The sequence below is a fragment of the Cydia strobilella genome, chromosome 12, assembly GCF_947568885.1.
Source record: "Cydia strobilella chromosome 12, ilCydStro3.1, whole genome shotgun sequence".
Lineage (NCBI taxonomy): Eukaryota > Metazoa > Arthropoda > Insecta > Lepidoptera > Tortricidae > Cydia > Cydia strobilella.
In genome coordinates, this window is record NC_086052.1 from 8,457,242 (window position 1) to 8,601,420 (window position 144,179).

The 144,179-nt window shown below is 34.9% G+C and overlaps 1 protein-coding gene across 1 annotated transcript; it reads left to right on the forward strand.

Annotated features, from left to right (window-relative positions):
• The first annotated feature begins 5,508 nt into the window (after positions 1–5,508).
• Positions 5,509–75,471, forward strand: LOC134746030 (uncharacterized). Its single transcript, XM_063680239.1, has 13 exons — positions 5,509–6,074; positions 47,952–48,338; positions 58,161–58,297; positions 59,473–59,673; positions 61,882–62,118; positions 64,450–64,556; positions 66,489–66,708; positions 67,380–67,529; positions 67,788–67,934; positions 70,086–70,247; positions 73,036–73,250; positions 73,341–74,261; positions 74,350–75,471. Exons 2-13 carry the CDS (start codon positions 48,029–48,031, stop codon positions 74,903–74,905), a joined length of 3,363 nt encoding a protein of 1,120 aa, XP_063536309.1. The 5' UTR covers positions 5,509–6,074; positions 47,952–48,028; the 3' UTR covers positions 74,906–75,471.
• The last annotated feature ends 68,708 nt before the right edge of the window (positions 75,472–144,179 follow it).

Genomic DNA, 144,179 nt, shown 5'->3' on the forward strand with positions numbered 1-144,179 from the left:
AAACCCAAATTATTATTTAGCTAAATTAAGAGTAATTATGTAACCTTTCTATATTCGTTTGCTGAAACAAACTTAAATTTTAAACATTTTTATTAACCCCATATGTTCAATTGTTCAGTGAACAATGTTCACCTTGCAAACACTTAGCCATTTTAACAGTGTATACTGTATACTTATTTGCGACTGCATTTCTCGATCCAAGATCAGCTTACATTTTATTTTCTGTAACTGCTCGATCTTTCGATCAAGTTGAGTGCTAGCCTGCTTCGCTAAACGTAAAAGCAGTATCTACCATTAAACTTGGACATAGACTGATTTTTTTAAGTCCACATCGCATAGGCTAAAAGAACGACCTACCGCTAATACCCGGCCCAAATTGTGAATAGCCCAGAAGTGCGATGTAATGCAGTTTTATTGGGCTCTCGAGAAACGAGAATTGTTGAAATTGAATACCGGGCGCCTAAAATGAAACTTTTTGAAATCGGCATCCGATTCGGTTAACATCTGTTTTTTTATGCGTCTATGTACTTGTACTAGCTGCATAGTTTGCTTTTTTGTTTTCACCACAAATATCATCCTTCAGATCACGTTGCAGATCCCCTGAATGTGTCTTTGTTGTTACTGTTGCTAAATAACGATCCCGTACACTCGTACTCGTAATAATAGAAAACAAACTCGTAGCTGTATTGTTTGTTATTTAACTGAGCAAAACAGTTTGTAATTAAAGTAAGTTAGCTAGCGAGAATACAGCACATAGTTGGAGAGAATGTTTGTTTTATACGTATTCTACTAAGTTATTAAAAGTCTAACATATCAAACTCGTGAATACTAAGAATAAAAAATACTATAATTAAGATTATATACATGAAGATAGAATACTATAATTTTTCTTGACTATGGTAAAAGTAAAATGATAGGTTTTGATTAGTTCATATATTATGTGTATGTATACAATTTACTTTATGACATCGTAGCACCAAAGCTGTTATCAAAATCTGATTGATGAATGATTTGGCAATCGATTCGGAAGCTCGCATAACATAAATGTCATTATTACTTAATTCTAATTACTTACTAAGCAGAACTAAAACTTCGTTGTCAGACTACAATTATTTTTTTAAATTTCCCGTTTAAAAGCATGACTCATGAAAGTGTCGGCTTCTTGCAAACAACATTCATGAATACTATCGTAAAACTATATATGTCTGACGTCTATACATTATTTTGTATTAAACTACCTTTAGTTTAATAACCTTTTATGCAGTTTATTATTCAGCACAGCCACACATCGCCAGTTAACTTTTGTGGAGTAACGTCGAGCAACGCTCTGCAACAGTAGCACAGAATAATAATATGTAATTGTAATAGTATAATATTATCATACAGAACGGCCACGCAACGCCCCGCCCCGACTCGAATTACCTCGCCCCGCGATTGACGGTCGTTTGCCGGACGATCAGTACTATTTTTAAGCCACTTACTCACACTATAACGCATGACGCGTGTACAGACGTGCCGTTCACACAAAGAAACGCAAGTGATTTTTGATGTATAGCGTGTCCGCCCTGTGAAAGTAGGTAATCTACCTACTACGAGTAGGTAAGTTACCTAATGTTACTGTGCTACACCGGTGTGGATGCACCCTAATACCAACTGACTTAAACCGCAACAACATGTGTGCGAGCGTCACTGATCTTTATTTTGGATTAAGTAGTTTTCTGAGTTATTAAACTTTCGTTTGTTGAACCCCATTCCTTTTTCGTACGCGATTCGTGCGCACTGTAAGGCCTAAAACTCCAACTCCAAAAGTTAGGTATATAGCCTTGTATTCCTTGAACCGGCACTGCATTGTGAAAAGTTTTATTCCAAATTTCAGATACTAAAGTGAAAACTTTTCAATGAAGATGTCGCAATTAATTTTCGATAAAATTAAGCTCGTTAACGTCGAAAATTACAGTCTTTGAAGGGACTCTAATTGAAACGGAAAAAGTTTTTTCATTAAGGCGTAGAAACGTGTGTTTTTGTTTGAGGTATATAATAAAGTTTAACTTTAACTATATTTACCATCACTTATTAATAAAATTGTTCCCGGAAGATTATGACTTAACGCAAGTTGGGTTATTTTATTAAATTTAAGTTTTGTTGAAGACAACGGCGAGTGAGAAGTCATTTTTAGGGTTCCGTAGCCAAATGGCAAAAAAGGAACCCTTATAGATTCGTCATGTCTGTCTGTCTGTCTGTCTGTCTGTCTGTCTGTCTGTCCGTCCGTATGTCACAGCCACTTTTCTCTGAAACTATAAGAACTATACTGTTGAAACTTGGTAAGTAGATGTATTCTGTGAACCGCATTAAGATTTTCACACAAAAAAAAAACAATAAATTTTGGGGGCTCCCCATACTTGGAACTAAAACTCAAAAATGTTTTTTTCATCAAACCCATACGTGTGGGGTATCCATGGATAGTTCTTCAAAAATTATATTGAGGTTTCTAATATAATTTTTCTGATATATTATTAAAATACAAGAACACTAATTTCAGCGTTTTTAAAAATTCATCCCCTAAGGTGATGAAAAAGAGGTTGAAAATTTGTATGGAGGTCAGTTTTTTTTCGAGTGCGTTTTACTTTTGAAACTTTGTATATGGGCATATTATTATAATACAGGAGAAGTGATTACAGCGTTTTCAAAAATTCGTTCCCTAACGAGGTTAAACGGGGGTTGAAAGTTAGAATCCAATACAAATGCTTTGAAACTTCTTAGGAAGGCATAATAGACGATTGCAAACGAGTAACCAACGTTTTTGGAAATTTAACCCCTCAGGGGCTTGAAAAGGGGATGAAAGTTTGTCTTGGGGTGCAAATTTTATTTTAAGCTAGGAACTTGAAATTTTGCAAAAAGGTATTATATTAAAAATCAAGAAACCCACTTACAGCGCTTTTGAAAATTCATCCCTTAAGGTGGTAAAAAAAGTGGTTGAAAGTTTATATGGAGGTCAAACATTTTTTGAGTGCGGATCTTGAATTTTTATATAAAGGCACAACGACGACTGGTCACCACAAAAGTACCCAATACCCTACTCAGAAGCCGAAGGGCTTCTGGCTGCAAAGGAAATACTGGGGCCGCCTTAACAGAATCCGCACAGGTCATGGCAGGTGCAATTATATGCGATACAAATGGGGATGGAAAGAGAGCCCGTTGTGTGACTGCGGCCTTGAAGACCAAACTACCCAGCACATTGTTGAGCGATGCCAAAATAGACGTTTCCAAGGCAGCCCGGAGGACCTCTATAGGTACCTACCAATGGACCTCTATAGGTACCTAACAATCTGAACGATAACTCTATTTAAAAAAATGTTCCTTTCAAAAGTTATTTTATACGACTAGCGCTCTGGTTGTATAGCATTAACTAAAATTGACAACCCGTTTAGCATAGCGGGTATTGACAGTATGGCAGTAATCCAGTTCAGGAAGCTAATGGTTCTGGGTTCGAATCTCAGCGAGGGAATTTCTTTTTACCAAATAAAAATATATACAAATTGATTTAAAGATGTCTGGAAGAGATCGTTTTTTAACTATAAGACCGCCTGTTGTGTTCTAGGAAGTGAAGTATTTTAGGTGGCCGCTAGGGTAGAGCAGACTGCTTGATATTTCTCTGTCGGCCGAATTTGACATTTCTTCAACCAAAAATGTCACTTTTGACACTGACAAATCGGTATCGAATCGCTGTGACATCTTATAAGCATAGCTCGAGTTAGGCCTTCCGTCGCCGTTATGCGGAAACAATCCCGGGCGCGGGTCAACACCGGAGCACCACCGATTAATTACGACGATGAGTATTTCTCCGGTAGGGAAAAATATACGCAAAAATAGGCCGTGCTCAGAAATTAGAACACTTTGACTTCTGGCAACCTTTCTTTATCCATACCATCTCACCGAACAGGTTTTATGTCAAATTCTTTCTTCATTCAGGTAGCTCGCGTTTGGAATAGTCTCCTTGTTAAAATTAGACAGTGTCCGAATAGATTTGCATTTAAAAAATTCTTACGTGAGTACTTTGCTAGCAGAATGATGAATTCTTAGTGTCTGTTTTGTAAGTATATATATGTATAAATATTATACATGTACCGATATACGTATGTATGTCTATGCCTGTGCATTATTTAAGTATAAAGCCTACAAATTATCTGCTTTGCCCGAAGGTTGACTGGTAGAGAATGCCTCGTAACATTAAATCCGCCTTTTGTACGATTGTATTTTCCTTTGTGCAATAAAGATTAAATAAATAAATAAATAAATTAAAGGTATGAGAACTTTACCGAAGTAAAAAGCGGTTTTCTGAATAATGCTACCGACAGTACCGATTCGTAGTGACAGTGCACAGTGACACTATCATAGTACGAGTCGTACGTAACAAAATATGCACTAATTGGATAGGTCTTTAGGTGATACACTGAAAAATCGTGTTAAATAATATATTTGTTAGGGTATGCAAGAGGAGAGACGTGCGGAGCAATTATAGTGCGTTCAAAGCAATGCAATATTTCAAATATCCCCTGTGATCCGATTCACCTCGGTCTACCCAAATGTGGCGAAACGTTAAAATGTACCTGACAAAGTTGTTTTACGGGACTTCAAAATTTGGTTACAATTGCACTAGACTCTGAACACGCTAAGTTTGCACAAACTTGGCAGTAATAATGCATAGACAGACATTAAGCTCCATAGACATAGACACTATGGTATTTCAGGTCACAATTATCAAACATTTCTACACACCTTATATCCATTATGTTTATATCAATTTGATAACACTATTCTTTATAATAAATAAATTCTTTAAAAATATAAAAGCTTTGATTGACGTGCCAATTTTTTGGTCTTGATGAAGCACTTGGCGAATAAACGTTTTCGGCTCTGTTGACGCCGCTAAAGTTAAGGTAATAGGTTAAGCGGCAAACCACTTGAATCATTAAATTGTTTCAGATAGTAAGTTAGACAGAAGGGAACATACTAAGTCCGAGTGCTGTTAGCGCCCTGCTGATATTGTATAAGCCAGCAATATTGTTGATGGAGCCTGGATAATCCCACGCCTTACTATAGACCAATCAAGGAAGAACCTAACCTTAGTAATAATACTTCTATCAGGAAAAATCTGCAGGGTAGTCTAATTGAATGAGATTTCTCAGAAGTAATATTGTTTGATAGCGTAAATAAAAATATTTCTTTATTTTGACATCATGAGCGAGCGGACACGAAAATTAAGGCCGCGTCGCCCGATAATCTGCAAGTAGATACACGTATCGTATTAACCGATGGAATACCGAAAGTTCTAGGGTAAACAAAATCCCTTAAATTCAAATTATCGTTAGGGATTACAAGTTTAAATCGCTTCTATGTGTATGGGCATGAACAAACTTGTGCTTTGGAGACGCGTGGGTGTGAGTAAATCACCCTTAGTGTGTACATCATTTACGAGTCCAAAAATGCTACTTTCCCGCTTCCTCTTGCGAGTTGTAATAAGTGTATTTGTGTGTGAGTCGGAGCGTACAGATGAGCTCGCGAGCTCGATGCGGCTGTGTGCGTGGACGGTCCGGGCCGTTGTAGCCCCCGCCAGTAGCAAGCCGCACGTAGCGGCACCGAGACGCGCTACGCCGTAGCAAAGACGATCGCACATTGTGTTCCGCCTACGCTATCGGACAATAGCGCCGGCGGCGGCGACGATTCGTGGCGTTTTGTTATTTTTTGTTAGATGTGAATAAAAGGGACCCTTTGTGAATGTCACTCATAAAAAGCGTAGACGGTACGCTAAAAGATGACGTCCTTTGTTCACGAAACAGACAGTTTTGTACAGACTTAATTTTTGAACATTGATGTATTAATCATACAAATGACTGGACGGCTCTGAGCGGGATGTCGTACTCGTAAAGTTGCGGTGTGTTAAATGAACGAATATCTGGCGTGTTGTAATCCATGTGACGTTTGCGTGTGTCAGTGGCCGTAATAATTAACAGACGATTGAATTGCGAGTGCCAACATGGAATTTCTGTCTCCACTAATTCAGTTTCGAGTGTGAGGTAACTAATTTATTACAGCTCGCTTTAAATACATTAATTTATTGTAATTGCTTTCTGTTACAGTACGTATGTTTCAAATTACAGGTTACAAATAGGTCCCTTTGATGTACATCACGGGTAGAAAATCAATATACATGAATAAATAAGTAGTATTTTACATTTGTTAGATTTGGTCAACAAAATGAATAAATAATGTAACTTTAAAGTATCCTAGTAGGTACAGCTTTGTTCCCAAACTTTTTCAGAACTTTACTTAAGTAAGTACCTAAACTAAATCTACCTATACTTACAGCTTTTTTATAATAATTAATTTAATTATGGACACACACATATATTTATACTCGTATGTATATATAGCTTAGGTGACTAAGTCATAAGGCTTTCGGCGTCCAATCCGGAGGTTGGAGATTCAAACCCCGGTTAGTACCATTATTTCTCGGAGTTTACGGTTATGAGATATCGAAGTTGCTTCTCGGTGAAAGAAAACATCACAAGGATACCTACATAGATAATCGAAGAAAATCAAAAGTCCCAAACTCGCAAAAAGCTATCGTAAGGAGTAACTGACAAGCTCCCATATGCAATGCGAAGACGCATGTGCTTGGCAGTATAATAAGTTATATGTGTATCTATATACATATAACTTATTATACTGTAATAGGATTTGTATATATATAGGGTTAAGATGATGACGGTGGTGATGGATGGTGATGAAATAGATCATTAGTTTAATAATCATTACCTATTTAACTGACATTTTAAAAAAGGTTTTAAATTGAACAAGTATGGGAACAAATCAAATTATTTTATTAAATATTTTGATTTGTGTTTAAGTAGTCACACTACTATATATAAATTAAAAACTGTAATAGATATCATATATTAAAGAAAAAGTGACGAAGCCCTCCAGTGGTGAAGGCCGGATTCGAACCGGCGTCTTTAGCTATCGCGGCTAACGCCATGAACCCCTAGGCCACCCCGCCACGGCGGTGCCCGTCCGAATTTCTCGACTATATGCCATCTTAGTAAGACTAGGCGTCTTTGACCAGCTCTAAGGACAAGCAGTGCGCGCTTGCACCTCCTAAACGAACTCCTTACGGATTTACGTTGTAGCGAGAGAGACTGGTGCTGCCATCTATGAACAAGTTTGGGAACAAATCAAATTATTCCGTATTCCGCAATGTTGCATACAAATTCCATTATTTGTCGAGTTCCAAACTTTTTAAAAGTTAAAGTGGCCATATCAAATGAAGGCATAGGTCCATTAAAGAGCCACACAGATGATTAGTACTTATTATTATAATGTTGGTACCGCGACTATTTAGGTGTCTCAAATAGGTTGGCGTATTTTCAGCAGAAAAATACACCTCTATTTTTAATTAAAAAAAATAAAAGGCGGCAAAGCAAATCTTTTCTGTGAAAATATATACATAAGAGCGTTGCTTCTGTAAATTTTTTATATTATATTTGTTATTATTGCGCCATTTTTGAGAAAAGCACTATATATGACTCGGCTGGAAGGCTACTTGCTGGCTTCGGATTCAATTAAACGGACTCCTAAGGTCGTCCGTTTAAAACGAATCCTCAGCCAGCAAGTAGCTACTTCCGAGCCTCGACAATAATGTACTATTAATATTACAGGCGCAATAAAATAAAATGGTTACAGGCGGTTCAACAAAAAATGTTTCAACCTGGGGACAACCCCAGTCTACCCTACCATGATCTCGTTTCCAAAGTAACACTTACTGTACTAGTACTGTTGGCTTATCAATATATAATAACTGTCAGCGTTTTTTAGCTATACTGGCATACTGGTACAGATAGAAAAAAGGATATTAGTATCAATTAACCGTAATAAAATCAAATCCACAATCATATTCTGCATATAGTGGCGACCAAACTACATCGCGTATGCGCGTTTGAATGCACATTAAAACTTTTCTCGCAATTTTGTATTTTTAATAAAGTAAGTAGGTATGTTGAAAAACTGTGATCCAAGCGGGATTCGAACCCGCAATTTGGCATTTGGTAACAAATCGTCACTACTTTGAAAAAATATCGTATCTCTACTTAAAGTTAAAATGCAGTAACTGTATCCATCCCATATATAGTTACCACATAATTATTTGATTGACAGAACAATATACGAGTTTATTTCAAAGTAGTTACGAAATGAGCTTCAGGCATCCTGCTATACCAACCTAATTAAGGATGACTCACGTTAGACCGGGCCGTGTCCGGACCGGAGCTTCCGGCGCTTCGTTTTCTATGGAAATCATCACGTGATCACCTGTCATGTCATAGAAAAGTTAGGGCCGGAAGCTCCGGACCGGACACGGCCCGGTCTAATGTGAGTCATCCTTTACTTGTCATAATATTTTAAGTCATTAATGAGAAACTTTAATTTCAGATTTCTGCTATAAAAAAATCAGTTTCTAACTCATTTCCAAGAATAAAATTCTAAAAATCACGTTGAAGGTTATTTTACTTCATAATCTGCATTCAGTTTACATCAATCTGATCGAAAAGTAATGCCAATTCACTCTGATTATCACTGCGTATTACTTGCTTACAAGAGGCAGATTGTGGTTAAACAATTAGTTATTGATGTCATTAGGCATCTCACTCGCACCAGTAAGTGCGAACGGCATGCCTAATGACACCACTTTAACTCTATTTCGCGCGTACCATTCAGCGTGAACGATCGACAAGTTCGTAAAAACAAGATAAAGCCTTACTTAAATGAAATTCGGTCTCCTAGTTTTGCACTGATGAATCCAAATGCCAATATAAATTCTAATCTACTATCGATAAATCAAATTTATGTCACGGCTAAGTATTTTGTCATGATTCCAATTATTATGTTTTGTAGTTACGTAAATATAAATCTTTGTTGACTCTCAAAAAAGCATTTCTTTTCTTATCTGTCTAAAAAATCCGCCTACAAATAAAACTGCCACGTATTCCATTGTACCATCTATTCGTCGAAGTAAATTCATGCTGTTTGTCTTACCTTGTTTGACTAGGGCAGATTTAAATGTGACTGTCTGACCTTTAGCCCTTTAAGTCCTTGACGGGTCAAAGATTGCTTCTTGGCTGATGTGGAGACGAGGGAACGAATTCAAATAAAGTTTAAGCTCTATTGTTAGAGAAAAGCTTTAAATGAAGTTTACAATGTAATTTGGACCAACAGTCTATATACAAAATTGGGGAAGCAAGAAAAATCTATTATGATTTTCACATGAGTAAAAAATCGTTTTGCTTTTTAATATTACCATCTTAAGAACACCCTTGGGAGAGGTGGCCCCTAGGTGTGGAATGTACGTCGGTGATAAGTGTAAAATACCTAAAAACAACACAAATTAAAACCCAACATCGGACAAGGCACAAACGGTGTATATAGATTGGCTGAAGTTAGGCTTAATAAATAGATTATAATCATTTTAAATATTCACTTAAGCATATGGATTCTGTGGTTGTTCTGAAACTATAAGAAGCGGACTTAATAGGGCCGATATGTACAACAGTCCTGTAAAATAATAAAGAAAAAAAAAACAAATTAAATGATTATTTGTATAGATAAATAGATACCTCTATGAGGTGTATATATAAATGCTAGCTTTGTGCTTTTGCTTTACAATTAGTATAGGTACTTTCTATTTCATAAACAGCAGTTACCGTAGTCTATGGATTCTCGTACGTCCAAAGGTTTCGTAGCCACTTAGCCGATCCTTTGAAAATTTATTTGTTTTAAGAAGAACCCTATACTATATTCTTAGGACTACGAGCAGAGTGTGGAATGAGTTACCTCCTGAAGAATTTCTTTACACTAAAACAAGAAGCGGGTATTCAGGGTTCTCAAGGGTCGGATACGCTTAAGTAGCTCCTCTGATGTTGCTTATGTCCGACGACGGTGACCGCTTTCCATCAAGCGGCTCGTCCGCTCTTTTGCTGACTATCACACAAATAATAGAAAAAACATAGTAGCGCCTACCCCTAATATAGTATATATATACATAGATTATATAGGTAGGCGTACTTACACGGCAGGCGCACTTCCCCGTTAGGGGGCGAAGAGCGCCTGCCGTGTAAGTGCGCCTACCGCTATATAACTACATAGACTAAATTAAAGGTAGGCGCACTTACACGGCAGGCGCACTTTGCCCCTTAACCTTATAAGATGTCACACCAAAATGAAACTGATGTGACTGACTTTTGACACTTACAGATCAGTATCAGTGTCATATCGGTGTAACATCTTATATTAAGCATTGTTTGAATGGGGCCAATAAACTACTATGTTCCAATATTGTTTTACTATGATAAAAAAAAACGAAAACTATAATTAAATTTTGGTTTTGGTAAAAGGCGAATTATTATTAAGTTTAAGAAAATATTTTAATACTTTTGACATAGCATTTTTACGTCGTTAAATTTTATTTTTTATTATTATTGAGAAACAAACAGTCATTCATTAACATTAATCAGTAGATTAAGCAGCAGTAAATAGACCTATAGTTTCCTTACATTACATATCAAAAATATGTGCGAGCAATTGTCTACATGATGTTCAAGTGATTAATACGTTACAGCAGAAGTTTTAGTGTTGGAGTTTCAATATTTATTTTCCCGGTTTCAAATTCATTTCTAATGCGCCCTTCTTCGTATTTTGAAGGCAGAAAACGTCGTTTCATCTCCATATTCAACAGAGTAGCACAGTTTCGCGACGAAATTGGTATTAAGTAGTTTTGTTTTACAATATGTTCCTGTACTATCACTGGCTAAATAATTAAGAGGCCTCGACTACGCCAAACGCTACTACAATCGCGCATAACCCGTGTCCTTGGTATGTATATGGGCAATTAGTAACCATATGCAGTAACAAATCTAGCAACGGTGCAAAATTACCTGGCTACGTTCCCATTATGCTGCCAACTTGGGCTGGGTATAGACGTGCAAAGGTAAAGTTTTTCAACGTGTGTGGGAGAGTATTACGGGTAGTTGGACAAGTATTCCGTTATGCTTGAGCATAATTAATTAGATACTAGTAAATAGTTGTGTTTGATATAATGGTAAATTTAATTATACTCAACCGATTACAATATTTTCTGGATGAATCGTTATAATCTTGACAGGTTAACGGTAAGGCTATCAGTAAAATGATAGGTCTCTGCTTCATATAAAAGTCAATTCATAACTGTCAATTCCATTACAGTCAAAACAAACATAGGTATAAACGTAAAAATAATACTAAACTTTTGGTAAGAAAATGAATCCGCTTTATTATCATTCTCACAATTTTTATACATAAATCGAAAACGGAGTCTTCTATTATTCAAGTATAAGAGAGTATCCTTACCAAATACAAATGATATTATTTTGGCAAACGGTCAGATATTTAGGGATTCACGTATCAAGATACGTCATCACGAACACGCCTGCATGCCATTTTTGAAAAATCTGCCATCACAAATTTAGCTAAAATAATTAAATACTCTAGTTGTAATTATTTTTTCATTCTTCAAGATAATTAAGAAATAAGTATAACATTTGAAACCTTCGCGCTTTGAACACATATTAAATCACATTTACAATCGGATCTACCGCGAATTTATTTTGTTACCTTTATTTAAGAAAAAAGTAACTTATTAATATCTATTTACAAACGATACAACTATTGAAGCGACGAAACTAATTTTTTAGTACATTAAGATAATGAGAGTTAATGTGCAAGAGAAGTAGATGACATACTAAACTTGCGACTTGACGGAAAGTTGTGCTCGTCTCGCTGGTTGTTTCACTGCTAGGCAAAGTTTCATTAAAGGTGCTTATTTGTGTCATGTCAAGGATACAAACCTATAATGGAAGCCATAAAAAGCACCAAAACAGTTTGTCAGACCGCGTATTACTAATTATTTATTTATTTATTTAATCTTTATTGCACAAAACAAAAAAACCTTACAGTACAAAAGGCGGACTTAATGCCATAAGGCATTCTCTACCAGTCAACCTTAAGGCTAAGCAGAGAGATTGTGGGCAGTGCTACAAATACAACAGCAAAAATAAAATAAAAATTACATATAACCACATATATACAAATATAAAATACATATTTTATATATGTAATATATATATTAATAACGACGAGACTCATTATGAAGCTAATAAAAATACACTAAGAAACTTTCATTCCGCTAGCAAAGAAAGCACGTAAGGATTTTTTGAATATGTTTTTATTTTAAACTGATTACTTTATTAGTAAAAGGTCGTGTTAAATAGGGTATAAGATATTTATCTTCACGATTTCGGTATCGGACGTCAGCTGTTGATTTGATAGGAACTATGATATCACTACAGCTGAGTTCTCTGTGTCACTTGATAAATTCGTGAACCTACCTACTTATAGCAGTGAAACTGCTCTCTTACAGAGACAGATATATTCCACGATAGTATGGGTGTTTTCGTGAGACGTGTTGGGCTGTGTCTTGGCAATTGTAACGCAACATAGGTGGGCAATTAATTTTAATTTGATTTGATTTATACATGTGTAATTTTAATATGATTGATTTATATAAACTTGATAATTTTAGGAATAAGGTTTAATGTGCAATTTGAATTATTTATAATGTAATTTAATAATATGACTGAGTACAATTGGTAGTTTAAGAAATGATTTAAATTATAGTTTGACATGTAAATTAATATAATGTAATTTAATAATATGATTTATTGTAGTATGTAAGTGCTTTGGTTTGGAACTGTAAACTTGCATATTTGGAAAATAAATAATCAAATTACAACTTACATGGCATAGGACAGCAATAATAAAGTATACTTTCCTTCAAGTTCTGATGGCGATCACTTGCGCAACAAACAGCCTAATAAGCTAATTAGTCTGGCTTAGTTTATATGTATACCGTACAATCTCGCTAATCCGGTACTAATGCTGATACACGAGCGCCTGATTAGTGGAAAATTCGGATTACTGGAATTTAGAGCAAATATCCATATATATATATTTTAATGTTTTTAAGTATTTCGTATATAAGTATTTAATCGTTACCTATCTGGTTTTTAACAATTTATAAAAAGAAGGCAGTGTGAAAATTTAACAGTAGAAACTAAACTTGGGCATGTACTTATAATGATTAGTTCCACGCCTGTGCGATCCGGATCATTGGGTGTACCGGACCATCTAAGTGCCGGATTATATCGAGTTCACTGATATTGAGTTACCTTAGCTTAAGACGATAATGATCATAATTTAAGTATATTAATAAATCTAAAATATCATAGTAGGACAATAACCACTGAAAACTGTATGTACAACATGACAGGTCTGCTGTTCCTATTTTTATTCCAAGTACCTACTAATCAACATTTACTATCGTTTCAAATACGGTGGCGCGTCAATCATTTTATAAAGGTAAAACGAAAGCACAAAAACCCAACATAGCCTACAACTACAGGTTGACAAAATAAGCCTTTCACACATACTTTCATAAAAACCGTGGATAAACAAAGCGAGTACAAGCTACACGGGCTATGACATTTCCCCCACAATGGCACGCGTCAAACAATGAGGCCAGTCGATCGCAGTATCCCCGGTTTCGCAAACAGCGACACGTATGCGGGGCCTAAATGCTCTTTGTGTTTTGGTTGGATTAACGTTTTTTCTTTTAGGAAAATTGTATTTCATTCTTAATTTTTTTTTCATTTATTCTTAAATATATTTTTCGTAAAACTATAACTACCCACCTACATAAAATTTCCACGCATTTTCTTTCCTAAACATGGTGACGTCCCTCTTTCGACTTTTCGCAATTATAATTTGTCAGTAGTGTTTTTTTTTCTACTGTTACCATTAATTATTATTAATCGTGAGAAAAACTAATACGGCTACTAACGCTATTTAAGGCTGGTGGAACTAAATAAATAAAGTAACGCCGTGGTTACGGCTCGGCGCGGCGCTCTGTGCTCATATCGTTAGTATTAAATAATTACAGTACCGACGTTATAAGTATAACGTAATTTGAAAAATAAACTTAGGTATATGTATATACTAAGAATCTAATATCTAAGATCAAACTCAGGCCAATTAAAACGTACATTGTAATATCTAAATGATATCATTTTGTTATCATTCGCTCATGCGTCTCGCTCGCGCAAATACAACAAGTACGAGCAAAATGACATCATTTCGATTTAAAAATGTACGACAAATAATAGCTAAACACTAACCGCATCGCCGCAAAATATGGAGTACAACCGATCGATTCACCTGGCACAAAAGTCTGTTGGCTCTACGACTTGGCAAGCTAAGTTATGGCCAACGTTCTGTAAGATTTGTGAGGACACGACGGAAACCTCTTTGAACCTTCTCCTGACACATTGATGTCATTGACCCTTCTTCCAAGCATGATATTAGAGTTACAGCGAATATGTTACCTTTTACGACTTGTATATTTAGGTGGGTTTAGCTATATGTCTATTGGACGGCCTCCATTCTTAGTCTGTCGTGACCTTGCCTACCAATAGCTGCAGGGCCTAAACGCGATTAGGGTACGAATATTTGTTTTTGAATTATGGATGGATATAAGTTGTTTCATGTTCATAGGTATGTATTTATCCATTTAGGTGTATTCTATCGTTTCCAACTAATATGCATAGTACAAGTTTGTCTTAGTTTGAAATTATAAAACTCCTTTACAATTAATGGAATTATTTCTCTCTCTTTGATTTTGCTAATAGCAAGTAAGTATATGAAAATAAGCGGAAATGTATTACTAAAAACTATAACAATACCTGTATAATTCATTTAAATACTTTTTTACCTTTGTTATGATAACAGTAATTGAAAACTGGTACACAATAAATGTTACAATTCAAACTGTTTGCGGCAACGGGCTGCGGAATATCAATATCTGTATTTGTATACAAAACGTATTGGTTTCCGCATGATTCGTTTATATTTTTACGTATGTGTCTCCCTATTTATTTTACTAGCGCTGCGCTGCCTGTGTTTATAATACCGAATATCGATCACCAATATATATAACATTCCTAACATACTAAAAAGTCATAGGTAGGTACACTCAGCGTCAAATACTCTTTAGCAGTCATAGTGGCCAAATAGTTCTGTACACCATACTAAATATATGGTGTACCGAACTATTTGACTACTTTGGTTGCTACGAAGTATTTGACGCTGAGTGTACAGTTAAAGAATTGAATTTCAATACCATTTTGTACCTTTTCACAGTGACAATATGAAAGTCGTTGGGACCTCATACTGTTTGAGGTTTTAAGTACTTATTTAACGGCTTGTATGATATAAATAATAAATAAATTTATTTGTAGATTAAATAAATAAATATTATAGGACATTCTTACACAGATTGACTAAGTCCCACGGTAAGCCCAAGGAGGCTTGTGTTATGGGTACTCAGACAACGATATATATAATATATAAATACTTAAATACATAGAAAACACCCATGACTCGGGAACAAATATCTGTGCTCATCACACAAATAAATGCCCTTACCGGGATTCGAACCCAGGACCATCGGCTTCACAGGCAGGGTAACTACCCACTAGGCCAGACCGGTCGTCAAAAATATATTTAATGTTTAAATATTTTTTATATACGCAGATGCGGATTAAGAGGCCGGTGTCGATTTTAGTCGCAAAAATGTAAAATTGATAGATTTAGTCGGTGAAATTGTACACCTTTTGTTACCTAATTGAAATAACAAGTACTGGTTTCTATTAGCACGTCTTCTTATCTTACCTTTTATCAGATCAATTTTTTGAAAACAGACTCACTAAATTAGTAATGTTGGCTTTTCTGATGGACGTTTAGGTAAACGCGCGTAAAGCACTGATTTTGTTGCTCTTATTTGTAAATGTCGTAAAGTTTGGACTGCTAAACATGGTAATTTTGTATTACACTTATCCTGTACTTGACGTTTGTCAGACTACATTTTTATTATTATGACTTTGAAGTAGTGTAAATGAAAGTTAGACTAAATCAATTTTCTCCAGAAATTACTTCAAAACAAGTGACAATTTCTCTGAAAATCGACTTAATTTCAACATAATTTTGATACTTAAACAATCTACAACATTTGCTGAAACTATTCTTATACATCAATTTGTATAATTTACCACCATACATTTTTGATGAATTTTTAAAAACTACCCCTTCTTTTCATATATTACCGGTGACGCACGCTCGCGACCTCATTATTAAAAGGCAAGATGAGAAGACGTGCTAATAGAAACCAATACTTGTTATTTAGATATTACGTAACAAAACGTGTATAATTTCAAGGACTAAATCTATCAATTTTAAATTTTTGCTCCAAAATCAACTACGGCCTCTTAATACAAAAAAATAGGTTTAATGAACAACTAAAAATTTACTTGCTGTCAAACATTTTAAGATTAGATTAGATTAGATGATTTATTTCATGAAAGACAATTTACATAATAAGTTTGCATTAATGTCAAAAATATAAGAATTTCTATCATGATCGTCAAAATAAAAATAAAAATGAAAATAATAACAATACTGATGAAAATAAAATTATAATTATAAGTGTTAAAAGAAAAGTTTCATAATCTATCGTCCTCTTGTATATCAATTAAGTTTAAAGACTAAGTTACTAGACGTTTTCGATATAACCACATTATATTAAGATCTTTTGGAATTTATTATCTTGCCAAGACAAAAACTAAGAAACTGGTGAGATAAATAGTGTGACATCGCGAGACATCGTTAAAAATGAATGCATCTAAACACGTCGTTGCTCTGCAGATATGAGGACGTGGTCAAAGATAGGTAAGGTAAGGTGGGGAAACTGAGGTAAGAGAAATACTTGTAGGGAAAATTAACGGTTAAAGAGTAATTAAATATATTAAAAACTAAATTAAATAATAATACTAAAAATAAAATTAATGCATAAATCAAATTAACTTTAAAAAATAACTTTGCTCATAGGTACGGTTTCTCTTGCCCCGAACAAAATAAAGTATGTTTATCTTACTCCACCTGACCTTATTATTTTTTAAACTAAACCAATAATGCAGTGAATGTTAACGGCCAGACATAAATCTGGGAAAACAAATTTAATACAGGTACACTAGAAACATTATGGGAATAATATCGCATTCACGTGCAAGGAACATTATGAAAATAACACTATCTCCAGGCAAGTAGCGTCGCGTTGCCTCGTGGTGGGTAATGCGGGATATTGTTACGTCGCGAGCAAAAGCTAAAGAAATGGAATTGTACCATAAAAATGTGCTTAAAAATACAGTTTGGAAACGTGATGGGTATTGAGAGTTTAAAGCGCAACGGGAATTTTCAGGTAAATTATAAGGATAAACCATAACTGAAAAAGCGATAAGTCAGGATAAGTTAGGTACATTGTACTTACAGGCGCTAAATGAAAAACGTTAGCAAATTTTTTTTAAAATAATTTTCAAGAAAACTTAAATCTACAATAATTTAACTAAAACAAAACGTACAATCAAAATATTCTACTTCAGCTTTGATAAATACATAAACGCAACCGTTTGTTGAAATTCTCAAAAATATGCCGGTGTAATTTTTGTCAACGTGTTTTTGGGCCACCGTGTAGGTCTCCCAAGCATTAAACGATTTTTTATTATCTTTACTTTTAGACACTTACGTGTATTGTAAGTCTCTTTTCATACCTCATGCTCTGAAAGAGGGTCATTGTTGTTCTAAAAAGTTCCAAACTACCTTGGCAAAAATGAGTGTCTTTCATTCCTTGGTTAACAATCTAATACTATTTCTATTATGTGAAAATGACGTCCACTTTGTTCTGTAAACTGTCCTTTCATTGTATATCCAATAAAATGCTAGGAAATATGACCCGATATCAATAAAGAGAGAATTTTATTTGCTTATCCAGCAACAAATTAGGTACTATATTTTATTGTACAAATAAAAATACAATAATCGTAAATTAATAAGCGTCACAAGTTCAAACCACGTTCAAGCCCTAAAGTTGGACATTTTATTTCTACAAAAAAAAACCGGCTAAGTGCGAGTCGGACTCGCGCATGAAGGGTTCCGTACCATTACGCAAAAACGGCAAAAAAATCAATATTGTTGTATGAGAGCCTTACTTAAATATTAATTTTATTCTGTTTTTAGTACTTTTAGGGTTCCGTACCTCAAAAGGAAAAAATGGAACCCGTATAGGATCACTCGTGCGTCTGTCTGTCTGTCTGTCTGTCCGTCTGTCACAGCCTATTTTCTCGGAAACTACTGGACGAACTAAGTTGAAATTTGGTATTTATATGTAAGTTTGTGACCCAAAGACGGACTGTAACGTAAACAAATTAATTTTAAACATGGGAGCCACTTTTGGGGGGTAAATTAGAAAATTAAAAAAAAAAGTATCAAACTATATCGTATTACATATCGAATGAAAGAGCTCATTGTGAGAATTTCAAATATATATTTTTTTATAATTTTAGGATAAACAGTTTAGAAGTTCATGAAATAAAACTATGAAAACGGATTATATCGCGTATATTGAATTTATAATTCATCCCGACGTTTCGAACTCTTTACAGCGTTCGTGGTCAACGGGTGACTGAGGAAAAATTACAAAATGCAAAAATACCCACATACTAAAATAATGAACAATCATAGACTACAAACTTTAAGGCTGGTTGTCCATGCAAAATCGGTTCATAAGGCTAGTTATACACTATAATTATTTTTCAAGTAAAGATATATATTATATACGCGATAAAAAACTATGCCGGCTCCAACCCTACACCACGGACCCGAGAAGATTTAATTCCCTCCTAAATTGTAGGAGGGTATCCCAATATGGGACCGGCAACAAACTCGGCGGGACACATCTTTTCAAAACATCAGAATGTCCAGCATCATCCAACACTACGGTCTCACAGTCTATGTCTCGCTTGCTCCTTTATCAGGTGGACTACAGGATCCCAAGCTGGTGGTAGAGAAAAGCCATCTTCCCTATTAAAGTTTGGATATTTCTTAATCTCAATGGCCTCGCGCAGCATTCTGGGTATGTAACGCTTCTCCTTGGCAAGAACCAGAGGCTTATCAAACTTGATTGAGTGATTGGCTTTATCCATGACATGCTCACAGACAGCAGACCTAGGTCGACGGTGCTTGACATCAGCTATGTGTTCCTTCACCCGAGTGGAAATGCTCCGTTTCGTCTGCCCGACATATGATAGGCCACACTCACAGTCCAGCCTGTACACTCCTGCAGTCTGTAGAGGGGTATTGCATTTTACAGGCCTCAGGAATTGTGACATCTTCTTCATTGGCTTGAAATATGTTTTTATAGAAGCACGCTTCAAGATGTGGCTGATCCTGTCCGTGACCCCCCTGACAAAAGGCAGAATGGCAGGCCTGCGCTCAACTGTGGGGATCTTAATGTGGGACCTCTGGTTGATCCGCGGTATCCTGAGCTCGTTTGCCTGGAGCGCGCGCCTGGCATGCTGGAGCTCCGCGGCCAGATGCTGGTCATCACATATCCTCTGGGCTCTCTGAAACAAAGATTTGCCTACTGTAACAAGTTGACTGGGATGGTGATGCGATTTGCCATTTAAGTACCTATCAGTATGAGTAGGTTTCCTATACACAGTGCGACCTAGGGTGTTATCAGGATTTCTTTTTACCAATACATCTAAGAAGGGGAGAGAACAGTCTTTTTCCAACTCCATAGTAAATTTTATTTTGCTATGGATGGAATTTAGGTGATCCAAGAAAGTTGAAACACTACTTTTTGGAAGTATAGTAAAAGTGTCATCTACGTATCTTTTAAATATCTTCGGTCGCACAGGAGCCAATGAGAGTGCCCTCTCCTCGAAGTCCTCCATAAAGATGTCAGCGACTACTGGAGACACCGGAGACCCCATGGCCACGCCGTCGACTTGAAGGTAGAATTCACCATTCCATAGCAAGTAGCCAGATGTAAGGCAATGTTCCAACAGCTTAGCATATTCCTCTGACATGTTCTGCTCACATAACCTCTTCTTGACAATTTCAATGCAGTCTTGTACCGGTAGGCTTGTAAATAGCGACTGGACGTCAAAACTGACCATGATCTCATCATCAGTCAATGTTAGGTCTTTAATCTCACCGATGAAATGGTAAGAATCCTTTGTATGCGTGCTAGTGTTACCACGTAATGCTGAGAGGTTTGGAATGGTTGGTTTGGGATGGGTTTTATCGCGTATATAATATATATCTTTACTTGAAAAATAATTATAGTGTATAACTAGCCTTATGAACCGATTTTGCATGTACAACCAGCCTTAAAGTTTGTAGTCTATGATTGTTCATTATTTTAGTATGTGGGTATTTTTGCATTTTGTAATTTTTCCTCAGTCACCCGTTGACCACGAACGCTGTAAAGAGTTCGAAACGTCGGGATGAATTATAAATTCAATATACGCGATATAATCCGTTTTCATAGTTTTATTTCATGAGTAACTATCGCGGTAACCGAAGACAATAGTTTAGAAGTTATTCACGAAAATAGGCAAAAAATGAGCATTCCCCCCCTTTATCTCCGAAACTACTGGGGCTAAAATTTTGAAGAAAATACACAAAATAGATCTTTACCTGTAGATCACAAGAAAACCTATTAGAAATATGCAGTAAAGCGTGAGTCGGCTTTATTATTTAGTTTTTGATCCAACCCCTACGGGTAAAAAATACATTGTTTAATTTGTATAATGGTACGGAACCCTTGGAACGCGAGTCCGACTCGCACTTGGCCGGTTTTTTGTTATAGTGGCAACAGAAATACATCATCTGTGAAAATTTCAACTGTCTAGCCATCACGGTTCATGAGATACAGCCTGGTGACGGACAGACAGCGGAGTTTTTAGTAATAGGGTCCCGTTTTTACCCTTTGGGTACGGAACCCTAAAAATGCCTTATGTAAATATATGATGTGAATCCAGTCCGTTCACAATTTTTTATAATGAGATGACAAAAACTTCCTAAAAACTTCCTAGTTACGAGTATAAAATGTACAACATTCGAAATTCAGTTACAACTACACAAGGCGCATTATTATATCCTATAACCGCGAGAGTCCCGGTGTTGAGTCTGAACTTGAGACATTGTCGTGGCACTCGCTACAGTCGCTACCGAACGCCCAGGAAATTGAATTGAGCCGCCAAAGACGCCTGTCCTTGTTTGTAAATGTGTTTTGTTGGAACCTTGTTCACGCAAGTTTGTGGCAACTTTATCAAATTCAAAATTGTGTCAGTGGCATTTTAACTTGAAAAATATATGCTTTTAAACATTAAAAGTTAAAAAAACAGTGATAGAGTCTAATAATTAATAATAATATTTAACAATAACGTATGCCGCATGCATCCGGATAGGTGGGCTAGTATAGCCACCAAGTGGACGCCGCAAAATAAGCGCGGACGTGGCAGGCCCAGACGGAGATGCCGGGACGACTTAGACACCATCACTAATAACTGACCGGAAAAAGCTCAACAACGGGAGTTATGGAAATCAAGGGGAGAGGCCTTGGCCCAGCAGTGGGACACTACAGGCTATTAAAAAAAAACAATAAGTACATGGGCTAAACACAAAAAGCACATGTATTCGCCCTAAACAACCGCTAAAGATGTAATATGGCAGTCAAGTTACAACCTGTCATTCTGTTAAAGAGGTCCCTTAATATACTCTTATAAATAGTGATTATTCATTATTAATTTAAACTCGTCTACGGCGAAGTAAACGGAGGATAATTCGCTTATTATCCTCGATATTCATACAATGTTTTTATGAAATACTCATTAATAACATACTAGCGACCCGCCCAGGCTTCGCACAGGTAGTTCAACTAATTTACACCAAACTTTTACAAATTATACATATAAACCTTCCCCTTGAATCACTATCTATTTTTTTTAAAACCCATCTAAATCCGTTGCGTAATTTTAAAGATCTAAGCATACATAGGGAAAAACATTCAGACAGCGGAAAGCGACTTTGCTTTATACTATGTAGTGATATCTAATGGGTACAAATAAAAATATGTTTTGCCTTACTATATATTCGGTACGTGGCCAGAATTACATAAACGTACACTATAGTAACCGTTTATGTAAAGAATGTTAATAATTTTTTTTACAGAAGTTCGTAGCCGAACAGACGTATCAGAAACGAACCATACCAGCATCTGTTTCAAGCATTTTTATGGCTACACATAAATCTGTAAAGTCGAAATTGAATTCAGGTAGCACACGAAGAACGTTAAGGTAATATGAATGCATCATGTGATGTTTTGCAGTAGTTGCGAGTTTCGTGTTTTTGCGAGAAAAAGTGTGAATGAAAACGAAAGCACTACACACACTGTTTAAATGACATTTTCGGATTTGGCTCCTGGTGCAGATTCATTCATTATTTTGCATACATTCATTCATACCTAATTCATTTCTGAACAAAATAAAATCGTCATAATATATAGGTACTAATTCCAGATTAATACTGTAACTAAAGACACTACCTATATTTTAACTCTTAGAATGTGTCTAAATTAAAATAATAATTCACAATTATTTTTGTTTTTAAAACATTTAACACAAATAAGAATATGCGATTTTAACTCTTAAAATCATCTTTTAACTTAATAATTCGCAATATTTTGGTCTGAAATCATTTCATACAAATATCCAACGGTTTTAACTTTTAAATCGGAAATAAGTGATTGAATTCATATACAATGTATGCGTGTAATTAGCACTCCCTGTTTAATCAGAGGGATCGAGGGGTAAAGGCGACGACATACTAACGGGGGAAATCAGAATTATGTAATTTTCTCGAACACACCTTTACCCGCTAATATAATAACTGGTTACGTTAACAGAGTTTATCCACAGATTAATAAATAGTTACTACGTAACAGATACATCATTCCCATTCAAAAGCGAAAATACCTACGCTATAATAGCCTACAAAATCTTAATAATAATACCTGCTGCTCAGGACGAGAAGAAATATACCATAAGTACGCGCACAAAGAGTCGAGACTGCCTTGCTCGCCGTGCGAGCCACGTGCCAACGCGTCATCGTAAGAATGCGCTAGGGTTGTACCATAGAGTAACTTATACTAGAGCGGTACTGTCATAGTAAATTTTGTAACCCCAGTAAATTCACTGCCATCTGTCGACACACTTTAAAACTAAAAGTGAAGATTTATAAAAATACGATAGAATGTATTTAAATATAGATAAATGATTTTTTTTATTTGCATTAATTATTTTTATGATTTTGACCCATGTTCTTTCACTGATATGCGTTAAAATTGTTAAATAACAAACGAAACCGTCAACGCCATCTATACGACTGTAGGCCAAAACTAGTAGCGCCCTCTGAACGAGAATCAAATTTTCTTGATTTTCGAGGCACGTTTTTTCCTTAGACTGTATCCATCTATTACGGAGTTATATCTATCTTTGGTTGTACTGTTACTTATGTTATTATTGTAATAAAACGAATGTTGCGAATCAACCATATTTTTCATTAGTCAATCAAATATTTAAAAACAACACTTATAATACCTGACTCAAAAAACTCCTTAATTTACGATTTACCTACTTATGTTCAAAGAAATAAATGATGACAAAATTCATAAAGATAGATTTAAAATACTACTCACCTTTCTTCGTCTCTCGGAAATGAAAAAAAAACGACAAATTTTCCTTTGTTTTTTGACTTTTACACCCATCTACTGCACAATAATTACGTGGTTTCGGCATTTCGAAGCGTAGGCGCGGGAAACGTGCCGTGCGAGCGCTCAGGCGGGCGTTCGGCGGCCCTCTGTCGGTTGCATCGTCGACGATACGCCGAGCGGTAGGCATATAGCGCGTGGCTTTGAGCGAGTGAAGGAGGCCTGGTTTATCTACATACATATCATAAACCCTCTATGATGCCTTCAAAATCCGTAAATAATGGCCAACATTAAGATAAACTGTTTTGTTACAGCAAATTTTTTATCTGTGAAAATGTTATTATTGCTAAATAATAACATCGATTTCGATAATATTATTTCTTTCAAATTTCGAACATCTCTGAAAAACAAAGAAATTTGTTTAACCTCTATTCTAATATCAGTCGAGATGACGTTTTATTCGAAATGAAATGTCAATTGCATACAATTTTGACAAATCTCGCTTGTTAGTTGGTATCGAACGATATGGCAATCGACCCCTACTCTAGTTTGTCTCTAATAAAAAAAGAAACTACGGATGCGTCACATGCGTGAAAAAAGTTTTCTTTGCCGCCATTTGACGTGCAGTTTATCTCTTAATTAGTTTGTAAGTAAAAAAATAATTTATTTTGTTGTTTTTAAAGTAACTAGCAAAAGTTTCGTGTAAAATGTGAGATAAAGATATTTGAGAGACGCCACCTCATATCCGCGAATTCCGCCAGAGAGCAACTATGCCCTAATGTCGGCTGTAATATGAGGTTAGTAAATATGTATATCATAGAAAGTTTAAAATATGTGTGTTGATAAAGCAGTGTATGTAACTGTACATAATTAGGGATTAAAATTCGAGTGTGGGTTGACTCACTTCGTTCGTTTCATAATAAAATCATTATGTAGCAGTCACATAAACTACTATTACGTCACACTTCTCCTTACGGAAAACGACTTGATCATATTTATCACATTTAAATAATCGGTGTCATTTGTTGGACGAAATACTTATTTTAGATTAAGTACTAAATGTAATTTGACATATTTCTAAGACAATTTTTTTGGATAAAAACTAAATAGGCTTTTATATATTAAAAGATTGTTATTTCTGCCTTAAGTGTTAGCTGATAAAAATTTATCTCTGAACTATAAAATTAATATGTGAAAATATAATATATAAATTATATAATATGTACATATTTATAAATACAGCCCAAGTTTTTCTTCTGGGGAAGGTAAGATGGCCAATTTTTCGTAAAAACTAGAGCCCATGCCAAATTTTATGATTATTTGCCGAGAGGGCCCTTGGCTTTATGGCAAAAAAGTCGGGACAACGCTGGAAAGATGATGATAATGATATGTATAATACATATTCTATCATCCAGTTACCCATAACATAAGAATTTCATTTCATTTCATAACGTAAAAATAAAATTGGTTTTAGCGAAACCGTTCCAACGCCGGATAACCATCTAAGTAATAAAATTACCGGTATCCTACACCGGGGTTATTAATAAAGATATAATTCCCCTGGTAACGAGTGTGAATACCCATTCCATGTGGCAATTAAATCGCTTCAAACGGTACTGTGTCCGTCGAGATTTGCATACAGATGTGATTATTGTCAAAATGGCTTTGTGCTAAAACGACATGTGTGTTAAAAAACGGGCCTGTAAGGTCTCTTGGGTCCTCCAAGTCTGCTCGTTTTCTATTGGATGGATTTTGTTGGGGGTTTCTTATATTAAATATTAGAATTTGTGCCTGATGTGCTCGTTCAATTGTGAAAATACATTTTTAGGAATAAGTTTAAATAAATTTGAAAAGTTAAAAAACAGACACACGGACTTCAGAAAATTGTTTAAAAACAGTGTTATATGTCATTTAAATTGAATTACAACTATAGTTGGCATGGCAATTAGTCTATAGGTAGACGTAAAATACGTCATTGGCAAGTTCCATTTTGGTCTTCATCGGCAGATCTACTTAGCGCTATGTAAATGCAAAATGCTTGATTTATAAATGAAAATACAAGAACCGCTATAAGCATGCTTATAAGATTTGTCGAATTCCCTTTATTTCCTGAAACCCATCATAAGAACTGGATTTTGACAAAAATGGAACCAAACTGGAAGTATATACTTTAATAAACCGGCCAAGTGCGAGTCAGACTCGCGCACGAAGCGTTCCGTACCATTACGCTCAAAAACGGCAAAAAATCACGTTTGTTGTATGGGAGCCCCACTTAAATATTTATTTCATTCTGTTTTTAGTATTTGTTGTTATAGCGGCAACAGAAATACATATTACCTAATGTCAATGCGGAGAAGACTTACCTTATTTAAAATAAAGTTTGACTGGATAAAACTAGGGTATTATATGAGTCTGGGATAAACAACATGACATGACCCTATGGGGTAATAGATATTATACTTTACGATGTTGTTATAATAAATTGGCAAAATAAGGTAAACTTACGTTAAAAAAAAGGTTTCTGCTATACCAGTATATGTAAGTAAGTGTCGTACGTATATAAATATAAAAGTTATAGTGAGTAGAGCGGACTTGCCTGATAAACGGTTTTCTCCGCATTGACCTTATACTATATTTGACATGACAACTGTTTTATTTAGGAATATATGAATAAATGAAAATCGGTTCAGAAATGATTAGTTTCGAGGTAAAAAAACATTATTTACAATCTAACTGCAAAGCCCCTCCTATTATTTTGAAATATTAAAATCAGATAAAATAAAAACAAAAAAAGTAAAACTTAAAACTCCTTATTCACTGTTTATTCCCCAGATAAGCTAGGCAAGACAGAGCGATAAATCTTATGCTGTGGGCGATAAAATAGCAATTTATTGTAAGAAAATTATTTAATCTGTGCCTTGCCTCTATGGCGGAGTAGCTCCCTAAAGTAGGCAACGATTATTAATGGTGTTTAAGCTTAAACAATATGCAGTTTTATACGTACTAAATATTCATTAAAGTTTTTACATAGTGTAACAGTTGCATGTAGTCACTGTGTAACTATGACATGAAAAGTAAGCTTTCATAACATGGTAGCACGAACTTTGCTAATAAATGACCCCTCTGCGGGTTCGCGTTAATAGAAATCCTAAATCATCCAGAACCTCGTCTTTTGTTAAACTTACATACAATTTGTACAGTGATCGCCCAAAAAAATAATTTATGGTTGTTCGCCGAGGGGGCATCTTTTAATTCCCCACCGTCACCACATGTTGGTTACAGTTTTTCAAAAGGCCCCTTCTATTTACTCCATAATTAAAACGTTGGGTGGTCTTTATAGCCGGCCGGCAAAATACGCTGTTGTGTTTTGTACACGGTGCGTTTTAAAAGAAAAATATTTATTTTAGCCTTTTACGATTTGTCTGAACGAATAATGTACCTAACAATATGAGAGAAAAGTGATTTAAAACTAAGCTTATGGTTTTATTAAATCTTACACATTGCGTAATATATTTGTTATAGCGGCTTAAAAAGGTATAACGATTTCGATTCCTACAGCTCGCAATATGGAAAATAATAGAAATTTAGAATTATCTGGTATTCAAGACTTTCATAAATCGAGGTTTTTTTTCTGTTATAGTAATTATAACTTTTTCCGAAAGTCACAGTGTCAATCATAGGTAGGCAATAAATAACAATAAAAAAATATGTTTCTATTTCTATATAAGAAAATATTCTGTATTATATTATAAAGATAAATGTAGCGCCTTCTTACCTTTCATATACAAAATATACCCTTTTATGTTTCAATAAAACAGTCATTATCATTATCCTATACTACGCATAATATATTATTATAAACGGCTTGCTAAAATACACGCCATAGCCAAGGGGCGAAACGCCTTATTAATTAAAAAGTTGCATTCAAAGGGGCTTATCGATCAACTGACCGTAGGCCCCTATTAATGGACACCCTTCACCATCACTGCGCCCAATTGGGGAGGACGGGAGTAAAATCTTTTATTTGAATTTTAAACAGAACGTTAATCCCCCAACTGTGCAATTACACGGTATTGATTTTTATTTGATGCTACATTAATTTATAGGGGATTAATTCTTTTGTTTGGTGTTTTGATTTTCTATTTAAACAATTTTATCCCTCCTGCTGTTTTTGAATTAATTTCGCTTATCTCACTGGATTTAGAATTTAATTAAATTTTCTTTAAAGTTAAATTTAAAAAAATGAATAACGTCTGGAATGAAAACGCTGTGCGAATCTTATGATTTTGAGCTGGTTAGTAAATCTAAGTATAACATAAATGTTATGTTCAGGAAGGAGTTTAAAATATGTACTATCAAACTTACTTATCCAAATTGAATCTAACGCGTTTGGCAACCGGCACCGAAGTAGTCTGTTTTTCACAGCGTACAAGTAAAATATAACGTAGCGCAACGTATGTCGGCACGCGTCGATATTGCATTTCTACGTAAGCACTCCTCTCGGATATTGACGCTGATGCTGAGAAGATATTCTCGTGATAGCTTCATGCAAAATATGCTTGTTTTGTTTTCAAATCTGTCGGATCCGAATTTCAAATATACCTCGAGACTATTATAATAGTTATACTTTAGCTAGTGAATTCATGTCCAGGTTACTTGCGATGTTATATTTTTAACTTATTGGCGAGTTTACACAATCGCGCTCAGTCTATTTTAATTACAATAATTACTTTTTGATGAATATTAATTTAGTTTGAAATTTTAACGCTTAGAATTTTTACTCAAGTTCACTTGTAATTGATTCGCAAAATACTTCAATATAAATAGATATCTCGACACGAGATTTATGAGATATAATTTGTGTTTACTTTGCTTTTATTAAAATGTAAAAAAATATACATTTCAAACAAACCCATCGATTCCGCAAAGTTTTAGTTGTCAACTGTTACTTAATCTGGGGACTATTAGCTCGCCAAGCAATTATTTAGGTAAAATAGTGTCCACATTAGAAGCACTTACTTTGTACAGACTTCGATAGGATTAAATTCGTTGTAAGTAGCAGCCTGCAGTGGCCACTGCCAGAAATATTTATCGGGGTAGGTATTAAGTACTTACTACTGACTTGAGTCTATTTTTGGAGCTTATTGAATTAATTAAAATGTGGTTATTTGGACTAACCTTTTATTTTTCCTGTACTTAGTTTACTTAAGGTTAAATTAGAAAAATTAAATATCTTATGCTGTAAAATAATGTTGTCTAATAGCTATATTGTATGGTCGGCTTAGTGTTTTCTTTTATTATTGTATAATAATGGAGTATTGTTAATTTTATTACCGTAATCGCATTGCTAATGACTAAGCATTTTTGTCATTTCAAGAAATATCTTCAATGAGCTGTTACATTTTTTATCAAGGTGATATATATATATATATATATCAATAGGGACGCCCTGCTTGCAGAAGTCAACAACCACGCTCCGGAACTTTATAACTATTTATTAAATTGCTATGCAAATCCTTCAAAATTACTGTACAAAAATCACGAAATTTCCTCCGAAGTTGGTTGCCAGCAAGGCGACCCTCTCGGACCAGCCATCTTCAGTTTAGCTATCAATCCAGTTGTTCAAAACCTGAATTCAAAATTTAACGTTTGGTACTTGGATGATGGTACCCTAGGAGGTGATGTAAACACAGTACTTGCTGACCTTTCGGAAATAATAAATAAATTTAAGCTAATAGGATTGGAATTGAATTGTGAAAAGTGCGAATTATATTTAAACCGTTATAATCCCGACATCGTACAAAAATTTCAAGCCATCACTCCCAATATAAAAGTAGTCAGCAAGGACTCACTAAACCTCCTAGGGTCACCAATTTTCGAAGAAGCCATTCCCAGCATTACTACAAACGCGATTACTAAATTCAAAAACTGCGCCGATCGCTTGCTCGAAATCGATTCCCATTCCGCTCTGACTATTCTAAAATGTTGCCTTTTTGTACCAAAATTTACTTACTTGCTACGCTGCTGTCCATTTTGGAAACACCAAAACTCCTTATTATCGATTGACAACCTTATTAGATCTTCCTTAGAATCCGTTCTAACTATACAGCTTAGCGAGCATTCTTGGAACCAGGCGTCCCTGCCCATCAGATTCGGCGGGCTGGGTACGCGCAAAATTTCCAGTGTTGCTTTGCCGGCTTTTCTATCTTCCGTCCATGGCACTTCCTCCCTCGTAGGAAAAATACTAAAGGCCTGTCCTTTAAACTACGAGATGGCGTGCTTGACGGAGGCTAGAAACGCCTGGCTGACGGCTTGTCCGGGTCAAAATTTACCCTCAAAATTAAACGTTCAACGTTGCTGGGACGACACGTTGTGCAAAATTAAGTATGAGGAACTACTTTCCAGCTCTGACGGCCCTGCGCGCGCACGGCTTCTCGCAGTTGCAGAACAAGAATCCGGCCAGTGGCTGCATGCCTATCCCTCCCCCCCCACTGGTACATATCTAGAGCCGGATACTTTACGTTTAGCCGTAAGTCTTAGATTAGGGGTAAAGGTCTGCGCCCCCCACAGATGCCCCTGCGGCGCAACCGTCGATGTGCTTGGACACCACGGCCTTTCTTGTCAATTAAGCGCTGGTCGCCTCTCCAGGCACGCTGCCCTGAACGATATCATCCGCCGTTCTCTTGCCACCGTCAACGCGCCGGCTATCCTTGAACCAAACGGCGTTTTGAGGGACGACGGCAAGAGACCGGACGGTATGACCCTGGTCCCGTGGAAGATGGGACGGGTGCTGGTCTGGGACGCCACATGCGTCGATACACTAGCTCCGTCCCATCTACCAAGAACCTCGTTCAGGGCTGGGGCGGCTGCCGAGGCGGCTGAAGGCAAAAAGTTCGCTAAGTACCGAGGTCTCGGCCCACAATACCACTTTGTGGCATTTGGTGTCGAGACACTGGGGCCGTGGGGTCCAAGCGCAAAAGTTCTTTTTAAAGAACTTAGCAAAAAGCTCGTCGACGCAACCGGTGACCAGAGAGCTGGCGGCTTTCTCTCGCAGCGCATAAGTATTGCCATTCAGCGAGGGAATGCTGCCAGCATCTTTGGCACAATGCCGCGGGGGCCTTATTTAGATGTTTTTTAATTAAGAGTAGTTTTGTTTTTTAATTTTTTTATTTATTTATAAGTTGTTATTCTTAGTTACTTTTAGTTTTACTTTTAATTGAATAATAATAATTGTTAATCCGATAATAAATATATTTTATATAATAAAATTAATATAATAACATATATATCCCTAAAAATGGATTTTATGCCAACATATTATGTCAATAGTGAAGGAATATAAGGAATAGAACAAAATTATTGTTACATTTCAAGATATTATCTAAGAAGATAATATTATAACGCAGTCCCATAAAGCACTCACGCGATTAAAACTATTCTTAATGATTATGAGGGTACGTGGTCGAGTCTCCAACAGAAGTAGAATGTCTTTCTATTCTAGCGAACATTAATCGTAATCCTTGACGCATAAGACTAAACAAGTATAGAGCTTAAACATTAAACCGCTTACGAGCAAAGCTTCACTGTTTTAGCTTCACATTTCAAGTTTTAAAACGGAACTCTATTTTATTGCAGCTATTATCTTTGCTGGATACAAAACCTCTTTTAACGTAACGTTGTTTTAATCATCAAAAAGTTCAATCTACGACTAATAAATTGCATTAAACAAGCTTAAAAGGTTGCCGTAAAGCCAGCTATAAGTAAAGCCACTTTGTAAATAAAAATGGTTCAGTGTTGCTCGATATTATACAATATGTTGTGGGCCAGAAATCTCTGTAATGGTTCCCATATGTGTCCTTACGGGAGGGATACACGCGATAAACCAAAATGCTCTCTAAAAATGGCACCGAGTATTGACATAGATAATGTACTGGGAAGAGGAGCCCAGGGGAGGCTTTGTAAGACAAAGACGTGAAAGCGAGAGGAGATTAAGGAAGCGATATGTACTTATTATGGCGCGGTTAGGCTAGAAGTATCTTAACGGCTAGGCGCCGCTGAGACAGCAACGAGATAAGATGGGTCAGGGAATGCTTGGATAAATTTATAGCAAAGGGCATATTATCATGTTATATCTTATAACTTACTCAAGTAAATTTGGCTTAAAAGAGAATTAATAACATCATAAACGGGGATATCAAAATAAAATATAGTTGTCGGTTTACGGGCGATAATTTTGCGTGATAACGTCATAAGAAAACATTGATGAAAAATTGCATACTTTTATTTATGAATTGAATTTGTCACGTTACCATGGAGATCCGTCCGCAACATTACCATTGAGATCTGTCCACAACGTGACACTTTTTCGTGCATGACGTTATCACGTCAAAAACAAACGAAGTGTTGGGAGTATACCGCGTGTATTATAATAATAATCTAAATTCTTGTTAGAAAAATAAATAAATTGAAACAATAAATTTTGTTATATTAGTATTGTTATAACGTAATATGTCGGTAAAAAGATGACTGTATCAATTTCAAATTTATCATTTGCATCGTACCGATCTATTGGAAAACAAAATTCCATTTGCCATTCGAGCGGGCGGCCGATCTATCGAAAACACTGATATTAACATCACTGTTACGCCAGTGAAATGCCACAATTCCAACCATTTAGGGTACTGTAAACAGTCCTTGTTTTATACCCGAGGACATCATGTGGCATTCTAAAAACAGACCGAAATGCCGTCCCTTTAATCCTGGATACAGGGTTGTTTTGGCCCTTCTGACATTTGCATAAGTCTACCCTTTGTTTTGGTAGTATAGTTGCAAGATGGTATATTAAATTCTAAGAAATTATTTATGTTGACGACGAAGTATTTTCGAAAGCTTATATTGTTTTTTTTTGTACTAAGTTTATTACACTTGCGAATAGAGATGTGTTATAACGTATATAATGAAATAAAAAATAGGTAAGTAGTAAATGGGATAGGTAAGCTCGTTTTTCGTGTTCTGCTTACCATTTATAGAAATATTTAGTTAATACTAGGTAATAGTCGATACTATAAGTAATAGTAATAGTGTCTTGGTATTTCATTACCTAAGCTTAAAAATTATAATGATTACCTAAACAGACAATCCTTTCATTGAATTTGATCGCATAAATTTAAAGTTAAGACAATTTTATTGTATGGATAATGTAACAGAACATAAAATTTCACATTATAAGCTGAAATCACTGCAGTTTGCGTAGAACTTGGTAGAACTAAATGGAAACTACTATCAGAACTCCGTCGTTCGATATACATCACATTGAAGTATAGGAAAACGATACAAAAATGGCTACAATTGGCTAAAAAGCGTCGCCACGCCACAAGTTCATCCAATAAATATTCCTAACTGCCGTTTCGTAAGGAAACAAATGCTCCAGAACACAATGACGACATACAATACTGGTTCGAACAAGTGAACCATATCCGACATATTCTGTTTGTCCCGAAAATTGTGGTTTTTCGTGTTTTTGCCGATAGTATTTATTTACGTTTATTGACGGATTTCATGAGGAAATGGTAATAGTCATAAGTTGTACCGATACCTAATGGTAATGAATTGGTGTTGTCCGCGTAAATAATCGAAGTCAATGGTCCATTGGAAAAGCGTACAAAACAATACATTTGAGCATTGGGCACGCTTAGTTTTTATTAACCGACTTCCAAAAAGGAGGTTATCAATTCGATCTTATTTTTGTATGTTACCTCAGAAATCGTCATTTCTGAAACGATTTAGAATTATAATTTTTTGTTTCAATGTACATAACATATATAATCTCTAGTTGGTCCCGTTTTTGTTAAAATTCAGTTCTGATCATGGGATCCATGAGGAATCCAGGAAATTCCTCAAATCTTAAAGGCATACATATAGCGATTTTAGTATTTTCATCCAAAACAGTGCCATTTGATGAAGTGGAACTGCTGATGATAACCAGAGCGGGACTCTTTAAGAACGCATATTTACTATTGGCGATTTATCCTCTTCGTTATGTTATGTTTGTAAAGTATTAAGTAAGTTCTGAAGGAATATTTGTGTTAAGGTCTAGTTCTGATGATAGGTTTCATGAGGTCCAACTCCTCAAATCTTGATGGCTTCAGATCCAGACCTTGAAACTTGGAACGCACCCAAAGAGCAAAATGTTTAGTGACATGACAGTTCGGCCAGACAGGAACGAGTCTTGCAGAATGATGCATCACTCGTAAGAAAAACTAAAAATGGAAAGATAAAATTAATCTTTAAAAAAGTAAAACCGACTTCAAAAAGGATAAAATAAAATATCACCTCATTTCATAATATATGCGCTAGCTACTGATACGTTTGAAGTCGGTGCCAAGCCAAATAGTTACAAATTTACAATACTGGTTCTTTGTTTCTTATCGAATTACACCAGGGTTGTCCTTCGGGTTGACGGCGTGTTGACGCTTTTATGATTTGGCTTGGCACCGACTTCAAACGTATCAGTAGCTGGCACATATATAACGGGATGATATTTTATTTTATCCTTTTAGAAGTCGGTTTTACTTTTGTTTTAAAGATTTATTTTATTTTTATGTGATAATAATATTTCTTCCCGTAACATTTCTTTTAGGGGCCTTTTAGGTAGGCCTTTGCCCAGAAATGCTACAATACAACAAAATAAGCTAATGTAAAAGGTTGCTAAGATAATTAAGTACTTATACACGGCACTTTAACAAAGATAGTATACCTGTAGACTTTCGTAAACAACGCATTTAACAATTTATGAATAGAATCTTGATCTCATATTGAATAACGAGTCATGCGTTAACAGAATTTATATGTGATCATTGATCAAGAAGATACATTCAAACACACGCACAAAGAACATTATCCGCTTCCGATATCGTTATAGGTCAAGTTATGTGAACTCACGTTATCTGAGGCTATCCGCTAAATTATAGACATGCTTTTGCACAATGTGTCGAAACAACCTTTAGTCGCTACCTTAATTGAAAGTATATAAATATATACACCTAACGAAAAAATGCAGTTTAAATAAGCGATATTGAAGCTGAATATTGTTAGATTTTGAATTTAGGTGCACCAAAAGATATTATATAATGTTATAATTTCATTTAGATTCATTGGTTTGGCCTTAGTTGTCATGTTGCAATATTTTTTGAACAATTCTACGAGTTTGATAATATATACATGCGTCTTGCACACTAAACACCTAATCAATATTATATACCTATACAAACACATATGTGTAAACAGGCCCCAATATTGTAACGGCCACACTTACCCGTATTAACCTTATATTAAGACTCGAATATGGTTTTAATCCGTAGAATATAAAAACTGAAATGCCTGAAATAAAAGCTTTTTATTTTTATTTATTTATTTTATAATAAATAATAATAATAAATAAATTTTATAGGACATTCTTACACAGATTGACTAAGTCCCACGGTAAGCCCAAGGAGGATTGTGTTATGGGTACTCAGACAACGATATGTATAATACATAAATACTTAAATACATGGAAAAAACACCCATGGCTCAGGAACAAATATTTGTGCTCATCACACAAATAAAATGCCCTTACCTGGATTCGAACCCAGGACCATTCAGATTTAGATTCAGATTATTATTTATTTGCGTTAAGTACGGTCATGTACATGCAAATACAGTTATACATATCAATTACTTAATCTAGTTAAAAATATAATGTATAAAATAATGTCGGGTGGTATTATCAATGTCAAATATTGTTATTATGTAAAGATAAAAAATAAAAAGTCAACTTTACAATATATTCCTAAAATCATTTTAATCAAGTGCGTTGGCAAAATATTCGTCAATTGTGTAGAATGGTCTATTAATGAAATAATCTCTTACTTTAAATCAAAGGTTCTTAAGTCACTACATTGTTTTATGTCAGTACTTAATTTATTCAATAAATTTAATTGCGATATTGTTATGGCTGTTATTGAAATGGATAAAGTTAGATTTAGTTTGAACTTTGAACAAACTTTGATTTATTTCTGAGATTAAAATGATGGGTCTCTTCAGCTTTTCTATAGTTATTTTGATTGACATAGATATAAACACATATTCGTAGTGCCTTTTTTTGCAAGAGTAGTATAGAGTTTTTGTTCGTTCCTTTGCTCCATACTTCTATACAATATCTGATAATACTCTCGAAGTAGGAAAAGTATACATCGAATATGGTTTTATTGTATATGACGCTGAACACAGTAAACTACCTTTACATATTATAGAAAACATATGCCAATATATACGTTCAAATTATTCATGTCCCGCTTACTGCTACATCGAAATTTCCACTCCATTAGATATTAACATTAATCTCATTACCGAGCAAAGATAATCAACTACGCTAAGCAGAAAATAAGCATAGTGAATTATGTTCCTAATATTCATAATGACAAAGTTGTTTTTCCCGAAAACTGTTGGAAAGGCGATATATTAAACAGGCATTGATGAAACGGTCTTCGGTAATCCATAATTCTGGGGAAATTATTTACGGGCCACTTATTCCTGCAGCATTTGGAGTTGTTTACAACTTTTTGATGAGCCTTTCCTTATCACACTTTTTCTATCGATGATAAACTTGTCTTGGATGAGAGTAGGTTAAGTTAAATATAAAGAACATGCGTGCTGAATGAGATATTTATGTTTTATAACAATATTAGTCTTTATAATATTTTATTTTATAACAATATAAGTCTTAATCGTATTTCAAATTAATAGGCATATTAGTCTTTGGAATTTTACAGTTTATTTTTGACACAGGAACGAAATCTGACAATTGAGGAAAAGTTAAATCTAAAGGAACAAAGATTATTTGAATACATTATTGAAAATAACCTCATCCAATTTATTGGCGACAATTTTTGTCAATACAAAACTTTTATGATTGCAATAAACTCAACCAAAACAAAAGTAATAAAGCTTAAACTGAAAATATATATTTCTTTAGTAGCCACGTAAAGTGACGTAACATCTTCCGCGCAGTAACTGAGCGCAGTCTATACTTTCCCTCAAAGTCTTTCCTCCTTTTAATATATCAGGACTTGGTTAACTCAAAACTTGGCAAGGAAACTTTGCTGAAAAGAAATGTTCGTCTATTTTTACCCGTCATCCGTGTAATTTGGATGATGTGGCAGACGGGCGGCCGATTGCGCCGATTACAATAAAGTTTTAAGAGTCTGAGAGGTCATTAATTTTATATATTTTCATAGGTTGAGTAAACATTATATTACTGGTAGAGAATGCCATTAGGCATTAAGTCTGCCTTTGTGCATTATTTGAGTATTATTTACAATAAAGTTTAAATATATAAATAACTTTTTACTGATTGCCCTATGCTATTTTAGCATAGACAATGAAATATAATTGCGTCTATTTTCGAACATGAGTTTGCGATCAATCGCTATTAACAAAGACCTATGTAACTCCGTACAAGATGAATACAGGCTAAAGAAAAAACGTGCCTCGGAAATTAAGAAAAAATGATTCTCGGACAGATGGCGCCTACACCTTTGGCTTATTCTCGGCTAGATGGCGTTGACGGTTTCGTTTGTTATTTAACAATTTTAACACATATCAGTTGAAAGAACATGGGTCAAAATCATATAAAAATAATAAATACAAATAAAAAAAAAACATTTATCCATACATACAATACATTTTTTGGTATTTTTAAACATTTTAATTTTTAATTTTAATCGTGTGTCGATAGATGGCAGAAAATTTACTGTGACTACAAAATTTACTATGACAGTAACCCTCTATTAGTATATATTATCTTTGCTAAAAAGTATATTTCCTCAATAGAATAAATTTAGCATATGGACAGTATCTTAGTTTGTATTTAAATTTATTTTAAGTAAACCTATTAGTTAGCATTAACATTCGCATGAACTTAATAGTGATAGTATAAGCAGTATTAAAAGTACACCAAGCCCAATATCGATTATACATCATTTGTTTGATCATAATGTTTTAGCAAAAGCTAATGTAATTTTTAGGGTTCCGTACCCAAAGGGTCCCTATTACTTAGACTCCGTCTGTCAGTCTGTCCGTCTGTCTGTCACCAGGCTGTATCTCACGAACCGTGATAGTTAGACAGTTGAAATTTTCACAAATGATATATTTATGTTGCCGCTAAAACAACAAATACGAGTCCGACTCGCACTTGGCCGGTTTTTTTATGGTATTATTTCAGATAAACGTTATCGTTTACATATATATCGGTCTACTCCCTTTAAATCAAATTTGGTTCCCGGAATTACTTTTTTTAACGTTACGTTGTGTTGACCTGAATCTGTCTAGGTTAACCAAATATGGCTAAATGTGATTCGATTTTAAACCCAGATTGTTTATACATTTATGCAAATCTGGGATGATCCCGACCCGACTACTGATACTGTGTACAGTTAGTCTAAAAATCCATTTAAACCATCTACTCTATAAGCAAAGCTTTCTAAATAATTTGAAGCTTATCTTTTATTTTAGCGTTATCATATTGTAAGATAAAAAGACTTGGGGTAAGGACAAAGCCCGTGGTGCTTAACTTTATAAAGAAAGACGACTGTGACAGGAATAATAAAAACTATAGAAAGGTCAATACGGATAAGTGTGGCATAGGGGCAAGTATTATTGGTCTTCACATTGAGGCCAATTTACACATTGATTAGTCTTATTTGCGAATTCATACATTTGCCATTAAAGTAGCTAGTAGCTAATATGTGAACTCGCAGTGGACACTAATCAATGTACACACTTACAAAATACAAATAACTTTATTTTGCATGAAATATGGTACAAAAGGTGGCCAGACAATATTATACATAAGTAACACACACATAACCGTATTGCCCTTACTTCTTCCAACGTTTTGATAGAAACAAACAATTATTAAGATATGTTTTTCTTTATTTTCTCGATACTTAATGCCTAAATAAATAAAACTTTATAGTAACTAGTTTCGAACTAAAATGAATTTTCTGATAATAAATGAAGCATACTTACAAAACGCTAATATACAAAATGTTATTCACTTAGATAATACTATATCAAACTTTGTATTTAAGTAGATAAGCTTCAAATACATTTTCTTTTAGACAATTTCAAGAATATCCTGGCACGAACCGGAACATTCTAGAATCCTGGCCTCATCTGGTTGCGGACTAATGTTTCGCATTAATAAGTGGGGTTTCTAGTGAAATACGGGTACATTAATTAATGTCTTGGACAGGTTAGTGAGACAAGAACTATCAGTTAGGAAGGTTTAGGCGTGACATATGACAAGGCCGCTGACGCTTAGCTTTAAGTGCTGAAGTAAACTATGTTTACAATTAGCCTCATGCATGAAGTTTATATTTGAACGAAATATGTTTTATTCGGATGTTTGTTACCGTTATATCATGTTACAAATGCATTTCCGTTTTTAAATTACCATTTAATTACTCAAAATTATAAATAAAAAGTACAAAAATTTGCCCGCGAAAAGCTAGTGAGCGAAACGCTCGAAACGCCACGTGACGTCACGCGTTCGACAGATTAGTGTCATTAGTAGCAAACGTCAGTTGGACCGCCCAACGTGTGACGTCATCACGCTCTGTCGAATTCGCGCCAAAAATTATGAGCGTTTCAACCGCTCAAAAATTTTCAACATTTTAAATATTTTTTAATAAAATAATGTTAAGGTTTACAAAAGTATTTTTATCATTTCCGGTGTTCTAACGATATAAATTATGAATCCAAAAATAAAAATAAATTCATGCATGGAGCTTAAACGTTGAAGTCGCGATAAGTTATTTTAGAATTCTGTAAACCATACGTAATAATTAAGTCACTGGAGATATGAAAAATCTATTGTAAGATTTAGTTTTACTAGAACTAGGAGGAAAATTAGTCAAATATACCGTTTTCTTTTTTTCTAATAAATAATTTATTTAGTTTTTAGTACTTAAAAAAAAAAGCGCTGGTGGCCTAGCGGTAAGAGCGTGCGACTTGCAATCCGAAGGTCACAGGTTCAAACCCTAGCTCGTACCAATGAGTTTTTCGGAACTTATGTACGAAATATCATTTGATATTTACCAGTCGCTTTTCGGTGAAGGAAAACATCGTGAGGAAACCGGACTAATCCCAACAAGGCCTAGTTTCCCCTCTGGGTTGGAAGGTCAGATGGCAGTCGCTTTCGTAAAAACTAGTGCCTACGCCAATTCTTGGGATTAGTTGCCAAGCGGACCCCAGGCTCCCATGAGCCGTGGAAAAATGCCGGGACAACGCGAGGAAGATGATGATGAGTTTTTAGTACTTAACGGCCTCCTAGCCTAACAGAAATAGAAATAGTTTATTCGTGGCAAAAATCAGAAACAGGCAAAAGAAATACAGATAAAAAGGAATTAAAACAAAATTACATGAAGTAACATTATACATGACATAATTATGACACATATTAGTCGCGAAATGGTCCCGAAAATGCCAAGCGGTTATCAGTTAACGGTACTGGCAAATAGTAATCGGGATTTCCGGTCACGGCATTTATTTGTCTGTTCATCATGACTATTTGTTCCTGAGTTCTCGGAAACAAATATGATGAAAACTAGATGTTAAATATCTACGTATGTATTTATCTAATTATAAATTATGTATATCGTCGCCTAGTACATATAGTGCAAGCTTTGCTTAGTTTGGGGCAATGAGGATATAATAAGATAGAGCGGTACTGTCATTGTAACTTTTGTAACCACTGTAAATTCACTGCCATCTATCGACATACTATAAAACTAAAAATGAAGATTTAAAAAAATACGTTAAAATGTATTTAAATATGGATAAATATTTTTTTTATTTGCATTAATTATTTTTATATGATTTTGACCCATGTTCTTTCACTGGTATGCGTTAAAATTATAAATAACAAACGAAACAGTCAACGCCCTCTATACGAGTGTAGGCCAAAACTAGTGGCGCCATCTGATCGAAAATCAAATTTTCGTGATTTTCGAGGCACGTTTTTTCCTTAGATTGTATCCATCTATTACGGAGTTATATCTATCTTTGGTTTGGGGCTAAGTTGATCTGTGTAAGATTCCACAAATATTTAGGTAGTAGTATGGGTACTAGGCGACGATATACATACTTATATACATAAATACATAGAAAACATCCATAACTAAGGAAATGATAAGCACACAAATAAATGCCCTGACCGGGATTCGAACCCGGGGCCTCCAGCTTCATAGACAGGGTCACTACCGACTATTAGGCTAGGAGGCCGTTAATTAATTATGTTTGTTGTTAATTATCGCAGTCGATTGTAACTAACCCACAGTTACATGGCAACGTACATTTATCTATAAATGAGATTCATAGAATAACCAAAATTACCCGACCAACCGTTATAAATCGCCAATCTACATCAACCAATCAGTTTGCGAATATAGCCAGATTGTGCATGAAATTGTACCGTGTGTAACATGTTTAAGAAGCAATTAATCAATCCACTGAACATCTCAGGCCACCTGTGTTTAACCAGGATGTTACTTAATATGTATGTACCGCAGAGACCTGCATTAGTTCCGTAACCTTCCATAACATTGCCTGTTATTAATTTATTTATTCTTTATTACACACAATAAAAACTTATCGTACAAAAGGCGGACTTAATGCTAAAAGGCCAGTCAAACTTAAGTCGTTATTTGTTTAAGTCGGAATCCTTCATTCTATTTAGCAAAGAAAGACGTTCAGAGTTTTTAGATGCGAACTTATTTTTTCAATCCTAGCAATGTTATTCACGGTACAAAAATGATAAGCGAGTTTAAATTTAGAAATAATCAGAGCTAGACAATGTGTTTCTTACATTTTATCTGTAGTTAGGTAAACATTTTTACAGTACATATGGTGCTACTTTACCGCACTACTGCGATAATTCGTACATTACGTAACTATGTCGAAAATGTATAGGGCCATAATATATGTATACTGTAAGACGTTGTACGTTACATGTGCGAATAAGGTAATTCTCAACTCGTGTCGATTTAAAACACTCCCTTCGGTCGTATTTTAATTTATCGCCACTCTTTGCGAATTTCCTATTTTTCGCACTTGTATCGTAATGTACTATTACAGTACATATGGTGCTACTTTCTCGCACTAGTGCGTCAAATAGCACTTTTCGTGCATATGTCGAAAGTTTAAAGGGCCATATGTACTGTAAAACGTTGTACGATACACGTGCGAATAGGTAATTCGCTACTCGTGTCGATTTAAAACACTCCCTGCGGTCGTGTTTTAATTTATCGCCACTCGTTTCGAATTTCCTCTTTTCCGCACTTGTATCGTAAATAACTAATTTAATTACCGAGCTGGTCATACTTACAAACTTTAGAAGACTTTGGACATGTATTGCAATGTGCAGTACCAGTGCTGTGCTGTGTTTTCTAAATTGTATTTTCATGCGTTTTATTATGTTTTGCTGCAAATAAATGTTGTATTGAGTATGATTGATTGGACACATGCATAATATACTAGTATTTGTTTTAAATAATATGTAAGTTTTCAACCGTGTCTTTATTTCTTTAATATTTATTATTGGTCTTATTTAATTCTTATTTTATATGTAGGTAATAAATTATAATAACTTTGCAAATTACAACAACATTTATTTTATTTCATTTTTGTTTCTGACATAGGTACCTATTAAATCAAGTTAAACAGCAATTGCCTCGAAAGTAACTGTTCATCATGTACCGTTATTCCTACTTTAAGTCGTTAAATAATGATTATGATTGCAAGCTTTATTATTCTATACCATGCCACTGCAAGTTAAATGTGCGCATTGCACGGAATTAGAAAGGACTATGACGCAACTAAACTCAGTGTCAGTGAACCTTAATTAACACGTACTAGTCACTATGTAACTTTTAAAATTAAGAATATAATACAATACATGATCTTAAAGCATGTGATAATCTTGAACAGTACTTAAAAAAATATTAATAGTTAAATAAGTATAAATAGAACCTGACGGGTGCCACCTTAGCGCGCGTCACGTGACACGGACGAGGGCAGCATCCGCTCGGTGTAGGCTTCAGCTCCCCCGCATGTCTACCAAACGTCCGTAATATAATTGTTCAATGGTAGAAAAATAAAAATAGGTTTAATAATAATCAACACAAAAGTATTGTGTGTACATAAGGTAATTTAGTTGCCTATACATATAACAACAATAATGGATACAAGTATGACTCGACGGTGGAAATTTCAAATGTCGTAGCATTTGAAATTTCCACCGTCGGTATGTATATCTTATATTGTAGGCATTGTAGGTACGTCTAATGAAATGTGAAAATAACGAATCTGCGTTAAAAATAAGTAGGTATAGAATTAAAAGCACAAATTAAAACTAGAATAATCTTCACGATATCATCTACGACCTAATTAGAACTTTCCGCCAGCAAAGATTTAGGTCAAACCAAGCCTATTCATTCATAAAACCGGTTTTGAAGCGTATCCGCGAGTGAATACTCTTATAAAACCAGTTACCTGAAAAAACTGAGGCTGAGAGCCTGCCAAAAGCTTTACTTACGATAATTTGGTAAACAAGTATAAATAGAATAAAGAATGAAATTGATTCAGGCTTAGATAACTCCTAAATTAGCGTCACAACTCGAGATATTGTACTAAAACCTCGCTGCTATTCCAAACACGTTCAGGAGAACTAGTATAAGAGTGCCCTTGAGATTCATAAAACTGATGTGTAACCAAAGTCACTTACATTGGTTTACCAGGAGCAATTTACGAGTGAGCTATAAGAATATTCACTCAGTGGTGGGGGAGAAGGACGGAAATTTTAAATGGTTCATTTTTTCCCGCCCCGTCATTTGTCACGTCAGAGTTGCAGTTGGGGTGTCCTGTGGCTCGCTTTTTTTTGCTTCTGATCATTATCAACGCTTATTTACTCATTAATTTATCACTGTCCGCAAGATTACCTTGTTTCCTGGAGGGATCGAGGGCTCTTGAGATTGATAACGTTGTAGTTAAAATTTTGTGGTGGACGTTTTGATGTACAAATGAGATTTTGTAGCTCAATTGCAAGTTCAGGTGTTACGTATAATTATGTTGATAGTAAGATGTATGTTGTTAGCCTTTTAAAGGTTTACGACAGACAGTATATGTTTTGCGACTGTTCCGTTTGCAATCGGTACCCTTCAGGTACCTACATCCACAAACACACATAATCTCACTCCAAAAAAGAGCAATGCTATAACTACGAGTTTATCGTCAATTTTCTAATTTTAGATAACGGTAATGTACAATGATTTGTGGTTAATCTATAAGAATTTTTTTTTGACTCCGTAACTGTTCGGACTAAGGAGGTGAACATATCAAAAGTTCCCGGCCGTAGCCCTTGAACCAGGGGTTATAAGTTAAATTTAGTCAAATGTTTCGATACCGAGATATTTTCGAGTTGCCTAACCGAAGGTTCTAATAATATGTGGTTACAGTAACGTGCAACTCTGATCATATTTCACCAGGTATCATACTGGCGTTAGCTGAACCACGGGATTAATATGAAAACTTTTCAATAACGATGAATTACGCCGGAAAACATATTGACCGAAACCACTAGAGTTCGAACGTTTCACGTGAACGTCGGTTTCACGTTTCAACGTATTATCTGCATCGCTTATAAAATAGAATTGCAAATTTCAACCCTTTGTGAGCGCTTTGCATTTGGTAACACAAATTCGCTTTTACGGTCATTTGCATGTTGCTGTCACAGTTGCGGTGACTTCCGAAATGTTGCAGCTATAATTGCACGCTGCAATAAAGTTAATAATATTCCAAATCAAACGGTCTTTTTTTGCAGGTCTTTAAGTCGATACAAAATAATTATGACATCTTTTCTCTCAATACTAAAAAAGTGCTAAATGCACTTTTGCCTCTTGATATTACGACTACTTGTAGATTACTGTATGATAAACGAAAATCAATTCAAATAAGCTTATTTTCTTATTGACTGTTGGGTGCATACTCTGCCAAATACTTTCAATTTTGGTTCATCACATACAGGAGTGTTTGCTGCTCTGTGGTCCGCTAATTTCCGTTTTACGAGACGGTTGTTTGAGCGCGTAATTAATTGGGTGCCTGCTATTATTATACCAGGCTAATTACACGTGGATTATATAACAAACAAACAATGTTGTGTGCGATTTGTTTGCCTACTTAATGTGTCATGTAATCTCTTAACAAAACAATTATTGCTATCAAATATACCCACGTATCGTGTTAATGTAAGCTATGTCAGTTATAAGTACCTAAGTTAGGTGTATGCAGGTAATGCCGAGTACTTTACAATGTCGGATAGTTTCGAAAATGGACTCTTTAAGTTTGTGGAGTTATGGGGTATTATACTCCTTAAGACCAACAAATCAATGCTAAAAAACCAAGCAAGTGCCTTACGGAAAAAATTGTTGTTAAAATCTTTGTTTAAGTTATTTGGGGTAATATAGTGCTACCTATATTTGATTAATGGGTGAATTTTCAAAAATATGTACGTAGTTTGATCCCGCCACTGATCCCGGTCCTGTGCAGTTTCTCGCCAGTTTCTCGGGGATCAGTGGAACTGTCGTGTTGAAGGCCAAGACACACTTTGGGTCGCTGCGCCAGAGGAGTAAGTAGTAAGTAGTGGTAAGTATGTACGTAGTTTAGCGTAGTTTTAGGGACGTGTAATTAGTTTTAAGTTAATTGATTCCATTGTGTTACGAAAATTAACAAAGTAAATTGTACTGTATTTAATTCATATACATATAAATTAATAGCACAGGTACGCTAACACATCTGAATGAATGTAACTTAAAATATTTTTTTTACAAGAAAATGAGCCTTTGTATGGTGCATAATTTAATGTAGTAGATTTTCCTAGCAGAAACTAAAACTAATTGGTACAAACCGAGTCAATAAGTCTACTAACCTACATAATCTCCAACATAAGTTAACCTTAAAACAATTGAAATGTGAACCCATAAGCACCCGCACATAACAATAAATCGTGTTCCCAACATTCACCCCTCTAACCGTTAAGTATATGATCCTATTTCACCCCTAAATCAAACTAAGTGCACCACCGGCATACACCATAAATCAGACTATCTATGCTGCAAATACGATATTAAATTTCTTTATCTAGGCGCAATCCAGCTGGCCTATCAGGTGTAGGTATATTTATGGACACACTTGGGTAAATTGCTGAATGTATCGCCCTACTTACAAAGGTCGAAGGCTATGGTTGCACACATGTCATTTGTAGTACCTATGTAGGTTTACATGGTCTGTTTGCTGTTTGGCGTTTGATTTTCTTTTTCCTTTTCGGTTGGTATAGTTTTATGTCGGGTACGGTAAGGTGCCCCGTGTCAGCCTTACCTATATATATATATAATACAATACAAATACTCTTTATTACACACCTCATTACAGAAAACATATTTAAAAAAAATACATATATAACGAATAATATATAACATGTAACATTAATATGTGTATCTTATGTCCATTTCTATGCGAATACATGTTTGCATGTACCGATCTGTGCGCAATTGTAACTTTAGATTGATACTCGTTTCTAAAAGGTTGGTTGGTTGGTAGTTTGCATTTTTAGTATAAAAAATATTTTATATTACGTTGGTGGCAAGTAATGAAGGAGGACAATGTGATATTGTTCAACTGATGGTAAAGAGTAATAGACTGAATTGTATTACCAAATAGTAAATTTACTGTGAGATTACAGCTCAAATTTATAATAGCTGGCACAAGATTTTAGAGCATGTTTGTCAATTACATACTTTATAAAAATTTGTCGCTCGCCATGGTAAAACAATCCCCACTTAGATAGGTACGTAATTTATATGATTCGCATTTAATCATTAGAACGTGTTTGTATTTAGATACGGATGTTGTAATATAATGTACCTACGTAACTTTATAGGTATTGTATTACAGCGTAATATAATTGATCACCTAAGGCATTGCTCTGATACAAACAGAATGCCTAAAGCGCCTGTAATAAGATCCCACAAATATATCTCAGACAAAGAGACCGATTCCGCTTCAACAATTTGATATGGTTTTCACCTTATTTTGACACGACCTTAACCATGAGCATCGAACAGCGTTCGCGGATCACCCTGATTGGTGCTAATGAAATGTAATTACTGTAATCATATTATGGCACTTATTAGTGCGCGTGTGTCTCAAGGGCGTATCAAAATGAAATCCAATATTATTATTTTTTCAGAATCGGCTTTAAGGTTTTTGTACGTACCTACGTTGTATTATTATCTACTCGTATAATTCCAATCACTGTCGTCGGATCACGATATTAATGTTATTTATTTAGTAGTTGAAATAAGTTCCAGCCGTGTTATTATTGAGCAAGTAACTAGGTAGGTAGTCGAATAGTACGCTAATTGGCCAAATTGGTTTAATTACTCAGAATTATAGACATGTAGTTACCTGCGCGGTATGAAAATAACTTATTAACATGTTCGTGATTGCCGAATTAAATTATTGGAGAAATTATTAAAATACTTCTATTTAATGTAAACTCAATTATTTTCAAAAAATTTGGATTTCATGGAAATGTCGTGTTGATTAAAATATGTAAATTAATATGTAATACAAAATATTTTTTTTGAGATTTAATGAAGGTTGCATAAATCAAAATTTCAAAAAATGTTGACAAATAATAGGGTAACAGCTTACCCTAAACAGAAAATTGACGAACTGCTTATATATAGCAGCTATTATATATAAGCAAAATTTAATTACATTTGATTTACCTGTTATAGTGCAACCGACGTTTTATTTTAAATTTATTAGAAATACCCTTTTTCTGTCGTGTGATGTGTGTAGGTTTATTAAACATGAAAACGAAGCTGATTACGAGCAACACGTCATGAATCATGTGTCTAAACTATGTTTAAAATAATACGTATTTAGGTATATTAGAAACAATTGAACGTGACAATGTCCCTTTTAATAAAAATAATCATACAAGTATGCGACAAGAGATCTAATTGTACCCTTTTTGCTGTTTCAGGTACAAAAATGATCACCAAACAACTCGGCAGAAAAATGTTGTGACAAACACAGGACCTGGATGAGAAGGAGCCAAAGATGTGTCGCCTAAAGAATTTCCAAGACGTATTCAATAACAGAACCTTCCTATTCATCTTAGTACTATTATCATTAAAACTGTGCAGTCCTCAAGACCTGAACGAGGAATTCGTGAATGAGGACAGTTTAGACACAATTTCCGACATTATGGTTGTGCCTGTGAAAAGGGTGAAGTTTCCTAGAAATGCGCAGAATCCTTGCAGGCTGAGCGAGCTCTTGTGTGATACGGGACAGTGTATATCGCTGGACAAGTATTGTAATGGAGAGGACGACTGTGGAGACAAAAGCGACGAGCCCAAGTCTTGTACACGTAAGTATTATACCGTTTACGTAATTTACTAAAACATTTATGGAGCTGGAATGTTTGGAAGAAAATGTTTGTCTGAGCTGAAAATAGGTATAATAATTATAACCATATTTTGGACAACGCGTGTTTTGGTGGCACATATACACTGCGGTTAATTTGCTTACCATAGATAAATACATTAAAACGTTTATTCTACGTGTCATTTATAAATAAAAAAATTATCTAGTTAAAAACAATATATAATTTTCTAAGATATTCTATGACAAGAGTAATTTCTAGTAGCCAGTCCCAGAATAGATGTCGATTTTAATTACGACACACTAGAAAACTCCAGAAAAAAAATCCATTGTACTTAAAATATGTCATGAGAGAAAAGAATACTACCAACTTCGAAAATAAGACCTATTTTAATATACTAAATCAAAAAATTCTGATTGCCTATTTTCCTGGCGTCCTTACCCTAACTTTTGTTGATATAAATCAGTACCCATCTGGCCATTATCTATTATTCGAAAAATATATCTATATCCATTCCACTACACTCTTATTACTTCGTGGGGTTATTCAAACTTATTTTAATATGTCCCCTTCTAGCTCTATTCCCTATTTACATGAGGAAAGTGCTTTGTGAGGCAAAGGGTGAGAGAGTCAAAAGATTTGACATATTTCACTTACCTACTTGTATTGGTGATATTTTTGACAGTTACTACAGACAGTTTGACAGACTACGCAAGTTTTACTAAAACTTCGTAAGTATACTAGGGTATACTATACGAAATATTAGTTATCTAGAAAATTATGAATTGCTAAAAGTGATTGTACTTTTTATCTCTACTACAGTCGCCATAAATCGCCATATATCGAAGCGGTCGAGGTGCTCAAAAATATCTGAACACGCACTCTAACGCCTTGACAATACAGACGAGTTCAAATATTTGTGAGCACCTTGGCCGCTCCGATATATCTGATGGCGACTTTCCCTACGTCGTTCTGTAAAAGCCCGCCTATGAGTTTCATGTGCGAATTACAGACCCTTTAAAAACCTATCAGTATATTTCTTTTTTTAAGAACCCCCACACTGAAATATTTAAGACCACTATATAAAAATAATTTTTTACCGGTTATGGTTTCTATTTTCGACGGAATCCTAAAAGGTCAGACGCGTGGAGTCGCTTCGGAGAGGCTGTGTCAGCGGACAACTCGGCTTCCTTAGCCTTTTGTGTATTATGTGGCTCAAATAAGAATAGAAACGCGTTCGTGGCAAATTTTCTAAGCGCTGGGGACATTTCCATACATCGATTTTCCTGGATTATTAACTTGTAAGATATTGATTTTGGTATTGAACATACGGAAAATGTATGATTGCATTGCATTAAGTAAGGTAGACGAGCAGTGTTTACATTCACCATTACTACTAATTTATTACGTCTACTTATTTGATCATTGCACATGCTTCAAAATATTTAGATCAGTACGGTTTCACTCACTATTATTTTTAGTCGCTTTTGTATGTCTCACGATAGTTTAATTTCGATTATTGCACATGCTAATCCAATAGGATTTATATTTGCACAATATATGATTCACTCATTAAAATAATAAATTACATATTGCTTATAAGTGAATATGGGTATCTGAAATACTAATAAATAAATATCTCTAGGCACGAGCAAAACCTTGCAAGTATTATTCAGTTTCAACTGGTTTCAAAAGGTGATAATGTACAATTGTACATACTTACCATGTAAGTAGGTACCTACCTACATAAAAAATCGAGTCAAATATTTATGCTCATCACACAAATAATTGTCCCATGCGAGATTTGACCCTGATATAGATTTCAAAATTAAGCTGACAGTCTACTATATTTGTCTGTCGTTTTATCTGTATATATAATTGACGACGGGTCTGGCCAAGTGGGTAGTGACCCTGCCTGTGAAGCCGATGGTCCTGGGTTCGAATCCCGGTAAGGGCATTTATTTGTGTGATGAGCACAGATATTTGCTCCTGAGTCATGGGTGTTTTCTATGTATTTAAGTATTTATATATTATATATATCGTTGTCTGAGTACCCATAACACAAGCCTCCTTGGGCTTACCGTGGGACTTAGTCAATCTGTGTAAGAATGTCCTATAATATTTATTTATTTATTTATTTATTTATTTATTTATAATGTTTCTATAGTTTAACCGTTAACGTATACGAGGACATTGTGTTGTGAACCAGAAGCATTTAAATTAACTTTAGATATCAAGTCACCTGTATAGGATTGAATTGACCTGACGCTGTATAATCCGCGCGGTAGGTTAATCTAATCGGTTCAAGTAATCTATCGATGATCGATCTAAGACAATCATGGCCGCCGGTTGTGTCCTATGAATTCGATAATTGGAACATACATTAATTTGGTTATAGGGATTATTGAAATACTAATTTCTATCCGCGACCTTGTCTATACGAGGGCGCGTGCGTATGCTATCAAGTCAACGTCCGCGAGCGAAAACGGTGCCTACGCTAAGCGGTTTGTAATCAGTTTAAATTGTAACTACCCTCGTTTGTAAAATTAATGGTACCTATAATTTGTCTATATTTAACCGAATAACCATGCTCTTGATAAAATAATTTTTCGAAAATTAATAATAATTGAGAAAATGTGGCTTTCCAACTGAGAAGGGTCCTTATGCTTCATGAGCAACAAGGACCTTTCTATCAGAATTTCTGTTGGAATTTCCGTTTGGGAAAAAATCGGTCAGACATAACAAAATCACCTTGTATAACAAAAATGTCTTAAATAAATTATTTCATGGCATTTAAACATTTAACAACCAACTTACTTACCGTCGCAATAGGTTGTAACAGAAAGTAAATATAGTTTGAACAACGCGATTCTAATAGCAAACAAATGTACCTATCTTTAGGATGACCTACCTTGGCGTTCTTGTGTAAGTACAACAATATCATGCTCCTCCTGAGCTTCTTTTTCTTTTAGAATCATGCATTTTTGCTACTTACAAATCAAATTTAATATTCTCTACGCAAAATATACACGCTGTATTAATATGCCAAAGTTATGCCTTGGGTCAGCCAAACCATATTGCTTATATTTATGCGTTTGGCAGTTAATCGTTCTTCTTTGAATCCTACTGTGATTACTTCTAATCGATCTGCGATTTTTTTTTGTTTCTATCTAAATACTGTAGATTTGTTAATTAGAATGTACTAAATATATGATATAAACTTGTAGTGAGATACTATATCTTAAGTTTATAATGTTGTACTAAAGTTAGGAATCTAAAACAAGCTGGTACAACTCAAACGTTAAAATCTCATTTTGAATAAACAACCATGGGTATATTTATTAGCACTGGAGTTTTCCTAGCGCACTTTATTATAAGTTACAGAGCGCGTGCCCTTGAGCAACAACTTTCCTACGTTTCAGCACTTCCGTTGTACTAATAAACTCTCAAATGTGAGCACGCCATAACCGTCCCCGTATCTCCCCTACCGTCCTTTTCTGTTCTCGTAAAATACGTTTTTACGCTAGAAATATCCGGAACGATAATTGTCTTACACAAAAGACCTCGAGATGTCCTCACAAAGGGGATTGAAAGAACTAGATTACTGTCTGTTTCCACGATTCCACGTCTCTGGGGAGTAGGGTTGGGACGTCAACGGACGATGACAGAAGCTTTACGATGGATAAATTCGGTCATTTTTGGGCTTGTTTGAATATGAGTGTCGACACATTACACAATCGCAATATAAGGAATGTTGCAGAAACATAATAATATAATATGTTCTTGTATTAATTTGTAATTTCAGCCACTTCTTGTTGTTCAGATTGGTCGTAAAGCAAATGTACTATGTGACTCACATTAAATAAGAATTAAGAAAATATTTACCTATCATTTTAACAAAACCCGATAATTACTTTGAATATAAGGAATAATTAATGTCATTTTTTCTGAATGGTGAAAATGGTATTTATAGGGCGATATACATATACATACATGTAGATGGCGTTCAATCTAAATGGGGCAGGTAGGAAAAAATTAACATAAGTTTTGTAATTACTTTACTTACGTATTTAGCTATTTATAAATTATAGTTTCCGATTTTTCCTTATTGTCCCGTTAGAATTAAACACCTTCTTAGTGTACAGGGTAAAAAGAAACTAGCATTTGAATTCAAGTAACATTATCATACTGGTATCAATTACGAACGAAGATCGCTTTGATCTAAGGCGCAAAACCAAGTTCTTTTCACTGAACAGAAAAAATGAGATAAAAGTTGTTCGGTATCGTGGCAACAACACACGGTTGATTTAGCTTGAGCAATTTTTATTCGCTTGAATTCGTTGAATGTAAACTAACATCGTAGAAAAAAAAAACAATTATAAAGAACGAAGTTACAAAGAGATAAACTGGCTGATGGATACTGTCTAAAAACCTTGATTGAAATACTATTATCGCATTTCGTTAGTGACGTTTTTACAGTGTTTTTTACATCCTGTATGGAGATAAACTGGCTCAAAGTTGTGTGTGTAACAGGAAGTGTCATGCGTCCGCCGGCTTCAATTTCAATTTTACCGGTGGTGTGAATCAATTTAACCTTTATTCGTACGTTTAAAACTACGGCTGCAGTTTTTCCTAGTCTAAAATTAGTTTGCATTGGCACAGTTTTGTTAACCAAAAACAAATGATTAAAATGGTGACGGACAGAAAGGATTTTTAAACATTGTTGACTTTTTTGCAATTTGCAGCATTGTGAAGTTGTTCCGGGATATAACTGAGATACAATTTTTATTAACAAACGTTTTATATTAACAAGGTACGTAGGTTCGACAAGAAAACGATCCGAGAAAAAATAAATACCAAAAACGACAACTGGGTTTGTATATTTAAACAAGTAAATAGGTACCTATAAATCCAGGTACAATTCGTGACTAATGTCCGTCCATTTTGTAAACAGCGCCACGGTAAACTTAACACCTACTTAAAGGGGAGCGTGGGTTTTTTTGTTAATTGTAGCTATATTTCGGGTTAATGACCACCTTCGTGGGAACGATAAAAGCGAAAGCTCGTTTTCAGGCATCGCTGTAATTAAAGGAGATTTTATTGTATGGTTGACTCCCTAAGTGGTAGAGAACCTGGACAAATATTGTTAAATTATTTAAAATTACGCAATTAAAACGACAGGCCTTTGCTCTTATTGCTAGACAGCGTTATAATTACTTTTTGTAGCATTAATTTAATTATTGTTAATTTACGAATGTGCATGTACTGCATGTTGTTTCTCTCAGAGCAATAATTGTGGTACCTATAAGTGGAAACTGTTCTGGCTGTTGTGTCAACTCAATTTGTTAAACTATATGTGTGATTATATGCTGTTTGTTTCCCTTTGCAATAAAAAATAAATAAATATTCAACGATTGTTGAAATCTTAGTATTGTATTAGATACATCTGCATAACTTAATAACAATACGCTCACGTTATTTATTTTAATTTTTATTAATAATTATATTTTACTTCATCGTTTAATTTTTGTCTATGATTAAAGCTGATTTTCAATTTTCTTACTAATCGTAAAATCACTTTATATACAAACAAAAATTTATCGAATTTACTTTATTTTTTAAAACTAAATAAATATGTTATACTTTCGTAGTGACAGACTCAAACACACAACTCGAAATTTTATATTTTGTTCACATTAACCCTCATTGAGGTAAAGATAGAAAATTATTATATAAGGACGACAATACCGTAGCCTATGGAGCTTGAGGGAAACCAAAACAAATCTGAAGAAAAAGTGTTTTTATCAACGCTCATGTGTAATAATATAAATATCTTTTCCTTAATTAAATAGCGAGGCACACTCGGGAAAATTCTAACTCCATTACCTTAACGTAAATTGCCAGAAAAGTAGTAAAACGGGGCCCGAATAATTCCAATTTCACTAATGCCCGTCGGCTTCGAAGTTTGTTTGTAATTAGCAAGGCATTCGTGATGTGTGTTGTGCAACAGTCCCAAAAGAACTAGGAACACGCGGGTAAGTAGATTGTACATTTTGTGTTACAAAAATCGGTCCTACAGTGATCTTTTTGGAAGTTTTTCTTAACTATAATTAACAAATATTATCGATCCTATTATAAATCAGTGTCTTAAAACGAAACCAGTTACAAAATGTTAATTACAGATATTTGCACACAATTGCAATATAAGTACTTTAGTTTAAGTCATATTGATTAGATCTGGTAGCAAGCACAGCTTCTTTTTTAAATACGTCAATTTTCTACATAATAGAGAGGAAACTTTGTATATTAGGTAGGTACGGTACCTACTTGTTCGTGCAATTTCATTTCTTATACATTTTGATGGAAGGGTCTATCGATAAAAGTTTTAATTGTATTTGCACGGCGCAAAACTTGATTATCCAGGTACAAACTTCAAAATAACTCCTTTTGATTGCATAGGATTACGCTAAAATAAACACAACACTAACTTCGACTTCGTCACACGGCATCGCAACGCGTCTTTCACCAACTGAGTTTGGAAGAACAATTTTGTTCGTATTCAGCGAAGCTTCTAATAGCGTCTCCGCTAAGATGTCTCAATTACGCCCGCTTAAGAGGAAAGGGGACGATCTATTCTCCATACAAACATAATCCTCATTTTCCTCCCTGGATATTGATATTAAGAAAAATATTTTTACAGAATTTTATTAGCTAGAATTAAAAAAACTAAAAAAAAAACAAACTGTCGGGGCTTGATTTTTTAGTTTTTTTAATTATTATAAAAGTTAGGCACGAAAAACAGGTTTCATACAAATTTATATATTCTCCTAACTCTTATAATAAAGAAAAAAAAAAACAAACGTTCGGACATAGCTATCATATGTATATATATATATATGTATATATATATATAATACATGAAATTGTGTTTCATCTGACAGGATTTTAAAATCGTCTACATGGCCTGTGTATTTAGTAAGAGGGCATTCCAGAATGATGTGGTTGATGGTCTGATCCGGGTGCCCGCAGCTATAGGCAGAAGAGGAGCTCCAGCCCCATTTGTACCAGTGGTGGCCGCAGTTGCCAACTCCTGTTCTTAGGCGGTTAAGAGCGGACCACACCCGACGGGGTTCCTTAAAGCCTGCTGGGGGTACTCGCAGGGGTAGAGCAGAGAAGGGGTTGGCTTGGTCTCTGCGGGCTTCCCATTCTGCGGTCCATGCCTCCTCCAGGGTACGGGTGGTCAGGGAATCTCCCATCAGTAATGCAGGGGGGTTTCGGGATTTAAGACGTACCTGCAGTCGCGTACCTGGGAAGGGCGAAATTCTAACTAACCATAAGTTTTGTTTTTAAATTATAATCCAGTGACATGTACATGTGCCATACGATAAATAATAATAATGAAATTGTGTAAAAATATTTTCAATAATGTTAATATCCAGAGAGGAAAATGGGAACTACGTTTGTATGAAACGCGATTTCAGGGTGGTCGTCCCCTTTCGTCTTAAGCCACCGTCGGCAAATACTTTTGTTCGCGCCGTCTATTTGCCGTCTTTTCAATGTCCATATTATGGTCCGTATATAATGGGAATGTTACGAATAAGTGGCGGGAATTCTTTGTTTTTTGTAATCAAACCTAACGTTGTCTACGTGTTTTGTAGACCTATTAGATTTTCGTATTTCCTATAAATCTAATAAAAACTAGATTTTCCTTGTTTCTTACTTTAACTTTTTACACCAGTTTAAAAAAAATACAGACAGCTTTAAAAAAAAAAGGATTAAAATCAGAAACAAATGTTTTATAAAAGGAATTATATACAAATAAAAATAATATAAATATCAAACCATAATCTACGATAGAATAAATATTTTATTAATGTAAATGTTTTGTTGTATAGCCCCTTATACAAAACGAAGTTGCACCAGCCATCTGAGAGATAATGACAAAGAAATATCTAACAACACTAACAAGCTCCCAAGGCAACGTAAGTTCTACATACACGCGTATCTAAGTGAGCCATTACTCTAGTAAAATGGACCATTTGTTCTACGTCGCCATGCATCGGGGAAAATGAAGAAATCCATCTATTTAATGAGGAGGTAGCTTTGTTTTGTTCGAATGAATAAAAATTAGGTAATGCTAACTTTATCTAAAACAGTTGGAATATCATTAGGAAAATAAAAAATTGATTTTAGTACTTACAAGTGTCTTAACAACCACATCTCACACCCACACAGCAAATAAAACTGTCCGACGGGATAAAACACATAAAAAGTAACCCGTTTTAACTGTTCTCACTAAGGGTACATGGTGGGTTAATCTGCTTACAAATTTGGCGGCTGTGTATGCATATTCCTTGTACGCCTTATTTTTGTTTGTAGATTTTATGTTGTGTCCATAATATTTCTAACATTTAAAAAAATAAACACGTTTTATCTAATAACCAATGTAAGAAAAAAAAGTACGTTCATCAATTTGAAAAAAAAAACCTGACAGAATAATTTATATGGAAAAGCACTTAACGTGACACGACAACCATCAAACGTCCATGACGTGTTTGCCTTATACAAAAACAAAAGAATATTAAAGCAAACAACATTTAACGGCTAAGTGAACACTTATGCTATGTAATGCACTGTCAGACTAGACAAAAGACGGTTTTTTATTTAAAAGAATGTAAAAATATGGCCGCTCCCATTGTGTTGGCTGGCGCGCTTTATTCCGATCTTTTTACTTCTCATTTCCTTATTTTTGTGTATGAAGGATTAACAACACAGGTACCGCAGCCCGCACCTATTTATTATCTGCTGCATAATTTTTGGCCTTGTTTTTTTGGCTGTGGACATTTTTAGATGTTAATTTTTGGTGTTTGTATTTGTTTTGTACTTTTTTGGAAAATGCAGGAAAGAGAAGAGTCGTAGAATGTAAGGGAACCCATACATTCTACGACTTCTCTTTCCGCAGAAAGTTGTTTCCTAACAAAGTCATGTTTGTTAGGTATTTTTGTTTCTCTAAACATTTTTATGAAAAGGATTTTCTGAATCAAATTTTAAATAATTGTAATTCGATTTAAAAAAAATCTACATCTTACTTTTTACATATGAATTTTTAATTTTACTTCCGACGTTTCGAGTGGTTTCGGAGAAGACTGACTAAAGTTGACATCAACATCTTCTAGCTGCGTGAAGCATATATCGAAGCCAGTGAACATTTTGGTGTAAAAATTGTGAAAGTTTAAATCAGTGTTTTACTTACTCACTTTTCTGACTGTTAAAGGCTGATAACACTTTTTATCGGCAATATCCTGGAGTTTGATTTTCAAAACACTTGTTATAACATTCACTACGTGTTTTGGCAAAATATAATACCTGCCTGATTTTAGAAATCTCATTTTTAAGATCTGGTTTAGGTTACGCGATTGACTGCCCAATCCAACAGTTGATAGCGCAATACGTGCTAGTAAGGTTTAACTGTCCAATACGGACGTCGAGCAAAATATGATCCGAATCTTACTAAACTTTAACTACTAGGAGTAGATACCTATACTATCTGCCAGCTACTAATATAAGTATGATAAAAGTAGGATTGTCTTAAAGAATTCCACAGTTTTTAACAGTCGAAAATGCACCTTACCCTTATAGTTGCTAAAATTCATAAGCTACCACAACCGCAGACCATCAGGCGGGATTTCGCCACTGACAAAACTTAACCTTTCGTGTGCGCATGTCAAAAAATTGCCATATAAATAGCAATCCTGACAACTTCATGTTTATTGAATATATATACTTACCTACCTGTTTTTTCTGCAGCTTGCAACAGGACGTACATGGGCGACGTTGGTCGCACCTATGAGCTAGAAGTGCGGCGGCCGCGCGAGGACCACCTGCCTTTCCTGTGCCATCTCAACTTCACTACCACCGGGGGGGACTATGGGGATATCATACAGGTACGTTAAATGCTAGTCCATTTAATTATTACGGTTCGTCCTCAAGGGATGGGATCATGTCACTGGGTAACACAGGGCGATATGAACCCGTCCCAAATCCCAAGTTTAGAGGCTTGAAAAGGATTATTATTTTGATGCAGTTGCCGATAATTCGTTCAATGTAGACAGAAACATATGTTAACGCATACGTATTACTGAACGCATTAAAGGCTACGAGTAAGTTCACAACACACACGCACAATTTTTCTACGCCAATAAGCTCTAGACGAACAAAAACTTCACAACTTTGTATATTGTCTCTGTTTATGTCTGTGTGTATACTGTGTGCGTTGTTTGTGTGATGTTGACAATAAAACAAAGAAAAATGGTATATATATCGAGCCAATTTGACCGTATAAAAGTTACTACAATACACAAGGGACGTTTCGATTTAATTGCGAGCTGCACCGATGCTCCAGTGGTTATTACGCTGACCTAGTCCACGGAAAAGGGTCGATTCCCATGAGTGAAGGTACATAGTTTCTTTATTTATTATTTCCGTTCAGACAACAACGACTCAATAGATAGGTTTTACGCTTATTTCAGCGCATTATTTAGTATACTCGTATCTATAGACAAGTTACACTGCAAAATAATAACGTTCCTATGTGATATTGGTAAGACATTTAATTACTAGAAAAACAAACAACCTAATTAAATATGCTTTCTTGGTAAGGGATATAGTAGTAACATTGATTACTTGAAAAACACAATTTGTAGCACTTCTACGCTTAGCTACATTATTTAATTTAGAGTGACGTAGCAATTCTACGCTTCCTGCGCGTGTCGCTATAACGCTGCCGTAGCGTAGCACTCTGATTACTTTAGAAACAATCCTATTTCTGTTTCGTTTAAAATTAAAACTAGAAAATAATTTTTGTAATAATACTAAGTAGCTTCAAACTAATCCAGCGAGTTTCTAAATAAACAAATCCAATTTCATCTTTCTGTTAGGATAACAAAAGTGAAAATCCATGACGATGACGGTAATTAGGCCCATGACCATTTTGTATGTGACCATGTACTGTGCTTACAATTAGGCTAAAATCATTAAGTTTATAATAGATTGTTATATAATTTTCCTCGGAGATATATATTAACACTTAAACTTAAATTATAAAATAACTTTGTTGCAGTTAACATTCGACACATTCACCGTGGGCAAGTTCGTCTCGTTCACATCCGACGGCTGCCCTGACGGTCACATGACCATCGTTGAGAGGAGCCCCTCCCCTCCGACCGGGCAGTGGTGCGGCTCGGCGTGGGGCTACACCGTCTACTTTAGCGAGTCAGACTCCATCAATATGACCCTGAGACTTGACCGGCTCAGCCAACAGGTGGGTGGTAATTTATGGCCCATTAAATTGCCGTTCATATTTCTAGTCATTATGGACAATTTAGAGGGTCCATTAAATGTAGTACATTAATGTGTTAGTGTAATTGGTTTGAAAGATGCCGAAGAGTGTATTGATAATTGGACTGTAAATTTTGTGGCATGTTTACAATACAATACAAGATTACTTTATACGTTGTCACAATGACTCCTTATTTTTGAAAAAAAAAAGCGCTGGTGGCCTAGCGGTAAGAGCGTGCGACTTGCAATCCGGAGGTCGCGGGTTCAAACCCCGGCTCGTACCAATGAGTTTTTCGGAACTTATGTACGAAATATCATTTTATATTTACCAGTCGTTTTTCGGTGAAGGAAAACATCGTGAGCAAACCGGACTAATCCCAATAAGGCCTAGTTTCCCCTCTGAGTTGGACGGTCAGATGGCGGTCGCTTTCGTAAAAACTTTTTGGATCTTTTTAAATTGAGAGTGAATAGACATCTTTTAGGTAGCATGATCCATCCTAGACTGCATCGGCACTTACCATCAGGTGAGATTGCGGTCAATTGCTTGCCTTTTTATAATAATAAAAAAAAAACTAGTGCCCACGTCAATTTCTGAGATTAGTTGCCAAGCGGACCCCAGGCTCCCATGAGCCGTGACAAAATGCCGGGACAACGCGAGGAAGATGATGATGAACGACTCCTTATTTTTATCTACTAGGTATCACAAAACGCCTACAAGAGAGGAGTTCAGAATTTAAATAGATTGACTATCCTCTACTCTATTCTTCTACTTATGTATGCCATAGATGAGTAAAGCGTACCTGCTACAATAAGATTAAGTGAACATCATCGTAAAATATCGTATCCACACAAAAAAGGAGTAATGTCCGCAATAAAATCAGTAATGTTGTACAAAAATAAATTTATAAGCGCTCAAATTAAATATCATACGTATAATTATCAAACGTTACTGTTCGTTCGAAGAATAAATAGATTTGAGTCACAAAAGAAAAACATGAAAAGTACAATACAATTTTAAAAACATTCGAGATAAATGAATTTGATATCCTTTGTGTGGATAAACCCACGTACTAATCGGATATACCTGTCTAAATATCGATTCGTAGTGGATATACTTAACACACTTATACATATGCGTTAGACTGAATTTCAATTTCATTTTACGAAGTGTACAATTACAACAACGGAGCTATCGATCCTCATGTTCAATGAACTTATCCAGTTGGCTTTGTTACTGCAAAAGTTTGAGAGAATATTGAAATAATATACCAATGTATTCGTCGTTGTTTCATAACTGATATTTAAAAAAACTGACACATGTTGTTCAACAAACTGAGACACATTATAAAAGCTTTCAAAAATTTTTGTCGTTTATTTTTTGATGTGAAGACAGACAATGTTAAAGCAGTAATAATTTAGGAATTTTGAATAGAATTAAAAAAATTAAAAGTTCAAAATGTAGTTATAATATCTTATGTGTCTAATTGCTCCTCTACACGATGGCCCAGCGCTGGGCCAGCAAGATGGCCATGCGATGGTCGAAAGCACGCACTATGGAATGGGCCACGTGTAGATTCGTACGCGCCATCGTTGGCCTACTACCTTTGATGTGCGGATGAAAAACCGACACCGTGGCCATCCCATCGTCATCCCGCTGCGCCATAAGCCATCCGACACCGCTACCTTCTACACCCTGACCCATCTTAATGGGCCAATATGATGGCCCATCGTGCAGAGGAGCCATTAAATGTAATCTGAAGGCCACCTTATTCGAAAACTCGTTTAAATTGCGAGCGTACTAATTAAGTGTATCTTTTCACACATAGTAAAGTTAATCCTTATTAATGAACAACGATATTTATCTTCATTAAGAGTCACTAAGCATCCCTTTGTGTTTTACTGACGTGACGTAACTAACTACGTGTTTTCGCCTGTGACTCGACTAATATTTCACATCACCCCGCTTTTAACGGTTCGCTGCTTTTCCTTTATCTGCCGGCAGCAGCCGTATTATGTGCAAGGGTTGAACTTTCGATCAATTAATTAAGCCGAATAAGACCCTCGGGATTACATTGAACTCCTAATTTCATACGAGACCAACAAATAAATGATTGCGAACTCAAAATTAAAATACTTTTAGAACAGTAAACACACCAACTAATAACGAACTAACTGTCAGCCTTGTTTGTAGGGCGTTGGATACAATTTCGACTTCAAGTTAGCTTACAAGTTTCTAAGACGGAGTGAAGCGCGGTTGCGGTACGGGAACGCAACTGTGGGGGCCTGGAGGGGGGAGCGGGTCCCGGAGACCTACTGCGACCGCATACTGAGCGACTGCGACCTGAGAGCCTGCCGCATCCAGTCGCCCAACTTCCCGGGGGTGTACCCGCGAAACGCCACCTGTACATACCGCATCGAACATACCAAGGTACGCGCAGCAACGAGCTTTTCTGTGTCATTGTCGACGCGTTGTTTGGTTACATGATTTTTATTTAATCGTATCCGGTTGCTTTGCCTTGCAAAGTTGGGCTAAAACTATGTTTGCAATTTCCGCCGTTATGCTCATTAACTTTAGTAGTATTGCTCTTCAATTTTGCTTAAAAAATCACACAAAAGCTAACTCCCAATTCATAAATAGATAGATCGTTGTTAATCTATTTGTTAGTGATTTTACAAAAAAATCTAAAAATATTTATCAAATAACAGATTAAACAATAATCAAATTTCAATTTATGGGTTGGTTGATACGTAGAACTCATCACGATGAACTCGTACTCATTGTTTGTCTAACCACACATTGGCTCCCTAACGCCAATGACCTTCGATCTGAATCCCTTAGTTTTCTAATGGTTTTTGTAGCTTATCATATTAAAGGCAACGGCAAAAAAACTAGTGCCTACGCCAATTCTCGGGATTAGTTGCCAAGTGGACCCCAGGCTCCCATGAGCCGTGGCAAAATGCCGGGACAACGCGAGGAAGATGATGATGATCATAATAACGGCAACGGCTTTAAGCAATATAGTATCCCATATTTACTTCAAAGTTCGTTGTCTTCGAGATATTTGACATCAAAGTTGAACACGTTTAGGCCAATAAACTGGTTTTCTGGCCATAACTTTTATGTCAATTAATTTAAAATTAAAATCTCTGATACGTACGTTTTTCGAGACGTCAAAGACGAAACTAATGATGTAGATTTCGTATATGTAAGATCCTTCACAGCAATCGAGTTACGAAAAAGTGTATTTTTTAGACAATGTTAAAACAATCATTAATTTATTTCATTCAAAATCGTTTGTTTTATAATTCTATCTGTAGTGCAAATGTTAAAGGAGATACAACTTACATTAGATTACAACTTGTCAAAAATCGATGAAAACCGCGGCCCTCGGGTAGCCCGGCCTTAATGGAGTTACATTTTTAGTATCGTCTATGTGTCTCTATGGTTTATTCTAGGTTTAAATGTGTAGGCGGGCATATAAAACCATTCCTAGTTATCAGACGAGTATACGCGATAAGACCTTGCCAACTCATGTTGTCTAACTATAACGATCTGATGCGGTTTTCAAACCGTCATTGACCGTACTTAAAGTTGTAAACAATGCACAAGTTATTCAAATGTTGTATGTTTGTCCAGTTAGCAACAGTCCAATGTCGACTAACTATTACATGCGTAATGCTGCATTAATTTTTGATGAGATCTGAAATCAAATGGCATTTGCAGCTGTAGCGATTGTGTTGCACTCTGATCTCCTCAATGAAGTTGACCTAAATGATAATAGCAGTTGATCCCGGTTCACATTCAAATAAATCATTGATAATTATGATAAACGCGACAGGATTCAACTGTTACATATTTAAACTGAAACACACCAGAATGGGAATAATTAAAAATTACCGGATAACCGAAACACGTTACCGGTGCTGCTGCTGATGTGGCTGTTTCAAGTAATAATTAATATAAATTTCACACCGTACTAGACCAAAGCTCATAATATATGTATGTAAATTTGATACTCATACTCATTTATTTATAATAATATTTCATATTACACGTCATAATTGAATGTACATAATATATTCAATTCATTCAAATAATCATTATTTAAAGTAAAATAAATAAATAGTTATTCCTCCTAGAATATTATTAGTCTCGTTTGTATACGTATAGTTTTTAAAAGTATTGCTCGATTTTTCGGATATAGTTTTCTTTGTATTTTAGAAGAGATGATCTAGCCTTATTTCAGAGATAGTTTAAGATTTTTTAGAAAATAAAATTCATGCATTGGGACAGGTTGTATGTATTGATCAATGATAGATATAACTCCGTAATAGATGGATACAGTCTAAGGAAAAAACGTGCCTCGAAAATCAAGAAAATTTGATTCTCGTTCAGAGAGCGCTACTAGCTTTGGCCTACTGTCGTATAGATGGCGTTGACGGTTTCGTTTGTTATTTAACAATTTTAACGCATATCAGTGAAAGAACATGGGTCAAAATCATAAAAATAATTAATGCAAATAAAAAAAATCATTTATCCATATTTAAATACATTTTATCGTATTTTAATAAATCTTCATTTTTAGTTTTATAGTGTGTCGACAGATGGCAGTGAATTTACTGGGGTTACAAAATTTACTATGACAGTACCGCTCTAGTATAAGTTACTCTATGGTATTGATGTACTAAATTCCATGCATTGAAAACTATATTTGGGTACTTAAATTGTTTGTGGTTTAAACTTTTTCGTGTATTTCAGATACCTTCGGATAAGCATGTTTTAATAGCAGTAAGACAAACAAACAGTCATAAAATACATATCAAAGACCAAATAGTCAAATACGATAGAAGTCAGAGGGTTTTAAAGTAAGTACTATTTGAATACATATCAATGTTTTTATGATTTATACCTTCTCATATTATGTAGATTTTATTTCTTAGTTAAATAATTTTACGCTCACTTAACATGCATTTATATTTGATAATAAAGTATATTAGTATTTTTGGTGGTATTCTAACTGACCGATTACAATTTCATAATTTCTGATTTGAGATTTTGCTGATGTAAAAATGTAGCTTTACCGCTAATAATTTAAAACGAACACGGGACTTAATCGAGTACAAACTTACGTTTATTTATGGCCTGACGTTTTACGTGACGTTACGTTCGTGGTCACAGGCAGACTGGCGAGGAATTCTATCAACATCTTCTTGCCGCGCGGGTTTTGCGAACTACCCGCACTTGATCTTGATTATTAACTTGTACGCTAGGGTTGTCACTTTGCCTACACACAACACTCACGACGTCCGATGGTATGTGGTGGGATGTTTTTCCCCCTTACATTTGCTAATTACTGGATTCCACGAAGACGAAATCCCCTGTCCCTTATTTTGATGTTTTCTCATTTCAATTGCTTCACGTACTTACCGCTTTGATATCTTTAGCAATTTCTAATATTTACTTAATTTATACCCAAATCGGGTAACGGGTAGTTTGAATTTTGACTATACATAATTGATAATTAATAAGGCAGCGGAACCTATACAAACAAAATGTTAAAGTACACAATAATTTATAAGTAAATAAATAAATATTTGGGGAGAATTTTACACATTTCCTCTTAGCCCCAAACTAAGTGATGATTATACTGTTGACTATTAGGCAACTAGAAGAGTAGTAAAACACTTTATTGTACAAAAAGATACATAAAACAGGAAAAAACACACATCATTTGTACAAAGGCGAACTTATCCCTTTCAGGGATCTCTTCCAGTTGTTAACCTTTGAGAAATTAAGGGAGAATTGGAGAACGGTAGACATCAAAGCTGTACTAAACGACATAAAAACAAAATATTTTAATTTCCTAAAAGATTTCCTAGTATGGGATGAGAAATAAAACAAATATATAAACAGTCATATAATTATATTATATAATACATATACAAAAACTACCTAACCGCGCACATCTTTTAGGTTCCGTCCGAAACTATATAAAGTACATAACTTAAATAGATAAATAAATACATACATACATAGAAAACATTCATAACTCTGGAACAACTATTCGTGATTTGGCTTCAATTTCCAACTTTGTAAATTTCATTGCGAACTGGGACCAATGATTTTTTAGGAATGTATATACTAAATATTATTGTATATGCTCGCTCGCTGCTCGCTATCCGATTCACGTAAACATTGCGAGGAAATCAAACAAATGCTAGTAAAGTTTAGTTTCCGAATTGCATTGGAAAGTTATATGGCAATAGTTTTCGTATGAACTGTTTCCTGGGATTAGGTTGCCATACACCAAAAAAGCGCTTAGATAAAAAGCTCGGTAAAATAATTAATATAATTATTAAATGTTCCGCCGTTGTAATGTTATAATTATGAGTATACAGTGTGTAAATTCAATATGGGTGAATATTTAAACGGTGGCTAGCATAGGACCTAAGAAGTATATTAAGATAAATTTTGCTTAGAAATACAATGAAAATATTAACCATACAAAAAAAATCGGCGCGAAATGTAAAGCAACACAGAAGTAATGAAATACGAGCTTTTTAGAGTAACTCAACGCTTTTTGGCAGATACCTACTATAAAAAAGCTTGTATCTCTTTATGTCATTTTATGTCTCGTAATGCTTACTGCTCGGTAAATTAAAAAAAAAAAGTGACTCCGTGGTCAGAATTAAGTGTAACTTAAAAATACTTCGTTATTAATGATTACACGGATAAATTTTATATATGGTTTAATTTATTTCCCGCATTGGATTTAGTGTATAAATACTCTTTTTTAGAATTTGGGACCAGTGCAATGTTGTCCAGGACTACCTGACAGTGTGGGACGGCCCCACTCGAGAATCTCCCGTTTTGGTAAGACTGTGTGGAGGAGACGCTGTACCTGATATAGTCAGCCGCGGGCCTAACATGCTATTGGAGTTCCATACATCACCATATGACAATCCGTTTCATCCAGTGCCATTGAGCTATTTACCTGGATTTGAACTTGAAGTTCAGGTAAGATCAATATGTCACAAGATGTATTTTATTAAATTCCATTTTTAAATTTTTAATTAATAAGGTACGGTAATAACTTAGAAGATATAACCAAATGGAGATGCCTTATCCGTAATTTTCTCTACAAAACAGTCTGCCGATTTTTGCGGGGGAGGGGAACGTCAAATGTATAAGTAACGTAAAAATAGGAATGTCAGATACTCGTATACGTCAGTCCATACAATATGTATGACCATTTGTCATAACAGAAGGGAACGCCTGTTAATGGCTACTCCGTTTGGTTATATCCTCCAAGGATAATAATCTGAAGAAACTATTTATTTAAATTAAAGGAAATATGTCTATACATATTGATACAAAATATGTTTCTGCTAGATTATGACACATAGTTAAATTAGTAAAATCGTCTATTTTATGCACGTTTAATCAACGTTGTTATGAAAATATGTGTTATCGATGAAAACTAAACACCGAACCGAATTTGTGGCCAAAAAATTTGCTAATCTAAACCACAAAATAATAAAAAACAAGTTAAGCCTACTCTGCACAGACAAATTGCACATTGTACACTCGTTCATCTATAATCCAATCTCCCGCTAACTTATTTCCATTGCCTCATCGTACTCGTTAGTATTCTTCGTGGTTTCAGTTGAAATATTTTTCTTTGTCAGGTGCTGTACGTGGACAAAGATTCACATTCGTACGTGCGTTTAGACGGTCGGTGCCGCTTTGTACTTCGATCCTCAGACAAAACTAGTGGAGTGCTGAGAAATCCTCGACATTCACTGCCGCCGAATACTTCGTGCGTCTACTATTTTCAAGTGAGGATCGTTAGCGTTTCTTACATAGATTTCTGTGCTCCTTTTAATTGGGATTCGAGATAAACCATTTTTTTGTTTTGATCTGGCTTTCTAATTTTGTATAGCTATATTAAAAACAGTATTTTTTAAAGAAAACACCTTTGCCAGACTTATCAACAAAAGGTATAAAAATGTCGAACTAACATATTTTTAGCTACGTGTAGCTTAATTACATCCGCCAAGCAAAACATGTGTGCAATATATTTTTATAAACTTTAGGGTCGACCCAACGAGATCGTGTGGGTATCCTTCGTCAAGTACCATTCAGCAGGCACTGAACCTGCAGGATTTGACCAGCAGAAAGACTGTTCCTCGCAGCTGACCATTTGGGATGGGGCCGCGCCTGATGCTGATCTTGAGAGAAAGGTACTACTTACACTACTACTTACTTACTTACTAATACTAATACTTTTGGGCAATTTTAAAAGAACAAATTTCTGAAACTATTAGAAATCAGAAAAAGGTATTCAGAAGAATATAGTTAGTAAATAATAAACAATATGAATAAAATATTTTGAAATGTTAGTATTTCACTTCACAAAAATGTCACTGAGAAAGCGTAGAACCAAACAAAAAAATGTAATATTAATGCATAGTTCTTTCCGCTACTGTATTAGGTCATTTCATTTAATGCATATCCACAAAAGCCAGCAAGTTTTGACAAACAAATAATATACGACACTGGATGTATTAAAATGGTTCATTCGTGTTTTTTAATTCCGTTTAACAAATGTTTTTATACTATATTTAATAGTTCCTAGCTCTTACTTCATATCTCTCGCAATTTAAGGAATTTTTGTAGTTAAAATTTTATTCGACGCTCATTATTTATACATGATATGGTACATACTTTTGGGCAATTTCAATTGCATATTCGTCCTTCAATAAATTTTTCATCGAGCTGCATAGTTTATAAAGTAATTTACGGAACTATTTATTATAACAGCATCTCAACTATGAAAAATATTTCACAATCAATTTCGCAAAGAGGTTAAAAACTTTTAAAAATAAAAACAGCAATCAAGTACACTTCGCTTCAACTTTCATAGCCACAGTACCTTCTTCGTAGTTCGCAGAACTTTATTAAAAGTTTAATTTAAAAAGATTCTTCCCTACTTTTTAATGTTTCTGATTTAAAATGCTTTTTTTACTGTGACCTACTATGATAAACTTGAACTGCAAATAGATAAAGTCCGTTGAATATGATTCTGTTTTCTTGTATTTAGTTTTCTTAGTGTCTTACACTATTCTCACTCTAAATACTGAAGTTTTCGTTCCAAGGTACAAAGCAAAGAAAATTTAACTATCATGTGAAGAATTACTGTTTCATATTACTTATTCAAAATACATTTATAACTAGTTTTAAAAGTTCAAGTAGGTAAAAAGCAGATACCTACCAGATTATAAAGAGAGAAATACGAGTATTATGTGAATCTACATGTATGGGATCGAAAAGAATATCACAAAGCAAAACTTTAAATAGGAAAAGAATCATTTTTATTTATCTACACTTGCTCAATAAACGTATCCTAGATTTAAATTCTTTATCCCACATAAACTTTTACGAAGCACAAATATTAACCAATGTAAAAAGTTTTCCAACGTGTAGGGTAATGAAATGTGGATTAACTTAAGCGTAGAAGCGGAACTTTCGCACTGCGGAAGACTAAATGCCATGGATACAAATACAGATGTGATATAAAATTGGGTAGCGTTCTCACCGCCTTTATTCGTACCATTTCACTTTGCCAACTACCTCCCCACTTGACGTCGGGAGCCAAACATTAATTTTCTTTAATGTGTCTGAGCACTTTTACCGACTCCTCTACCAACTGCAGTGCGGTGTTTCGTTTCATTCATTTGCTATTCCTCTGGCTGCATTAAGAATAGATAAACGGCTTTGAGTCAAGTCATTTACTTGGTAGTTTAATAAGAAAAAGTTTTTCGCGTCGTAAATAACTCACTGGAGCGTTACTTCGTTTTTAAGTCTATTAAGATGGTTACGAGTACAGTTTCGTTCAGCATTTCATGCATTAAGGTAATAATAATGTACGCAGCAATGTGGCAGAAAGAAACAGAGCCACAGCGTATTTAAAGAGCAGTTAGCTGGGAGTCCCTACGACTGTAATTATTGCTTGACTTTTAGCTTTTTTGCGGACTTGACACATTAAATGCGCAAACTTTTAATAGCATTATTGTCATTAACGATAGGATAGGGTTTTTGACTTTAAGGAAGTGTGCCTTTTAACCTACCTAATCAAGAGCTTCATACTTTATTAAACGTTAAACAAGCCTAACACATCTGAAATGATATTGTATACCTAACATTTCTTACCCAGCTATATTATGATAATAATAATATCCAGCTGGGTTTTTGCAATACCTTTTTATGCTTACCATCTTAATCAGCCGCTCATATCAATTTAATTCCTAATCAATAAAATGTTGTTAAAGTTTCCTACAATACAAGACGCGATTCAAAAGCCCTCTCCGTGCTAATATGATTTATTTCCACAGCTGGACATGGCGGACAAGCGTTCATTGCTGGGGTCGTTCTGTCGCGAGGAGTCGCCACGACTTTGCGACCACGCTCTTTTATCAAACGCAACACGGGCAACGCGGCCTTGTGCGCCGTCGGAAAGCTACATCACTACAGGCCCGGCACTTACGATTCTGCAGGTAATTATTTAAGCTGAAACAATAAACTGTTCATGCAGCGTGCGTCATGTTTGACTATTTGTTATATAATATTATTGGCTAGTGCGTTAATAAAAAACATTCTAGATATTACTAACTTTTTAGACACAAATTTTTTCACTCAGATTTTAGGAGTTTATTAAAGTATACGTACTCCTTAAGAATGTATTACCATTTATAAACACGGGGTATGAAAATTTATGGGGAGTAATATCAAACGTTACGTTACTTACGTTATGTTTCGTTTGTAACTTATGGAAACGCTGCATGGAAACACTTTATTTATTAAATGTCAACAAATAACAATGGTATATTTGCGGAGTTTTGATATTAAATTTTATAATGTATTAATCCTTCGTAAGGAGTAAACTCCAGTCATGCGTCGGAGCTAACACACACTGTTTTAGTATTCTTTGAGATAACTAATAAAATAGAAAATTAATTTTCGATGTCACACGCTTGTACATAATAAAATACAAATGAGTCATGACAATACTTTGTAGTGAAAGAGTTTAACTAATAACAATACAAACAAACCTATTGTGGCGTCGCTAACTATGTACCCATAGAAATTGCCAACACTGAAGTTCGACGATTGACAAAGAAAGTATGAAGTACATCGTCAAAAATATGTTTAAATTTTTCGCCTTATTGCAACAGACTCAGGTGCAAAAGTGCAAACATCAAGTATGTTTGATGTATTTGATGTCGCATAATACTAATGGAAAATACTTAACGATGTGACTCCTTAGTAGTTACCTAAGTATTATTAAAAAAAATTGTAACTACAGCGTAGGTATAATACATTAGATTCTAATAAGGTAATAAGACATACAAATCGTACTAAGTAATACAGGGTGTCTTAAAGCAAATATAACTGTCTAGTTTTAAGGAAATAAAACACCGGAACATCGCTTACACGTTCACACTACGGTTTCTTATTAGGTATCTAGTAGTGTTCCTTGTTAATTGTAAGACATACCAAATGAATAGTTTCAATTTACGCCTCGCAGCTTCTTGTTTGTTACGAGATAATTATTTCTTAACAGTATATTGCTTGCCGCGCACATGCTGACTTTACCTAGCTTCCTTTTGCAAGTTCAATGCAAAATGCGCTTGGAAATATTCCCGCCTATTGTCAGCGGAAGACTGGGTAGGAGTAATGCTAATTGGTGTAGATTATAGTAAATTATGCTGGGAAGCTGTGGTGAAAATAATACGAGTAAGCAGTATAATTTTTCGGCTACAAATAATGACGAGGCGCAATTAGATAGGTAAAATTAGCACAATTTAGTCTGCACGTTATCCCAAGCAATTTAGCTATAAGAATAAGGTATGTAACTTAAAACAGGATCTCCTGTTTAAAAAAACTACTGTGTATACTTCATTTATAGATTCCTAAACCTTTTTGAGCCTCCTCCTATATTAATAATAAATTACCCAGGGTTTATAGTTTGTATTACTACCAAAGTAATTTTATTTTAAGCAGAATGAAGTCAAACAAGAGCCTAAATTGAAACCAATTTTATACTGTTTCGCACGTCTACACGTCTCTGTAGCATCGAATCTGAGTAAATAACAGATATGCTAGAAGTGATATTTATAGCTCTGATTGAATGTTTATGAGACAATCCTTTTACACTAAAGAACTCAGACTATGATGAGCAGGTATCGTTTAGAGCATATAAGCTCGGAGTGCTTCATGCAAGTTACTAGCTCAGGTCCAAAGGGTATTTAGCTAGATGTTTCCATGAAACATTGACCTGGAACATAGATAAGTCACGCGCGCGCAAAGCATTGCATTTGCCATTGTGAATAATGCAAGCACGTGCTCCACTCCGGGCGTGATAGAATGCTCCAGTGTTGTCGCGTTATTGCGCGAAACACTGTAAGGAGCTCAAGTGTACGTACATTCCGAAACATTCCCTTAGACATTTCAAATGCAAATCAGATTCGGTGAGGCATAAGAACAAAGGCTTGATTTAAATTTGTTATGTAGCATTTATATGTGCCTATTCGAATTGAATTTTGGAAGTAGGTAAATTGTTGTCGAACAATAATAATTTTAATTAAATAAGTTTGACTGCAGAATAAACCATTAAACATGACTTGTTTATATTAGAGGCAGAAAAATTGCACAAATACTTGTTCACACAAGTATTTTAAAGGATCCTCCGCTTCGTTCAGTGGTCGAATTAAAATGAAAAGCGTTTTAATTGGCTGCATAGAGCCGGGCAGGGGCTGAATGAGTTGATATGCTCACGCTGGTATGGAGTAAAGAGCAATCATATTTACAGTCGCATGACTGGCTTACGTTGCTCTTATCTATAATAATTAAATAACTAATATTAGTATTAGTATTCTGCAAAAGTGCATTTCGAATACACGAAAGCCCGAGTTAATGTAGGAAACCTGGGCTTAAGCAAGTTGTTAAAGTCACAAGTTGAGAACTGCTTTATTATTCAATATTAAATTCAACAAAGGACTGAGGCAAGTTCCTTAACTAAATATTTGAAGTTTTACTACACCGCGTCGCCTTGTGTCATGTTTAAATCGACCTTGGTAGTCGCATGACTGGCTTACGTTGCTCTTATCTATAATAATTAAATAACAAATATTAGTTTTAGTATTCTGCGAAAGTGAATTTCGAATACACGAAAGCCCGAGTTAACGGGACGGACATTTGCATATCGTGTATCGAACACTTTGTCATTGAATTACATAATACGGCACTGTCGAGCGGAGTACCTAATCATCTCTTTTCCCTCAGGAACTCCGTCAAGGATCGGCGTTGTACCCCGTCTCGTTTCTACTCCGGTATGAATTCGTGGATGTGAGCGAGCAAGGGCAGCCGTTGGTCGATTCTCAGTCAGCCTGCGACAGAATTTTCAAATCCGCTCAGACTTATTCGGGAAGATTTCAATCTCCGAGAGCTATTTTCTATTACGGGCGAGGCGGTGCACAGAATCTCACTTGTATCTTAAGGTAATTTAAATATTAATAACAAATAATATTAACACGTATACGTACACGTAACACAGAACATAATATATTTACATAAAATTTTGTTTACAGATTTGAAGCAAAGCCCGGAGAAAGAATACAATTAACCTTTACTAGTAGTTACTTCGGGAACAAACAATGTAGTACATACAAAGACTCCCGGGCAGGCCGCTGGAAATGTGATAGGCCTGCGAAAAGAATAATTGGAGGCGAAGGCTTCGCTCAGATTATTATTACCGAATATCCTTGGGAAGGAGTGCCTATTCAAAGGGATTGTCTGTGTACAAATCGATCTGAACCCTTAACTATTCATACTTTGACTGCTCCAGTTGTAGAAATCAACTTTACTGTGACAATGATGAATATCACAGAAGATTACGACGATTTTACTTTTGAGGGTGAATACAAATTTATTCCTAGTGGACCTGGCGATGAAACAGTATGTTCATCTGGCTGGGGGGAAAGAAAGTTAAGAGGAAGCAGTGGAGAAATAAGATTATTCGATAAAAGACAAACTCCATCAGCGCCAGAAATAGTTGGGGATAGGCACGTTATATCAGAAAGTGTCAGAGCAGAAGTATCATGTGTTCATAGGCCTTGGCTAATAGAACCAGGTGGAGATGAAGTGACTCCTATACAAGGGAGATATTTATACGTAAAAGTACCAGGGTTTGAGGTGACGACAGCCAAGTCATTTTGTCGTACTCCTAATAGACTTTATATTTATGAGGCCCGAGACACTTCGCAACCGCGCGAAGTGTGTCCCGATGGGCCGAACTTCATTGAAATGTTTTCACCTGGATGGAAGTCAGCTCAAACGCCTTTGGAAACATCGCTGAAACCACATGCCCGAAGCTATGTTATTGATTTTCTGCAACATGAGCCAGCAGATTATTCAATTAAATGGATAGAGGTCATGAAACAGCCATTATTCGAGCACGATCCCGATTCAAATATTATGCCTAGTTCTGTCACATTGGATTGCCGATACAAGTATGTATAAAATATTCTACCAATCTTTGTATTTTAGTTTTACTACGTTTATATGGTAATTATTATAAAACTTTTCTATTCTTTGCAGCTGTCCCGAGCTCAACGCTTGCATTCCTTCAACTTTATGGTGCGATGGTAGTCCTCACTGTCCATCAGGGTACGACGAAGATGATTCAAACTGTTCATTCCGCATATCCTTGCCGCCACCGTACATAGCCGCGGCCGCCGGCGTCGGTCTTCTGCTTTGTGCTATCACAGTAGCATTATGTGCATGCCGGAGGCGTCGAAGAAAAGACAAAGAGTTTAAAGCTCGGTTAGACGGCGCGTTGCCTCCAGAAGAAAGACCTTACGATCGCGCTAAAACCAACGGCGTTCCTGAAGCTACGCGGCAATACGCGACAGTGCAGAAATACGCGACTATAGATAAGTATAGCTTGAGTCAAAAGTATTGTGCGGGGTTGAACGACGCGAGATATTATGACGAGGTAGCACAACGGGATAAGCTTGCAGATACAAGGTACGCTAGTTTAGGTCGCGCCGGGCGAGGCATGCGTGTCGACAACGCGAGAGGCGACGGCGGCACGGGCTCGAGGCGGGCCATGCCCGATCTGGGGTATCCCGATCTCAAGGATGGCTTTTGTTGACCCTCTCCGGATCTAATAGAAACTACTGTATAGTACGAATACCAGATTTTGTTTAGAAAATAATTGTGTTTGTGTAAAATTAGAGTGAAGACTGATTTTACATTTTGGCCAAAGTGCCTCTTTAATACTTGGCGAAACTTTAAAGAAATTTGATCACTAGTACTATTGGAATCCCCTAAAACAAGATACTGTTTTTTTTACATTTATGACAGGTAATCTATTTGTATAGTTCTAGTGATGTAATGATATTAATAAAGTGTAAATAATCCGTGTAATAAACTGATTGCCATAACATTGTGTTACTTAGCCGACATGTTTCACATGTCAGTTATATAGTAGTAATAATTAATCGTGCAATAGAATTAATAAATAAATTTCACTAGAATTCCTGAAATCTTAAAAACTGTTATTTATTTTAATTTGAACATCATATAGAATTGTATACCCAAATAACATATCTAAATGTATATAAAAAGCTTGACAATACAATTTTAAGATACAATTTAAACACTGTATTGTATGGAAAAGTAACTAGGCATGTCAGAGAAAAATGAGTGAAAGAATATCGTGTGTAAAATAACAAAAAAGTAATTTGATATTTAACATGGAACATTCTAAAATATAATCACGTCATAACTTTTTACCTTGAACCGAGATAACGTTCATCATTTGAAAATGTCATTATTCTCTGTTTGACCCTCTAACGTTAAACAATTTTTGACAATCTTTTGTTTCAGTATTATAGTTTTTGGAATAGTAATTTTAAATTTTCTTTTCCTATCTCCAAAAAAAGGAAATTGTAAGTCTGTAAAAACTTTTCAATACTTGAGTAAATATACAGATATTTTATTTTTCTCCTTTTTAAAAATAATTTTATAGTTAAACTATGATTGGGGTACTTTGTGCAGAATTTTGTTTTAGAATAAAACTCGAATGGTTAATATCTCTAAATGCATTCCAAGTACCTTTTACCATTAACCATTACATAAAAAAACAGGATATGGCAAAAACACAAGAAAAGTCGATAAAGTAACCCCAGTCTAGGATATTTAAATAGGACCTGCAGAGCTTACTCAATAGCAGAATCAAATGCAATCCATACAAATGAATGTTACCTTTCGTTATACACTTATGGGTTAAATAAGCATAGAGCCAACGACTATCAATAAGTCAATATCTTTCAGATTATTATTTTGTGAATATCTTCGCTGCGTGAATGCAAATAAGCTTTAGAACTCGTGTATAGTAAATAATGATCACTTTTTATTGCTTTTATTAAATCATTTTGGCTTGATGAAACAAAATCGTTAATTTACGAAACTTTTGATTTAGTGCCACACCCACCACAAAATAAATAATAGTACTTTGTACAGAAGGTTCGCAAGCCCGAGCAGGCGTCTATTCAGTAGCGGTGCGCGGCAACTACTACTGCTAGACACCAAAATTGGTGTTAGCCGCATGTACTTGTAGCGACACGGCGAAATCGCGGAGTGAGCCACGCCTGGACACACAAAGGCTGTATTTTATGTCCAGTATTTTTTAAACTGCTATTATTCTCTCCCTGCCGGGGTTTTCCCGAGGGGCTACAGTATGGGGTTCTTCAAAAAAGGAGTGTACAGGTTTTTAAAGGGTCGGCAACGCGCGTGTAATATCTCCGGTGTTGCAGGCGTTCATAGGCTACGGTAACTGCTTACCATCAGGCGGGCCGTATGCTTGATTGCCACCGACGTGGTATAAAAAAAAAAAAAAAAATCCGTTATCATTTATTACGGCCATTGTTTGAACAGAAAATAAATGTTACTAACTCATACACAAGAATTGTTACTCAGATATTTGGATAGCATCACAGAAGTGACTGTGTTGTTACTGTAATAAATAAAATATAAAATGAAATGTGATATAGAATGTAAAAATGTTAGTTAAGCGTTCACAAACTGTATAACTTAATGTTAAGATAAATATTTTCCAGTGTACAATATAGTGGTAAAATTAAGTACCTATAACAAAACAATTGTGAATAAATTATCGACTAAGATTTTTAAAAGTCTGTACTTACTTCACGGTAAAAGGAAAATTAAAGTCATTTCTAAAAATTACAAGAAAGGTTTTTTTTAAATACCTGGCCTTATATATATATTACGCCTGAATTAGAGTAAAAGAGAAAGGTGCCCGCAATTGGTTTTGTTATAAAAATACAGAAAGATAAACTGTAAATTTATTGCGTTTTCATTATGGATAATGAAATAATATTTTAAAAAAGGGAGTAAGTTTACTAAATTATCAGCAAGTAAAATATTTAAGTTCAATATTTGTTCGATATCAATTATTTATATTACACTCACTACCTTTTTCATAGAACAAGTCTTAGCATATCAAAATAATGTAGGTACTAATTAATTGTCAAAGAATCTGTGAAAATTTTAAAGCCTTGGTAATAAAACACAAAAGAGAATAAGTTATGGAAAAAAAAAGTTTGTTCATGACAATGACATATTTTTATTTAGTACACAAAAAATGGGGGTCATTAAACTGCCGGCAGAGGGGTGGAATACACCCACCGACGAAACCTCATATTTGTACATTGTGTTTTACCACAATATTATCTTTATTTCGCTTGACAAAAGGTAGGTTTTACATTAGCTGAAAAAGTGAGATACGAGATTAGTGAAATATTAAATTTTTATTTTTCTTTCTCGCGTACCTATATTAAGGCACCATAGGAAAAGCCACAGTTGAATAATGGATATACCATTTAGCGATTATATGGAGATATATTATGCAGTAAGTACGAATACAATTTAAATAGACACTTACGTAGTGATGCAAACGGAGTTTCGTTCTCATTTTAAAACAACGGGTTGGATTGTAATGAAACTTTGCACATACAATGACATGAAGTATATCTAGGTCTGTAATTAGTTTATATAGCTCTGGTATATAAAACAAACGAAATATAACAAAAATAAGTTTCGTATGAAAAACTTAAATTCACTGTATTTTTTTAACTACAAGTATTGTATCTGAACCTACATAAATTAATTACAGACCTAGATATACCTTATTATATTGTAAGTACAAAGTTTCAGAGCAATCTAGCTAGTCGTTTTAAAATGAGAGCGTAACTACGTTTGTATGAAGAACCGAGTTAGCGCTCTTAATGGATTTTCGTAAATGTTATCGCTCTGGACTGAAATTAATTTTTAGGCATTTGTAAGGCATGACATGATTTCTTAATATCCATTCCCTCAATAAAACAGCTTCCGGGGTCCTAGATATCCCGGTTTCGATTCCCAACTAGTAGTGCGGGTTGGAAATCCTTGGATGCAGTTTTTCATTTCTGAGACCGAATATCTCCAAGATTTCTTATACTTAGGTGGTTTCTGTTTTCCCCTTACCACACACCGTTTGGATTACTCACAATATACTATGCCTTTTCTTATATATTGCAGGCTGGAGTGAAACCTTATCCTTTGAATAAAGGTTTATTTGTACAGTAGCTGACTAAATAATCCTTGTTCAGATTTCTCTGCAAGATCGAATTAGAAATATGAACATCAGCAAAGGAGTAAAGGTTACTAAGAAAGTTGCCAAAATAGAAGCCGAAATAGAAGAAGTAGTAGGTGGGGCACATTTCACATAGAATAGATTTCGCTGAGGCCGAAGGTTCTTAAGTTCAACCGTTAATTGAGAGACGGAGAAAGAGAAGACCTTCCACAAGGTAGACCAATGCTCTGGTCAAAATTTCAGATAACCATTGAATAAGAGGAGTGCAGAGGTCCTAGGATTTTTTCTAACAGACGACGTTTTAAAGCAGATGTTATAATAACGATAGAACTATAAAGCAGGTATAACGCTGAATGGCTAAGGATATTTGTTGGACCAGGTAAGATCCAGCACGGGAGTCACAGCCTCTGTCCCTCAACCGACGCCCGATCTCCCTGACCAGCTTTTTGGCCTCGGCGCACCATGGCCCAGCCGTTTCGACAACAACCGGAATGAAGTCATACACTGGTCCAAGGTTGGCGTATTTGCTGTGTTTGACCTTAGCAGCGGCCTCAGCCGCTGCACCTGCCTTTTTAATTGTGTGGCCGACATGAGAGGCAACGTGCACACACATGTGACATCCCACAGCAGACTCCGGCCTTTTGCCCACGTGGCAACGCAGCTGGCATATTTGGAACATTTGGGCCAGGTAGGGAACAGTTCGGGACTTAAAAGGAAATTTTTGACGGGACTAGTTTGTTATTATTACGTTTTTATATACTAAGTGTAATGTAAGTTTAGGTTTACTAGGTTAGTTTTAATTTTATAATATTGTAATTTTATTTATTATAATACATTTTATTGAAATATAATAGATATATTTAATTTTTTAATATTTGTTTAAGTAATATTCAAGTAAAAGGTATGAAATTGTTATCACATTTCTGTATCTTTCCTGATAATGTTTCTCTCAAGCTACGAAGGCAAAGCTTTAATTAGTTCATCGTATAATTCGGTTTGGGCCGTGGACGTTACGCGTTAAGTTGACAGGCTAATGCGCCCTGAGTATAATCTCATTATTTGACAACACCTACCAATTAGCGTAGGTACGTGACCAGCCGGTACATGTTATGCATATTAGTGGTAGTAAACCGTCGCATAATCAGTTCAATAACAACTAAGTATTTTGAACGTTCTAAACTCTCGTGAAATCAGAAATTCCTATCTTCATCATCATAATATCTGAATAAGTCGAACATGCGCAATGACAAATTTTATATAGTAGAGAATGAAGTTTCAAAACAATACAAATAATTTTAACCTTTTTTACCTAGTTAAAAAACATATAGCCTTACTTTGATATTAGAAACGAATCGCACTATGATTTCACATGATACATTTTTTTTCTAATATTTGCCAGTGCCATCAAATTGATGGATTTGATAGACACGATACGGATTCCGGGCTTAATCGACTGAGTGCACGTTCATAGCTATCTATTGATTGACGTCGGCGACAGAATATTATATCTTTAGTGGGGCATAAGTAATTAAGGTTATTTATTAGGCATAAATGAATGACCTACTACGTAATAACATGTTAGTATCTAGACACGAACCATTTCGAGCTACTTTTGACCCCTTTACAACTTGAAACCTATTAAACCTACACATATGAAATTTGGCACATCTTTTCAAGCCCCTCAGTTTGTCTAGAATACAAAATTTCATAAACGTAGCTCAAACAGTTATTCAAAAATTTACGTTTAAAACCGGCATTTTTGTGACTGATTGACTTATAGATCAAAAACCTAACCTACTTCCAGATAACCTAGAAACTTGATATTTGGCTTCAAGGTAGACTATTAGGTGTACAAAGAAGAAAAATCTGAAATCTGAAAATTATTGATAATTTGATTATAATAAAAATATATTGATAATTCTTAGATTAATTAAGGCTTATAGACCAAAAACCTAAGCCACTTCTGGATGACCTAGAAACTTGATATTTGGCACCAACGTAGACTAGGCGTATATGTTACCGGCAACTTGATAAGTCCGGTCACTATGAATAATGACCGGTCTGTATGCATGCCCGCATCAAATGGGTAATGTAATTAAAACTGAATGATTAATCACTTTGACCGGTCAGTATGGATAATGACCACCCTACCTTGGGCAATGTGATAAAACAGATGAGCTGTAGTGTAGGTTTAGTTTAATTAAATAAAATAAATAAAAATATATATTTATTTTTGTTTAGGTAAGAAAGAACTGCAACCCCGCACATAAAGGATCTACTTACAGAAACGTAGGTTTAGGTTAAGTTGAAACTGCAACCCCACACAGAAATAAACTGCTTCCACCACGGCGCGACCGAATTTATCATATTGCCCGGCTAGAAAGTAGGGAAGTATTCATACTGCCCGGTCCAATTGATTTAATTCAAGCCATCTGAAACCTTGATTTATTGATGACCACGGGTCGTCGGGCATTATTAATATGGAGCTGCCAAAGTAATAAATTTATCACTTTAGCCGACGCTCTTGGGCAATATTCATAATGACCGGTCATTGTTTATACTGCCGGTTAATCAAGTTGCCCGTAACGTATACAAAGGAAAAAATCGGACACCTGAAATTTTTTGATAATTGATCGAAAGTAAGCGAGAGGGTTTTCTTTCCAGCCTGGGCAAAACTCCTTTCGTACCTATCTCCAGATGTTCTCATCTAGAGGTCGCATTTTACAAATTATGAATACTATTATTTAATTTTCAGTATGTAAGTAACGGAACGTTGTATTATATTTGTATCAGGGGTCGGAAACCGGTATTTGCTCCATACAAAAATACCGGTATTATTACGTTCTTTTGTTTATAATTTCATTTTTAATGGGACGTTTTAATAATGCAAAATTGTTTCTTAAATACATGATTCAGTCCTACGTAATTAGCATAAAATAATTCAAAATATTGGGCTATCTCGGGGTTTTTTAAAAATACCGGTTCCGAGCCCTGATTTTATAGATATTTTTTCATTTATATCTTCTTTCTAACAAGAACCTATAGGTAACATGTATATTTCATCACGTACACATATGTACATGCGTTGTTGTTGCAAATTACAAATGAGTTAAATGACCATCAATAACGCTTGCCTGTTCTGTATATTTCTTCCCCAAGAAAAATACCTAATATCACTCAGTATAAAAATGATGTTTTAAGATAGTATATTATATATACTGGATTTTTTGCAAATGTTTACAAATTATATATAAATTATGCCTCAAAGAAGCTTCGAGGCATATTTTTTATACACAGTACTGTTTGGTGACAGGCGCTTTTGTCCGAGACATTCAGAGTAATTTTATTCTCTGTAGCCTTTGTGGAAAAAATATTGGCCTTACTTTTACGCAGCGTGAAAAAAAAAGTTGTGTATTATATTTAAATAATTGGCTTAATTGTCAAGAGAGAAATAATAGCAATATTTTATAAAACCGTGCAATTTTTAGTGGCTTTGATTCCGTAGTTTTGCTATTACTCTTGGCAATTATGCGGTAGATTTGAGCTACTTGCTCGTATATAATAAAATACTCAATTTTATTTTAAATAGTATATTATATTTTAAATAGTAACTATGTAAGATGTAGACCTGGCAAGTCTAGATTTGTACAAAACTTTAAAAATTAATGAAAAAAATTGATTCGACAAAAAACTAATATTTTGTCTAAAAATTTCACGATAATCGGCTAACGTGTGGTATGTAGACCTACTCGGATAGTAATTTCTTGTTATCAACTTGTTATGGATATGGTCATTCAGTCGTTAACACTTAAATTTCTGGTTGAAAAAATTGCAACATTGACAGCTGACATCAGATCATATCCATAACAAATTGATATCAAGTAAGTACTATCCTGTAGAAGAGAACAGCCGGACAGACAACAATTCGAAAGCATTTTTGTACAAGTTTAACGGAGTTTTCGCGTTCGCTCGGTAAATTAAAAAAAAAATTTTTGGTTTTTTACTTTAAAGATGTTGAAGCGGTATGCGAAAATCAGACCTTCATCATTGACTTATATATTACACAGCTCGTAAACCACACCAGCTCGTAAAGTTTTTCTATATTTATCAAATACTGATGAGAAAGTTGCATTTTATTCACAAGAGTAGTAAAGTAAGTTGACGCATATTTTGAGGTAGTTCCTCAATTTGGCTGGTAGAATTGACTATTAAACGATGATTTTGAATGATAAATATTGAATAGTGTTTTTTTTTCGATTTGTAATGTTATGCAGTTAGTAGTTAGGTCGCGTTGGTGTGGTGAATATTGTCGTGTTTCACTCGGCAGCAAAGTTTGTTTAACCCTCGTGCCGTAAAACCCTCGCAACGCTCAATATTCCACTTTTTGAAACACTCGCTACGCCCGTGGTTCAATTTGGGAAACTTTCGCTTGCTCGGGTATTAAGTAATATTAGTACGAGGGATTAAACAGCAACGTTGCCGCTTTGTATTTAAAACGAATAACCAGATGTATTTAAGACTATTAAGATATAAATAGCCCTATCGGGTTTTGAATTCCGGATCTCCAGGTTTAATAACGAAACTTCCGTTTGACACAGACATATTAGAATCTTCAGCTTTGGGACCTTCAGCTCTGTCGGTCAGGTCACCAACTAGACTAAAGAGGTTAGTTGACAATTATCCAACCAGCAAGTACCCAGTAAGAATGACCCATTGCATGTTCAAAGTTCTTGCATAGATAGAACTGAAAACAAACACCGTCACAATGGAATTCATTGCTACAATACGGCCCAAGCGGAAATTAATGGACCGCATTGCATAAATTCGGTAATGCTTGTAATTAACGCAATATTACGAACGGAATAATACGTTCGTGTCGGAATATTCATTAACCTGAAACATCAAAGGGATGTTGTGCAACTGATCGTGTAAATCGTTTTTAATGCTTTGCATATGGTTCTTTTAACTGCATAATTAATATTATGATTTCTACATATGTCACTTAAAAAATTAACCAATAACCAACAAAGAATTTTTTTTGGGTAGATAGTATTTAAATGCAATTATGGAAAAAGAAATATCCCAAATATCGAATTTAAACTGTCGTGAAAAATACTAACATTAAATAATTACATGGTTTAGACTCACTTATTTTAACATCGAAACATGTCGCGCTAGTGACTAAAACAAGTGTCTGAACCGTGTAATTTTATTATTTAATATCCCAAATGTATTTAGGTAACATTATTTTCATAAAATTTGATTAATATACCTACTGAGCAATAAGCCAAGAGTGATACACTGATTTAAACTTTCACGATTCTTACTCTAGCCAAGAGTGATGTCAATTATATTAAATTTAGTATATAAATTTAGTAAAACTCTAGGACAAAAGCTCCCAACTTTGGTCCAAAATTAACTCAAATACTATCAAAATATTTAGATCAGTACGGTTTCACTCACTCGTGCCTGAAGAAGGACTCCCAAAGAATCCGGAACATGTCGCCAAAAGCGACTAAAAATAATAGTGAGTGAAACCGTACTGATCTAAATACTTTGAAATATGTCTCACGATAGTTTAAGTTCAAATAATATCTTCGTTCAAGTGTGATTGTTATTTGAATGTCGTGGTGTGGTTCTATGGTAAGATATTTTCATAAGTGTAAGAAAAATCTCATACAAAATCAAAAATAATATTTATATTTATTCATGTACCTGCTATTGTTGCAGTACTGGACTGCAGTTAGGTGGTCTTACGGCAGTGTATTTAAGATTAATTAAAGTTAAAGAAGAAACTTCTAAAGAAAAATAATCCCCATATTTACCCGACAGTGCAACGCAAAGGAAGAGAGCACAACGAGGGTGTGGAGTGTTAGGGTCGGCAACTCGCATGTAACTCCTCTGGAGTTGCAGGTGTACATAGGCTACGGAGACGGAGACTGCTTAACATCAGGCGGGCCGTATGCTTATTTGCCACCGACGCAGTATAAAAATGTATATATATTTAAATCGATTTTTCTTATTTATTTTACGAGTGTGTAGGCTATGAACGTACGAAATATAAAATATGGTATCAATTTGACGTAACCGAAAAAAAATTAAATCGACATACTACGAGTATATCAAGGGTGGTATCAATTTGTAGGAATTTGTTTCATCGATAGGTTTCATTAATCGCTTTAAATTTTGAATGACCATTGAGATTTATAGATAACGATTTACAGTCCAGCTATCGCTGTCGGGTTTATTTTATTTTAATTTTGTTTACGCATATATCTAGTAGTTCGTACTCTAGTTAATGCTTTTAACTAAACAAATTATCCAAAAATGTGTACAAAAACAAGGTCAGATTTGAGCATTATCTGAAAGCCATCACATTTCTTATTGGCGCAGTCAGGCAGGATCGTCCTAGCAGCTCTTTCGCCAACAAGAAGTTATCGGAGCGTTATATGAACTTACAAGTAAATGTGGCATGTGTTTAACCAGGGTCATAATTTCGGCGTTACGACCGTCTACGTGAGAGAGATAAGTCGAAGTTTTTGGGGAGTAAGGTATTCCTGGTTTATCGCAAGCACGTTGGAAGAAATTTTAATAAATGTGGTATATAGTTAACGAAAGATTTATTAGCCCGAGCGGTTCCGTGTTGCGTGCGCTTTGGTCGATTAAATTCATTGATTTATAAATCGATGGTCTTATTACGTCTTTAATATCTTTACCAGGCTTGTCCATTAATGTTAGTGCGTGCTAACGTGAGTTAGAAAGTAAGTACCTAAATTTACTTTTAGGTCTCTTATTGCATTGAACACTAAGTTTTTTATTGCCCTTAAATACCCATTATTCATGTTCTATTTACGTTATTTTATTTTATGCCCTTGTTAATGGTAAACAATTTTGTTTGCTGTGATAAAATATGAACACGTTTATAAGGTTTGTTACGAGGATAAATAAAATTAATCAATTGGTGCCACTAAATATTTCATGAAATTACAAATTAAATTTATCATTAGCAAGTGTAGGCTTAGGAAATCTCATAATAGATAAGTAAAATATGTCAATTAACGTCATAACTTTACTGAAGTAGGATAGAAGAGAAAGTGACATAATTACGTCGTAACTTTTTGGGAGAAGCCCCCATCCAACCGCTGTACTGTCTATAAATAATTCAAATGTAAATCGATTCGTCGCCGAAAAGGGTGAAATAATGATGTCCCTTTCTTCAATCACAAAGGCTACCTTCAAGTACTTTTTTGGGGGTGGATGGATTAATTTACAAATCGTACTCAATTTCTTAATAAATGCATAGGATGAAACACATGTAGAAAAATGTGTGAAAAAGCAAAGGCGGATTTTAAGACAAATTCAAAGTAGGCAATTATTTGATCCATTGGTGAATTGAAGAATAATGTTTTTTGTAAATGTTTAAAAAGTTTTTTTTATTATTCACCTTTTATCTAGTAATATAGTGACTGCTCAACTAGGGAAACAAAACAAATAATTTTAATGAAATGTTTTGATTTGTTTTTTTTTTTTCACCTCGGCCACCGGTGGACTTGCGGCGTGATTCGGGACATGAATTATGGTTGGAGAGCCGGCAGTAAAGTTTCGAACCAACGTGATACCGCGACGAGATGCACAATGGTTTCCCATAAAACTGATGCTAAGTCCGAATTTGATAGTCTGCCACGGCTGAACTAGCCGAAAGTACAAAAAAAATAGCCACTTCCGGTGCGAAAAAGGGGGGGTCATTTAACCCATCTGATACTGCAATAAAAGCTATGGCATCAGTTAGAAATTTACTGGTAGATACAGAAAAGCGAAATCTGCCAGTATGATTCCTGCCGGAAGTGCTTGGCATACGCTCTCAAAGGTGACCATCAGGACCCCTAAATTAACCCATCTGATACCAGCATGAAACCAATTCCAGTCGGTAGATATGAACCTTCTCTTCACGAATATATAAGTCTGCCAGGGCGCTTTCAGCCGAAACACCTTGACATACGAGATTATGTGGCGCAACATCCGTGGTACCCGTATAACCCGTATTTTGGAATTGTACATATTACGGACATTTCAAATACTGCAGGCTTATTAATTTATTACTCTATGCTTATATTTGTATATTATTACGTTATTAATAACACATATTTATAATAAATTAAGTTAAAATAAATTAAATAATGTGATTAATATGATTAATAGTCATTGAATTAGCTATATGAATCGTTTGTCTTTGTCTGTCATTTTGACTTATGTATTTGTAAGAAAAGGATAAAACATAATTTAACTAATTCAGGCTCGTAAAGTTTTACGAATAAGGGGGTATTAGTATTCATAGCTAAATCAGGCTTGTAATGCGACATAAAATGATTTTTGGTGGTTTCTTTTACGCTTGAGGCGTTTTTTCACCTATTTGGTGTATCTAATCACTATCTTATGTAGGGGAGAGAGGGGCAAGACGAGTAAGACGGGGTAGCGGCTTTATATGGCGACACGACTGACCAACCATCAGAATCCCGTTAACGCATGACGATGCGTCGCCATCATAGCAATCAGTTCGCACAGTGACCGGCTAGACAAATGGTGTCGTTAATTATTTATTTGCAAAAAAACTGTTTTTGCCATATTCCTTGTTATTTTTAGGGTTCCGTACCCAAAGGGTAAAAACGGGACCCTATAACTAAGACTCCGCTTTCTGTCTGTCTGTCTGTCCGTCTGTCACCAGGCTGTATCTCATCAACCGTGATAGCTAGACAGATGAAATTTTCACAGATGATGTATTTCTGTTGCCGTTATAACAAACTATAACTAATTGTTTATAACACCTGTATTCATTACCTGTAATGCACAATTGATGAATAAATGATTCTAAAAACATTATAAAATAAATATTTAAGTGGGGTTCCCATACAACAAACGTGACTTTTTTGCCATTTTTTGCGTAATGGTATTATGGTACGGAACCTTACGTGCGCGAGTCCGACTCGCAATTGGCCGGTTTTTGTGTTTTATTTGGTTTGCGTTTGTTTCCTTATTATCACCAGCACATATATACTGTTAATTTATTCCTATGGCCCAGCAATCACGCCAACAGCTAAGGACTTGTTTGGTTTCAAGTACGGTTTATTTTACAAAAAACTTTCGAATTTCATTAGGCACATGGGGCAAGATGGAGTACATCTTGACGGCCGTAGTTTTAAAGTGATAAACTGATGAAGAATCGCGGATTTGAATTTATTTATTCTTCAACATCAACATCAAACATTTATTCAGCAAATAGTATATATGTCAATTTTTACAAACAATAAAATTAACCCAACAAACAATAAAATTAACAAGGGAAGATGGGGTACATGTTAGCTGTAAACACATTTTCTGTCTCTCAGACGACTTAAGAAATAAAAGTAAAACAGTTCGTGAGAAGTTATCAGACGATGGACCCAAAAGCCAAAAATTTAAGTTTTGTTTAGGCCCTAAATATAATATTTATATGAATCATTCTTATCTTGTCCCGTAGGGGTTCCCCATCTTACCATACTTGGGGGGCAAGATGGAGAGAAGGCACTTTTGGCCATTTTAATTTATTTTTAATTTTATTGTCTAACTAGAGAGTTCCTAGTAAGTGTTGATTATGAAAGACTGATTACCAAAGATAAAAATAAAAATAACAAAAACTTAAAAAAAATAGCATTTTCAGTTTTATTGGACTTGAAACATTAACTCTTTGTGTCACAGATTTTTGTTTATTATAATAAAAACTTATTTTTTGCATTTATTTATTGATTTGGGCTAATAATATGAAAATCCATGACTTTTTTTCATTTTCTGTTTGATGGGGGTGTTTTATAGGGTGGTTAGTAGGTGTAACCACCGTGATACAAGTATACAGTCCTATTTGCAAAAATATTGTATTATATACAAAACAAAATCAATTAATACATAAGACCACGGTCTTATGCGTGCTTTAATTCACATCACGATGTTAATTAAAGCACGCATTTCCCTCTTTACAGTAGCAAAGTGGTACTGTGCATATTTTGCAGCTCCACACAGTGCGGACAGGTTTGGCTTTTGTGCTGCATACGCTGCATCGTCGCGATGTGCCTCTTATTGGTAGATGATTGGCTACTGCATGCCTTATAGAAGTTGGTACAAAGAATTTGTGTTTTATTATAGATGCATAAGTCGGCGAGTTAGTGTTGCTTTTCCTAGAACTGCTGTTTGCTCTCCCGCTGCTGGCATTAACTCATCTCCACCGGCAAAACTATCATTGTCTGAAGGTATATCTTCATATATTAAAGCGTTTTCGATATCTCGATCGGTCAATCTTTTTCTATACATTATCTAAAACAGAAATAATTATTATATTTATGACCGTTTTGAAGTATATTATTACCTAAACCTTTTTTATTACCTAAATATTTGTGTCACGGTGGTCATCGTTGTTAACCACCTTGAATAAGTCAGCTTTTACCTAAAGGTACCTTTTAAAACCTGAATATTTAACACTTTTTATTATATGTGAAACTATTTTTTTACAAAAAAAAATCGAGTAACAAAAAACAATTGTGCCACGGTGGTTATCGCTGTTAACCACTTTGACTAAGTCCACTTCTACCAAAAGTTATAAATCTAAATGTAAATATTTTTCACTTAAAATAAATGAATAAGTATATTTCATAATACGTATCACAAAACACAGCAAAAAAACGATTATTTATAATTTTTTACTTACCAGCAAAATCACACTTTCACATTTCCGTAAACGGCGGTTTTCGAATAAAAATTTAGTTCCACAAACAGCCGTCGAGCGAACTGCAAATGACATTGTTATCTAACTTAGGCCTTCTTGTTGACCACGTAATACGATACTTTGACCATAGATGGCTCTGTTACTAAATAATCGGTCGATAAAAAGTGGTTATTGCAGATAACCACCAGAACGAAAAGAGTTAAGTATCCCGTCATGCCCACCTCTCCCCTACATTTCTTGACGTTGACGCAAAACTGACGTAGTTTAACATTCAGGATGTTGTTTTATAACACTACAAATTGAGATAACTAAGGTCTGTTTTTTTATTCCGTAGACTAAAATGACGTTTCATATGTAAGACATGACATTTCTTAGTACCACATGAAATGTCATTTTGGTCTACGGATTACGGAATAAAAAACAGAATATAATCTATTGGAGTCTTAGTAATAGGGTCCCGTTTTTACCCTTTGGGTACGGAACCCTAAAAATGATTTAAAATGTTCATATTTGGATTATTGGTAAAAATCGTCCTTGACGTTGAAAATCCTGTCTTTTTACACCCGTTTACAATAAGTATGTAATAATAATAATTTTGTTCATTTTGGTAAATAAAGGATATTGTAATTTGAAATTATTGTATTATTTATATATAAGGTGCTAACAAATTAGCTACAGAAATTTTACGAGATGGTTGGTACTTTACACTAGAACAATTAACTTTTAATAGAAATTAAGAAAGTTTCTCATAATTTTTGTTTTATTTACCGAACAAAATAAATAAACTATAATTCTATCTAAAAAATAATCATCATGTATTTAACTGCTTGTTTGTCTTAAATGTCATTGTCAACGTGTCATTTGATTTATCAGCGTGAAGTGGCCAGTTAAGTTTTATATTTAAAAGAGGTTTTAGAATCTGTTCAATGAGGTCTCATTTAATTATCTCATTAACAGAGTTTTTGTTACAAAGCAAATTTGTTTTTCAATTTTCTCAAAATAATATCATAAAACCTATAATGTTTCATACTTACATATACTTCAGGAGCCGAGTACTATCAACTGTAAAGATATCGGTAGCTAATTTGTTAGCACCTTTATAAGGCAAACAAAGAAGTACAAAGCCGTGAGCAGGTATTAAATTAATGCCCAAATTATATTGTGTATATTAATAAATTTGAAATATATGTTATTAATGGCATAAAAATATACAAATATAAGCATTAGGTAATAAATCATAAGCCTGCAATAATTAAAATGTCTGTACTCTGTACAATTCCAAAATACGGGTTCCACGGATGTTGCTCACATAATCTCGTATGTCAAGGTGTTTCGGCTGAAAGCGCCCTGGCAGACTTATATATTCCTGAAGAGAAGGTTCATATCTACCGACTGGAATTGGTTTCATGCTGGTATCAGATGGGTTAATTTAGGGGTCCCGATGGTCACCTTTGAGAGCGTATGCCAAGCACTTCCGGCAGGAATCATACTGGCAGATTTCGCTTTCCTGTATCTACCAGTAAATTTCTAACTGATGCCATAGCTTTTATTGCAGTATCAGATGGGTTAAATGACCCCCCCTTTTTCGCACCGGAAGTGGCTATTTTTTTTGTACTTTCGGCTAGTTCCGCCGTGGCAGACTATCAAATTCGGACTTAGCATCAGTTTTATGGGAAACCATTGTGCATCTCATCGCGGTATCACGTTGGTTCGAAACTTTACTGCCGGCTCTTCTACCATTAGAGATTCACTAGATATGAAATAGTAAAGATATGTGACGTTCCACGGCAAAAGGTACCTTATGGCGGCTGGCGCTTACGTTGCATAACGCTATGCGACGTAAGCGCCATCCAATACATGGAGCAGCGTTAATAATATCGTAAGCGCCAACCGCCATAACCCAAGTAGCACAGATAACTGTACAACTACTCACTTTTAGTTCTATTTAACGCTCGGTGCGTAATAAGACACTTATAAGAACATACCCGTGGTCCTACAGCAGCTGTATAATGAAGGACGGACGGATCAGACGGATGGATGGTTATTGAGAGGGATTGTTTAAAAATATGCCAGTCACTGACCTAATTATTGAAATGATTTAATGTATCTTCGACATGATCTTTATGTACTTAGTCCATACATTTATTATTATTGTTTTTTATTATTTCCTTTATTTATTTTGGGTCTTTAGGTTAGGGTTTTATAACATTTATTATTATTATTGTTATTTATAATCGAACGTAGATATAAGAAATGTGACTTAGGCTAGTCCTGTAACGTTGCATTTTGTTTTAAATAAACAAATTTAAATTTAAATTGAAATAATAGCTCTCCGTTATAATTAATAGCTTAGGGCTGATTAAAAGCTGCATTACAGCTCTGAAAACTACCATTCATACGCATAGAGTGATATAAAGGTATATTTGCTACGACCCTATACAGCTTTAAGGGTTATCAAATGCTTTAACCGTAATAAGGTCTGTTTAGTTGATAAAATTACGCCATGTGCTGTATAAGAAGGTAATTTATCCGTGGGACGTCACGTATCTTTACTATTTCATATCTAGTGAATCTCTAATTCATTTTCCGAATCACTTGGTCACTTTTTCTTTAGTATATGATATCTATTTCAGTTTATAGTAATTGTTGCTTTGAAGATGATGTAAAAATGGCAAGGCTTTAACGTCGTGTTGATTGTGTGTTTGAAAGTAGTCATGTGTTGAAAATGGAATCACTCATGTGTGATAAATTTTAATAGCATGTCGATCCAAACTAATATATAGCTTAATTGGCACGTATAACTAGTTCACTTGACATTCATAAAAAAATCAACACTACCTTGAATATGATCTAAAAGTGGTAAGTGATCAAGGAAAGCAAATATATTGTAAATCTTACTATTTGTGTATCCCGGTATATAAATAAAAAGGTGGAAACTTCCGTTTGCGTGGTTGTCTATTTTAAATTTTGTTAATACATAACAATCACGAGCTACAGAATTCTAATTAACTTAGGCACAACAAAAATAAAATAGTAAAATTAGTGTAAACGATTATAATTAGGTACCTACAAACTTTTCAAGCCACCATGTTTTTTTTTTCTTTAAAATAAATACCGAAAGTGTCACCAATGCTATAAGCTTTTACTAAGTAATCATTTATATAACACCCTTAACTAGGGGATTAAGGAACAAATCCGTTGGAGTATCGCAATTTCAATTATTAACATTTAGCTCTTATCGTCACGAGGTAGGGTCGCCCCCTTTGGGGAATTATAATTATCAATTCCACCCCAATTACTTCTTGTCGATCCTTTTCACTTCCAATATACTTCGTCCCCCCAGTCTTAATACAAGGTGGTTGAAAATAAGGTTTCCATTTTTCTATATATTTCTTATTAATCGAAATTAAACTATCGTGAGACATATTTCAAAATATTTAGATCAGTACGTTTTCACTCACTATTATTAATATTTTTTTATATTAATATATCAAAAAAGTATATTTATGATTATATTTTAAATCTTGTAATGAAGTGGTTTTAATATATATTTATAGTTACTTAAAACTAATTTTCTTTGGTGCATTCAGATCAGATAAAACGTTACCATATTTTTTATTATATTTTAGAAAAAAAATATCAAATATATTTTAAATCTAAGCCAACCATAAAAGTAAGAATAAATATGCAACTAAGATCCAAATCCAGAAATTCACTAACTTGTAATCGTCGTGTGCATGCATAACAAAACGCTAATACTCAGCGTATATCAACCATCCCAAAAAGGTGTCTAAATTATTCCAATGGCATTAGGGCTACCCACAAGTGGGATAACTTCCCCCTGTAATATGTCAAACGTTTGAGAACGTCGAGCACTCCTGGAGGAACCCTTGGGTCCTTGACAGCCCTAACCAGTAATCCGTTAAAACCGAAGGGTCACTTTTCAATTACGGAGTCTACATAAAATCTAGTCGAGCGGAATTTAACTTTTTTTTTTTCAATAAGCTCGCAGGGAATACGTGAACGTTCGTCGAGCAGATGAAAGTTTTATTAACGTGAAGTGACAGTTTTTTTCTTATTAAAGTCACGTTGAACGTAGTTATGTTATATCTCAGCAAATCATTGCTGTTCGAGCAAAGTGAAATCGAAGCGTCACTGAACCTTGCTTAATTTTAAAACACATTGTAAATGTTAATACAAAATCAAAACAAACAAATTGAATGATGCTAAGCAAACCAATTCAATGAATAATAAAAGTAGGTAGTTAACACCTATATTAAAGTGATGCTTAAATATTGTTAATATATATAAATTAATTAAAGACTAAATATTTAATAAATGAGAGCCCTTTTTATAATAATATTATAAGACTTTATCTAAGAATTCCAAGAATTATGTTTAACTAGCTAATATTTCGTAGTAATAACGTAACCACAGGCTCCTAAATTTATTTGAGTTTTCACGACGAATAATCGTAAAATTAATTATAGCGAAAAATAAATAGTAAATAAATTCTGAAAAACGTGTCTTTTTAATAGGTTTAGATGAAGTTGAAAAGACTTTATAACCTCTTAAATATCAATAAAGGTTCCAAATAACAGTCTTAAGAGCAAATAATTGTTTGTTTGGAAGCGGCGCAACACCTTGATTTATTGGCCTTGAATTCCCCATCGTAGCGTCCGGCCAACTTTACTAATTAAGCAAAACATAAATTTCCTTTTTCCCTTAAACAATTTCCTTCTCAGTTACAACCACTTTACGACGTTTTTTTAGGAAATATAAACTTTAAAGCATGAAATTTAATATTAAGTTACTTTAGGTTTTAATAATTAATTCAAATATATTTAAAAATAAAGTACCTAAGCAATTTTGGACATTGACAACATTATTTACAATGTTAAACGAATTATATTACTACATATATATACATATACATATTTATATATAAATAAAATCAATACATGTACATACGTTTTATCTGAAAGATAAATTATTGTATTTTTGGTTTTAAGGAATCCAAAAGGCCCATATTCATGCCATAAATTATGTCTCAGTAATGTACTGTATGTAATACGTTATCTCATGCAACACAATGCATATTAAACTTAAGTTTAGGTTACAGCTACTGCGTTGTTAACTGCACTTTTAAACTTCAGTTTTAGTGCAAGTTTCGTATCCGTTGTTACTTCTGAACGAAGTTAACAACAATAAAGTAGGTATGACGGAGAAAAAAGTAGAGAACAAAGTGTAAAATGGGAAATCGGTTTCGTCTGTGAGAAATGCACATATTATAATACTAAGTTTATATTTATATTGCAAATTCATTTTGTGACCTTTAGGTAAGTAACAATAATTTAACGATGACCAATTAAGCTTACTCGTGATCGATGGTGATTATGTCAACTTTTAAGTACCTAAGTAAGTAAATATCCTATATTTATACACCAATAGCATTATAGTTTACATGTATATAACAAAGAAATTAGAAAGAAAAATATAAATAGGAAACAACAGGTGGTCTTATAGCTAAAAAGCGAACTTTTCCAGACAACCTTTACAAAGTTGATGAATTTTGTTTAAATTCCCATAGGGGCTGTTTTTCAGGACAAATTTTTGATTTGCACGTGTTTTCATCTAAGTACCAATATCTCAATCCCTACTGTAATCTATGGCGATTACTTACTTACGAAAATTACCCCTTATTATTTTATTTATTTATTTCATGTAATGTAATAAGACAAATTTCCCTAGCAACTGCTGAGCAACGATGGCAATAAGGTGAATTTGGGTAATTTCCCAAATTAAATGCAATATAATGGAAATATGAGTGCTATTATATCTGAACTATTCGACATTATGAAGTATTTGCACCATTGACAGCCTAGTTTGATATAAATTAAAACAAACCAAGAAAAATCACTTTGTGTTTGATCTGCCAAAAGAAAAGAAAAAGTTATAACAAGCGACGTATACAGTAACTGCGTTCTGTTAGATATTTTTTATCCATTTCAAGGAATATTTTTGTATAATTTATATTATCCCTCCTTTTTAACGTTATATAGGTAGGTACTTAAAACAGTACATGTATCACGCATAAAGGTTCGGGCCGCACGCACATCGAATTCAGATCAACCGCACCCTCGCTTGATGGAATTTTGATGTCGTTCCGGCGGCCGATTCATGCGCATTATATTGATTTTATCTGCTGTATTCGTTAAATTAATAAATAATGTGTCACTAGCTGTTATTGATCTAACAGGTGTTGCTTTACTCTAGTAACATGTAAAATATTGCGAAAAATGGACACATAATGGTATTGAACTAACGAGTCAAGCATGAGTTACGCAACTTACAGAGAGTATAAGTAAACTAAACTTTGTTGAACTGGTACTGGCTGTCGAAACGTTCATGCACCTCAAGCTGCGCAAATATGCAGCCATCAATTCTGGCTGTATGTTTGGCACGTTTGGGGTGGAGACCCTCGGGGCCTGGGACCCATGCAATATTTAGGCAGTAAGCTATTTGCCTCGCTGATGCTACTGGTCACCCATAACAAAAACGAGGTTCCTTCCTTCCCAGCAAATCAGGAGTGCATGGCGTTGCCGCACTGGATAGCTAGAGCGGCAACGCCCCGAGTCTTCTGGGCGCCCTACCGTCTGGTGTTGAGCTAGCTCCCGTTTTCTATCTGTTAAACGGCTTTTTACTTATACACACACAACGATACCAATTTTTGAGGCTATATGATTCCGTTTAGATTGCAATAGTAAAATTAAATTCGCAAAACGTCAAGGGTAAAACAGAACTAAGTAGTAGTACTTTCAAACACGGCACACAATTGACACGTCACATTGGGGTGCTCAATAAACCCGGTAGATGTAATAATACGGAATTCAAATACAAGTTTCTCAGTGCTATTGATACAAAGTAGGCTCGGCTGCACAATGGCGATTGTGCCCGCCTCTGAATGCCTCACGAACTGATATAGAACTTGTACCTACTCGAATGCCCAGGAGAGGCATTCAAAATCATATTATTGATATGTTATTACTCGCAGCACATCTTGATCGCGCCAATCGGAACGAGATATACTTATACAATTCAAATAGTTCCTAGTACCCGCAATATTGGGACATGAGCGTTTTGGGTAAAATAAAATTTTCTTGTAATATTTATTTATTTTTGATGAGTTGTCATTAGATTGAATTTACGTTTACGACTGCTTTGTAAAATTATCCAGTTAAGTAGTCTGTAAAAAATGGGGATAAAATATTTACAATACGGCAGCTTTAATTTACACTTAATATGAGTGTTTTACGTCAATAACACTAAAAAAAATATACTCCGGATTAAAAAAACCGAGAAATGTTCTTCTAATTCAAACCCGTGTGAGACTTGAATTCTTGCTAAGTTTAAGCAGAGTTATCGCGTTAACCAGTATAACTCGACCTCGAGATCCTTACTTACATTGTCGGAGAATCGACTTCCCTGTTCTTAGTAATAATTGGAATCAGGCCCTTTTCTGTTTCAGACTTGGTATGTGCCTAATATGAAGGAAAACGGTGTTTGTCTAGGGTTTTCAGCAATTAAGTACAGTTGAGTTCATAAATATGTATACTTTTCTTCATCTTAATCCGTTGCAATAAGGTAAAAAATTTATACATATTTATGAACTTGACTATACGATACAGAATACGTTGACGCCAATCTTTCCATATTTCTGATTGAACGCCTAATTAGAAATCCTGTATTATTCCTGGAAACAGCTTCCATTCTGTATGATAAAAGCGCTAATCTTCATGTTACAGGCTATCATTCAAGTTACATTTATATTGTAATATATTATTTTATATTGAAATCTCGTTGTAGTTTAATCACAAGAAGGTCGAGGGTTCGAAACGTGCAAATTGATAAACTTGAGACATCGCATATAATTTGCCGTGAATTTGTCAGATTCATTTGTTCAACATAGGTAAGTTACAAGAAGATAAATATCTACATATTTCAGTATCACTATGTCGTGCCTATTAGCATACAAATTCAATAAAATTTCACACTAATCATAATGTCACAGACAAACAATAATAGTCAAAACAGGGTTATCTCATGCAGTAAATCTTAATCAGGTAATTCAGTCAAAATTTCTGTTATAGAGTAATATGCTTTCTCATCGTCGTCACATTGTTATCATTCAGGGATTTAAAGTCATGAGTCTGAGTTAAAATAAGTACCCTTACACAAAAAATAAAATATAAAATAAAATAAAATAAAATATTTGTTAAATAAAAGGTGTATGGAATAATTTAATTCAGTGCTACAGTAAAAAGTGAGTTATTAATATCATTTAAATACCAAATGAGAACTTTTTAGCTATAGTACTTTATTAGAAAAGTTTAATATAAATATTAAATTCGAGTGGTTTAAGTGAATAGTACGTAATACTATGAAATTTTTAGGGTTCCGTACCCAAAGGGTAAAAACGGACTTAGACTCCGCTGTCCGTCCGTCTGTCTGTCCGTCAGTCACCAGGCTGTATCTCATGAACCGTGATAGCTAAACCGTTGCCGCTGTAACAACAAATACTAAAAACAGAATAAAATAAATATTTAAGTGGGGCTCCCATACAACAAACGTATAAGTAAATAGTATTCTTAATAATAGTTAAGAATAACTTACCTAACAGTTTTTTTAGCAACTGCATTCTGCCAACAACAATCTTTGTTCATTTTGAAATTGTGTTGTCATTCTTGACAAAAGTAATGAAGGCAAATTAAATCATTCCCAAATGCTGCCCAGTGGGTTTCTAAATTAATATCCCTTTCTCTTCGTCTGATTGTGTTTGTTTAGCTTCGTTAAGAAAATTCAAATCGGGGATACGAAACAAATTTCAATTTCAGAACCAAAGTTTTGTAAGTACATAATATTGTTCTTAGGGACAAAATTTGTCTCATTCTTATTGATTTTCTTGCTTCAAAGATGTACTGTCAATAGAAATTGATTTTGTGTTGTAGACCGAATAATAAAGATTAAAAAAAAATAAAAATAAAAAATTATGGGGTTCAGAAGTTAATATTTTTAGACAAATTATCAGATGAGTAGTAATGCTACTATAGAATACATAAAAATAAATAACATTACCCCAGTGTTGTCACATATGGCCTAATGACAACATCACCACAACATATTCGATACAGACACGGAATAACTAAGGGCAACTAGCGTAAAATGTTTAAATGACGTCACGTCTCTGTACAAGAACCCAACCACCAATAAATGCATCAACAAAATTCACACCGAAGTGCAAACGCCAACTGAATGTCTTCCAAATGCTCCACTCCGCTCTAATGAGACCGTTCCATCCATTACGCTATTTAGTAATTAGGTGCGAGCCGACGGAACGAGAGGGAATGAACCACAATGAGTACTTGCTTTCATCGAGGATGATTTTCATTCGTTAATTCTTTAAAGTTACAGTTATTAAGTTAGTGTAGAATGAGTTACCGCCTGCGATATTTGCTTTACGTTATAACATGGGTTTCTTTAAGAAGAAAGTATTCAGGGTTGTCTCAATATCACATACGAGGCTTTTCTTATGTTGCTTATCAGACGGCTGGTCTGCTCGTTAGTCAAAAATAAAAATAGTTTATTCATCAAGTAAAGACATTACAATAAATAAATAAATAAATAATAAATATTATAGGGACATTCTTACACAAATTGGCTAAGTCCCACGGTAAGCTCAAGAAGGCTTGTGTTGTGGGTACTCAGACAACGATATATATAATACCTATACAAATACTTAAATACATAGAAAACATCCATGACTCAGGAACAAATATCTGTGTTCATCACACAAATAAATGCCCTTACCGGGATTCGAACCCAGGACCATCGGCTTCACAGGCAAGGTCACTACCCACTAGGCCAGACCGGTCGACAATGCGCTTATGAACGTCAAATAATGCTACACCGGCTCTAACCCTACACCACCTCTGATACGAGATTTAAATCGCTCCTAAATTGTAGGAGGGTAGGTATCCCAATATGAGACCGGCAAGTTAATTATCACACTAAAAAAAATGGACTCGTCCAAGCTCGTATATGTTTCATTTTAATTTAGTTACCAGGTGCATACTTTACACAAATCATTATTAATATATAAGGTGAGTAAGTTAATAATAAAACATTAATTTTACTATACATGTTTGTTAAGAAAACGGCAACTAAAATATTAAAATGAAAACTATAGCTACCTATTTTTTGAACTGTGTCAAGTTCGCTTTTAGCAATTTAGTGCACCAAATGAGATTTAGTCTCGGGGCGAAGGCCGCGGCGTTATGAGATCTTGTAGGTTAAACGCCGGTTATGTATTCATCAGATAGTCTGTCAAGTGAAATATTACAGGCACCTCGTTTCGTACCTCGCATTTATTAAATCTGGAAAGCTACACATTATTTATCAACATTAAGTCAGTTTTGGGTGCACCTGATTTTGAATCTTAAGACGAAAGGGGACGGCCACTTCTCCAAGTTCTCCATACAAACGTAGTCCCCATTTTCCTCTCCGGATATTGACATTATGAAAAATATTTTTACATAATTTGATGTATAATTACCCACTACGTTTGACTTTTTTCGAAATTAGGAGCAAAAACCAGATTTCATAAAAAAATTGTGGTTTTTACTCTTATAATAATTAAAAATTCAAAAAAATCAAAAGAAGTGGTTGAAATACAACAAATTGTGTCAAAATATTTTCAATAATGATAATATCCAGAGAGGAAAATGAGGACTACTTTTGTATGAAAAGGGGAATTCGCGCGGGTCCTCCACTTTTGTCTTAATGGAATACATTTCTTTTGGTCATTTTTTTTTCACTTCACATTAGTATCAAGCGCCACATAGAAAAAACCTTTTTTATTATTATCTATACTGACCTCCTTGTCGAATTTTCAAATATACAGTAATGTCAATAAATAAAATATTTGCAAAATCGATATTGCATGCAGAAGAAAATAATATAAACCTAAAAGGGATCCCTATAACTCAAGTACAATAAATATACAAAGTGCCGCCGGTCAGTGGACGCTCAACAAGGAGTAAACCAGAACCAGTGAAATATTCGGTAAGTTATTCCGCACCCCCAGTATTAATGTTCGTAATTCATTAGTTTTATAATTTAATTACGTAGGTAGATTTATGTATATTAAGACACAATATGATATTTAGTTAATGTGTATCATGTCTCTTAGCTTAAAGGTGGCATTCGGAAGGTGACTCTAGTACCGTCAATGCTGAAGCGTTGCTGGTGCAGCGCTATATAAGCGATAAATGGCCGATATAATTCGGCCCGATTCGAACTTTAAGATACGTCAAATATTACGTCTTAGATACGATATGGATTAGATTATGTCAGTGTCAAAAGTGACGTTTCTTTAAACAAAAACGTAACTTTTGACACTAATATATCTAATCCATATCGTATGGACGTAATATTTGACGTATCTTGAAGTTCAAATTGGGCCGACTGTCAATTCTCTTCATAAATTGAGTGATAGGTTAAACGTTGGAACCGTGACATCTATAAAAAGTTATCTAGTGCTTTTTAAGCCACTTTCACAGATTTCTAAGCCAAGGTATTATTTTTCGTCCGGCATTTCATTTACTTACATTCTTCCCTTGTATTATCAACTGCAATAATTCGTACTTTTGAATTCTCATTATGCGGCTAAGATATTAAAGTTTCACGGCAACCAAAGCAACGCAATTGATCCAGGAAATTTACAGGTCATCGGCTTTTTCCGCTGCTGCAGCAGACATCTAAAATGACCCCTCAATAATATATTGTTAGTCGTGGACGAGTGTGAAAGACGAAGCATAATAGCTGAAAAAGCGTGATAGAGACTATAAACTGGTTATTTTGTAAAACAGAAATTGAACCTGTCTAATCGTGCAAACCGTTATCACACGGTTTTACAAGCGGACATTCAGTTAATAGCGATGTTTAGATCCTCTTTATGGATGAAAATCTCACTGATATCACGTAACGTTTTCATAGCACTGGAAAATTCCAAATATATTACCGGCTACCGTTGTATTGTACTGGACAGGGAATGGGTGAGAGATGTCATAAAGATTGAATAAGTATTTTAGTTTTTTGTGCTCCGTACAAAACTTTGTTCACGGAACACTTATGGGATCACTTCGGTCGTGTTTTATTATAAACTTTTTTAACTATCTACGTACTTAGTTGAAATCTGCGGCTGTTTTTCCGTTTACTCACTTATTTTATCTTACGGAAACATAAAATATCACATTAAAATTACATGTATTAATAATGTGGTTAGAGTAGCGCTACCTCGTTTCACGCAAAATAGGCACATTGGATGTCGATTTGCGGAAAATGCCCAGCAAAACTAACTAACTAACTAACTAATGTGTACTTCCAACAGTTTATATGTATCAAAGAGGATATAATATGATAGAGCGGTACTGTCATAGTAAATTTTGTAACCACAGTAAATTCACTGCCATCTATCGATACACTTTAAAACTAAAAATGGAGATTTATAAAAATACGATAAAATGTATTTAAATATGGATAAATGATTTTTTCTATTTGCATTAATTATTTTTATGATTTTGACCAATGTTCTTTCACTGATATGCGTTAAAATTGTTAAATAACAAACGAAACCGTCAACGCCCTCTATACGAGAATAGGCTAAAGGTAGTGGCGCCATCTGATCGAGAATCAAATTTTCGTGATTTTCGATGCACGTTTTTTCCTTAGACTGTATCCATCTATTACGGAGTTATATCTATCTTTGTATGTATAAACGCTACCTGTTATCAGAGTTGGGCGTTATTTAGATAATTTCTTATCTAGATAATTATTTCAAATAAAATCATTTCAAATGAATTTATTCGAAGATAAATTAAATCAAATCGGTTGATAAAGATACAGCGTTTATAGTACAAAAGAGGTGTGTACGAGCTATGTGTGGCCTTAAAATGACAGATAGCTGCATTCCATATTTTAGATCTGACCTTACCCAGTCTATATATTTTGGAAACAGCAATTTTCGTTAAATGTAATCCTAAGTTGTATGACAAAATTGCTGACGTACGAAGGCTCCCCGTAAGACCTCAGTATGAAAACGCATTACGCAATAAAAATTGTAAAACCGCCTTAGTACGAAAAAGTATTTTGGGAATGGCACCACTAATATTTAACAAAATTCCAAACAATCTAAAAGATTTAAAACATGGAAAATTTAAGAAAGAACTGAAATTGCTATTAGTAAAAAAATGTTATTATAGTGTACAACAATTTCTAAATGATATTGACTTATAATTTATTGCGCTGACAAATATATTTAATTTTATTGAAATTTTATACTGATCTCTCCTTGACATTGTTTTCTTGTTACTTAATATTATATCAATTTTATATATGCATGAATTGTAATTTATAAAATAATTATGCATGATAAGCATTGTAAACCAATCGTACGCCTACAGGGAAAACATAGTGTTCCACAACATGTTTATTTATAAGACCTAATTTTTGTACCTATGTTTTTACGAATAAATGATTTATGATTATGATTATAATAACAAATAGTGCGTTGACAACTTTTTTATTTAGACAAATTATCTAGATGAAGATAACTGATCTCGTTTGTTATTGAAGTAAGCTTATAATAATAAATTTATATAGAATGTCACGTCGGGTAAAACCGTCATACTGACATTGTAGGTTATTTTCATTTCATCATGTCCGACCACTTCTAGTTTTACATGACTGTACTACTGACATTCATCTTTTATTAAAAAAAAAGTAAAAAAAAACCTACTAATTTATCTAGATAAAAATGAAACTGATCTAGATAAATTCAAAATAACAAATGACGGATTATTTAGTTATTTCAAGTAAAAGATGATTTAGTTATCTTCCCGGTTATTCGTAAATAGATAATTTTTGCCCAACTCTGCCTGTTATAATAACTGTTACTGACCAATTCATATACATTCAAAAGCGATACTTTTCACAACACAAGACTGATTCTGAATAGGTACGCGCAATGATTACTTTCACAATATTTATTTTCACAAAAACCATAACCATACATTTAAGAGGCAATTACAGTACTAACTAGGTCAAACACAGCAGTTTAAAGTCAACTGCAAGCGCGATAAAATGAAATGAAATTATGAATGAAATAAAAACAAGAATTTTGTTTCCTTTTTGGGTATTTGAAAGTTTGTTCTTTGTTTCCATTTTTATCGGTCCTGCTATTCTGATTTAAGCTGGAGGGACGCGGTTTGCATGGTAAGAGTTTACGTGATCGCAACTTTTTTGCATAATTGTTTTAGTTATTGTACTCGGAACGATTTTCAACTTGAAGGTATTTTGATTTAACTTTAATGATAAACATCTGTAATTGTTGGGGTTTTGACATTGTAGGGACAATGGACATGCACGATTGGAAAATCAAATACAAAATAATAAAAGTAAAAAGTATAATTAGCTACTTCCCGTCAAACTGTCCCAGAAAAATTGCCATCTATTTTTTTCATAAACAGCGGTCTTTAGAAACTGTAATTAATTATTTATTGGAGCCCCTACACAATAAATATAGTAACTGTTCTACTCGTCGACTTTAAGGCCTCTACCCATTACACCGTATCATACCATGACCGTACTGTGAACGTATCAGGCACAGCATGATCGCCGATTGAGCCTGTATACGCACCGAGCAACGCAATGTTGCGTGCCATGCACGGAGCGTTTCGGTACCGGCAAAATATTCTCGTCGATTTTTTTTGACGTGACGGTGTTGGTCGGTGACGAAGCGGGCTAGTGGGGTCTCATACTTTTCAATACAAATAATACCGCTGACGTCAGTGTCACATGGACAGATAAAACGAGATCAGGTACGTAACGTAACCCTAAAAAATTAAAAACGCTCGTCCACACCTTTCCCTGTTCCTTCCAAGACGGGTGCACGTGTGTCCGCCGCGGAATTCCCTGGTTGCATTTACCGCTGATGACGCGCCGCCATTACCTCGCGCCGCGGACTTCGTCAACTACGCCAATTTTATATTTTGTTGCAATATTGCCACTGCCATTACGTTTAATAAGAAAATTTTCACGGAACGGGAGAGAATGTAATAAGATTTTTCCAGAAACGGTAATTATTTAAAATAATAATATTATCCTTTTTTTTTTTTCGGTCAGACGATGTAGAGATTGCACCGCTATGCAACACGGATTGTATAAAGGCAAGGTTCCCTCAAAATATGTATTTGATTTTGTAAATGGTGTTAATTTGAGATACATATGACGTAATAAAAAAGTGAACAAAAAAATCTTTTTACTTTAATCTAGATGCCTTGGGCAATTTGGTGAAGTTCGCAAGCTTTTTTAGATTGAAATAATTTTTTTATTAATGTCCATTATATTTTCTTAAATTCGTCTTAGTCATGTTAATATTACCCTGTAAAAATGCACGTACATTATTAACCCGTGCATAATACTTTCAAACTTCCAGTATAACGAAAACAATGTGGCAAGGAATGCAAAACACGGAACAAAGATTCTTCCCAACTCCCCGTTATCGAATTTACACATTTCAAAAATCCAATCGAATAGAAGTGAACGAAAAATGTCACAGTAAAATAGGACTTCATAATACAAGTGGAACGTGGCTCAGGCAATATGCTGACATTGCTCTCAGCACTTGAAACTCGATTTTCACCGTTGCTACAAAATGGTGAAATAAGTAGTCCAGTTTATTGGAAGGTTTTTATTGATTCCTTTTGACAGCGCCGTCGTATTTTTTATTATGAGGGTAAAAGGGAAATATTTGCACGGTAAGTATTCAAAAAATGTCACGGATACCTTTGAGCAATCAAGGAAATGTTATTGTTGTTGAAATTTACTTTTCATTAAAATATTTAACGGTATTTAACTAAAGGCGGCATCACATTTTAATTTTATGTCTCGTTAATTATGATTATTGGATAAATTTGACGACGGAAAACCTCTATAAAATAATATAGCATTTTTGAATTCTATATAAGAATATAGGTACATGATGTTCGGCTCATTTCTCTTACAAATTTGGAAAGTATACCTAATCCCACCTGGAAGAAAGCATGAATCTTGACATGCATGTACAAGTTTTATTTAATTTCAACATGTTGTTTTAAAATATTTAAGCATAATTTGATTTTATGACGGTGGCTAGATTCTTGTGACTTTTAAGTAACTGTTTTATAAAGTAAGGTTTATCTGCTCAAACTCGGAAGTTAACATAAAACGTGTTTTAAAGGCGGTTGGCAAAAATTTCAATTTGGGGTAGATTGCAAACTAATTTAAAGATGTATTTACATTCTCTGCTGAAATAACGGGTAAACGGGTAAGTATCTCTTAATAAATTACTAATTATGTATAGTTATTGATGAAATACGTAAGTATTTTGTTTCAATTTTTCTATTGTAAAGTTTTGGGGTTAGGTACATGAAAATATCTGTCATAATATAGGTTAACGTCAAATGTCAAATAACAAACGTAAAGGAAGCACTTATGCGGCAGAAGGAGATAGATGTATGCATGTTTGCATCATGTGTTGCCTGTTGAAGCTCAGTGGCGCCCTAAATAAATTTCTAGAATAAATTTCTAAATTATTTTATGTAGCACTGTATTCAAGCACTCTAAATTATTGGAAAAAAATAATATTCTTATGATATTGTTTATTTTCTTAATTTAAGCGAAAAACAAGGACACCGAATTTAATTAAACCAGTTAATCAAAGCAATATAAATAGTGCTGCGTCACGAAGCAATTAATTTATTGGTCCGATCCGTCCAATCTGTCTCATCAACTTTGTTTACATCCCAACTTTAATCGTGGGACAAACAGGCCTGAAGCGATATAATATTTGGCAACAGCAAATAGATATTTTGGAATGTCCGAAACCGATTAGTACTGGGATCCGTGAGGCGTGCTTCGACGTGTCTGGAATGGGAATGACGAACTTCTCATGGGAATAACGCATCGTCCTCCGGGAATGAATTCTTGTACTGTGTGCGTTTGGTAATCTGGAAATGATATAAGTTGTTGTTTGCTAATAGTAATGCAAAGTAATTTACCAATTCACAATTTCAATGTATGCAAATTTTGATTGAGACAGGTCAGACAATTTTTTTAGCTTCTGTAGTTTTGGCTCTGCGTCGATGAGTCAGTCAGAACATTGCTACAAAACTGCGATTACACTGTTATAAACAAACAAAGAGCTTTAGGTTATGAAAGATTTATTATAACAAGGTGAAGTGCAGCTAACAAAGCATATCGCATAAACTCAACTGCATCACGCTTTGAATTTTACGAAACAGGTAGTGATAAGTTTATAGGTTGCCGTGAGCAAGAGCCCAATGTTCTCATTTAAGAGTTAGCTCTGAACAAAGGCTTGTATACGCGGTGGCAATTGAGGCGGTACGTATTCCTGTGGAAAGCTGGGGTTCAACAGGAATCCATTTCAGGTACAGTAGGGGAGCAAATTACTTATATTTTTGGGATATTTACTCGGGCAACATTTCCCTAAAATTTTATTTACAAAATAATTATTTAAAACTAACTACATTTTTAAAAAAAAGTCTCATCAAACATCGTCAAAAATGCGCTTTCTTGCGAATACACTGGATAATTAGGTAATGTTTAATTTGAATCTTTTATTTGACACTTATAATGAACCTTTTTTCCCTTTCCATCTTCTTAAATGTTATACCAATGAGGATATAATAAGATAGAGCGGTACTGTCATAGTAAATTTTGTAACCACTGTAAATTCACTGCCATCTATCGACATACTTTAAAACTAAAAATGAAAATTTATAAAAATACGTTAAAATGTATTTAAATATGGATAAATGATTTTTTTATTTGCATTAATTATTTTTATATGATTTTGACCCATGTTCTTTCACTGGTATGCGTTAAAATTATAAATAACAAACGAAACAGTCAACGCCCTCTATACGAGAGTAGGCCAAAACTAGTGGCGCCATCTAATCGAGAATCAAATTTTCGTGATTTTCGAGGCACGTTTTTTCCTTAGACTGTATCCATCTATTACGGAGTTATATCTATCTTTGGTTATACTCTGTAGGCTGTCTCTTGTCTGTCTTGAAGTCTCTTGTGATAACTTATAAATAATTACTTAAGGGTTTTTATGTTATTTTCGTTTCGTAATCAAATCGTATCGTCGTAGGTATGGATCTAATGATTATTTAGTCATATAACAAATATGAAATATTAGTATAGGACAATGCCTACATACATTATACATGCTGGCATTATACCATAAATGTAAAAAAAATGATAAAAATAAAACCGGAATAACAAATCCTATTTAAAAGATTATTATCATAAATATAAATGGTCCTACTGTTGTCCTACCTTCTATACAAGTGGCACAGAGCACGTCCGTGATTCTGAACAAAAGCATAAACCCGAGGAGACTTCCTTGGATATTCATTATTCACTTCCCGGGCTTGCCACATTTCCTTGTCTTCAGCATAAGTTCAAAACTCAGGCATTTTTCCGTTTATAATATGTACTTTACGTAAAAAAGTTAGTAACTGTTTTTGGTTTGAAAATATAATTAAATAGTTTTAAATAAGATGACAATACCGGCTAAAAATCAATATCAATATCAGAAAAAAATGGGTCTATCATAGAAATCGTCGGCATCACATCAGCCGAAATGTATCAAACAGCCAATTTTTTTTTGCGGTTGCGGCATTGGTCCCATAATAAAAGTTGTTCAGTGTGACCTATAAAGTCACTATGCAGAGTATGGCAGAGCAGTATTCAAACTAGTACTCAAAAAAAAAACATTTCTACAAATGATCTATTGCATTAGAAAACACTAGATTTTTTACAAAACACAAATAAAACACTTACTTACTCACTTTTTATAAGTTTTTTAATTGATATTAAGGGGTCGCTACCGACGTTTGAAAATTTGTGAAATCAAAGAAAGGCGATATTATATTTTTTTATTTATTTTTACTCTCAACCTCTAAAAATTATCTACTGCGTTAGAAAACTACTACTACTAGTACTACTTACTTGTTTTTACATATTTTTAAATTGCTATTTAGGGGTCGCTACCGACATTTGAAAATTGGTAAAAAAAACAAAGGCGATATTATCGTAAATGCCTTTTATTATGTAACAGTCACATAAACTACTATAAAAAGTAAATATTGTCATGGAACATATTAAAAGCAAACCATATCCCACATCACAGTAAGAACGTAATTGTAGAAAATCTGTAAAAGTTGGCAGGTGGTTACTGGTGGTAGCAACCCCTAAATGTTAATCAAAAATTCTCAAATTAATTACTAATTATTATTTTAGTAGGTAGGATGAAATTATGGGGTGAAAGTTAAAAAAAATTAAACTGATTTTTTAATCACTCTAATTGACTGGTGGTAAAAACGGACTTTAACTTTAAGTTTTCATTAAACTTAAATAACATAATCATTCTTAATTTAAAACTAATACGGGACTTAAATCGTAAAATCGTAATCGGGGGGGAATCGTGTTAGTTTAAATCAGTATATAATATTTCTTCTTCTTTGTCCGTCCCTGCTCCCGTTATCTGGGGTCGGGTCTCCTCACATTTCTGCGCCAGGCCCGTCGGTCCTGTGGTGTCAGCATGGTTGCATTTTTATCACCTGTCACTATGCCTGTCACTTTCGCACTTACATACTTGTTAGAACGTGACAGGCATGGTGACAGCCAATAAAAATGCTACCGTGCTAAGCCCGCTGGATTGTTGTCTGTTTAACGCTACATTATTATTTTGTCTGCAAAACTATTCATTACTTTAACAAATATTGCTAAATTAATTTCTCACCTGACGGTTTTTGTACTAATCCTCTAATATTGGCACCTGTCAATTTACGCCAAAAACAAAATAAGGCTGCCTTTTGTGTTTCGCTGTCAAAAGCAATAATGAACAATAGGTTGGGTAGGTTATATTTGTTGATTACTGTGATGCATAAACGTGTTTTTTTGTAATTATTTTAACAGATTTGATAGTGCGAACTTGTTTATAGGTGTATAACATCATGTCTGTGAAGTTGGCATATCAAAGTCTAGCAGATCACGTTTTTATTGGAGTTCTATTAACATGCACCATAGTTCTAGAGTTCCTGATACTTTTTAGCGATAGTTCTTGCGCTTTTATCGTAAAAACCAATACTATGGATTTTCACAAAATGATATGCTAAGCTCACATACTAGCATATGATTTTGTTACAAATGGGTGGTAGAGAATGCCTTATTGCATTAAGTCCGCCTTTTGTACTGTAAGGTTTTTCTTTTGTGCAATAAAAAATAAATAAATAAATAAATGGGATAAAAAAGCATCAGCAACTTTTATCAAGACCTGGGTAAGTCTTGCAGTCTTGCTACACTATAAAGTGTAGGTTAGTGAAGTTTCGTTACAACTACCTACCTACATAAAATAACAATCGATAACACATAAAAAAATGCAGTAAAATATCTGACTAAAATGCAGTAAAATAACTTTAAATACGTTATTACATTTACTAACCAGTTCCAAACATAGAGGCTCCTTGAAGCTGCATTTACCCCCAGTATGAAACGAGTTCTGTCGAAAAACATTTTATTGCTTTATTACGAGTATGCAAATAAAAGAGGCTTGCGTGGTTGCGGCGACCTGGAAAATGGAATGGCTGCCTACCCTACCTTATAGAATGCAAATCTGGGACACAATCTAAACCATATCACGCCACTTTACGTCCCTTTTCAATAAAAGACCCAAAATTTAAACAACAATTAAGCAAGCACAACGATCTTTAATTGGCTTGTGCAGAAAGTAATACAACGACTCGAACTAATGATAACGAAACATGACTGTTTACACGTAAAACTCTCGTTTGAATTATTATCGTATCCGAGTTTTGTATAATGATTGACAAGAGACGTACAGAAACAACTCATTACGCAAAATCGATACGGTCTAAAATATCGAGGGCAACTTGTTTTCTTAGATCAAAAGGGAAAAATGTTTTCTCATTTTTCACGGTGGCGAAAATAATTTGATTTCCGCGGAGGGATGTCGGCAGTTGATTTTAAATTTAACTTGTCTCAACTTGGAAAAGTGGAATGGATTTTTTATGTACTTGTGCCAACATTAACTGTGTGTTTTGGGGGGTCGTAGCTTAATCTTCAAAGATACTTGGCTGTTAAGTAGTCCTTTGGGTGAATTAGACGTGGGGATTCAATTAAGGACCCGTTATTCGATTGGGATGGATCTAATGCTTTGAAACAGCATAAGCATGTAAGACGGATTATGTAGGTATCAATGACGTCGTGACGTCTCGAGTTTAGTTATTTGGAATGTCGAAATCGCAGACCGATGGGACTATATGGATATGGGGGTGGGATGGGATGGGATGGGACATATCAATTGGTAACGCATATATACCTACTTAAAAATAATAGTATTCAATTAAACCCTTTTTGAAGTCGGTTTTCCTTTTTTTTTGTAAATAATTTTTATTTTCCTATTTTTAGTTTTAAGGCATTGTTTAGAGCTTGTGAGTGACGCGTGACGCATGAATGAAAAACATTATTATTTTTAACACTAAATTCGTAAACTTTAATAAATAATCAGGATTTTCCTCGAGACCGTCTGAGAAATCATTCCTGTCACTATCACTAAATCCATCATTCGCCCCGCCACGGACCCAATCCCTGAACCCCCCGATCACTCAAACTCACAGCACATCCAGCCCTGATAACTTAACCCTCGACCCTGAACCACCAACCCTTCAATCGCCATTCCTCGACCCCTCCACCCGAGACCCCTTAACCCTAACCCCCGATACCTCAACTTCCAACCCCCGACCGCTCAACTCACCGCCCACTAAATCCCCTAACCTCTCAAATCCTGACTCGTCAAACCCCAACCCCTCAACCCTCCACCTCAGACCCCCAAACACCACTCTCTACCTTCATCACACACACACACACACACATCAAATTTGTGGTTTTCGGGAAGAAATCCTTGAGTTACTTTAGAAACCACCGCGAAATCACCATACAAGTGCCTTTAAAAATTGAGGAGTTCCCTCAATTCCTCATAGATTCCATCATCAGATCAGAACCAAAAATAATATGGGACCACCTTGGAGGTACCTCCTTTCGAAGAAAAAAAGAATTACTCAAATCTGACTACGGGTCTCGTAGTAATCGGTGAACATACATACAAAAAAAACATAGACACAACCGAATACAGAACCTCCTCCTACCTACTGAGGATCGTGATTCCTTCAAAGAAGTTTCGAAATGGCTTCTCTTCATCGGCTTCTGTCCTTCTGTTTCGTAGAGAGCCGTGATGACCGACATCTCCAGGCTAGACGCCACCTGGTCTGTCCAACGTTTAGGGCTCCGGCCACGAGGCCTTTTTCTTTCCACTTTCCCGGTGACCATAAGGCGCTCTAAGATTGTCAGATCTACTGCGACTGCGAGGAATGTGACCAAAATACTGTAGAATACGGTGCAGACACGTCGCAGAGAGCCTTTGAGAATGTGTAATGTTGAGTTTTTCTATGATGGATGCGTTCGAACTTCGTACGACGAGATGTCCATGGTATTCGTAATAGAAAAAAATATATGATGATATATTTGTATTGTGATATTATTAACTAAGTAGGTATTACCGCGGTAGGAAGGGGTTGCCGGTCCCATATTGGGATACCCTCCTACAATTTAGGAGGGAATTAAATCTTCTCGGGTCCGAGGTGTAGGTTGGAGCCGGCGTAGTTTTTATAGCGTATATACATATCTTTACTTGAAAATAGTTGTATTGTATAACTAGCCTTATGAACCGATTTTGCATGTACAACCAGCCTTAAAGTTTAGTCTATGATGGTTCTTTATTTTTAATATGTGGGTATTTTTGCACTTTGTAGTTTTTCCTCAGTCATCCGTTGACCACGAACGCTGTAAAGGGTTCGAAACGTCGGGATGTATTATAAATTCAATATACGCGATATAATCCGTTTTCATAGTTTTATTTCATAAGTAGGTATTGGTTTTCTACTTAACCGAGGCGGTGTACGTAGAAGTGGTAACTGTTGTTATCCGAACATGCAAATATCCAAACATACCAACCTTGAAATTCAATATATTTGCAGGATAATATCTAAAAGGTTCAGACATAGGTATTAATATAAAATCGGCTAAAAGCATGTCGGGCCATGCTCAGTGCAGGGTTCTGTAGTTACCCGTCCGTTACAATACGCTGCCTTGAACGGGGGTTATTAGTGAGAATCATGAATACATAACAATGGGTAGGGAGTACCTTCGCCGCACTTGTACGGAATTTTACAAAGAAGGGAAGACATTTTCAGTAAACTCAAAATCGAATGAGGTAGGTATTTACTAAGCTTTAATTTTTACTTTCATGATTTTATTTTTATTTTTTGGGTCAGTGTGATTCTTGAAGATCCTTATTCGTTTTTAAATACCTATTCATATTCAACAATACCCCACACCAAAGGGTTAGGGTGAAAAAAAATCATCCCCACTTTACCTGTAGGTGAGATACCCTAAAAAAAATAGTTATTTGTTATACAAGGGTGCAAAGTTGTATTTTAACCGCGAGTGTTTCAACACACGAGAAGTAAAATACATTTGCACCCGTGTGTAACACAAAACTTTTCCCCTCACTATAGCGAGGAAAGTGCAACATCCACAGGCGTTAGATCATCTTCATCACTGGATGCACTAATTTTTTTACGATATTATAACAGAAAACACTAGAAATTCTGATTTTTACGTGAGCCGGTGAGAAGAACATTAAAAATTTTGTTGACAATGTTGACATTTCTGTTCTGACGTATGAAATGTCAACGATGCGTTTTGAAATTGCATCGACTCAACTTGTACGTTCCGAATTATATTTAACATCATTATAAAAAATCTAACGTTTCTTATGGAACTTTAAGGTTTATGACATAAAATTATTAAATAAAGCTCAATTTGGTATTTTTTATTAGATTCTCAAACCATTTATTTAATGATATTTAATATCGAACGAACCATTATCATGAGCGTTTTACGTTTTGTTATCTGTCAAGCTACTTAAACACGCTCCATCCAAGGTCAAATTACTTTCCTTACTTTCGATAAAAGACGGCTTTCCGAGCTAGTGAGGGGAAAATAGTTTTTGTTTAATTATCACTTTGTCGGCGTGATTGACATACCAAATTGCTGAGACACAAGCAATATTGATATACCAAATTGCTGAGACAAGCAACGTACAGACGGACATGGCGAAATTATAAGGGTTCGGTTCCGAGTTGACTAAGTACGGAATCCTAAAAAGAGTTACACACGTTTTTAAGTCGTAAATTTAGTTTTAAGTACTCCGTCGGGAGTAAATACGTATTTCACTAATGACGGAGTGTTGTGTGCAATTCGGCATTTGACAAAAACGCTGAAGACAAGGGTACTTGTTCCCCTCCTCTGCCGTCACCGACTACACCGAATATAGTTGACGAAATATATATAATTTGCACCAATTCGACATAGCCAAGTAAGTCGTTCGAAAGATCTTTTCATTTCATTTTCATTTATTTATTTCTATAACAATATGATATTGTGTTAGAACATTTTTACAAACTAATACATGCACATAAAAATAGCGGGACATGTCAATAAATAAAGTACACTTAAACAAAAAAAAGTACCTACATATAAAGTAATAAAAACAAATCACTTACTTACTTACTGCTGTGGCGCGACGACCCGAAGTGGATCTTCGCCTCCGACACCAAAGACCGCCATGCTACTCTGTCCAAAGCCGTTTCTGTCCAGTCGAACATTATTGGAGAAAAACAAATCGGTCGGTGCAAATTGTATTTCGTCAACCATACTCGGTCGGTACGGCGACTCGCAGTACGCGTCGATTAACTAGACAACGCGAACGGCTTAGGGAGTTATAATCTACGGACTGATTGAAGGCTTGTCTGCGTTCGACTGATTTGTATTAAGTAATTACTCGACGTATGATATTTAAATTAGTAAAATATATAGGTATATGTTTAACAAAACTTTGTTAAGATGTCCCTAATTCAAAGGGCTAATTAAAACGACAGCCAAATATTTCAAAATTATGCATTTTAAACTAAGTTGTGGAAATTCTATTAGTATGGCCTCCTTTTCTATGGCAAGTCTTTATAGGATTGTTACTGACATATTTAAGTATCTCAGCTGTGAAACTTACATTAAGTATTTTTAATATTATAACTTGTTTAATTAATATTTATATATGTAATTTAATCATGTCATGAATTACGAGTACCTACGAGTATTTCGAGCTAAAATTGAAAACATCACTGTGAATAAGTATTTTATACGGTCGTTAAAACGTTTATTTTAATCGAATTGCTTCGCTTTACGCATTTTAAATAAATTCCCCGTAATAGTTTAAGGGTTGTCAAAAACATTTTCACACGGCGGTTTAAAGTGGTGTGAATTTCGAACTAGCAATCACATCCGAGCATCCTTGGGCTTTTGGTTGGATACGGGTTGTTTCGTAACAGATTTCAAGCTATACCTATTACATAAGCCGCTCAAAAATGCGTTTTCGAATTTTCAATATTACATATGACTTACCAAAATTTTTAAGATCATGTACAGTCAGCTGCAGAGAAAAGGTACCCCCATGTGGCGCGGTAATTGAAGGTATTTAGCTCTCAACTTGTAATTGTGTATAATAACAATAATTGACAATGGACGTTTCCGTTTTTTGAGAGTGGCGTATATGCCCTAATAAAATGTAATCAATGGTCTCGTTTTGCACCGGTATCTCTTATTTATGGCTCATCTTCACGATACCTGTACCAGCGCTGCTATTGCCAACGCATGGCGCGTGCGGACCATGAATGTATGACCTCCAGATCTGTAAACACTTCATACTCAGTGCACCCTCATACAATCAGAGATTTTTTTGGTCTCATTTTAGAAATTTCAATCAACGTGGTAGTAATACAGAGATTTGTCATAGTGAAGATTTATTATAGAAAATAAACAGTAGTTTTTTAAAATTGGTCTATTGATTTTTACGTCAAAAACACATAAAATATAAGCAATCCACTGATGTTAATGAATCGGAATTTTGCTTCAGGAAAGCAATATTTATTAAATTTTTTGGAGTCATTCAATGTTACATTTTATATTTTTGCGATTGCTCGCATTTTTGTCATTGCCGACATCGCATCAATAATCCGATCTCCGCTTATAATGGTTTGTCTAAAGACAGTCATGCGCTCAGTAGTGACGAAAATAGAAGGCCAGTCGGTAATTCCCACACTTTATACGCCTACTTGAGAATGCTTGAGGTGCGTAAATAAAATAAAACCCGGTAATAGCGTCGTTACATTTACTTATTTATATGGGTGTTGTAAATACGGCTAAATTGGCGTTACGCCCGTAAAGAGGCGTTTATTGTCATTGTTTTCGAATAAGAATTTTCCTTGTACGAAAAAATAAACATTTATGTTACATGTAATCCGCTCGCTAGTTAATTGGTCAGGATAACTTCTCAAAATCACCCACTTGAACTAAAATTTTAATTCATAATTCATAATTTATTTATTGCATCCATGGTTTACATATGGTTATGGCATTGTAATAATATGTTATGAATCTGGATTTGTTGGATATGATTTGTCAGTGTTAAAAAGTATTAATCGTTTCTGGTTGAAAAAATGTCCGTATTAACACTGACATAACAAATCGAAATCAAAGTTATAACCAGTTATTACAATTAGAATAGGCCTTCAGGTTTGTTACTCCTTGGAAAAGTGAATAAAAATCAAACTTCTAAGTCATTAATTTAAAGATAAGGCCGTTTATGTTCCGTTTATGACGCATATTTTGACGCTCACATGAAAAACGTATAGGGGACTTCCCGCTGAGTTAGAATCACAAAAATTTTCAAGAAGCAGTGCCATTTAGCACAAGTAAAGGAAAAAGTCCAGAAACTTGGTACATCACAAAATAGTTACTTTTGCGATATAAATTTAGTTTCAGTTGGAAAACTAGCTTCAGCTTTAGTTTTCCAATGGCAGAGGTAAGTTTTTCATGAGTACAATTTTTAGCAAATAATCAAAAATAATAATACTTATTACAAATAGACAGAAACTGGTGGGAGACGAAGTAAGACCGGCATACGTGGAAAGGGAGGAGGGAGGCCTTTACCGAGTAGTGGGATATTCTAGGCTCATATTTAATATAAATAAATAATAATCATAGATGGTTAAATAAAAATTGTTTTGTAATTTTTTTTTAGTTGCGTTGTGCGCTAGAAAGTGACCTAGCGGTAACGGCGTGCGACTTGCAATCCGGAGGTCGCGGGTGTAAACCCCGGCTCGTACCAATGAGTTTTTCGAAACTTATGTACGAAATATCATTTGATATTTACCAGTCGCTTTTCAGTGAAGGAAAACATCGTAAGGAAACCGGACTAATCCCAACAAGGCCTAGTTTCCCCTCTGGGTTGGAAGGTCCGATTTTCGTAAAAACTAGTGCCCACGTCAATTCCTGGGATTAGTTGCCAAGCGGACCCCAGGCTCCCATGAGCCGTGGCAAAATGCCAGGACAACGCGAGGAAGATGATGGTTAAATAGAAACAGTTTTGTAATTTTTTTTCTAGTTGCGTTGTGGTCGAAATCACAGGTAACAGCCGGTCATAACATTGTGTAAATCATTACGGGAGGCCTTTATTCGGCGTATAATGTTATTTCAAAAGTTGTTTTTTATTTTAACTAAATGTACCTACTAAGTATTTGCGGATAGTTTGGGTAGGTACTAGTCTTTGCACCTGGCGGGGACCATCTCCGGATGTATCATATTGTGCGCTCGGGGATGGTATCCGCCAGGTACGAACAAAATCTACCTAAAGTGACAATGAGTGTAGCATTTAACTTCATAAATATTCAAATCTGATTCGTTTCTGCTCATATTCAGCTGAATAGTAATTTGTGAATTCATTTTTCAAAATTCATTTTTATTGAAATTTACCATTGTATAATAATTGGGGCTCCCGAACAATCAATTCATGTGTGCCATTCGGTGAGATGACTCCTAATGGCCGTGAGCCCAGCAACAGCCCCGGTTCTGTATAAGCAGATCCCGTACTAACTTATCTCGATTTCTAGTACTTCTCAATGTTGAGTATCAGAGTGCATTAAGTACATTTTATTATCGAAGGGATTTTAGTATAAATCTAATGGTCTATTATTTTTTATCAGATAATAAACTGACAGTATGTCTTAATTTTTTTTAAATCTTTGTTTAATTTTTAAAGGACCTCTCAGTTCTCTCCTCCTGCGCGGAGGTGATTTTCGTATATATTAATTGATTTCTTATTTTTCTTAAAATATATATACAGATTTAATATCAAACACGTATTTTTCTAATCGCTCACTTGTGTAATGTTACCCACATTAAATATGTGACAATTCATATTTAGATTATATCTTACTTACTTACTTACTTCACTGGCTCAGTGACCCAAAAAGGATCTTGGCCTCTGACACATTACAAGAGAGCGCCACTCTGCCCTATCCTGCGCCACTTCACGCCAGTTGGGTAATCCGAGAGCGGACAGGTCTTTTAGGGCTTCATCACTCCAGCGGTATCTAGAAAAAAATATTAATTTACTTAACGAAATGACGCGAAAGGAGCACTATTAAAACTACCTACGATATACCTTAAAGGCCATTCAATTTAGCGTAAGCGAAAATAACGTGAGTTACCCTTAGTAGCCCAGTTCCCGTGAGTGCCATGACACATGTCCAGACGTGCGTGGCGTGCGATCGCATCCATTCTATGACGTTCTATAACGTTCTACGTTCTATTCGAACAAGATGTCGGTGCACGGCGTCTAATCGACGAAGAGAAGGCATCCCAATGCTCCCAAGCTTTGAGGCATCTGTTGTCTAAATAACCAGGTTTGTTAGCGTTGGCGTATTGTGTTGCAGTTCGTGCATGCAATATGTACGACTTTGAAGTTCGAGAGATAAATGTGTTTGCCGTTAGGATCATGTATCATTTTCTCTAAATAGGTATACCAGAATAAGATGTACCTACTCGTAATGTGGCATTATTGACATGATTTTCAAAACCAAACAAATTGCGCAAAACCAATTGCGTTATAACTAAATAATTAAATTAAAGTTATAATGCAAGTCCGAATTAGTATTTTCTAAACGCAATGCCTGCACATCTCTATTAGCTCTAATAACAGACAATTTTATAAACACAAAGCACGAGTGTTTCGCTGGGGGATATTTTTCGAACAGTTTCCAAACAGATTATTATATTGATATAGCAAACTACAAAAGCTTTTTTTCACGTTACGCTGTATTTCGTCCGACTATACAATTGTTTGTCATGTTTCCGGGGGGGATATTTATGGGGTTGCACGGCTCTCGCCGAAACAAAAACGGAAACGATTTCTGCGTAAATAAGGGAAAAAACGATATCGAGATCTGAAGTTTGGAAAGATGAAAGTGTATTTAAAAACAAAGAGGAAGTCTCCGTTTGGGTGATACTTTGGGTAGGTAATATTTCACCCGATGAGGGGGTTTTGTACGTAACATCTATTTGTTTTTCGTGAAAATACCCATTATTGCGAGTGTTTTCACAGAAAGTTCACCACTATCTTTATTATAAACTGACATAGATGTCATCTACTAAAGTAAAAGTGAATAAGCCCGGCGGATAAAGAAAATGTAAATAATGGCGGAGGCTGGATCAAATCAAAATATTAAATAAAATAATTAGATTTGTTCCAAAGCTGTATTTTCTTTCTTACCCAAAGTCTACTTATTCCGAATAAGAATAAAGTACGAATACTGTCTTATGAATTATTTGCTTATGTAATCGCAAATTTAACTAAATGGGTTATGTGCAAACTTACAAAAATAAACTCCGGACCGAGGGGCTACTTCCCTGATTGTTACTATTATTAACAAAACAATCATGTGTACGTTTGTACAATTTCAATTAAACAACTCTTTTTTATTATATTTAATCAATCGTATCACCTCATTGTGTAATAATATACTGACTGATAATTGTATAATAATATACTGACATACTGTCACTAATAAATTAAATTCAATTGACGGTATAATTTCATTTCATTACTTAACTACTCACATACTGTGATTTCTACAGTACTTACGTAACAAAGGAAACTAGTTAACTGGTATATGTACCTATAATTTATATTTTTGTTGTTTCCGGAATTTGTACGTTCACCTTAATTAAATTAAAAAAAATTTAAATTAAATAATTATCTATTCAGGCATTTGCAACCCACATATGTGTTAGTAACATACAAAGTAAAAAATTAAGATTAATGTTAAGATTTACAATTATAATATAAAACCTAACATGCAAAATAATGAGGTACAGTGCGCTGCGAAATTGCATGGAGAAATTTTGAATGAATTCATTAACAAAGTCGCCATGCATTTTTACAAAAACCGGATGAGCTTTATAATTTAAGTATTAAACTTTATGTCTACTTTTATAGATTTTTTATAATATGTGTCACCAGAAGCAAGAAAAATTACAATCACTATCAGAACAAGACTGACGCAACAACGGCATAAAATAAGATGACGAGGCCTTGGCCACTCTCCAGCTATGGTCAGAAAACATCGTAACAAAACGCGCAAAAATGTGAATGCGAGCAAGATTAGTTGGCTGAGAACACAAAAGTTACATCTTACGTCTACATATTCGGGTACTATTATTATTTTAGCCTTTTTATTGATATATTGAACGAACGAAGGTCAGGTATTCTGCTCAGATGTACTGTTAGTAGAACGCTCTGGTAAGTTTCGTTTGCAAAAGCCTACAATCGTAATAGATTTATTCAAGTCAAATCGGAGAATACAACTTATTCATCTCCGTATTTAGATAAAATATATTACCTAGTTTAAGTACAAAATAACCAGAAGTCATTGCCAGTTCAAGTAGGTTTACCAGTATATTTAAAAATAAGCAGTTTAAAAGTACATAAATATAAATCGATTCCTACATTACGCAAATAATTTGCGGTATCCCCCTCGATTCCCTTTTCGACTTGTCAAACTACAACACAAGTGAATGCAAATTCGGGAGAGGACGCCACATGATCTGCTTAGAAATTAATGCGGCATGAAATTACGTATTTACCTACTTATCTAGTCAGTGGGAAAATTGCTTTCAAGATCCTCCCAGTTGTCCATTCGGTGCAGACAGCGATTGGCGTTTGACGGCCGCGACGAATTCGGTAAACAGCGCCTTTTTATTTTGCGAAAGTAGAATAAGATGGAATAATCTGTATTGTAAGTATATATATGTTAATAGGCAAATCGATGCGAAAACCCGATCGTTACTCTTTAGTCCAGATGTTTAAATTAGAATTCACATAACTTGATTTTCAACTGTCTAATGAAAGGGTCTAATGAAAATTTAATTTTAACGTGACAACTAAGTTATTGTGGCAACAAATCACATCTTTCCCTCTGGAACTCCCGGATACAAAAAACGTCTTCGAACGGTTCCAGCCACAATAATTAATATTGCCACCTCGTCGCCGAAGCAAAGTTGGCGACTGTCAATTTTTTAGGGCGCCGCTGAAAAATTAGCAGTCATCAAAAGTTCCGGCGCGGGATCATAAATTTAGGGTTGGTACTTTCGTGATTCCATTCGCATTCCCCTTAGAACAGCGGGCAATGCGATAAATTATGCCCATCAATAATACGCAGGCAGTGCTGTGTCAACAACACTCTACGTAGGCACTATGAGTCTATTTGTAGGTATTTATTTAGGTGTTCCCTCGCTCCCCGTGGTACAATAACGACGTCAAAGCTACTGGCTTTAAACATGAGATGCATAATAAATGACTTGATAGTGGCTTGGGATATCAATTGGGTTAGCGTAGTACATGTTAATACGTAGACGGTCGGGAATAATTATATTTACTTATTTTATGGATCATGTTCGTCTTAATAAGGTTGGTAGGAGTACAAAGGCACGTCTTACACTGACACTGACACTGACAGTAACTAAGTAATATTGGATTTGACATTGCATTGGCCGAACTTTGATCTCATTTCGAAATCGAAATCGATTTGCGGTCGAATCGTTTTATAAATTGGCATTTTCCACTCCTACATTAAACGAAGAAACGACGGTTTGAAATGTCACAGTAAGTAGCCCTTTCAGGGTCCAATGGAAATAACCACAAAACATTCCGAACCCATTTCCGATTCTCGTCACACAGCCGAGGCGACACGTAAAGGCTCGCCGTGGTAAAGCACTTTGACTGGAAGTTACACAAAATCCGCACCTTTATACTTAGGTTCGACTTACTTTGAATTACGAGTATGTTTGTATTTGATTTGTTCTCAGCTACAACCAAATTTAACTTTTTTCGAACTCGTTTTTGATCGAGTACCTACCCACCTTCGGTATTTATTTATTAGTAAATAACGTATCAATCGATTATTTTGGATTAACTTAGATTGAAACAAAACAAAGATCACAGACAATTTTTGAAGGAACTGAACAGAAAACGGGATGAAAATGAACTTCGTAAATTTCGTGAACGTCATGAACGGAAAAGGTTATAAAACAGGGAAATTATATAAAACTTAAGGGAGATGCATTTTAAATCAGTCTTACATTAGGTTATTTAAATGTTTGCTGGCTGCCGAAGAAGATAAGGTTATGGGCCATGCGTGTAGCCATAGCCATGTAAACGTATTACGTAAGCAAATTTTTTCAAACTAAATATAATTCAAGGTTGTTTGATACTATCACTATTATCACGCGACGCTCGGATATTAAAGCAGTCGTGTAAATATTGGAGCGAGTTGAAACTAAATCTAAATAAACGCCCAAGTGCGTGTCATACCACGTATAAAGGAAGGGTCCCGTAGCTTATATATTTAGTACAAAAAGCCATCCAAGCAAATGGGTGTATCTTCGCATCACTTACGTCGTGTCAATAAGTTTTTTTGGGACAAACTCATTAAGGGCTCAACCTTTCGTATTCAAAAATATGTTCGTGGAAAGTATTTATTAGCTTTATGTTCTGTTTTATTATTTTTATTTTATTTTTGGGAGCCCGGTTTAAGTTTTTATTTTAATTTCTGAATTAAGTAGGAGATCACAGGATACACCAACGTTCCAAATTTCATTATGATAGTGTTAGCCAGAAATTATTATTTTAAAGTGTGAGTTGGGGTCCAGATTTTTTTTAGATTCGGAAAAATCGGAATCCGTCAATATTTAAAGATACTTATCTCTTTCGTTTGACAAAAATATAGAGTATGGCAGCAACAAAGTGTATAATCTGATATCCTCAGCATCCACCTGACGGTAAGTGGGGGAAACACTAAACGAAAATAACCGATAAGCTCCAATAAATTTATTGCCTGAGCTCGGGTCACTTAAATTCGAGGCTACCTCGCCCCAGCTCAAACTTATCTACGAAATATATTATGTTCTTGTAACGTTACATTAGGTATATAAGATACGTAAGAATGTTATTACATTCTTTATATGAGTTTTTATTATATCAACATAAGAACTTTACCAAACATACCTGAAGTATACTTAATTTTAAGCTGCATTAGGCCAGTCGGCGAAGTAAATATACCTAAATACCTCTAGATTGCGTATTCATTTCACGTGAAAAAATACTAGTTCAATGCAGTAAACATATTTAGTATGTTTGCATGCAGCCTAAATTCGTATTCAATGGCCAGCCTTAAGGTTAGATAGAGGATCATCGTTCATTCTGGACATTTACTGACGGTGTATAACTGTATATCTTAGGTCTTACCGTAGCGATCAGTAAATATTTTATAATAATAGTACATTATGCAAAAAGGGAGATCTATAGTTAGGTATGGACAAAATTGTTAACAAGAGTCAATATTTAGAAACACAATGCGCGTAGCGCATAGGACGAATTAAAGTGCTTGATCTTCTCGAAAACAATTAGCGCATTGTACCACGAACAGCTCAGAATGACCAGAGTGGAGGAAGCGTTGTCCAACTTGCGGCTAGACTTGAAGAAAGAATGCTGCGGCATGTTGAACGGAATCGAAATGATAAAGAGCATACACTAAAACATGCGCACCGGGCACGAGCTGCACCATGCATTGTAGGACATGGAGGAACATTAATTTGAAAAGTGAAAGTGATAGTGTTAGATAATAGTAATAAAGTAAGCCGCTTATTTTAACTAAGGTGTAGAGTTTGTGAAGTTAGAGCTTGTAGACTTAGAACTAGGCTCTACATGTGATTGATACATGATACATGAGATCTGATAACTTTTTGACAGAGCGAGGCATATGGTCTCGTATTGGCAACATTTTAAATGAAAATGTTTTTAATGGAATTAATATTTTCGCATTTATTTGACATTTATGCGTTATTCATACAACAGTGCGATTAAGTCAACGCTCGGAAATAAGTGCAACCTTTAAGTTTATCACCACAGTAAAAAAATGTGAATTTCGTTTTTGTTTTCAATTTTATTCATGATTCCAACCATTACAAACATACGTCCGTCACTTAAACGGCGCTTAAATATTTCTGGGAAGGTTCTTTGTCTCCTTTCTCCCTGTATATGGGCCTGCTCTTCGGTTAGGAACGGAGTGCTCACTATAATTTCCAGTGGAAAAGTCGCCTCTCAAAACGGGGTCTGACAGCGGATCTTGTAGTCGATGTAAGCATTCTGAAATTTTATATCAAATAGGCACATAAGCGAGCCAACATGAAATGCCTCTAAAAGCAATTAATTTAATGAATCATGATTGAAACACAATTAATTTTGCTACCATTTGCAATATTCAATAGATATTTAATAGAACTAATGCTTTTGAAAATCAAAGCTTTGTGCTTCTGTTACAGGTAAGTAAACACGCATTTGTATCGTTAATTTAATTGAAATATTTAGAGGAACGGGAGCAAATAGTAATATACCTACTGTTTTGGCTCAAAACCTAAAGCTAGTGGTAGCGTAAGAGTCGTAAGAGTCATTGTTCCGTCGATACAACAGGCATACAGTACCCGAGGATACAGTTCGTCGCTACAATACCTATGGGTACCATAAGTGTACCTATCCGAGCACTTAAATCTATAGTAATATTAGAATGTGTTAGATACCAAAAACTAAATTGATCTTACTTACTTAAATTTAGCTTAGTATCCCCCCTTTCCTTGAGGCCTAGCAATAAATACCCTTTTTAAGTTTATTTTTACATAATTTCTGGTTTTAGTATTATTATTTAATTTAGTTTGTATAATATGTTTAAGTATCTTTAAGTTTTTATTTTCTTAACTGTAATTTATTTGTGTAGATTAATGCCCTATTACCCTTTAACGAATTCTACTTTAAAGTTTGTCAAATATTCGATCACTTGATAATATGGTGCATACAGTTTTTTTGCAGGATAAGATGACATTCGGGTGGCAATTGCAGCTGCATTGCTGTTGCGGTATTACTGCGATGCCGTTGACGCGGGCGCTGCTACTGTCAATTTCCTTGTTGAAATGAGTGACGGATTGAATGTTCTACTCGCGTCAGTAATGCGGCCACGAAAGTCACTCATTTTATCAATGAAATTGACAGTGCCTGAGTCAACACCGTAATAGCGGTAACGACGCAACTGTAATGAAGCTAAAGTTGATGGCCAAGTGTCACCTTTATAACGACTGTAACAGAAGTTAGGATGTAACAAATATCCAAAGAGAATTCCTACGTCATTTAATGACGCAAACATTCTGTTTTGCCTGTTTAAATAAAATGTTTAATAAAATACTTATCACTTTGTCGAACCTCAGAATACTTCCATTCTATATTGGTAGATGGATCGATGCGGATATTTTCCGTATTCTATACAGCGTAGAATCAAGATCTCCTGCGGCGGTTGGACGGATATTTATGAAGATAGCTAGAATTATAGAGGTTTCTCGGCTTAACGATAAGTAATACGTGTAAGTGTATTTCGTGTTGTTGTTGAATCGAACGTTGGCGTTGGAAAGTTTATTTATGTTTTGTAGAAAGTACCTAAATTAAAGTGACCCTGCTGCAAAAAAACTTTTATTTAGGGATGTAGGTGTACCAGGCTCCCTTGCTGATTGAATACTATGAGCCGCAGATAAAGTATATTTTAAATAGAGACAGCCTCAATAAACATGAAATGAAACCACAAACAAGATGTAGAAAAAAAATGTGTTAAAAACCTACATTCCTGAGAATTTACACAGCGTATGTCTCATTTCCGTAGTACTTGAATTTATTAACTTATGATGAAAACCTATAAAAACCTTCGACAACTTTTAAAACTGGCTGTACACGTATTAATCAAACGTTTCTATTTTAAGATTCCTGGAGGCCGATTTTTTTTACAATTTATTAGGGTTTTTAACTTATTTTGACACCACCTTGAGTCAGCGTGCACTGCTGCGCCAACCAGCGTGAGCCGCTTGATTGGTCCTCACGAAATGCAATCAGAAGTCGTCTCATTAGGCATATCGTTCGCACTTATGGTGCGCGTGAGAGGCCTGGGTGCCTAGCCAACGTGCCAATCGTTTTACGCCGCATAGCGCAGCGTAGTCATTAGTGCGACAGATACAGTTGCGTTTCGTTCGCTATTGAGCGTAAACGATTGGCAGTTGGCTAGGCACCCTGATGATATAACCCAAGGTCATGTCGAAATAACATAAAAACCATTTTAAATTGTTGAAACAGAATTGGCCACCTGGAGCGTCCTACGCACCGAAGGACTAATTGTGAAATGTATTCAGGGGAACCCATTTGAATGTAAGTAATGAATGAAACCATAAAGAAATATTTCAGTAACAGAACCATTGGGAAATGGAAAAAATGCGTAAGGATACATTTTGAACGGGAAATATTTAAAATAAAGTCCAATGTACTTACATTTATGTTTTTTGCAAACAACTGGATAAACAATATCTATCGTAGAAAACGTGCTCAAGTAGATAAGTATGCAATTCAGATAAAAATAACAGCAGTTATAAAAGAACAGGAAAACCGGAATGTGGGTTCTTTAAAATTATTACAGAACTACGAAACCAATAATCTTCTATGTACAATGAGCAAAATTAAGCTAAGCTAATTGTTTTACTGACTATAGTAAACTCTCTCATTTATAATATTAATGGAATTAAACCTATTTCAAAATAGAAAATTTCACGGATTACTAGATTCATAATATAAATTTAAATACACACAGCAGCAGCATACCGCTTCACAAAATATACCTGTGGTGGGTGGAATAGCACCTTGAAATCGAAATAGCCCGTTACAAAACACTATTACAACAAACCCAAAGCCGTATACTTCAATAACATAGCTAATAATAATTTGTCCTAACATTTTCCGGCAGGCAGTGCAATAACTCATTTTGTTTGCTGCGAACGCGTGCTCCTGATAGGGAAGCAATCTAAGATTTACTAGTGTAGATACAATTCAACATAACTGAACGGATCCTATTACCGGATCTTAGATCTTGTGGGAACACTCTAAAGTTCAATCAAGTTAATAGAATTACCTGAGCGATTGATTCCGTAATTTGTCATTTTAATTGAATCGTTTTGGCTAAAAAAAACCGGCCAAGTGCGAGTCGGACTGATGTTATATGTAGTTTCTGAATTCCAGTATTCGTACCTTCCAGGCACTGTTTTTTTTTTTCACTTAATCAAAGTTCTTTGCAGTGAATAAAATCGAAATAGAATAAATAATTATTGCCGTCGTGGAAAGCGGCCCTTTCATCTCACCTGACGCGTGAACGTTACACGGTTCACGGACTATTGTGATTTATTCCCGAACTATTACTACAGCTTAAAGAGCTACTAACTGGCGAACCAGTTTAACAGTAAGTAAGTGCAAGATTTGTAGGAACTAAGCTTCATTGGGGACCACACTTTTAGTAGTTTGCTGTAGTGTCCGAAATCGATGGAACTAGGACTATTGGCTGCCCTGTAGGTATGTGAACCGTAACAAATAAATTAAGTACATTAATTAACTGATATAGTAATGATATGCAATTTATAAATAATTATGCGACTCCAAACTTTAACGTAAACTTACTTTATATACTATACAAAAGTTGATTTACTTTGTAACTAAGAGAACATTTGACACAAAGTTCTGAGAAATCAGCCAGGGCGCAACAACTAACTAAGACAAGAGTTACATAGTACTATGTCTGTACTGTGCAGAAGCCTAGTTGAATTGATAATATTACGACTACGAGACTGATGAAAATTGATAGATGTAGATGTAGATGAAAATTGATAGTTACTACTTTATAATTAAGCACCCCCAAGAGTTTGTTATTCTCATTTGTAAGGGCGATTTTTTGTGAACTTGGGTAAGGCAAGTTAAAGTTACGTACTATTAAGTTTAGTACTCCAGGTCTATCTTATAATTAAAGCTCATAATGATAATTATAATTATAGTTAGTATAAATTAAAAATGTATAGGCAATAAAAATCAAGACATAATATTCATAAAAGAAATACGACGAAATATCAGGGCCCTATTATGTCTCAGTGTTGTCGAAACACGCGTAAAAACATGCATCCATCCAACTATTTCCTGAGTGCTGGAAAAAGAAATATGACGCAATTTTGGTAATGCTTAGTTGTCGAGCCACAAGGGTATGAAAAATTCAGGGGGTCGGCGTACATTACCGCACCACATTGCTAAGAGTATTTGTTCCCTTGCCGAATTTCAACTGAGAAATATTTTGCAAGGAGCGTAACAAATGGCATTCACTTGTCCATGCTCACTAATGCTACATGCGTCATATGTTTAGAGCTGTAAATGCATATAACAATTGGATTCAACGGGGCAACGCTGCCAGTGTCATGGGGACTTTTGGACCGGCTACGGTCCGAAGTGGGGACTTGGCCTAGTTTAATTTAGTGTTTAAGATTGACAAAGCCTGTTGCGGATTATATCATTTGTAGTAGGTGACGACGCCTGTAGCTGATTTGTTGTTGTAAGCACTTGACGAAGCCTGCGTTGCTGATCATGAACTATGTATATTCGCTTTAATAAATTTTATTTTATTATTTTTATTATTGGATTTAAATATATTTTTATTCTTATTACGAAATAAACTGTTTGCTAAACTATGACGATATTTTGTTCGCCGAAAAGAGCGCTTTAGTTAAAAATGTAAACTTAAGTAATTGTTTTACTGACCTTCAGAATTACCAAACGCACTAAGAGTCCAATTGCAGTCCAGGACAGCAGCATACGCATAGCACATAACTCCAAATAGTTTTTGATCGACAATTTCACAAGGCACTGGTACACTATCTAAATCACCAATCACAAGATCAAAAACACAAACAGTACACTCCTTTTTTGGGCAGTCGTGTAAAAATCGATCTAAATTAATAAGATTTGCTTGTTGGTTTTGACATGAAGTTGACTTAAAGAAGTGACTGTCACTTTGAAGTGTCATATTTTGCGTAAAGTTTACACACGGAATTAAGCGAGGTTTAGACTAGCAAGAACTTGCATGCAATTTACGTTACATTGCCGACTACTAAGGTAAACTGCATTCAAAAGTTTGATCAGAAAATTGATAATGAAAATTGCATGCAAGTTCTCGCTAGTCTAAACCTCGCTTTACACCTATATGCACCTATACGTTCATGGGTTTACAACAAAGAGTAGTATAATATAGTATAGGGTTTACAAAGAGGATATTAACGTGTCATGTTGGTGTCATGACATAGACAAGGCAGTATGGCTTACAGCTTTAGCCGGACAAAAAAAAGTGTCATGACATGACAGAACGTCAGTCGGAGGTCGGAGTAATAGTAAAATTGAAAAAAATAAAAACATGTTATTAAAATGGTGTAATTTTAATCCGTAAAGGATGTTATTTAAGTGCATCGAGATGTTATTTTATAAACATCGCCCAACGCGCTTAACATGGTCGTGCTTTTTTACTCGTATGCACATTTTGTTGCTATGCGTAGCGCTATAACGAACGGATCCGCGCGCGGTGGAGTGTAGTGCAGTGAAAGAGTGTTTGTGCCAGCAGGAGTTCAGATGGGTACGTGCCTTTTGACATGATGGAAGTCAAATGAGGCCAATCATCGCAAGTAGAAGATTTCATACGCCGTGTTCGGCTCCCGCTCACATAAGACTAGCCAAACTAGGGTCTCCCTCTTCTTCACGGATTCAGGTGTTGCGGTGTCTTCGCGTGTTGTTGAGATGAACAAAGAATCGAATATAGATGTACCTACTTAAGGTAAGTCTCAAATATTTTACTATAAATATAGGTTTATGCGATCAGATTATACCTTTGGCGTTGCTATTTTGAAATTAATTTAATCGTCTCTTTTGGCAGTACTTATCAATTTACGTAGGTGGACAATTTCAAAAAAAAAAAGTACATGTTTATTTGTCTAAAAACTACCATATTTGGGGTTATTTTGACTCTGAATCACGAGAACTATTGATTAAAAAGAAAAAAGTGTTCCCAGATTTCTCATGTGATGGTCCATACAAAATGTACATAGGTGACAAAGCGTCACAAAATGTTTTTTTCCTATAAAATCGATAGTCCTCACGATTCTGAGTAGAAATAATCCTGATAGGTTTTCGAAAAATAGTAAATAAATAAAAAAGTTCATATAAAATGCTGAGTAACCTTGGCAGTAACCTTTCAAGTTTCATTTGCATTTAGCAATTCGAGTGAGTGCGAGGTACCTAATAAACAACAGGTCATCAATAAATATGAGGCTCTCTAGCGGTACAGGTATTCATAGCCTTACGTTACGAGACGTCTACGTGACGGTACTAGGTGATAAAACCTAGCTAGTCTAAAAACTTTAACCTGACTCCGGGTTTAAAAAAAGAACACCTCTTTTTCTTATCTCTCTAAGTCACAAGACTAAACAGATCGAAAACTCATTTACCAAAATCGGCTCATTAGCTTTCACATTACGACGGAACACACGAAGCAAGAATATCCTCAGGTAGCAAAATTAATATTCAATTCAATTCAATTAATAATTATACTTTAGGTAATCGAGTAAAAATAAGACAATGACGGTTATGTACAATATTTACAATGCCCAATTTTCGAATAAGCCTACTGTATTTCGTCGCGTTCGCGTCCCGTATAAATGACACTTAATCGATTTCTCACATCTCGCTGAGTGCTTCACATTTGGTGCTGTGATCAGGACAATTACTCTTAGCTGTGTTATACGTATTATACATCTGTTGCCATTGTATTGAGTTAACGGGAATCTGACTGTTCAGGCTAATGGATGGCAATCGATTGTGAAAACGGTATGATTGTAACCTAAAAGGTATTTGTGTATAAAATTTTAATTAATTTTATACACAAATAACATTTCTAATCAATTTCCCAACATGATTGCAATTTTACAATAATGTTTTGTACCATTTGGTTTAAGCGTTTGAGTGTATTCGTTTTGTACATATGTTAGGCTGTATGAGTAAGGTAGGTAAGGTATCTATGGGCGTCAGGGCTATAACCGCGAAAATCGAAGTTCGCAAATTGCGGGCATTTTTCTCTGTCACTTTAATTACGCCTACATTGGAGTAAAAGAGAAAGATCCCGTAATTTGCGAATTTCGGTTTTCGCGGTAGCCCCGCAGGTGCTTGAAAAATAAATGCAGTTTGATTTTGATGACCTGATTTTAAGCAATTCATTATTCACTCGTCGACGTTAATTGATTTGATTGATTGACTTGACACCAACTTAAACAGCTTAGCTTATCTACTTACATAAAAACCGGCAAAGTGCGAGTCGGACTCGCGCACCGAGGGTTCCGCACTTTTTAGTATTTGTTGTTATAGCGGCAACAGAAATACATCATCTGTGAAAATTTCAACTGTCTAGCTATCACGGTTCTTGAGATACAGCCTGGTGACAGACGGACAGACAGACAGCGGAGTCTTAGTAATAGGGTCCCGTTTTTAACTTTGGGTACGGAACCCTAAAAAAGCAGTTCCATGTATATATTGGCCACAAAGTCTAATCAAAAAGTAAATTTAGGTAGATACAAGAATTGTATACAGCTTTAGAATAACGCAGTAATTTGGTCGACGAGAAACGAATTTCATTGCTAGCAAAATGTGGAGGTACCTAATTTCATGGAACATTTACCTTAGTCCGAGGGCAGTGTTTACTGTGGGGCCCCACTGAAATACGCTTTAAAGCTGGCAACTTCCGATTTTCAATACAATATAACATCTAAATTTGTTAGATAAGTTTGAAACTGGACGGTTGTTCTGTTTTAGTTTGGGCGGAAACTGATTCAGAGTTTTCAGGCTAGTTTAAATCCTTTTTCACCACACCATGCTGGGAAAGGCTCTCTTGATTGTTCAAAAACTGATAAGAATGTTGCATTTTATTCGAATGTGAGGCAAAGTAATCATATGCAAATTTTGAGTTGTTTTTTAAGTTTGCTGATAGAATTGATTTTTAAATGATGATTTTGAATAGATTAGCTTTGATTTTGTTTCATATTTTACAGTTAGTATTTTACTCGTGTTGGTGTGGTGAAAATTTTTGTGTTTCACTCGGCGGCAAAATTTGTTTAACAATTTTTCTCGGAGCTCGTGGTTCAATTTTTGAATCTTTCACTTGCTCAGGTTATTAGCACGAGAGGTTAAACAACAACTTTGCCCCCTTGTAAAACAAATAACTATTGCAATGTTTTAAATGAAAACCATTTTGTATAATATCATATATCACAGAAACAATCAATATGACATCCACTAGGGATATCGTACTATTTGAATACACAAATAATCCGTACACAAGTTACTGTTTATAACCTTTTAAGGTATTACATTCGCATTCACTCATTTGCGCTAGCGTGCCGCACTACAATAAAATTGATTAAAAGCATTTCAGCAGCAAGGACATACCCAGGTCCTTAAACTATGTCCAGGGAGACATAGGCAAAGAGATGGGCACTAAATGTCATGTCAGTGCAGTGGTAGGGCACAGCACAGCGCATGTCATGTCAGATCTAGAGCAGAGCCCAACTGGGGCCCAACCGGGTCGTATATACTTGTTTGCCACCAACATATTATTAAAAGAAAGTTGATATTATATTTTATATTAACGATGGAACAGACAATTTGATTTTTAACTGCGAAGTTTCTTTTATATTTGCAGTTAATACTTACTTACTTACTTAATATAAAACATTAATTATAGCAGTGATTTTGGCTATACGAGTATAACACACATACATACATACATACATATAATCACGCCTATTTCCCGGAGGGGTAGGCAGAGACCACGGATTTCCACTTGCTACGATCCTGACATACCTCTTTCGCTTCCTTCACTTTCATAACATTCCTCATACACGCTAGCCGGTTTAGGGTGCTCTTGACCTGGCCTTTCTTCAGGATTTCCCCGATCTGATCAGAGAAAGTCCGCCGAGGTCTGCCCCTTCCAACTCCCGTTTCTACCTCTCCCTTATACACTCTCTTTGTTAGCCTTCTTTCACTCATTCTTTCCACGTGTCTAAACCATCTCAACATACCTTTCTCAATTTTTGTCACTACATCTTCGCTCAGTCCACACTTTTCCCTTATCACTTATCTCGAGTATAACACTTATGCAAAAACCACTTCGTAGGTAAATATTAAATTCAAACAGGGCTGAAAGGCGTTTAATAAGCATCCAGCGGAGCGCGCTCAAAACTGCAATTAAACTTCTTCTCTACGTATAATCGATTGGCTTAATTAGAACAAGACGAATGTTCCAAGTTTTCTAGTCATTACTCACCGTTCACTAAGGGTGGCACTAAAATTTACATATAAGTACATTGTCAATGCAACAAAGTTGATAATTGATTAAATTCGACTGCAGATGGTGTTGCGAAAACTTTACCTGTGTTAATTTAATCTACCTACGTATATACCTTTATGTTAAAACTGTTCTGTTAAATAAAATTTGATTATTGTAGAATCCATTTATTTTCGTTAGAAATCAGATCACACTACCAAAAAAATTATGAGTTTTTTTTGCATATTCCTACTTTCTTTTTTAAGTGAGTAAGTGCTTTAATTATGCAGTCTTTTTTATATTATATTTTGTTGTGTGAGGATTTACTTGTAGGTAATGCTAATAGCGTAACGCGATGCATTTTTTTGTATTTTACACTAAACTCAAACACTAAGAGACGTGATTTTTTTTCGATTAGTGCCGAGTGGGCAAAAAGATAGATAGGATTTTAGAAAAATAACCTTTATTTTTAAGCAACATTTTCAGAAAAGCGAAAAGGAACGTGGTTTTAGCACCGTTGCATTTTATATACCTTGAAAGGAAATTTATAACAAGCAACATTGCTTCTATCGAAGCCAGCCCAAGTTCTAAGAAAACACGTATCTCTATAGATACACTGCTCCTGCACGTCCGTAATTACATTTTGCACTTAACTGTACTAAGTTGCAGCGTATTAAACTCTCGAGATCTGAATAGACGCACTGCGGGAACTATATGAATTAACTATACCTACATACATATAGGTATTATAGGTACTATATATTATGAAGTATCTCGTCTCTCACTTAAATGTATCTAAAGGCTGATGTAGGTAAATTATAAATAGTTTCGATGCAGTGTAAGTTTCTTGGGAAAACTTTGTGCGTTAGCTGCTGAATAAGTAGGTATATTATTTTATAATCGATATATTATTTTATAATAACTCATGCTTTTGTCTAAAACTAATAAGTTTACCTTATACTAAGCTAATTTACCTTAAACTTATAAACCTATGCTAAAATAAAAATGTAAAATATAAGCACAGTTTTTTTTCTAAATGTGACAAACAAAAGTTACAAGGCTCCTGGACAAGGATCTCATCTAAAAAACTCCACAAAAACCCGCTATACGGTGCCTTCTACTTACCTATTAACTGCTTAAAACCCTCATTATTTAATAAAATGGAAGTACAGTACCCAACTGTAAGGGAACAAATCAAATTATTTTATGAAATATTTTAATTTGTTTTTAAGTAGTCACACTACTATTAGCTCAATAAAATTAAAAAAAAATCTGCGGAAATAATTCGTGTAGTTTTGAAAATTACTTGTGGTATCCAGATGAACATACTAAAAGTCCTTCGGGGGTGGTTGCGCTGAGGGTGTAGAGAAGGGGGTTACATTTTTCAGCATGTCGGGCTATGCTCAGTGTAGGGTTCGATCAATCATAATTCGCTAATTCTTAATTCAAATACTTTGACACGATGGTATTTTCTTTTAAATAATTATGAGAGATTTACAAACGACAATACTTACAAGGCCGCCCTCATATATAAATTATAAACTGAAATAGATATCATGCACTAAAGAAAAAGTGACAAAGTCCACTGGTGGCCGAGGCGGAAATCGAACCCTCGTCTTCAGCTTACGCGGCTAACATACTGACCACTAGACCACCGGCCACTGGGTGGCCACTGGCCGGGTGGAATTGGTCACTTTTTCTTTACTGTATGTTATCTATTTCAGTTTGGAAGTACAGTAATTAAGCAAAGGAGAATATGTGGTTAGTTAACACTAAGCTATTAGTTCTACAAGCCTACTAAGAAGTACAAGTAACGGCGGCCTAATTCAAAGTGGCTTCAAGTTGTGGACGCAAATCGACTCGCACCTTGCATCCGCTACTTCTAAACTAGAGCGAGTAATTAATTATAAGCTTTAATTTTTTGGTTGTGCGGTTCAGTTGATCTTACGTTGTCATAATCAAAACAATTTCAACATACAACATAAACCTTCATAGATTATCGTCTATCTGTCAAGAAATTAAGAAATGTATTAATAATGTAAATTTCTAATTTCATTTTCAATTAAGGTGTAATTCTCTAATTTTCTTTTTTATCTTTCGTGCATCTGGATTTATAAGTTCATAAGTTGATTGCTTATTCTATTATGGTTTTGATATTGATTATCATGATGTGAAACGAAATGCACTGCGAGTTGTGTCAAGGTGGTACTCGTCTTATAATAATTAAAAACAAAAACTTAAGCTTAAAATGGGTCTCCAGCTGAAAATAATTGATTTGGGTTTATGCTATAACTATTTACCTATATTTCGTACAGTCGACGTGAAATATATGTGTATGACGTCGACTGTACCTAGGTACAGATCTTAATCTTATCTCCTTTATTGTACCTACTTGAAGTAAGTACTCTCAAAAGTCTGACTGTAATTCCGATAACCGATTCTACATCAAAATTATTAAGTAAGTACCTGCTTCGATAGTAAGTTTGAAACTAGATATTCTTTTCTACGACTAGCGTCAAAAAGTTAAGGTACTTACTAGTATCATAATATTATATACAGAATAGTTTATTATGTATATGAATTGCGAAGAAATACCGCAATAAATTATAAATATCTGACAAAACATTTCTATTACGGTATGAATAAAGTTTCTCTATTTACATCTCGCTGTTCTGTGGAAATAATTCCAACACAAGGACGTCGGTTACATTCACATTTATATGTAACGACATAACTTTCCACTCACGTCTAAAATGCCATAGAAACTGGCGTATGTCTAATAACAGTGGCAGAGTAACTGAAAACGGAAGTCGCTTCAAAGCAACTCCCCTTATGTCTCATGTTCAGTCGAGTTACAAAGTGCTGTAACTAGATAACTGTGAAATATTCAGAACTAGCTTTTGCCTGCGGCCTTTCGACGTCCGTAATAAGTTTTCCTTCGAGGTTGCGTGCCCTAGGCATATTTTTGCAATATTTGCGATTATGAAAGCTTTGCTTATAAATAAACTAGATAAAAAACGAAAGAACAGTAAGGTTCCGTATTCTCACTCATATTTTCGAACACGGTTTGACAATGCCTTATTAAAAATTCGTGGAAGCCTGTTTTAATTATAATACTTAATTGTTTCTTGTTCCGCATATACTGTTCTGTAAACATTCAAAATAAATTGAAAGACATAGAAATAGAATAAATGTAATTTGATTGTCAATTTGTTAGAGTGAACGTAACGTAAGTAACGCGTGAATTTAAGATTATCTTGCAAGTACTATTCATCTAACTGTAGCTATTGGGCTATCAAAGTTATGAATCCATTTTAATCTACAATACTAGACACACACACACACACAGCGATACAGCGAAAGCGATAGCGATTTGAAATCAAACTAATATGTTACAACCGTAACAAAAATTTCTACAATTGAATTAACTTCATATCTTGCAAAACTCAGTTACCTACCTACATATATTCTCGTATCCATGCCAGGCGGGTGCGTATTTCGCACAAATTCGCAAGAAGCGCTAAGTACTTCACAAAGTTATACCCAAGGGAGCCTGCCCTAGTTGATAATCATAACGAATGCTTTAAAGGAATTACACAATTAGTGTTCGCGCAGTTGTCAACTTCTTGCTCGAGGCTGAATTGGGGATGATAACGTAATTTATTTTATGAAGCAGTTATTTGAATTCTTAATATATTATATTCATATTCATGCTATTTTTTGAATGCCATGTTCTATTTACTGCTGAAAGTAATAAAACGCAAAACAAAACAATAAAAAATGCATAAAACTTATTTATTGTGCTAGTATTGACCTCTCGTGTGCCGCGATTCATTTTTTTTATAGTTTCCTCATACGCGTATCCGCATTCGCATATACGAGCGCTTGTGAAAATTCCTTCAGTAATGAAGACGCCGACTAAGAAGAAGTGAAAATGCAATGTTATAAAACAAAAAACCCTTTAAGTACCACCTCTTGTAATCTCGATACAATGCTGTAGGGAAGCTTATTCTGATTGTAATGACTGGCTATGAATTTGTTCTGAAATTGTTACAGGTATGAGCTGTCAAAAGTGCAATTTTTTCAACCAGAAATGTCAGTGTTGACGGCTGACAAATCATATCCATAGAGAAAGAATATCATAATCATAAATAGTTATTACAATCAGAATAAGCTTCAGGGTCGAATTCTAGATTCAGCTTAATTTAGTTTCCTTTAAAACTTGCATACATGCCAAAGTATTTATTTATATCTTAGGTAGAGCCCCCTCTTGTTTTAAATACAAAACTTCTATTCGCCCTATTTTCTTTGCATTACAGTTTAATAACGGAACCTAGTACCAGACAGACGGTTTCATGTTTCGTTTTAAAATAAGAGCGGAACTTCGATTGTATGGGAGCGGCTTTTTGACGGCGGGTCAATCAAACAACAGCTAAAATTTTACGGTGTCTGCAAGCCTTCCATATTCCTTCCATTATATTACCTACGAATTTTTATTTATTATTACGATTGATTAAATCGAGCCACTATTAAATCTTTTAAAATAAATACCACCAACAGGATTTTTGGAGTGTATCTTTGAACATACAAGTAAAGAGCCGCAGGCATACCTATTTGTATTCAATATGAACGTTAATCAAACTCAAATTATTTCATTGCGATTTCAAACCACTGTACAAATAAGACGTAAAATAAACAAAAACAATATGCATGCTTATTTTGCAGTTATCCACTGAACTTGTTTCAACAACACTTGTTTACTTGGAATCTAGTCAGACTACGAGCGAACGTTTCAATTTAAATATTAACAGTGATCTTGGATCTTATTCGAATTGCTTACCGAGCACGGGCAAGTTGAAGATTCAGGGGAACCATTAGATACTTCACACAAGTCACATTTCCTGCTACCCAAAGGTTGTCTGGAAGAGATCGCTTTTTAGCGATAAGACCGCCTGTTGTTACCTGGTTCTATTTTTTCTTTAAATATTTCTTTGTAGTTTTACATGTATGTAAAATGTATAATTTTGGTGCAATAAAGAATATTTACTTACTTACTTACAAGTCACTTTTTATAGAGATTTTATATACAAACAAAATAACCTGCGAACTATCATTACTCACAATTATTAGTTTGATAATAGGTACTCAAGTGTATTCGAGTACGCATAATTATCAATGTTAGTTCCTTCATAGAAAAATAATGCATACTTTTAAAGGTACTTATTGAATATATTTTTCTCTTGAAGGATCGAAAAGAGCCCGTGATTTTAAGTAGAAATTACATATAGTTTTTCAAATAAAAAGAAAATTCATATGAGTTTTTTTTTGGAATGGATCTCAGGATCCCGTTACACTGGTATGACGGAGATTTCGACTCGTGTAGGTTTTCGCAAACCAGGGTGTAGAGGGTGTGTTGTATTGTCATCGGCAACGGTGATGTTGGCAAACATCCGAGGCGCTGCAACGGCGACGTCTTGTTGCGGAGACTGTCTGCTTTAGAGATTGCAAATTTACCTATCGATATATTACAAGCAAATTTAGTAATATTTATTTGGTTAAACCAATTTGGCGTCTTACATTGAAGTTACGTTAGAACCACAGCCATTTTTTCATGTTTTAATTACAAAAACTTATAAACTAGTTCTTGAATATGAAAATCATACAAGTGAAGCTGATTTGTGTAGACTCGACTCCAAACTTCTCTATTTTAGGGTTTATAAATTTAAGTGGCTTAGATAAGAAATTATTCCATTGGTTTATTAGATACGTATAGGACATATCTACCTTTATTCCTTGAATTTCGATACCATCGCATATATTGAATATGTATTCAACTCGTTACACGGATAGCATAAGATAAACTTAGGTGTATGTTTATCTAATAGGTGGATTGAGCATATGCCCGCTTGACTATTCACAACCACAGCAAATTGCAATCCCATAACCAAAATAGCGGGCATAATCCACGTTCACAATAATCATCAACATTTATTTCGTCAATAAGCGATATGGCCATAATTATCGATTATCGATAAGTTTAATATACTATCGTTGCCGTGTGGTGCAACTATGTCCAACTCGTTATCAGACCCACTGGATTTGTCTAAATCCTAGAGCACGGAACGGTAAATTTTCTCAGCAAGTAAGCGACCAGATAAAGTAAGGTAGTAGAAGAGCAAGTTTAATTGTTTTGTTGGTTACGGAACGAAAATGGATACGAGTAAATATTTATTGTAAGAATTAGGAAGAACTTTGGAGTTGATAATAATAAAAAGTAAAGTCTAAGAAAAGGAAGATTTAATGCTGAAGGTGGTCAATAATTGTAAATTTTGAATGGTTTGTAATGTATCCATAATAAGTTCACCTCAAATTAAGTAAATGTAAGTAACAATTTCATAGTCGATTTGTATCGATTTTGGATTTTTATTAATATTCTCAAATAATATACTTTACCTACAGTTATTAATATGAAATTTTGGTGGCGATTATAGTTAATTTTTACAAAAAAAATTAAGAATAAATTGTATACGCCCCTTACTTAATACTCATTAAAACACTGCTATTTTTCCATTAATATAAGCTGTTTACTTTTAAATAATATAGCTACAACTGCAAGTACTGCAACCCGAATTAGTCCATAACTCCATAGTAAATAAATTAACAACCGCAAGTACATTTCCCAAATTAGTCCATAGCTCCATAGTAAATAAATTAACAACCGCAAGTACATTTTCCAAGTCTATACCCAGTTCCCCATAATCCAGGCAAGACACAAAAAGCTTAAAGACAATCCTTCCCGCTGCTAATAACGGTCCGCTCAGTAATCGAGCGGGGAGTTGAGGCCTCAAGAAATATCGATAAAGTGAGCCATCGTTGCCACTGTCCCAGCGGATTAATACATAGTCCAGCCGCTCCCCTAAACTCAGTCTGCTTGGACGTAAAATAAGGCTCAAAGAATACTAAATGTGGGTTGAAAGTAAATTCATTTTAAACATGTTCTACTTACCTATGTTAATCGACACTACTGGACTGTTTATAAAGTATACATACTTCTCAAGTCTCAATTATACGCTAATGTTTTAATATCGCAAAATGTGCCTAATTTGCTCGAAAATTGAAATCAAATTAGAAATGTAATTTAAATTTTAAAATTATTGTGTTGTGGTACAGTCGCCATCAGATATATCGGAGCAGCCAAGGTGCTCTATTGTCAGGGCGTTAGATTGCGTGTTCATTTCATATATTTTAGAGCACCTCGGCCGCTCCGATATAATATATCTGATGGCGACTGATTGACTGATGATATGTTGGTATTATTCCGATTTAAAGTAGATTATCATTACTATCATATTGTAAGTTTAAATGAGGTTGTGATATAGTTTTCTTATATAAAAACTGTTGAAGCGTAATTACCCATTGCTGGCGAGCAAGGTACAGTGGAAAGGCAAAAATATCGATCCAAACAAATGGCTCAAAAATATGTGAACACGACGTTATTGTCTAAGGTGTAAGAGCGTACACATATTTTTGAAACTTGAATGTATACATATATATTTATGCCCTTGACTGTACACACATTTTACGGTAAGTACAGGTCTTCAATCTGTTGTGGTATGTTTATGTTTACTACTGTAAAGTAGTTAAATAGTAGTCGCTATTTACAAAATTGGTACACTTTAAAGATTTCAAAAACACTAAGATTAAAAAAAAAAAACAAAAAATACTTAGCTTAGCTTCGTCATTCAATGGAATCGTTTTTTTCTCTCAGCCCTTTAGAAATTCAATACAGCCAAGTCTTAATGAATCTCTCACACGCTACTCTGAATAATAATGTTAGCACTTGGACCGGCTTTACATTGTAAATTTGCCATGTTGTGTAAACTTAACGCGGGAATTAACACTGAGCAGCGACTCTATTATTAGATTCGTTAAGTGCGAGTATACTTTATAGAATTAAACGGTTTTTTTTTTATTTCTATTAGTTTTGCAATTTAAACTAAAGTTATAAATAGATCATGAAATATTTAAAATCAAAATTTGTGTGAATCTTTATTCAAACAAATATTGATTCACAGAACATTTAGCCCTGTTTTATCACTACATAGTATAAAACAAAGTCGCTTTCCGCTGTCTGTCTGTCCCTATGTATGCTTAGATCTTTAAAACTACGCAACGGATTTTGATGCGGTTTTTTTAAATAGATATAGTGATTCAAGCGGAAGGTAGGTATGTATAATTTGTATAATTTTTGTGTAAATTAGTTGAACTACTCGTGCGAAGCCGGGGCGGGTCGCTAGTTAGTTATAAGATTTAATAAAAGTAAATTTTCGGATAATAGCCGAACGGAAATCGACACTCAACCGGACTAAATTCAGAACGCACTTTTAATTGTATAGACATGTTATAAACCGTGGTAGATCTAAAATATCTAATATATGTATTGCTGTTGATGCCCCAAATAAATAAAATAAAATATTTTATCTGACCACTATTTTAAACAAAAATTTACAAAGTTGAATTCTACAAGAAACAAATTTTATGGGACATATTATTTGCCCATTCCAATATATTCTGTATTTTACCTACTTGTTTTACGGTAAAATAAATTACATACTCGTGTAAACGCTTTTTCAAATTTTTTACTACTCTATTTACAACATGTCTATAGTTTTCTTTATTTTCACTCTTTGTTTTCCGCTCCCGTTCAAAACGTCCTTTTATTTGTAAAAGCAACTTAAAGGCATGCATTAAACATGGCCTAATGTTGCCATGATATTGACAGGTGCAACAATAAACACAGGAAACCATTTATTCCACATACATTAGCCCCAGTTACACTTAAAGGTCTCTTGACGAAAGATTTATTACGTTCGAGCCTTGGCGGCGGAAACGAAGTTACTACCTGTCAAAAACATAGTAGACGCTGGTAAACCAAAGCAATTTGAAGGTATTTAACACCGTCTAATGACAGCTGTATAAAAAGTTTTCTTCATTTGTTTATTGGTAATTGATTAGGTAATTGGTGATATCAAATTTATGACTGTCATAAAGTCGGCCACGTGGTAGCCATTAAGACATTTGAACTAATTTTGGAACCTAAGTTGGGTGACGGTTGGGTACATTTAAAATGTTTATCTACATGAAGAATAGATTTGGGTTACAGACGCGGCAACATTCATTCTTGTTTAGTTCTTACTAACATATGGTTGAATATCGATCAGAAATGCTTTATTGCATAATGTACTTTGCAAACAAAGGTTTCTATCAAACAAGTTGAATTTGACTTTGCTGGCGACTTGAAATGTTGTACACCTAGTATTTAATATGTTGGCATGAAAAATCGGCATGAAAAGTCTAGGGTACGCACAGCAACCTAATACCAAAAATTGCCGCAGTCACTAATATTCAAGAAACCAACTGCCATCAGACCTTTCACGAAGAGGAAACTATGCGTTGTTGGAATTTTTGTTTTTAATCTCTCTGATAATCGAGCTAAGTCAAATCTAAGGAAACTTCAAATGTAATTTATTATTGAAATTATAAAGAATTATAATATTGAATCTTGTTGCCATGGCGGCCCTATGCAGGTTGAAACTACACACATACCTTTGAATAACTACGATAATTCTGACCATAAATTGCTACCACTCGTCACTATAATGTTCTTTGTCTGACAATAAATCTGTCTCGTTCTATCTCATCAATCTTTCTCGGCTTTGGTGTAGCAGCGAGACGTGCAGTTTGTCTTATCTGTGCACGTGACAACTTTGTGCCGGATATCTCTTTACGCTGGAGCAGTTTGCAATTCTAAGTGAAAATGTAGTCCAACTATTTCTGTAAGTTATGCTTATCTTCTTGTAGGTAGATAGATAAATAAATAAAAATGCAGCATTTTAAGTCGTTTAGCTACTTCGAAATTGAAAGTTCCAGTTCTCAAAAATAGAAAACTATAGACAGACAGAATTTTAAAAACTATTCCAGATAGACAACTTTTTTAAGTCATATAGATCTATATATACTTAAAGACCTGTTACAGCTGCGTAAAATGAAAACGTATTTGAAGTGCTCGCTAAAGGCGCGATAAATAACTGACGTTAAATTGACTGCGAACAGTTTATTGCCCTGAAACTGCGAGCAGAACTCAAAGTAACGCATTTTATTCTTTTAGCTAGTACTGGAATTAGGTTTATTTCATTGTTGCTTCCTAATGTTGATCGTAAGTGACTCATAATGAGTATTTTCACTGTTTTCTAAAAGTCAATGAGTGCCTTTAAAGTAAGGTGATTTTCCATTAAGTACTTGGAGTAATATATTGTTAATACCTAAGTTAAGTACGGTCCACATCGAACCGGGGCGCACTTTACTAGATGCGAAAGGAATTCGAATCTTATACCAACTCATTAGTGAATTTCATTATCAAATGAGATTTATATAGCTTGGTATCCTGTCGGCTCATCAAGGGAACGAGTTCTGTTTCTCGGCTGTTCCGGCTGTCACGTGTCTGGCGCAGTCCGATAGAGAGGCTACTGACGTATGTCATCGTGCCTGATTGGCTTGTGTACCTGCCGTAGTGATGAACCCTGCGATGCGGTAACAGCGGTTCCGGCCGGTCATTGCTATGTATAAATCATACAAATTTCGAAGACTCAAAAAAAAAACTAAAAAAAATCACAAGAAAAAGATTTTAATTTAGAAATACAAAATGTCGTTCAACATACATACAGAAATGTAAGAATTTTCAAAATTAGTTTAGGAAGTTTACGAAATTTTGCGTAATGTAACATAAATACATGTGGTCTGGCTCATCCGCCACACGTGAAGTATATTTGATGTTGTTGATACGACTATGCTTTACGTTTGAAATCATCCAGGGCAGGTGTTCTCTAACGGTGATCGAATCTAAAGCAACATAAAGGACAACATTGTGACCTTTTTTATTGAATTAATTTCGCATGGCCGCACCCTTTGTCATAGGAATCAATCGTTTGTCGAAATTTATCTGTTACACTCATTCCCAATCTAATATTAGAAGGGTCATGTTTTATTT

Coding starts and splice junctions, on each gene's coding strand:
- LOC134746030 (XM_063680239.1), top strand. CDS start 48,029: ATGTGTCGCCTAAAGAATTTCCAAGACGTATTCAATAACAGAACCTTC. Junction 62,119..64,449: donor ACCGCATCGAACATACCAAG/GTACGCGCAGCA, acceptor CGTGTATTTCAG/ATACCTTCGGATAAGCATGT. Junction 74,262..74,349: donor ACATTGGATTGCCGATACAA/GTATGTATAAAA, acceptor TATTCTTTGCAG/CTGTCCCGAGCTCAACGCTT.